General features: G+C 33.5%; 16 protein-coding genes across 18 annotated transcripts; 9 read left to right on the top strand and 7 right to left on the bottom strand.

Moving 5' to 3' along the window:
* Nucleotides 1–34013: 34013 nt before the first annotated feature.
* On the top strand, nt 34014–61345 carry LOC148166340 (torso-like protein). The gene is made up of 3 exons (XM_088048655.1): nt 34014–34213; nt 52985–53641; nt 60680–61345. The coding sequence occupies exons 2-3, from the start codon at nt 53003–53005 to the stop codon at nt 61073–61075; spliced, it is 1035 nt and encodes a 344-aa protein (XP_087904781.1). The 5' UTR covers nt 34014–34213; nt 52985–53002; the 3' UTR covers nt 61076–61345.
* LOC148166339 (tetratricopeptide repeat protein 5-like) lies at nt 61155–65451 on the bottom strand. Its single transcript, XM_088048654.1, has 8 exons — nt 65276–65451; nt 64833–65183; nt 64545–64787; nt 64446–64499; nt 64212–64397; nt 63875–64053; nt 63680–63824; nt 61155–61520 (listed from the first exon to the last, which is right to left on the bottom strand). The coding sequence occupies exons 1-8, from the start codon at nt 65330–65332 to the stop codon at nt 61401–61403; spliced, it is 1335 nt and encodes a 444-aa protein (XP_087904780.1). The 5' UTR covers nt 65333–65451; the 3' UTR covers nt 61155–61400.
* Nucleotides 65452–67619: 2168 nt separating this feature from the next.
* Nucleotides 67620–68959, bottom strand: LOC148166338 (protein THEM6-like). Its single transcript, XM_088048656.1, has 3 exons — nt 68377–68959; nt 68113–68327; nt 67620–67969 (listed from the first exon to the last, which is right to left on the bottom strand). The coding sequence occupies exons 1-3, from the start codon at nt 68558–68560 to the stop codon at nt 67721–67723; spliced, it is 648 nt and encodes a 215-aa protein (XP_087904782.1). The 5' UTR covers nt 68561–68959; the 3' UTR covers nt 67620–67720.
* A 2885-nt stretch (nt 68960–71844) lies between these two features.
* LOC148166337 (uncharacterized) lies at nt 71845–73910 on the bottom strand. Its single transcript, XM_088048651.1, has 2 exons — nt 73755–73910; nt 71845–73704 (listed from the first exon to the last, which is right to left on the bottom strand). Exons 1-2 carry the CDS (start codon nt 73879–73881, stop codon nt 71891–71893), a joined length of 1941 nt encoding a protein of 646 aa, XP_087904777.1. The 5' UTR covers nt 73882–73910; the 3' UTR covers nt 71845–71890.
* Nucleotides 73911–75992: 2082 nt separating this feature from the next.
* Nucleotides 75993–78311, top strand: LOC148166336 (uncharacterized). The gene has a single exon (XM_088048970.1). The coding sequence runs from the start codon at nt 77374–77376 to the stop codon at nt 78235–78237; it is 864 nt and encodes a 287-aa protein (XP_087905096.1). The 5' UTR covers nt 75993–77373; the 3' UTR covers nt 78238–78311.
* Nucleotides 78312–82382: 4071 nt separating this feature from the next.
* On the top strand, nt 82383–97499 carry LOC148166335 (synaptotagmin-12-like). 2 transcript variants are annotated; one of them, XM_088049017.1, is made up of 9 exons: nt 82383–82735; nt 83499–83684; nt 87216–87445; nt 87500–87787; nt 93157–93499; nt 93548–93679; nt 93729–93848; nt 96511–97363; nt 97410–97499. In XM_088049017.1, the coding sequence occupies exons 2-8, from the start codon at nt 83499–83501 to the stop codon at nt 96685–96687; spliced, it is 1476 nt and encodes a 491-aa protein (XP_087905143.1). In that variant the 5' UTR covers nt 82383–82735; the 3' UTR covers nt 96688–97363; nt 97410–97499. The 2 variants fall into 2 exon arrangements, with proteins under 2 accessions (XP_087905143.1, XP_087905142.1); XM_088049016.1 differs by having other exon boundaries at nt 82384–82735; nt 87497–87787.
* LOC148166334 (venom serine protease inhibitor-like) lies at nt 97309–97812 on the top strand. The gene is made up of 3 exons (XM_088048522.1): nt 97309–97363; nt 97410–97598; nt 97643–97812. The coding sequence occupies exons 1-3, from the start codon at nt 97309–97311 to the stop codon at nt 97810–97812; spliced, it is 414 nt and encodes a 137-aa protein (XP_087904648.1).
* A 274-nt stretch (nt 97813–98086) lies between these two features.
* Nucleotides 98087–98717, top strand: LOC148166333 (uncharacterized). Its single transcript, XM_088049411.1, has 2 exons — nt 98087–98434; nt 98482–98717. Exons 1-2 carry the CDS (start codon nt 98207–98209, stop codon nt 98653–98655), a joined length of 402 nt encoding a protein of 133 aa, XP_087905537.1. The 5' UTR covers nt 98087–98206; the 3' UTR covers nt 98656–98717.
* Nucleotides 98718–98740: 23 nt separating this feature from the next.
* LOC148166332 (ankyrin repeat and BTB/POZ domain-containing protein 2-like) lies at nt 98741–106484 on the bottom strand. Its single transcript, XM_088049407.1, is given in 10 exon segments — nt 98741–99267; nt 99270–99590; nt 99638–100414; nt 100463–101279; nt 101326–101730; nt 101778–102004; nt 102051–102239; nt 102285–102660; nt 106071–106221; nt 106269–106484. Coding segments are annotated over 10 exon segments (3723 nt in total). The 5' UTR covers nt 106291–106484; the 3' UTR covers nt 98741–98829.
* Nucleotides 106485–106946: 462 nt separating this feature from the next.
* Nucleotides 106947–108037, top strand: LOC148166331 (ADP-ribosylation factor-like protein 1). The gene is made up of 4 exons (XM_088049409.1): nt 106947–107131; nt 107193–107409; nt 107456–107567; nt 107613–108037. Exons 1-4 carry the CDS (start codon nt 107128–107130, stop codon nt 107820–107822), a joined length of 543 nt encoding a protein of 180 aa, XP_087905535.1. The 5' UTR covers nt 106947–107127; the 3' UTR covers nt 107823–108037.
* Nucleotides 108038–108049: 12 nt separating this feature from the next.
* Nucleotides 108050–111003, bottom strand: LOC148166330 (uncharacterized). The gene is made up of 2 exons (XM_088049408.1): nt 110760–111003; nt 108050–110711 (listed from the first exon to the last, which is right to left on the bottom strand). Exons 1-2 carry the CDS (start codon nt 110892–110894, stop codon nt 109203–109205), a joined length of 1644 nt encoding a protein of 547 aa, XP_087905534.1. The 5' UTR covers nt 110895–111003; the 3' UTR covers nt 108050–109202.
* A 164-nt stretch (nt 111004–111167) lies between these two features.
* LOC148166329 (barrier-to-autointegration factor-like) lies at nt 111168–111745 on the top strand. Its single transcript, XM_088049106.1, has 2 exons — nt 111168–111398; nt 111440–111745. Exons 1-2 carry the CDS (start codon nt 111273–111275, stop codon nt 111584–111586), a joined length of 273 nt encoding a protein of 90 aa, XP_087905232.1. The 5' UTR covers nt 111168–111272; the 3' UTR covers nt 111587–111745.
* On the bottom strand, nt 111742–112738 carry LOC148166328 (triosephosphate isomerase-like). The gene is made up of 2 exons (XM_088049105.1): nt 112115–112738; nt 111742–112066 (listed from the first exon to the last, which is right to left on the bottom strand). The coding sequence occupies exons 1-2, from the start codon at nt 112579–112581 to the stop codon at nt 111790–111792; spliced, it is 744 nt and encodes a 247-aa protein (XP_087905231.1). The 5' UTR covers nt 112582–112738; the 3' UTR covers nt 111742–111789.
* A 1708-nt stretch (nt 112739–114446) lies between these two features.
* LOC148166327 (N(4)-(Beta-N-acetylglucosaminyl)-L-asparaginase-like) lies at nt 114447–116301 on the top strand. Its single transcript, XM_088048683.1, has 5 exons — nt 114447–114648; nt 115100–115209; nt 115272–115654; nt 115705–116003; nt 116049–116301. The coding sequence occupies exons 2-5, from the start codon at nt 115104–115106 to the stop codon at nt 116275–116277; spliced, it is 1017 nt and encodes a 338-aa protein (XP_087904809.1). The 5' UTR covers nt 114447–114648; nt 115100–115103; the 3' UTR covers nt 116278–116301.
* Nucleotides 116302–119270: 2969 nt separating this feature from the next.
* LOC148166326 (supervillin-like) lies at nt 119271–120857 on the bottom strand. Of its 2 annotated transcripts, none has more exons than XM_088048682.1 (3): nt 119811–120857; nt 119525–119766; nt 119271–119479 (listed from the first exon to the last, which is right to left on the bottom strand). In XM_088048682.1, the coding sequence occupies exons 1-3, from the start codon at nt 120670–120672 to the stop codon at nt 119441–119443; spliced, it is 1143 nt and encodes a 380-aa protein (XP_087904808.1). In that variant the 5' UTR covers nt 120673–120857; the 3' UTR covers nt 119271–119440. The 2 variants fall into 2 exon arrangements, with proteins under 2 accessions (XP_087904808.1, XP_087904807.1); XM_088048681.1 differs by having other exon boundaries at nt 119271–119462; nt 119811–120856.
* A 9562-nt stretch (nt 120858–130419) lies between these two features.
* On the top strand, nt 130420–139055 carry LOC148166325 (uncharacterized). The gene is made up of 5 exons (XM_088048684.1): nt 130420–130808; nt 134012–134150; nt 134205–134416; nt 134700–134833; nt 138373–139055. Exons 1-5 carry the CDS (start codon nt 130736–130738, stop codon nt 138700–138702), a joined length of 888 nt encoding a protein of 295 aa, XP_087904810.1. The 5' UTR covers nt 130420–130735; the 3' UTR covers nt 138703–139055.
* Nucleotides 139056–140373: the final 1318 nt, after the last annotated feature.

Raw genomic sequence — 140373 nt, 5'->3', positions numbered from 1 at the left:
AATATAAGTAGGTAGTCTAAAGTAGCTACATATCACATATCCAAAGATCAGACTGTATGAATGATCCAAGATTACAAAAAGTTACTTATTTTTTCAAAGTAGGTGAATTTTAAAATTTTGCGTTAATATTACGCTTCAGCATATTATTTATGACAGGGTAATATTTGCGGTATTGCTCCATTGTTGGCATACTTAACTGCGGCACAATGGGACCCTACCATAAAAACCAATTTCTATCTGCAAAACTTTACACACTTGCACTTTTAGTCTCGTCTAATATCTATTTACTGCTTTAGAACGATTATAAGTTGGCCGAGTCGTAAATGGTACTTGCGTTTTGGGGTACCTATTTATGATGAACGGTTCCCTTTTCTTTTTTTGTTAAACTACAATAAAACGACCATCAGGACTTCTTAATCCCTTGTTAATTTATTGTTTTCGTCCAGTTCATATTTGTTTATCGCGACTATCGCTGTGTGATGGTCGTTGTTTTAGTTGTGTGAACAGGAATGCAGTGATGTCGATTTAGAATTAAGAATTAAATTATAAAGAATATTTTATTTATATCGTCAGAACAGAATAAGTTAGGATTTATTTGTAGATATGTTTTTTTTGTAACTTCTCCCCGTACCAAATTCACACGCTTGGAATAAAATTTCCATCGGTAACTGTTTCGAGAAATATCCCAATATGCGAAAAATTAATGAAAAATGATACGCTACGGTTTCGAGAGATAACAAAGTACGACTTTGTAGGTCGGGAATGGATTAAAATTTAAAAAAACGAAATTGATTACACGTTCGTTTCTTTGATTATGCTTTAAGTAATAAAGTCTTCGTCACCCGAAAGCGGCGGTCCAGTTTGTTTACCACTTCAGATCCCAACAGAGGAGGTAAAAAATACAGTAGTATTTGAAGCTTCGCTGTCAAGTTACAGCAGGTACCAAATAGTGATTTCATGGCTTAATTGCAGAACTCACTATACAAAAGCATTAAACCAGTAAATTAGCAGATTCTGAAATTTTCTTATTTTTTACTCCTTTTGTGTAAAGATTTCCCGCATTTTTAGTCTCTCTAATATCAACGATTAAAAATCGACGGAGTCGTAATAAAATTCGATAATCGTCACGTTCATTTCATTTATCTGTTGAACTTTCGCATAAGTATCCTTAAAAATAGCCTCTTAGATACTTGGTATTTATGCAAATTTTTTATACAGAGTATCAAGAAATGTTTGTCCATCAAATGATAATAATCTGTGATTAAATAATGAATTCGCGCTTGTAAATTGAAGTTTTGAAATATGCTTAAAGATTTTCATGTGTAAGTTACGCATACATACCCAAAACACACCTTGATGGTCAAAGAGATCCTGTATTAAAAATAAGTCGAATTCGATTAATAAATCAATCTCCGCTAATGTTTCCTACCGTACATGTTGTGTGTACAAAAAATCAGACCCTTTTGAGATGTTTATAACTGAGTCTCTCGACTTAATGGTTATGGTTTTGTCCCCACGAACATTATAGCATTTTGAAACATCTACCACGTCAGCAAAGGCGGACGAACGAAAACGACTTTCAAAAGTCTCTCACGCGAAAAGCAAAAATCGGAAAAGGACCAAACCACAACCACCGGAATCTCGGGAAAGTGTACGTTTGGGAAAGCTCGGCGAAAGTGTCGAGAAAAAATCGGTGAATGAAGGTACTCGCGCAAAACTACGTAACTCGTTCGCCGGTATTAGAAGCGTTCCGCCTGTACACGTTTTATATATATAGTAAAGTTTTTCATCTTTTCTCAAAATGAAAATTTTTAAAAACTGCATTTTTTGCTCTAAAATTTTGGAATTAAACACATTTGATAAATGAGCCGAAAGCAATAAAACCTAAAACTTTCATTATTTTACGATCGAAACTTTGAAGGTTACTAAATTTTATAGAAAATAAAAAAAAAATTGGTTTGCCTTCAAAATAAAAATTTCTAAAAATTTTGTTTCTTGCTCTAAAATTTTGAAATTTTGTACAATGAAAAAACCAGTTAAAACTAGTGAAGTCTTGCCAAAAGTAGTAAAACCTAAATTTCATGATTTTACGATCAAAACTGTCAAAGAAATTGAATTTAATAGAAAAAGGAAACAAATTTAGTTCGACTTCAAAATGAACATTTCTAAAAATTTTGTTTCTTGCTCTAAAATTATGGAATTCAGCGCAGTGGATAAACCGGCCCAGAGTATTGGAACCTAAAAATTTCATTAATTTAGGCACAAAACTGCCCAAGTTACTGAATTTAGTTAAAAAAGAAAAAAAATTAGTTTATTTTCAAAATGAAAATTTCTAAAAATATTGTTTCTTGATGTAAAATTTTGGAATTTAACACAGTTGATTATCGGGTCGAAAATAGTAAAATATAACAATTTCATTATTTTACGATGAAAACTACCAACGTTATTAAATTTAATAGAGAAATGGTAAAAAATGTTTGTCTTCAAAATAAAAATTTCTAAAAATTTTGTTTTTTGCTCTTAAATTTTGGAATTTTGGAACAGTAGATAAACAAGTAAAAAGTAGTAAAATCTCCAACTTTCATTGTTTTTGGATTTAAACTTTGGAAGTTACACAATTTAACAGGAAGTGGCGGAAGTTTTTCGTTTTTTCTCAAAATAAAAATTTTTAAAAACTGCATTTTTTTGTTCTAAAATTTTGAAATTAAACACACTTTATAAATGGACCGAAAGCAATATAACCTACAAATTTCATTATTTTACGATCGAAACTTCGAAAGTTAGTAAAATTTATAGAAAATGTAAAAAGAACTTGGTTGGTCTTCAAAATGAAAATTTCTAAAAATTTTGTTTCTTGCTCTAAAATGTTGAAATTTTGTAGAATGGATACACAAAGTATTAAAGTCTCCAAATTCCAATGTTTTTAGATTGAAACTCTGGAAGTTACATCGATTAATAGAAAGTGGCGTAAGTTTTTCGTTTCTTTTCAAAATAACAATTTCTAAAAACTTATTTTTTTCCTCTAAAATTTTGGAATCTACCACATTTGATAAATGGGTCAAAAGTAGTAAAATCTAAAAATTTCATGATGTTACGATCAAAACTGTCAACGATACTGAATTTAGTAGAGAAAGGAAAAAAATTGGTTTGACTTCAAAATAAAAATTTATAAAAATTTTGTTTTTTGCTCTAAAATTTTAGAATTTTACACAATCAAAACGCAAGTCAAAAGTAATAAAATCTCCAAATTTCAGTGTCGTAGAATAAAAACTGCGCGCATGTTGCGAAATGTAATAAAAAAACGGATAAATAAATAATTTTTCAAAATTTGTTTCAGGTTCTCTGCAACTTTTCTTATTAGTCACACCATTCCCAGCAGACATTCTTTTGGCAAGGCTAACAAGTCCCCAAAATCGCAATTGTCCACCTTCCATCATCACGGAATTCTTCCTTTGAAGAGTTCGGTTCTGTTAGATAACATGCATATCGTGTGGGGCCTTAAGACGCTGTCTTTAAACATTTGATCCAAACAAGTGAATCAGACAAGTTGTCGATGCATAAAATATACTTTCGTCGTGATATAAAAAAAGCCGAAAAAATAGCCAACAACGGCCCTCGTCAGTGTCAATTATTTCAGTGATTGTTATTATAACATCCCGACGTATCTATTAAATAGAAGGTTTTATCTGGGCATGGGCTAATTATGTTGGATTCGATATTATTTCTCTCATTATCTGAACATGACTGGAGTACCAGGCGGCTGTCGGTTCATTAAAGAAGTGTCCTCGTCCACAACTATGATGGATGACAAGTTGTTATCGCAATATCGCTCCAGAGCAACATCGAGGCTTGTGCTGGTGGTCCGCGCTCAGGACGGCCTGAATATTTTTAGAAGTTTTGCCAGGAGAAAGTTAAATAACTCAAGTTCGAATTTTTGATGGGAAAACATTCAATACCCTTTGTCACGGAAATTTATTGACTTCTGGAGTGTTGAGGGCTCACAAAAGCTGTCGTCAAGTCACTAGAATTATTTGAATAATTAATAAAAAATGGCGAAAATTTTTAGTTTCATTTTTAAATAAAAATTTCTAAAAACTGCATTCTTTGCTCAAAAATTTCGGAATTTTGCACAATTGATAAACCGGTCAAAAGTAGTAAAACCTCCAAATTTTACAGTTTTAGGATGAAAACTTTGATAGAATTTTATAAAAAATATTCTAAATTTTTGCTTTGTCTTCAAAATTAAAAATTCCTAAAAATTTTTTCGTTTCTTCTCAAAATAAAATTTTCTAAAAACTGAATTTTTTACTCTAACATTTTGGAATTAAACACACGTGATAAATGAGTCAAAAGTAGTAAAACTTAAAAATTTTCAATATGTTACAATCAAAACTGCCAAAATTACAGAATTCAATAGAAAATGGTAACAAATATTTGTTGATCTTCAAAATAAAAATTTCTAAAATATTTGTTTTTTGCTCTAAAATTTTGGATTTTGTACGGTTGATAACAAAAGTAAAATGTAGTAAAATTGTTAACTTTCACTGTTTTTGATTTAAACTCTGGAGATTACACCAATTAATAGAAAGTAGCGGGAATTTTTTGATTTTTTTCAAAATAAAAATTTTTAAAACCTGCATTTTTGCTTTAAAATTTTGGACTTAAAAACAGTTGATAAATGTGCTAAAAGTAGTAGGTAAATCCTAAAAATTTCATTATTTTACGATCAAAACTGCCAAAGTTACTGAACTTAGTAGAAAATGGTAAAAAAATTGGTTCGTCTTCAAAATGAAAATTTCTAAAAATTGTATTTCTTGCTCTAAAATTTTGGAATTTTGCACAGTTGATAAACAAGTAAAAAGTAGTTAAATTTCAAGTAGTTGGATTTCAACTCTGAAAGTTATAGCAATTAATAATAAAAAGTTGCAAAAGTTTTCGTTTGTTCTCAAAATAAAAATTTCTAAAAACTTAAAAATTCTGAAATTAAGATTTTTCGAAGTTTTGCCAGAAGAAAGTTAAATAACTCAAGTTCGAATTTTTAATGAGAAAACATTCAATGCCCTTTGTCACGGAAATTTATTGACTTTTGAAGTGTTGAGGGTTCACAAATGCTGTCGTCAAGTCACTTGAATTACTTGAATAATTATTAAAAAATGGCGAAAATTTTTAGTTTCATTTTTAAATAAAAATTTTTAAAAACTGCATTTTTTGCTCAAAAATTTCGGAATTTTGCACAATTGATAAACCGGTCAAAAGTAGTAAAACCTCCAAATTTTACAGTTTTAGGATGAAAACTTTGATAGAATTTTATAAAAAAAATTCTAAATTTTTGCTTTGTCTTCAAATTAAAAATTTCTAAAAATTTTGTTTCTTACTCTAAAATTTTGGAATTTTGTATAGTTAATAACCAAATAAAAAGTAGTAAAATCTCTAAATTTCATTCTTTTGGGATTTAAACTCTGGAAGCTACGTCAATTAATAGAAGACCGCGGAAGTTTTTCGTTTCTTCTCAAAATAAAATTTTCTAAAAACTGAATCTTTTACTCTAACATTTTGGAATTGAACACACGTGATAAATGAATCAAAAGTAGTAAAACTTAAAAATTTTCAATATGTTACAATCAAAACTGCCAAAGTTACAGAATTCAATAGAAAATGGTAACAAATTTTTGTTCGTCTTCAAAATAAAAATTTCTAAAAATTTTGTTTTCTGCTCTAAAATTTTGGATTTTGTACAGTTGATAAACAAGTTAAAAGTAGTAAAATTTCTAACTTTCAATGTTTTTGGATTTAAACTCTGGAGATTACACCAATTAATAGAAAGTAGCGGAAATTTTTTGATTTTTCCCAAAATAAAAATTTTAAAACCTGCATTTTTTGCTTTAAAATTTTGGACTTAAACACAGTTGATAAATGTGCTAAAAGTAGTAAATCCTAAAAATTTCATTATTTTACGATCAAAACTGCCAAAGTTACTGAATTTAGTAGAAGATGATGAAAAAAATTGATTTGTCTTCAAAATCAAAATTTCTAAAAACTGCATTCTTTGCTCAAAAATTTCGGAATTTTGCACAATTGATAAGCAGGTCAAAAGTAGGAAAACCTCCAAATTTTACAGTTTTAGGATAAAAACTTGGAAAGTTACGGAATTTTATAAAAAAAATTTGAAAATTTTTGCTTTGTCTTTAAAATTAAATCTGAAAATTTTGTTTTTTGCTCTAAAATTTTGGAATTTTGTATTGTTGATAAACAAATAAAAATTAGTAAAATCTTTAAATTTTATTCTTTTTGGATTTAAACTCTGGAAGTTACGCCCAATTATTAGAAGACCGCGGAAGTTTTTCGTTTCTTTTCAAAATAAAATTTTCTAAAAACTGCATATTTTTTTACTCTAACATTTTAAATTAAACACACGTTATAAATGAGTTAAAAGTAGTAAAACCTAAAATTTTCAATATGTTACAATCAAAACTGCCAAAGTTACAGAATTTAATAGAAAATGGTAACAAATTTTTGTTCGTCTTGAAAATAACAATTTCTAAAAATTTTGGAATTTTGTACAGTTGATGTTTATCAACTAAAAAAAGTAAAAAGTAGTAAAATCTATAACTTTCAATGTTTTTGGATTTAAACTATAGAAGTAATTAATATAATAAATAGAAAGTAAATAATTAATGGAAAGTGGCGAAAATTTTTCGATTTTCTCAAAATAAAAATTGCTGAAAAATGCACTTTTTGCTTTAAAATTTTGGAATTAAACACAGTTGGTAAATATGCCAAAAATAGTAAATCCTAAAAAAATTATTATTTTACGATCAAAATCAAATCAAAATTTACTGAATTTAATAGAAAATAGTAAAAAATTTGATTCGTCTTCATTAATGAAAATTTCTAAAAATTTTATTTCTTGCTCCAAAATTTTAGAATTTTGCACAATTGATAAACAAGTAAAAAGTAGTTAAATCTCTAAATTTTAATGTTTTTGGAATTAAACTCTGAAAGTTATAGCAATTAATAGAAAGTTGCCAAAGTTTTCGTTTGTTCTCAAAATAAAAATTTCTAAAGACTGCATTCTTTGCTCAAAAATTTTGCCAGAAGAAAGTTAAATAACTCAAGTTCGAATTTTTATTGGGAAAACATTCAATGCCCTTTGTCACGAAAATTTATTGACTTCTGAAGTGTTGAGGGCTCACAAAAGGTGTCGTCAGGTCACTAGAATTATTTAGTTTGAAAGGTCCGAAGCGGCGATTGCATCAAGTGCTTTTCTTTGGACTAATAATGGATAATTGCCAAGTTCGATTCTTTGCACCTCCATCTGATTTATTGCCCCCATAGACAACATGGCAAAATGTTTTGAAATTCCATCACGACTTCATTAGCCAACCATTTAATCCCTCCTAAACAAGCGCAACACTTGTAACCGAGGCAAATTTCAATTTCGAACAATTAATCAAATAAACGTCTATAATGAGCAAAACGAATTCTGGTGAATAGGCATTCAACAAGCTAAAATGATTTACGGTGTGAATGTAGTACCTATATCACCTCCTGAAAAGGTGCCATTCTTTCGCAACCTACAACTAACCATCCAGTCCGACAAAGACGACTGTTTTTTATGGGTGCGTTCCGATAGCTCCGTCTTTTGCTTACCACGAGAAGGTTACCATCAAACAGTAGCTGGTCATTACAAACCATGAGGCAATAACAACTAAGTAAATACAATGAGGAGCCGACTCAATAGCGGCAGATTTGTTAGACACGTTACTCGTTACAGGGAATAAAAGACTTTTTCTTGGCTTTTTTCCTTTCATGGAGCCGACACCTACGAAATATTTTCATGAGAACCTTATGGAGAAGATAAAAGGGTCTCTATGGGGTTTTGTGGCGAATGAAGCTCTTATTTTTAATCGAACGTTTGCTCATTCTACTAAGTTGGCACCCCTGTCAATTGCTTGTCAAAACTATGCGATTTTATACAGTAATAATCGTCATTTGTTGACAGCTGATACTTGAATGTCGCGTGTGCCTACTAAATTTCCATTCTAGACAGATTTTGAACGTATGTCGGCGACTTACTTAAAAACTGTCTCAATTTTCAAATGTTTGCTTTCATTGGTAAATTTTGCAGCGGTGGTTTTAGTTACGACATCATTTTTTTGTGAGTAAACTGACAAAAAATAACAGTTTTAGTCTGAACTGACGTCTTTGAAGTGAGTGAACAGAACCGGATTGCCAAATTTTGTATTTTATCTTCGAGTGGCTTTGGCTGTGCTTGAGGCTAGTTACTTTGAATTTCTCGCCAAAAATGAATCCTATTAAAAAAAAACACAGAAAATAGCTAAAAAAAAGAAAAAAACTCAAAGAAACTCGGAAGAATTGAAAGCAAAAATGAGGATATCGAAGATTTAAAGCAACTCTGAAGAATTAGGAATCTAAAAATGGAAGCAAAGAAGAAAAATTCAAACAATTAAAAAAGTAACTGTGCTAAACTTTAAAATTTTAGAACAAAAATTTTTAAAAATATTAATTTTGAAGACGAAGCAACATTTTTATAAAATTCCGTAACTTTGGCAGTTTTCATCATAAAGCTGTAACATTTGGTAAAGAATGCAATTTTTAGAAATTTTTATTATGAACCAAAAATTGTCGCCACTTTCTATTAAATTTTGTAATTACCAGAATTTAATTCCAAAAACAATGAAATTTGGAGCTTTTACTAATTTTCACTTGTTTATCGCTTGTGCAAAATTCCAAAACTTTTGAACAAAAAACAGAAATTTAAAAAAAAAAATATTTTGAAAACGAACTAAAAATGTATATTTTTTTTCTAAAATCTTGTAACTTTGGCAATTTTGATCCCAAAACTGTAAAATTTGGAGGATTTACTACTTTAGATCTGTTTATCGTTTGTGCAAAATTCCAAAATTTTAAACCAAAAAATGTAGCTTTTAGAAATTTTTATTTGGACAAAAACCAAAAAGTTCCTTCAACTTCTATTACATTCCGTAATTTCCACAGTTTTAATCCAAAATCAACGAAATTTGGAAGTTTTACTACTTTTCACTTGTTTATCAACTGTACAAATTTCTAAAATTTTCGGACAAAAATCAGAAATTAAAAAAAATATATTTTTAAAATGAAGTACAAATTTACTCAGTTTTTTATAACATTTGGTAACTTTAGCAGTTTTTATCCTAAAACCGTAAAATTTGGTGGTTTTACTACTTTAGGTCTGTTAACCGAATGTGCAAAATTCCAAAATTTTTAAGCTAAATTTAAATTTTTATTTTAAAAAGGAACCAAAAAGATTTCTCCACCTTTAATTACATTCCGTAAGTTTTACAGGTTTTATCCAAAATCAGCGAAATTTAGAGGTTTTACTACTTTTCACTTGTTTACCGACTGTGCAAAATTCCAAAACTTTAAACCAAAAAATGTAGTTTTTAGAAATTTTTTTTGGACAAAAACCAAAAAGTTCCTTCAACTTCTATTACATTCCGTAATTTCCACAGTTTTAATCCAAAATCAACGAAATTTGGAAGTTTTACTACTTTTCACTTGTTTATCAACTGTACAAACTTCAAAAATTTTAGGACAAAAAACACAAATTTAAAAAAAAATATTTTTAAAACGAAGTACAAAATTTACTCAATTTTTTATAACATTTGGTAACTTTAGCAGTTTTTATCCTAAAACCGTAAAATTTGGTGGTTTTACTACTTTAGGTCTGTTAACCGAATGTGCAAAATTCCAAAATTTTTAAGCAAAAATTTAAATTTTTATTTTAAAAAGGAACCAAAAAGGTTTCTCCACCTTTAATTACATTCCGTAAGTTTTACAGGTTTTATCCAAAATCAGCGAAATTTAGAGATTTTATTACTTTTCACTTGTTTATCGACTGTGCAGAATTCCAAAATTTTAGAGCAAAAAACAGAATTTTTAGAAATATTAATCTTGAAGACAAATACCATTTTTTATCAAATTTAGCAACTTTGGGAGTTTTCATCCTAAAACTGTAAAATTTTGAGGTTTAACTACTTTCGGCCTGTTCATAGACTGTGCAAAATAAAAAATTTTGAAGAGAAGAATGCAATTTTTAGAAACTTTTATTATGAAAAAGAACCGAAAACTTCCGCCAGTTTCTATTACACTTTGTTATTACCAGAATCTCAATCCAAAAACAATGAAATTTGGAGGTTTCACTACTTTTTAATTGTTTATCAAGTGTGTAAAATTCCAAATTTTAGGGCAAGAAACAGGAATTTTAAAAACATTTATTTCGAAAACAAAGTAAAAATTTACTCCATTTTTTATAAAATTTGGTAACTTTGGCAGTTTTTATCTAAAAACAGTAAAATTTCGAGGTTTTACTACTTTATGCTTGTTTATCAATTGTGCACAATTCCAAAATTTTAAAGCAAAAAATGTAGTTTTTAGAAATTTTTATTTTGAAAAGGAACGAAAAAGTTTCCTCCACCTTCTACTACATTCCATAATTCCCAAAGTTTTAGTCCAAAATTAACGAAATTTTCAGGTTTTACTACTTTTCACTTGTTTATCACCTGTGCAAAATTCAAAAATTTTGGAGCAAGAAATGGAGTTTTAAAAAATTTCTTTGACTTTCTATTAAATACCGTAACTTTGGCAGTTTTTATCCTAAAATTGTAAAATTTGGAGGTTTTACTACTTTTGACTTGTTCATAAACTGTGCAAAACTGCAACATTTTACAGCAATAAACATAGAAAATATAATAGATTTCAGAAAATATCTAAAACTTGGATACTTGGAAGAATCTAAACAGAGAATGGAAAGAGTTCAATGAGATAAAAAATCAGTCCAAGAACTTTAAAGAATCAAAGTACAGAAAACAAACAAAAAATTCAACCTGAGATCCTCGAAAGAAAATTTAATTAGTCGTCCAACTTTTTTTTTCTCTTAAAAGAGCGTCAATTTCTTATCACAATTCGAAGCGTAGAATACAACTTATTTCACACTCTCTTTGTTCTACAAATTCTCTTTCAAATCTCACTGGGATTCAAGATTTGGATATTTTTTTTTCGCTTTTCAACAAATTCTCTTTTAGCAGAGTTGCAGCTTCGCCTTTGTCAAACCTAAAACAGTAGCCTCTAAGAGCCCGTTATTTACTTCTGCAATCTCATGGCTGATTAGAAGCGATCACGGGGGGCCGGACAGGTAGCCGTCCATTTCCAAAGACACCAGGAGGTCCATTATAATTGTGGTTTGAAAAGGGTGCGCTTACTCCAACAATTGCCAAGAGAAATTTATCCGTGTTTAGCCCTAAAAGCCACAAACTTCATTCTCGGACCCCGCCGAGCCAGCTGACAGTTTTGACGGCACTTGGAAACAGACTCTTGGAAATGTGGCGAAGGCGCAAATTATCCGATCGTCTTCGATCACTTAATTAAGTGCGCGCAGGGGCGGAGTCGGGGATTTTAAGATTGGAGATGTGTGAATATTTCATGAAAGTTGAGAGATTGTGATTTAGTGCGGTCCTGGCGGCGAGCCTCGTGTCGTTTTAATTACTCCATGTAAGATATTATGGTGTTAAATGTAGTGTGAAGAAAGACCTCCATCATACGAGTAACAAGTAAAGCCAAAGAAAAACGAGAATTTCCTCGTTATAACCTGAAATGTAATTAAGTCGGTCTACCAAAAACATTTGGTAGTTTTTCGCAAACACGCCAGCTAATTATATAATTTAACGAAACAGTCATTTGTTGATGTTTGCCAGTGAATTATTAATTGCAATTTGAAAAACAAATACTGACAACACTAAACTTCAATTATGCAAACTAACGAAGCGATTTTAATGAATTGCATTTAGACAAACTGAAAAAGTAATTTTATGGTAGAAGAGCCGGCGAATTTAATCAGAGCACACGTACCGGAATTAACAACAAACAAAGACGACAGTCCCGGAATTGTAACAGTTAATTTCGATGATTCCATCACCTGTTGTTGGACGATGAATGAAAGCCATGACGATTGTTCTTCAATGACTTGATTAGCTAGTCACGATTTAATCATAGTCGTTGAGCTTCAAAGCGTCCGACTATAACTGTGCTCTTGTTAAATCACAAAAAATGCGCACAATAAATTTGGAAATTTCATTGTGCCGCCGACAGCGGTAACCAACCGGAGTAATTTAATTATCTGGAGGCTGTGCAGAATTGCGACACCAAAGATCCGCGGGGTTTTAGTCGTTTTTGGATTAAATGGGAATTTTTTGTGACGGAGTTTTTGATTGACGGGCTCGGAATTTCGGATTCTTCGATTTTTTAATGTGAAGAGTGGTGCCCTCTTGGAGACGGTAGCGGAACTCGGGCACCAATCGGCCGGGAAGCGGCCTTTCTGGGGTTGGTGTCCCTTGAAGGCAACAGATGGCGCCACAAAATTGTATGACAGATAATATGAAATTAATGATTGAAACAATTGAAAAATCGACCAAATTATCAGTTGCAAGACACTATTTATATGGAAAGACAAAATAAAAGATTGAACGGCGTGAAATTTAGTAAAAAAACAGTAAAATAAAAAAATCAGGCGGCAAGTTATACGTGTTTATAAATGTTTCTAGCATCAAGGGTGGCTATGAAACGTCAAAGAAATGTGACGCTCATTACAAATGTGGGTTTCGATTATCGATAATCGGGCATCGATAATTACAATATCTCATTATTATTATTTAATGTTTATCTTCATAAATAAATTAAATTTTTCCCGAAAAGGTGGGATTTGTGTAATTGCAAAAATTCGAATTTTGTCCAAGATTTTTGAAAATGTAACAAAAAATAGTGAACATAATTATAAATAATTAAATTATAAATAATAATTATATTCTGTTGTTTTAGTGATTGATCTATCTTTTAAAACCTTTAAATTACGAGAAATTTTTCAGTCTTTTCACCACCCCAAAGTCATAATTTTGACAAGACGTTATACTACTGTTTGGTTGTTTTCAAAATACGTATATGTGAATTTTGAAAAGTCTACGCATGTGAAATGCTAAAAATTATTTCGCTTTCAGCCAAGTTTTCGTATTTAATTAATCAAAAAGTCATTAAATATTCACAAAAATTGTATACAGCATTTAACATAGTGCACGTTAAACAGATTCATATGCAAAAAACAGAAACCAATTTACTCAAGTAGTTTTCGAGTAATCGTGTTTGGAAAAATACATTGAATTTGCCTTATATTGAAGTCTCCTTAAAAAATAAAGATAAAGGCAAAAATTTATCACCTAAACTATTCTAAAACAATTTCAAATCTTAATCCATCAGATATAAAGTTCAAAATTTTGAAATGATTATCCTCAAAGCTACGTTCAGTTCAAATGAAAGAAAAAAATCTTGTTTCAGGCAAATTTAAGATTTTGTGTGTTTATGGAAAAGCTTCAGTTGTAAACTATCCCTTCGGCTACAAAATTGATTTATGGTACCCGCATTTCTACCTACCAGACAGAGAAAAGAGATGTCACTGCTAGACAAGGATAACATGCTTCGAATATGAAATTTTCCAAACACGATTTCCCAAAAACTATTAACTTAAAAAAAATCGGTTTGGTCGACATTATGTAAAATTAGTCTACGCATGTGGAGTGCTAAAAATTATATCGCTTTTAGCCAAGTTCATATTTAATTAATCAAAAGTCATTAAAGAATTATTTTACAAAAATTATATACAGCATTCAACATAGTGCACGTTGAACAGATTCATATGCAAAAAACAGAAAGCAATTTACTCAAATAGTTTTCGAGTAATCGTGTTTGGAAAAATACATTGAATTTGTCCTATACTGAAATTTGTTTGATATCCCCTTAAATAAAAATGTATACATATATTTTTTAACATAAGCCTACCCGTTTATTAACATTCAATGCTGAAATTATATACCTACTCTCAATTTTTACAATGAACACTATTTGTATGGAAAATTGTATTTTGTCGTCCAAACTATTTGTTGGAAAACGTTAGTTTGCCGATTTTAATAGATTGCACGACTGGTATAGTCTGTCCAGCGAATAAATTGGAAAAATTGGCGAAGAGTGCGACATCTATCGTCGTTCGTCTGAAACGCCGAAACGGTGAACAACAAAAACGGCCTGTCTTTGAAAAGTTTTTTTGAACCGTTTTCGTTGTTGAATTTTGCAAATTAACAGTTTGAAATACTTTTACTTTGTGTCTAGGCCCTTTCCTGCGTATGACTAAAGTGATTTGTCGTTTTGTTCAGTATTTCAATGGTCAAATGTGTCATTGTTCAAGAGTAAAATGGCAAGAAATGTTAACATAACTAAACAAATAAGGCTCACTGACGCTGTTAAATGTTCGAAGAAGTCTTGTAGTAACAATTTGTTTCAAGAGATATTGAAAATTGGTAGAAACGCAGGCACTAAAAATATAAAATTGAAAAAAGCCAAATACAGCTACGTTGGTGTTAGTTTATGGATTTTACTTGCAAAAAAAATGTTGGAAAACATTCAATAGCCATAGATGTATCATTTCCGTGACTATTATATAAATATGTAACTTTCTTTTAAAACCAGAGCCGAATTACAGAAAAAAATCGTCAAGAACTATTAATCTGAACCGGCATAAGTCCACAACAGCCTTCTTTTAAATGTCCGAAGAATGCTTGTATCTTTAAGACAATTATCTGCATCATAGGGCATTTTAAATAAACAAAAATGCAAATTTTTGTTGCTTGCTAGATACTGTTGTTCACCGTTAAAACCGCCATTTTGTAGTTTAGTGGCGCCATCTATTGACATCCGAATAGCCCCCAATAGATGACAGTTTTCTAACCAAATCTGCGCGATATAAACTAGTACCAACAACCGCCAAATTTAAAATAGTTGTCATGATGCTAATTTCAAAATTTATTATTTTTACTTTTACTGCTATAAAAATGGCTCCTATTACTTGATTATAGAAAGGGAATTAACAAACTAACTAATTCGGTGTTTTGTCATTAATTTGGTAACGTAGAGAAAACCTCAAAAACCCTCAATTTTTACACACTTTAAAGCTGTGTGTTAGGTAAGTCCTTCCGCCAGGAAATCGAGAGACACACAAAGCTTTATTAGCAGTCCAGTTGTTACAAATCTTTTATTATCAACATTCTAATTAGGAAACTTCGGTCAAGTTGACCAACAGATCTTTTGAATATACTCATCATGAAACTTGCAAAAGACAATTTGCACAAGAGAAAAGCCGAAAAACTAGTAATTAGACACTATTTTACCAACAAAACTCAAGGAACAGTGCAAAAAGTGGATCTTAAAGTGGTCAAGAATGATGAATGTCAGTGAATGTCAAATCATTGACAAATTTCTAAAAAAGGCGGGAAGGCGTAGTTGCATAACCAACTTAAATCGAGATTAATATCCCCAAAAAGACGGAAAATTCTAGAGTATTTCAAGTTGCCATGTTTCATGCCATACAATTCAAATCATCCTATTTACTCGCTGGATTTACTATAATTTATTTACTTGTAGGGAGGTGAAGTTTGTTCGTCGCCGATTTTTGCCATTCTGTCGGAGAAAATATTAACAGTCGTTGAAAACATTAATTGTCGAGCACATGTTTTTTGTCGCTAAAATTATTATTAATGTCTGACATTCACCTCTTTTCATCGTTCCTACTCTGTCGCTCAGTTATTTAAATTTGTCGTTGATTAACAACTAATCAGTCGGGGTTTTTCTATCGGGAAAATCTTTATATTTATCGTGCTCTTATATATACCTACCCCGAATAAATAGGTGAATTTAGGAATTTAGGTGTCCTTGGTAACTCTTCTGTGCATTGTCATCTAGTTTCCAGTCTTTTCTGCAACCGCGAAATCATCCTTGAAAGAATTTTCTTCCTAAATTAGTTGAAAAACCCTCCTCCTTTTTCCGGGCTTGGGACCGGCAACAGCCTCCTTAGAGATACGTAAAGTACCTCAGGGGGCTTGTATCATAAAACTTACTATGATAAATTACTAAGGTATTTTTAGTTCAAACACAAATTTCATCGACTTGCAATAATTGTAAGTTACCACAGTAAGTTTTATGAAACAGGCCCCAGGATGCTGCAGGCGGAGTTACACCTAAAAAAAAAGTGTTAAAAAGATATAAAATGGTATAAAAAGGTATGCTTACCTGGGTATAATCGTCTTTTACCTAACAATTTCGTTTTCAAGAAGTGAAAACGACTGTTAATTGTACTAGTCGCTTAAATGCAAAAGTCGACATCTGCATTCAATTCTAATTTTCAGAGCAATTGAAAAAGCTTTTACTTTTAAATGATGGATAATAAAATTAATAATAATATAATAATAAATATAAATAATAATACTATATATACACCTTCGTAACTTATAAGCTCTTACTTTATTTATTAGTAATAATTATTAGTAATAAATAAAATAAAAGCTTATAAATTACGAAGGTGTTTTCAATGCTTGATTTTACATTTAGGCGACTGATAATCTCTTACCTGCATGTTAAGACACACTAACACCATAGCACTAACACTACCACTGCGCAAAAAACGGGAACACTAACACTCCGCGAAAATCCGCAAACGCAACATCCCAACACCATAAAGGAAAAATCCTACCTTGTGAGATCCAACGTCGCCATCGTCTTCGTACACGGACCTACCTTTAATCCTGATTCCTAAGCAGTATCGGCAAGCTCCTACCACTGCATCCCCCTCTAGGAACCGGGAACCAGGAACCACTCACTCACTTCGTTTCAAAAACGATTGTAATATTACTTTTAAGACACTAAATTATCTCGCGCACTAAAAATTACTTCGGCACTGTGTTACAAAACTCGAGTTTAACTTTGACTCTCGCGGAAGACGCGGTTTCGACGGTTCTTGCTAGGAGGTGACGCGACGCGATCGCGGAAGTTCCGAATTTACGAAGAGTTTATTATATTCATTTAGCTAAATTTAGCTCCGCGAAAAAATGCAAACGTAACTCTGAAGGAGAACATCGCATCGCGAGGTCCATCGTCGTTCAAATCCCGTCACCCAGGAGGAAAAAATCCTACCTTGTTGGGTCCAACGTTGCCATCGTCTTCGTACACGGACTTACTGCAAGAAGCATTTTATTAGAAATTTGAACCGACATTTTAAAGTTAGCAGTTAACTTACCCTTTAATCCTGATCCCGAAGCTGCATCGACAGGCTCCTACCACTGCATCCCCCTCTAGGAATCAGGAATCAGGAACCACTCACTCACTCACTTTGTTTTAAAAACGAAACTGAACTGACTATCTCCCGCACTAAAAATGTCGCCACTCGAAATTAATAGTGAAATTAAAATAGGAGGAATATTAAGAAAAAAAGAGAACATTAATAGATAAAATGACAAAATTGACAAAACGTCGTAAAATGGTGGAAAATTTAATAAAAATAGTGTTCAGATGGGGAATGAAGTGGTTGGGCAGCGTGACTCATCGAAGATTGAACAAATAGGACACAAGTTGGAGTTGAAAAGTGTAAAGTGGCAAGAAAAAATGAATGGAATTGGGGTGACTTTCCCCCTATTTTTTTAATAAGAAAAAAAGAAAACATTGAAATAGATAAAATGACAAAATTAGAAACGTCGTAAAATGGAATGGAGGAAAATTTAACAAAAATAGTGTTCAGATGGGGAATGAATGGGTGGTTGGACAGAGTGACTCATCAAAGATTGAACAAGTTGGAGTTGAAAAGTGTAAAGTGGCAAGAAAAAATGAATAAAATTCGGGTGACTCTCTCCCCATTTTTTAATAAGAAAAAAAGAGAACATTGAAATAGATAAAATGACAAAATTAGGCGCGTCGTAAAAAGGTGGAATGGTGGAAAATTTAATAAAAATAGTGTTCAGATGGCGAATGAATGGGTGGTTGGGCAGAGTGACTCATCAAAGATGGACACAAGTTGGAGTTGAAAAGTGTAAAGTGGCAAGAGAAAATGAATGAAATTCGGGTGTTTCTCCCCCCATTTTTGGTCTCAAAATACACCCCTTTTCGCGAACACAGACACCGTAGGGGATCTTGGTGGATTCAAAATGAACTCAGCTCCCGAAAGTCCACCATGTTTAACGAAACAAAAGTTTATCCCGTGAGTGAGCATCTTGACCAAGGTGTCCCGTAAAGTGTGTCCACCCTTCTAGCAAAACTAACCGGACATTTACTTTCAAACAAACTCCTAGCTAACCGTCTTGAAAAATAAATTACACAAAATGATTCTAAACCTATTCTGAACGCTATGGTAAATTTTGATTCGAAGGGCAGTTGTGCTTTCAAACGACAGCTAGCTAAACTCCCGTCCCTATAGTGTCCTCGTCCCCCTCAACATGATGTTCGTTCATCGCGCGCCCACATACTAAGGTCTGTCGGCTACCAATTGTCCAGTCGAGGCCAGTTTTTCGGTGGTGCCAAATGAATACTGTCCAACCAGTGTTGGAGAAATGAAAGCAAAATACCTCAATAGTTCCGTTCCAACCATTATGGTATAACACAATCCGAGCCTGGGGTATTGAATGACTAACATTGGCCCTGTTTCTAGGTTAGCATGTGATGCGACCGGAATTCTCCTTCGGCTTTCTAGCTAAGTCCCCCCGCCTTAAGGTTCATCCACCCCCCCTAAAGTCAAATCGTGGAGATATGCAGATACAGCTTCAACTAAATGCGCTCTGAGAGTTTAGAGCTGCAAATGAAGTCATTCGTACCCGACGTCTGCTGGTCGGTATCGGATTGACACCGTCGCACCATTAGCTCACACAAACTGAACACCTTTAGAAGACTCTGTAAATGCCGTAACTTGACAAAACTAATGTGTCGGCTACAGAACATGCATGGATGTTTCCATAGACGCACGCAAAAGGTACCTAATTTCCTAAATGTGTGTGCCTACGTGGATGAACGTGGATCCCCTTTCTAGTGTTGGTATGCTTAAGTGTACAGGGTAGGTGGCAGTAAGTGTAGTGATGTTAAATTATGTGCAGAATACAGAACATACATGGATGTTTCCATAAACTCACGCAAAAAGTGTGTGTATCAGTACCCAATTTTGTCAACCTACTTGTTTCCCCTTGGTTGTGTTGGTATAAAAGAACTGGACAGACTTTTCCAGTGTTAAGAAAGAGAGGGAATAGAAGTTCATGGTTGTGTTGGTATAAAAGAACTGGACAGACTTTTCCAGTATTAAAAAGAAAGGAAATAGAAGTTCATTGTTGTGTTGGTGTAAAAGAACTAAACAGACTTTTCCAGTATTAAGAAAGAGAGGGAATAGAAGTTCATGGTTGTGTTGGTATAAAAGAACTGGACAGACTTTTCCAGTATTAAAAAGAAAGGAAATAGAAGTTCATTGTTGTGTTGGTGTAAAAGAACTAAACAGACTTTTCCAGTATTAAGAAAGAGAGGAAATAGAAGTTCATTGTTGTGTTGGTATAAAAGAATTGAACAGAATTTTCCAGTATTAAGAAAGAGAGTTCATTGTTGTGTTGGTATAAAAGAACTAAACAGACTTTTCCAGTATTAAGAAAGAGAGGAAATAGAAGTTCATTGTTGTGTTGGTATAAAAGAATTGAACAGAATTTTCCAGTATTAAGAAAGAGAGTTCATTGTTGTGTTGGTATAAAAGAACTGAACAGAGTTTTCCAGTATTAAAAAGAGAGGAAATTGAAGTTTAGATGGCAAAACGCAAAAGAGTCAGAGGAGGAATTTCGTTTCAATAGACATGAGACTAAGAAAAAGTATAAACAAGATAAAATTGGTAAATAAGGAAATGATGCAAAAATGCAACAAGAACAGTGAACTAGAAAGATGCAACTAAACTGTCCTACCTTAATCCTTCGTCTTACATTCTTCAAGATGTTCCAAGATTTCGAGTGAAAATTCCGAAGTTAGGATGATATCTGCAACAAATAAATACGTGTTAATTAAAAGGATCGAATATTTATGTACAAACAATACACGCTTACTTTTAAACCACCGTACAAGTCTTACCTTTAAGTCCTGGAAATCAGTAAAACACACTAAAATTAATTAATAAAGTCCGTAGCACGTCTTTCTCACTTAAAATTCAGAGCACAACTAAATAAATGATGGCTTTACAAGCGTTATTAGATAACGATTATTTAACTCTTTTTTTTTCCGAATCTTGTAACTGACCTTCCTTTTCACTAATTAGGAACAATGCAGCTCCAATCAATTACGTATTCTGCGTTAAAAAACAGACTAAAACGTACAGAGAATTGTTATATTTTAAAGACGGCAATTCGTTATTACTTCGCCTCTCGTTTTCAAAAGTCGGAAATGTTGAAACTAATCAATCAGAAATTTACCGAAAAATACGACACAATTTTTGTTAAAACTGTTTCCTTACAATAAAAACTTGTGGTGTTTAGCCTGCTTTCCAATAATCAGATTTAATAATAACACATTAAACAAATTTTCGAATTTTTAAAGCACGTCGATTTTAAACGAAACTCCAAACACGCGTAAAAAATTAATAATGAAGCGTTGATTTCACTATGCAAAAAAATTTAAACATTTGATTATCGCTGGGAAGCAAATGATTTTGATTCTCATCAGGATTTTTAGCGAAAAGCAAATTTCAACAAAGGTTTATTAGTGTGATCTTTCTTTTGTTTAATTGGACTTGAAATCGACCAGAATATTCGCGAATTTATCAGTGTTCTTATTCAACTTTTTTTCTATCAAAAAAACCTAATTGTTGTCGGTGGTTCGGTAACGCTCAACTTGTCTGCCCTCCAACTAATTACATAATTGCAGAAAGAAATTAATACGTAGGACCTAAAAGAATTGCAGCGCGGTGGCGTGAGACCACAATGGAAATTTTCACGAAAAACCCAACTAAAAAAAGAACAGTAACACTTCAGTCAAATGAATCTTACCCATTCGCGCGATTATAAAGTTGAGTCTTGAAATAAACTTAAAATTGCAAGATTAATATTGGGCGACTAATTTAAAAAAAATGTTTCCGTCTAAATAAAAAATTTTCAAAATTCTAAGAGCTATGTTCAAAATTTGTTCATCATATCCAACAGTTAAACGCAGATCCTAGATAAACATTTGAATGAAAAAAAAGTTTAAATGTATCTAACGTCCTTTAAAACCCGATTATTACTAAGCATAAACACTCTGTATAGTAAACTGCTTTTGTTAATAGAAACGAGTCAAAAAAAGCACAATCAAACGCGCCTAACGATTCTCTGAATTAAAAACTCTCCAAAATGTCTATAAATGAATATAGGTTGGTATTTTACCTTACAAAATATTTTCTCAGAACAGCACTCTGTAGCACACATCTCTGAAACGACCGTCTTTATCAAAAGTCGAAACACAACTGTTTTCATTAATATGTGATTTCCTAATTGCTTATAACAAAAACTATTACTTTTTTCTTGAGCGAACAAAAAGTACCTAATCAGGTGGCGCTATTGCCATGCCAAAACCAAGGGTAATGAATGACAACGATTTTTCAGAAGGTCGAGTTCCAAAATAAATCCAAATATACGATGGGTAGACAAAACAGATTTTGCAACTTTACATTAGTTTCAAAATTTTCAAAAACGATAGAGAAAACCGCATATTTCTTATCTGTCATAGGTCCACAAAATTGATTTACATTCTAATTTAAACAATCGAGTTTTAGTGGTAAAACACGACTTAAAAGTAGTAATTCCTCAAATTTCACTAAAATTACGATTTATCAATTTTAGTGAAGCATTTGGGCATTAAAAATAAAAATTTCTATTTATGTTTTTCGATTTACAATTTTGCAATTTGGCAGAGTTAATATTTGATTAAAAACTAGTAATTTCCCGAAATTTCATAACTGTAGCACTAAAATTACCTTAGTAGTATTTTACCTTGCAAGATATTTTCTCAGAGCAGCACGAAACGACCGTCTTTATCAAAAGTCGAAACACAACTGATTCTAATAATGAGATTTATTATCTAATTTCCTAATTGCTAACTACCTTTTTCTTGAGCGAGCAAAAAATAATCAGGTTTTTACGTTTTAAAAAGACATTTCATTTCAAGACTTGCGGAAAATACCATTTCGGCAATATTAAAACCAATCAATTAAAAAATTTACCAAAAAATGCAATGCAGTTTTTGTCAAAACTGTTCCCTTACATTAAAAACTGGTATTTAGACTGCTTGCAATAATCAGATTTCGAATTTTCGAATAATTTCGAATTTTTAAAACGAAACTCCGAACACGCCTAAATAATAACTAATGAAGCACTGATTTCACTATGCCACAAAATTTAATCATTTGATTTTCGCTGATTTTGATTCCTTGTTAAGTATGCAATACATCTGGGTTACATCAGGATTTTTAGCGAATTTGTCATATTTCCTCCAGAAAGAAAATCAATCAAGGCATATTTCAACAAAGGTTTATTAGTGTGGCCTTTTTTCATATAATTGGACTTGAAATTGAGCACAATAAGAGCGAAGTTATCAGTATTGCTATCTAACTCTTTTTTTGCCAAAAAAACGAATTGTTTGTCGATGGTGCGGTACTGCTCAACTTGTCTAACCTTCAACTAATTACGTAATTGAAGGATGAAATGAATATGAGACCTAAGTGAATTTCAGCACGGTGGCGTGAGACGACTATGGAAATTTTTACAAAAGATCCAAGCAAAGAAAACATAATTTTTAGTACAGAACACGATTATAAATAAAGTTGATTTGCATTTGTGCTTTCAAATAAAATTTAAAAAATCGCAATTTTAAGAAATGTTTTCGTCTAAATGAAAAATTTCTAAAATTCTTTGAGCAACCTTCTAATTTTGTTCATTGTATTTAACAGTCAAACTCAGAACAAAGAAGTAAGAACAAAACAGTTTAAATGTATCTAACTTCCTTTAAATTCCGATTATTACTAAGCATAAATACTCTGTATATTAAACTGCTTGCGTTAACGCTAACAAACTAAAAAAATGGACAATCAAACGCGCCTAACGTTTCTATGAATTGAAAACTCTGGAAAATGTTTATAAATGAATATAGGTTAGTATTTTACCTTTCAAATATTTTCTCAGAACAGCACTCTGTAGCACACACATCTAAAACGACCGTCTTTATCAAAAGTCGAAACACAACTGATTCCAATAATGCAATTAATACCAAATTAGGCATTTCGTAATTGTTAACATCACTTTTTCTTGAGCTAATAAAAAAATCTGGCGGCGCTATTGCCATAACCGAGGGTAAATTTTATGTTTTTTGATCTACAATTTTGCAATTTGGCGGAGTTAATATACGATTAAAAGCTAGTGATTTTCTGAAATTTCATAGCTGTTGCATTAAATTTACCAAAGTTACGAATTTTAGGGGAGGATGAAATGATTGCGTCGTCATACAAACAAAAATTAAAATTAATTACAATTTGTGTGTTTAGTTAATTAATACTAAGAGACCAGTTTTAGGAAAAAAAATTGTCTAAATCAAAAATTTTCAAAATTCCAAAACCATTTTTTAAATTATGTTAATTGTTTACTATATTCAGTCTTAAATCGTAGAAAAACCTTTTTGTTAAAACTAAAAAAAATCTAAGCTGAATCTAACTTCTGATTATTGTTACTAAGCACAAACACTGTGTAAATTCATCAGAAAATTACATCCTTCTGAAATTTTGTCCAGTTAATTAGCAAGTTTAAATTAGTAACTTCCCGAATTTTCATTTCTGTACTGTTAAATAACCAGGGTTACAGCCCTGAATGCATTTTTCAGTGTTTTTTTTAGAAGTTTTTGGTTCATCTTTGAAATAAAAAATCTATAAATTTGTTCTCGCAGTCTATAATTTTTAAATTTAGCAAGGATAATAAGTAAGCCAAAATTAGTATCCTCTCTAAATTTGATTGCTGTGGTGTTAAAATTACCGGAGTTGCAGCCCTTAATACATTTTTTCAAACGTTGTCGATTTATCCCCAAAACAAAAATATCTAAAATTTGCCTCTTTCAATCTATAATTTTAAAATTTTGCAGGTTTAATAAGCAAATTTGAATTAGTCATTTCCACAAGTTTCATTACTGTGGTGTTAAAATTAGCAAAGTTACTGCCCTTAACACATTTTTTAGAAGTTTTGGTATATCTTCAAAACAAAAAAGTCAAACTTTTTTCTTTTCTGGTTTAGAATTTTGAAATTTGGGAGAACTAATAAGCGAGTCTGAGTTAGTAATTTCCTGAAATTTGTTTGCTGTGGCGGCAAAATTGCCAAAGTTACATTCCTTAAGAGATTTTTTTAAAAGTTTGAGATTCCTCCTCACAATAAAAAATCAAACTTTTTTATCTTTTGCTCTAAAATTTCGAAAATTGGCAAAACCAATAATTGGAAAAAAATTGGAAACTAACTTGATAAAACAGCATTTTTTTCTCAAATTTTGAAGACAATTTGCATTGAATCTAAAATGACAACTAAGATATTTTTAACACATTTATATTGAAAAAAAATTAAATTAGGGGTTGATATTACAAACCTTAACAATTAACCAAAAATTACATTTTTAAGGCGTCGCGACGGCAAAACTATCAGTGATAAAAACAAATTTTTGCGTCAGCTTCTAGAACTTTGTCAACTTTGAGCGTATGCAAATTTTCAAAATTTAATCTTTAAAATTAAAGACGATTTTGGGGGTGGACACAAGTGTTGCCGGACCCTGTATAATTGTGAAATTTGACAGGACTAATAAGCAAGTCTAAATTAGCAATATTTCCAAATTTCATTGCTGTGGCGTTAAAATTACCAGAGTTACAGAAGTTAACATATTTTTTTTAGAAGTTTTTTAGCGTTTATATTCTTCGGATTTTTATTTCATAAATTATTTTAGTTTTTATAACTCGTTAAATTATCTCGAGTCTATTTGAAGATTTTTTAGAATATTCAAGGATTCTATGAATTTTTATACACTTGTCTATCTCTTCAAGATACTTGAGAATTTTTTGGGAATTTTTACCTTTTATCTAGACTTATTTAAAGCTTTTAGATTAAAGTCTCTCTGTTTTTATTCTTTATTTGAATAATAATTTTAACTTAAATAAATATCTTATATATTTCTCGCAACAAAAAAGTTTATTGCTGATTTATACGATTAAAAACTAGTGATTTTCTGAAATTTCATAGCTGTTGCATTAAATTTACCAAAGTTACGAATTTTAGGGGGCAAATGATTGCGTCGACATAAAAACAAAAATTAAAATTAATTAAAGTTTGTGTGTTTAGTTAATTAGTAGTACTAAGAGACCAATTTTAGGAAAAAGATTTGTCTAAATCAAAAATTTTCAAAACTTCAAAACAATTTTTTAAATTTTGTTAATTTTTTTCATAGTCAGTCTTAAATCGTGGAAAAACCTTTTTGGTAAAACTAAAAAAAATCTAACCTGAATCTAACTTCTGATTATTATTACTAAGCACAAACACTGTGTATATGAAACTATTTTTATTAGCACTAACAAACCGAAAAACTGACAATTAAACACGTCTAGCGTTTCTTTGAATTGAAAATTTTTCAAAACGAATAAGTGAATAATGTGTACCACCTACCTTACAAAAATTTTTCTTAGAACAACACACACTACCTTCGCTAAAAGTCGAAACACAATTGATTCCAAAAAGGAGATTAATACGTAATTTCCTAATTACAATGGGCGGCACCTGCTTAGTATTTTTTGTTCGCTTAATAAAAATGTAGTTACGTTATAAGCATTTAGAAAATTACGTATTCATCTTTTTATTGGAATCAGTTGTGTTTCGACTTTTGATAAAGGCAGTCGTTTTGGAGATAGTTTAGTTCAGTTTCAGTAGTGTCTTAAAATCAAATTAAAATCGTTTTTAAATCAAAGTGAGTGAGTGAGTGAGTGATTCCTGGTTCCTGATTCCTGATTCCTGATTCCTAGAGGGGGATGCTGTGGTAGGAGCGCGACGATACGGTTTAGAGACCAGGATTAAAGGGTAAGTTAACTGCTGGGTTGAAATTGTTGGTCAAATTTTTAATAAAAAATTTCTATTGCAGTAGGTCCGTGTACGAAGACGATGGCGACGTTGGATCTAACAAGGATTTTTTCCTTCTGGGTGACGGGATTTGAACGACAATGGACTTTTTCTCTTGCAGAATTTTGAATTTTTTTCGCGGAGTGTAAGTGTATCCGTTTTTTGACAAGTGGCAGTGGTAGTAGTGACACTGTGTTAGTGTGTTAACATGCAGGTAAGAGAAAATTATGTTTAGGTAAATTAATGTTAGTTTTACTCTTTATAAATCTTCGTCAATTCGTATTTGGTTCGTTTTGGCAATAAATAGGCATTTTTACGTACAAATATTTTCCAATTTCCAATTACCCAGATGATTAGTTCTTTGAATTTTTTTTAATCTGTTAAGTGGTGTTCTCTGTAAGTCATTGGTGGAACTATTTCAAATACCAATCGGCAGACAAACGTGGAAACCAGTGGTCTCTTCTGATGTAACTGTCTTTTCAATCCTCCGCTCAATAGATGGCGACCTAAAGTTAAATGCAGAAAACGTGAAGTGGATTTTAATAGTTTTCAAACTAAAACTACAATCCCATGATTATATTTATATTTATTAGACTTTAAAGTTCTTCAGTTTTTTAAGAAGAATATTCAAATTCTTTGCATTCTCTGGAATTCAAGTGCATTTGGGTACGAATGCTCCACTAAATTTTGTTTAGTTTTAAACCTAAAACAGTGAAAATTGGGAGGTTTACTACTCTTGACTTGTTTATCAATTGTGCTAAATTCCAAAATTTTGGAGCAAAAGACAATATTTTTAGAACTTTTCGTTTGAAAAAGGAACCAAAATTCCTCCTCTATTTGTTTAAATTCAGTAACTTTGCCAGTTTTATTCCAACAACAATAAAATTAGCAGGTTTAACTACCTTTGGTGCGCTTATCAATTCTGCCAAGTTCCATAATTTTAGAGCAAAAAACACAGTTTTTAGAAAATTTTATTTTGAGATGGGCCAAAAGTTCCAGCAATTTTTATTAATTATCGTAACTTTGGTTGTTTTAATTCCAAAACGATAAAATTTGGAGCTTTTACTATTTTCGTCCTGTTTATTAACTGTGCTCGATTTCAAAATTTTCGACCAAGAAATACAGTTTTTAGAAATTTTCATTTTAAAATGAGCCAAAAAGTTTCACCAATCTATTAAATTTCGAAACTTTGACTGTTTTAATCCCAAAACGATGAAATTTAGGGGTTTTTCTAATTTAAGTTTGTTTATAATCTGTGCTAAATTTCAAAATTTTAGAACAAAAAACACAGTTTTTAGAAATTTTTATTTTAAATGAGCCAAAAAGTTTCACCAATTTCTATCAAATTTCTCGTAACTTTGGTTATTTTAATCTCAAAATAATGAAATTTGGAGGTTTTACTAATCTTGACTTTTTTATAACGTGCGCCAAATTTCAAATTTTACAGCAAGAAATGCAGTTTTTAGAAATTTTCATTTTGAAATGGGTCAAAATTTTCCACCCATCTCTATTAAATCTCGTACCTTTTTCTGTTTTAATCCCAGAACGATGAAATTTGGGAATTTTTCTAATTTTGACTTGTTTATAAACTGTGCTAAATTTCAAAATTTGACAGCAAAAAACAAAGTTTTTAGAAATTTCTATTTTAAGATGAACCAAATAGTTACACCAATTCCTAATAATTTTAGTAACTTTGGCTGTCTTAAGCCCAAATCGATGAAAATTGGAGGTTTTACTAATTTTGACTTGTTTATTAACTGTGTCAAATATCAAAATTTTAGAGCAAGAAACACAATTTTTAGAAATATTGTTTTAAAATGGGCCAAAAAGTCCCACCAATTTCTATCGAATTTGTCGTAACTTTGGCTGTTTTAATCTCAAGACGATGAAATTTGGAGATCTTACTAATTTTAACTTCTTTATAACGTGTGCCCAATTTCAAAATTTTAGAGCGAAAAATGCAGTTTTTAGAAATTTTCATTTTGAAATGGGCCCAATTTAATCTCGTACGTTTTTCTGTTTTAATCCCAAATCAATAAAATTAGCAGGTTGTACTACTTTTGACTTATTTATTATCTGTGCTAAATTTCAAAATTTTAGAGCAAGAAACCCAGTTTTTAGAAATTTTCATATTGAAATGGACCAAAAAGCTCCACCAATTTCTATTAAAATTCGTAACTTTGGCTGTTTTAATCCCAAAACGATGAAATCTATGGGTTTTACTAATTTCGATTTGTTTTTTAACTGTGCTAAGTTTCAAAATTTTAGATCAAGAAACACAGTTTTTAGAAATTTTCATTTTAAAATGGGCCAAAAAAGTTTCACCAATTTCTATTAAATTTTGTAACTTTGGCTGTTTTGATCCCAAAACAATAACGTTTGGATGTTTTACTAATTTTAACTCGTTTATTAACTGTACTGAATTTCAAAATTTTAGAGCAAGAATCACAGTTTTTAGAAATTTTCATTTTGAAATGGGCCAAAAATTTCCACCAATTTCTATTAAATTTCGTAACTTTGACTGTTTTAATCCCAAAACGATGAAATTTTTAAATTTTACTTATTTGGACTTGTTTATTAACTGTGATAAATTTCAAAATTTTAAAAAAAGAAACACAGTTTTTAGAAATTTTCGTTTTGAAATGGGCCAAAAATTTCCAATTTTTATTTAATTTCGTAACTTTGGCTGTTTGAAACCTAAAACGATGAAATTTGGAAATTTTGCTCTTCTCGATCTGTTTATCAAATGTGCGAAAGTTCAGAATTTTAGAGCACAAAATACAATTGTTAGAAATTTTCAACTGGAAGACGAAGCAAAAATTTCCACAAATTTCTATTTAATTCCGTAACTTTGCCAATTTTAATTCTAAATCTGTAAAATTTGGAGGTTGTGCTATTCTCGAACTGTTTATGAAGTGTGCAAAAGTCTAAAATTTTAGAGCGAGAAACAAAAAAATATTTCTTAGATTCTTTCAGTTTCCTCAGCAAAACCGCAAATTCTCCACAGAATGAAACCACACTTGCCCAATTTTGCATTTTCATTCCCATCGCAACCATCACTCAAATGCCACATTTCAACGTCAATTCGAATTTGACACAATCAGATTCCTTCCGATGCATTAAAATAATGAGTGTCGTGCACATCACCCTCGATGCCTCCACAACGCTCCGGTGAGTTCTTCGATGCGCTCCTTTAATTGTTAATTATCGCGCGTAAACAAACAGTTTAAAAACATAATCAACTCCGTTTTCTCCCAATTACTCCATTTTCCGAATGATTAGATTCGAAATGAAAGAGTTCGTTGTTCTCTATTTTCCGAAATCCTTCGCAGCAAATTCGAGTAGCGAGAACTCGAAGAGCAACGACTTTACCGTCAGCAAACTTCATTTTCTTTCGTCACAGCGCGCAGTGTCGAGAAAAGTGTGCTCAAAATGAAACGCAGGAAAGCCCGCCGGTGTTATCAGGTAGTTATTTTTGCATAATTTGTCGCTTTCTTCACTCGTGATCGGAAAACTCTGAAGGTTGCTTTGTACCATAATTATCATAATGACTCTAATTTCGTTTTGGATCATCTTCGAATGGATTCCTCGTGTTGCAAGTCTACCAGCTGCCCTTGACTGAGAGACCTCTTCAGCGATGGGTCCCGCTAACCTTTAAAAGTGTTGCGATATCGCAGCTTGTGCAACGGCTTGAAAAAATCACATTTTTCGAGGCGGTCGTGACCTGATCGAATCGAAAGTGACAGTGACCCACAATGGGTTGGTCACACTGGAAAAATGGGAGAAATAGATTTCGAGCGGCCTTCACCTTTTATCTGTCATTCTAACCAATTGACTTGTTTTGCTTTTTGATGGCTATTAGCGTCAAGGTTCTTCACGTAATCTTCTGCTTTTAGATGGATTCATTTGCTGGAAATGCTAAATTTCGTGACGTGGAAGGTTTCTGGGGCACCTTTGAGAGAAATATGCTCATTTGAGAGATTAGTTTTCGTTTTTTGTTGCTTCATAATCGTGTAAAGCCCTCATGGTTCATTTAGATTAGTTTAAACCTGTTGCAACTGCATTCTTTGGATAACGAACCCATTTCTATAGTGTGAAATGTTACATCTTGCAAGCGGTCTTATTCTTTAAAGTCTGACTAATGGTCGGATAAAATTAAATTTTTAACGGAGAATTTTTAACCATTCCCAAAATAAACAGATTTGAAGTTTTATTTTTGATGCAAACAATTCAAATCTGGTTAATTTTTGCTAAAAACTTGTAGTTCATAATTTTGGACCATTTTCTTGTAAATTTTATGTGTTAAAAGTTAAAAATTAGTACTTGCAAATATTTTCAAAATTAAAGAAAGGTTCAGATTTTTTTTAATTTTTTGCAGTTTCCAAATTTCCACTCTTGAAGATAAAATTTCTAATTTTCCCCAGATGCTCACATTTCGTTGTTTGGTACAATTTTCTCGTTAATTTGATCTCTAAGAAGCTATAAACGAGAAAATATCTAAATTTCCACAGAATTAAGAAAGATACGAATTTTTACGTTTGTTCAAACATCTCAAATTTTTGATAAAGTCAAATAAAATTATTTTTTTTTGCGTAAGGCTTTTGTTCCATGATTTTGGGGTCACTTTCTTGTAAATTTGATCTACAAAAAGAAAAAAAAACAACAATTTTCTAAATATTCACTGAATTAAGAAAAATTCAAATTTTTAAAAATGTTGGAAATTTTACAAATTTCAACATTTTCAATTAAATTCCTAATTTTGTCTGAACGCTTCTATACAATAATCTGGTACCATTTTCTTGTAAATTTAATCTGGTAAAAGCCAGAAACCAGCACTTTTGCAAATAACCACAGAATTAAGAACGATAGAAATTTTAAAATTTTTCGCAAAATTTCCAAATCTTGACTCTTAAAGAGAAAATTTCTAATTTTTGCCAGAAGGTCACATTTTGTAGTTTGGTTCAATTTTCTTGTTAATTCAATTTCTAGGAAGCAACAAACGAGGAACTTTCAAAATTTTCACAGAATTAAGAAAGATGCGAATTTTTAAGTTTGTCTAAACATACCAAATTTTTAACAATTTAAAATAAAATTAATATTTTTTGTTTAAACATTTTGCTCCATGATTTGGGATCATTTTCTTGCAAATTTCATCCACAGAAAGACAAAATACGAGCAATTTTTCAAATATTCACAGAATTAAGAAAAATTCGATTTTTTAAAAATGTTGGAAATTGTTCAAATCTCGACTTTTTTTTTATTAAATTTCTAATTTTGCCTGAACGGATCTATACGATCATTTGGTACCATTTTCTTGTAAGTTCTGTCTGTTAAAATCCAGAAACAAACATTTTTGCAAATAACCACAATATTAAAAAAGATACAATTTTTTTTGAATTTGTAGCGAAATTTTCAAATCTCGACTCTTGAAGATAAAATTTCTAATTTTCACTAAAAGTTTACATTTCGTTGTTTGGTACAATTTTCTCATTGACTTGATCTGTAGAAAACTAAAAACGAGGAATTTTCTAAATTTCCACAGAATTACGAAAAATACGAATTTTTAAGTTTGTCTAAACATCCCAAATTATCAACCATTTAAAATAAAATTTATATTTTTTGCAGAAATTTTTTACTCCATGATTTGAAACTAATTTCTTGTAAATTTGATCTACAGAAAGTCAAAAAACAAGAAATTTTCTAAATATCTACAAAATCAACAAAATTTCGAATTTTTTAATTTATTGGAAATTCTCTAATTTCGATTTTTTTTATTAAATTTCTAAGTTTGCCTGAACGTCTTTATACGATAATTTGATAACATTTTCTCGTAATTTCGATCTGTTAAAAGCCAGAAACAAACACTTATGAATATAACCACAGAATTAAGAAAGATACAAATTTTTAGGTTTGTCTAAACATCCCAAATTTTTAACAATTTGAAACAAAATTTATATTTTTTGTTTAAACCTTTTGCTTCTGATTTGGGGCAATTTTCTTGTAAATTTCATCCACAGAAAGAAAAAAAATCGAGAAATTTTCCAAATAACCACAGGATTAAAAAAAATAGAAATTTTAAAATTTGTTGCAAAATTTGCAAATGTTGATTCTTGGAGATAAAAATTTTAATTTTTACCCAAAGCTCACATTTTGTTATTTGGTTCCATTTTCTGGTTAATTTGATCTCTATGAATCTAAAAATTTTCTGAATTTGCACGGAATAAAGAAAGATACGAATTTTTAAGTTTGTCTAAACATCCCAAATTTTCAATAACTTGAAATAAAATTTATATTTTTTGTTTATACCTTTTGCTTCATGATTTGGGACCATTTTCTTGCCAATTTTATCTACAAAAAGAAAAAAAACGAGCAATTTTCCAAATATGCAAAGAATTAAGAAAAATTCGAATTTTTAAAAATGTTGGAAAATTTTCAAATCTCGACTTTTTTTATGAAATTGATAATTTTGCCTTCACACTTCCATACGATATTTTGTTACCACTTTCTTGTAAATTCGATCTGTTTATAAGCAAGATACAAGCACTTTTGCAAATAACCACAGAATTAAAAAAGATACAAATTTTTAAATTAGTTGCAAAATTTCCACAAACCGACTCTTGCAGATAAAATTTCTAACTTTCACCAGAAACTCAAATTTCATGATTTGGTACCATTTTTTCGTTAATTTTATGTAAATAAAACTATAAACAAGGAATTTTCTAAATTTCTACAGAATTAAGAAAGATACGAATTTTGAAGTTTGTCTAAACATCCCAAACTTTTGTTAAATTCAAATAAAATTTATAAGTTTTATTCACAGCCCTCACTCACTCATTTAATTCTCTTTTCTTATAAATTAGAACCATAGAAAGGCAGAAACGAGCGATTTCCCAAATATCTACAGAATTAAAAAAATACGAATTTTATTTTTTTTTAATTTTAAATCTGAACCTTACAAAATAAATAAAATTCCATTTTTTTAAGAAGTTTCTGTAGTCAAATTTAATCGGTTAAAAGACCAAAACGAAAATTTTCAAAATATTTGCAGAACTAAAGATCAAATTAATTTATAAATTAAAAAAATAAATAACAAAAATGGTGGATGCGCCGGTTTAATTTTCCCCAATTAAAACTCATATTTTTTGCTAGAGGCATCAGTTATATGAAAATTATCGATTTTTATCTAGCTTTAAGTCGTTCAAACTCAAGAACAACAATAAAAACAGTACACTTTTTTTTATTGAAATTCAGTAAATTAATTTCAGAAAAATTATAAATTCAAAATTTGATCAAATTTGAGCTGGAGAAGTGAAGAGTCATTTCTAAAGAAGAAAGAACCTCTGATTCCGAATCTGAAGTCCGTTTTGCTCCATCAGGTCCGGATTGAGAAATATTTTTAAAACCATGTTTTTCGATTCTACTTACAAAACTGTATTTTCTTCGATTTTTCTTGAAAACGTGCAGGTATGGAATTGCTCGACTGTGTTTTGGAAACCCAACTTAATAACCTTTCCAACGACCTATAAGTTACAGAACAAAAAACGTTAAAAAAAATTCAAAAAATTAAAACTTTGCCATTGCCACTGCGGAATTTGTTGGCGTCGCGCCGCGCGCTCTAGTGTGTCCGCGCCTTTAGAAATTTCCCTCTCATTTCATTAAAATCCCCAACTCGTCCTTCCGCTAATTCGCTCAAGGACTATTAAAATTAAAAAATCGTCAAGGCACAACAAAGCAAACGACTTTTTGCACGAAAGCACACTCGCACCTCCTCGCTTTAAGCTTTTTATTGGATTACCTAATGCGATAATAATAATAGCCTCACGTTCGTCCTCGCTTTAACATTTCCAAGTAAAACTAAAAAGAATGTTCTTATAATACATACAATTCTTGATAACCGCCTATCATAAAAATTATCCAATTCAGTCAGCAAAAAAATTATCTCATCCTAAGTTCCGTCACCTCCCGAGAAACGCAACACTGGTAGCTGTTATCTCAGTGGCATTTCTACAGAAGAAAGATCAAGCAGAGGTGCTATTCGTGGCCGATAACGTATCAATTCGAGTCGTTGTCTGGAAAACATGTTGTTGGAAACAGACAATGCAGTTAAGCATGATTTGCAAACAATAAAGTTAGTGCAGGAAACGCGTTGCGAGTTCTTTGTGGTGAAGCCTTAGAAGGTAAGCTGATTTTAGGATTATGTGTTAACGAAGTTTGAGTTTTCGGAACGGGGAAAATTAATGAGATAAAGGAGTTATTGGAAAATGTCGATAATTTACTGGAAAAGTGTGAAGAATGTGAAGTGTGGAGCCGCGGCGTAATTAGATTAGTGCGTGTTTGTTGAATTTTGATAAACTAATGAATAAATAAAATAAACAAGATGATTACCAAGTAGGTGATAAATATAGAGGGGCAATTTTTGGATCGTTTGCAGGCTTATTAGAATAATTTATGGCTAAGATAAATGTGGTAATGCAAGATTTTTGAAAAAAACTGTTCACTAGAACTACGACTGGTGTTAAAAATGCTTTGCGCCATCGTTTTGTCGCCATTTTTAAAAATAATTCTTGGATTTTTCAAAAATTGAAAGTTGGAGTTCTTCGCGAAAATTCTTGTATGTATATTGTATAATTCAGAGCTATTTAACGTCATTTTCATTTTGAAAACATTGATTGAAAATCACCCTAAAATGATGTTTTCAAAACAGTTTTTGGCCAATACCTCGTTTATTTATTAAGCAAACTCAACAAATTTGGGTCTCATTTTACGCAGAATTTTACGCTGAATCCAAAAATATGCTAATTTTTTAAAATTTGTCAATAAATAACCGAGTTATGGCCGTTTGAAATTTTGGGTTGTCGCCAGAGGGTCAAATTTTCGAAGGTTCGAAACAATTCATGCTCGATATCTCGAAAACTATTTCAGATATTGGAATGCGGTTTACGGCATCGTTTTTCTCGCGATTTTTGACATAAGAAATCGTTTTTAGATTTTCCAATAGTCGAAATTTGCAAATTTTCGCGAAAATTCATGATTAAAACTATACCAAATTTCTCATACGATATCTCGCTTATTTTTAGAGTAAACTTGAGTTATTATACATCAGTGAACGTAGAATTTTACGCAGATTCCAAATCTGGGATTTAAATTCAGATCCGACAACAAATAACTGAGTTATGGCCGATCAAAGTTTCGGATAGTTGATTTTCATTTTTTCTTATTTTTCCCAATTTTCAAACTTAAATATCTCGGAAACTATTAGAGATATTGAGATGCGGTTTGCGCCATCGTTTTTCTCGGCTCATTTTACGTTAGAAAAAGTGCTTAAAACTCCAAAATTTGATAGTCGATTTTTCGCGAAAAAAAAAATGCGACTCAAACGATGAAAATTTTCAATTTTTTTTATTTTTGGCCATAACTCGTAAACTATTTGTCCGATAAATCTCAAATTTGGCCAGTAGATAGATTTTAAGCTCCTCTTTCGACTGATGTATAATTCAATGCTATTAAACGTCATTTTCATTTTGAAAACATTGATTGAAAATCACCCTAAAATGATGTTTTCAAAACAGTTTTTGGCCAATACCTCGTTTATTTATTAAGCAAACTCAACAAATTTGGGTCTCATTGTACGCAGAATTTCACGCTAAATCCAAAAACATAATAATTTTTTAATTTTCGTCAACAAATAACCGAGTTATGGCCGTTTGAAATTTTGGGCTGTCGCCAGAGGGACAAATTTTCGAAGGTTCGAAACAATTCATGCTCGATATCTCGGAAACTATTCCAGATATTGGAATGCGGTTTGCGGCATCGTTTTTCTCGCGATTTTTTACATAAGAAATCGTTTTTAGATTTTCCAATAGTCGAAATTTGCAAATTTTCGCAAACATTCATGATTGAAACTATACCAAATTTCTCATATCGATATCTCGCTTATTTTTTAGAGTGAACTTGAGTTATTATACATCAGTGAACGCAGAATTCTACGCAGATTCCAAATCTGGGATTTAAATTCAGATCCGACAACAAATAACTGAGTTATGGCCGATCAAAGATTCGGATAGTTGATTTTCATTTTTTCTTATTTTTCCCAATTTTCAAAGTTAAATATCTCGGAAACTTTTAGAGATATTGAAATGCGGTTTGTGCCATTATTTTTCTTGGCTCATTTTACGTTAGAAAATGTATTCGAAAGCCCAAAATTCGATAGTCGATTTTTTGCGAAAAAAAAAATCCGACTCAAACGATGAAAATTTTTCAATTTTTTGTTTTTTGGCCAAATCTCGTAAACCATTTGTTCAATAGATTTCAAATTTGGCCAGTAGATAGATTTCGAGCTTTTCTTTCTATTTATATAAACACAAGGATATTAAACGTCGTTTTCACCTTGAAAACAGTGATTGAAAATCACCCTAAAATGACCTCTTCAAAGCAGTTTTTGGCCAATGCCTCGTTTATTTATTAAGCAAACTTAACAAATTTGGGTCTCATTTTACGCAGAATGTCACGCTGAATCCAAAAACATAAGGATTTTGAATTTTAGTCAACAAATAACTGAGTTATGATCGTTTGAATTTTTGGGTTGTCGCCAGAGGGCCAAATTTTTGAAGGTTTGAAGCAATTAGTGCTCAATATCTTGAAAACTATTACAGATATTAAGATGCGGTTTGCGTCATCGTTTTTCTCGCGTTTTTTACCTACAAAGTAGTTCTTAGATTTTCCAAAAGTCGAAAGTTGCAGTTTTTCGCAAAAATTCATGGCTAAAACTATGCCAAACTTCTGATGTCGATATCTCTCTTATTTTTTGAAATAAACTTGCGTTATTATAACCCTTTTACACAGAATTTGGCACAGAATTCAAAACAGAACTTGAAATTCACGTACAACAACAAATAACTGAGTTATTTAATCAAAATATCTCTAAAATATATAATATTATTTAGTACACACATCCTAACAAGCTTCCTGATCATTTGCGCTCTTGATGGACGAATCCTTCGCCCTCGCAACCTCTTAAACATCCCGAATAATTCATACCCAAGACAAATTGTCCAAACGAAGCACGCATTTCCAACCGACAGTCATTCAATCAAATTTTACGTTTCTCCGCTTTTCCCTCCTCGCCACTCTCACCTTCGTCCTCTCCAAACCCGCGTTAAGAACCCCATTTATCCTTCCGGAAAACTCGCCTGAAATGGAATCGAGGGGTGAAAGTGAGAGCGTGAATTCGGCCCCTCTACAGGACACCTGCCCGATTCAAGGGGAGCAACCTGGTCAATAATCAGTTGCCTGTGGGTGCCACAAGTGATGGTAGTTAAATCGTTTGCGTAAGTTGAATTTTCAGAGGATATCCGCTGTCTTGCCCAACGGTTGATTGTTGCAAATTCGGAACACGTTCGGGTAATTAATAGCCGCACTTTCGATCGTAGAATTATCGATCCGATTGAAAAATGACGTGGCGTGCATAGTTTGATGGATAAATAGACCACGTGTGGAATGAAAAATTTTCGAGTTGAGCAACCGAGTTTGCAGGTGGACTTGAACATGACTTCAACGGTACAACGGTGGATGAGTTTGTAACTTGCTAGTAACAATGGGTTTTATTCATGGTGTGACTCATTTCCCCTAAATGACTTTCAAAATTAGGGAGAATCGGCCGAGTTGATTTGAAAATTTTGGAAATTCCTTTGAAGCGAGAAATTTTTTTCCAAGTTGCAGGAATGTGTTTTTGTAAATATTTGTTGCACCAGAATCTCGATATCTAAGATTACATTCTTTCCAACTCTATAAAAACATTGTTGTACCTCCATTTTCACAAGATAAAACTGCTTTGTATTGTTCATATTCGTTTGTACGAAGACAAATGTGTTTCAAGGTAAGAATTGTTGTGGCATTTCTCACAATAAAGTTACCTTTTTTGTCCGTTACGTGTAATGTGTAACCTAGTGCTTCCATTTTAAGAAACACTTTCTTTAATTAAAATCGTGTTTAGAACTTGCGGTTCAAAGAACGTACGATACAATGAAGCTCGAAGGTATAAAGTGCGAAGGTCGTAAAAAATTTAATCTAAATTTTGGGTTCTTTGTATAAAATTCCGAGTTTAGGTTGGAAGCTCTTGAAAATGAAGAAAAATGCAAGGAAAGCTAGCAGGAAAGAAGTTCCGCTTCCTGTGGTTGAACTAGCTCGCTGTAAAATTACAAAAGCTGTCTTAATTTATAGTCTTAATTAAGTTTCGAGTTTTTCCTGTGAGTGGCTTGTTGAAACTCGCCAAAAAAACGAGTCCTTAGAACTATACAGGGTGTTTTTGAAATACGCTACCAAACAAAACACGATAATTGGTGCAGACAAGTAGAATCAATTGACAAAAAATGTTGTAGGTAGAAGTATTTTCGTTTTCGAGATAAAATTAATCAAATATTTAGTCAAAATTTCCAGTTCGCCACTGGATTAAAGAATTTAGTCTTGATTGCTTGGCAACAATTCAAGGTTTGTTCTTTTAGGTGGATATTTTCATCAGTGGTGTTCCAAATAAGTGGTAAAAGGTGTTTTCTTTTATATCGTTAAAAAAAATAAAAAAAATTGTGTTTAATTTTTTATAGTGTATTTTAAAAATACCCGGTATAATAACTTGGACTTTGGGATTCACCGAGACGTTAAAATTTACTTTGCCTGTTTTAAACCTAAAATAGCAAAATTTGGAGTTTTTACTACTTTTAAATTGCGTTAAATTATAAATTTTAGAGCAAGAAACACTTTTTCGAAATTTTTTATTCTGATGGCGAATTAAAAATAAAAAATTTTCTAACGTTTGCAGTTTTCATCCGAAAACATTGAATTTTAAAGGGTTTACTAACTCTGACTTGATTATTTAGTGTGCTAAAATCAAAATTTTAGAGCAAGAAACGCAGTTTTTAGAAATTTTTATTTTGAGATGAGCCAAAAAGTTGCACCAATTTCTGTTAAATTTCGTAACTTTGGCTGTTTTAATCCCAAATGGATAAAATTTGGGAGATTTACTAATTTTGACTTGTACTAAATTTCAAAATTTTAGAGCAAGAAATACAGTTTTTAAAACTTTTCATTTTGAGATGAGCCAAGAAGTTCCACCAATTTCTATTACAGTTCGTAGCTTTGGCAGTTTTAATCCCAAACCAATGAAATTTGGAGATTTTACTAATTTTAGCTTGTTTATTGACTGTGCTAAATTTCAAAATTTTAGAGCAAGAAACACAGTTTTTAGAAATTTTTATTTTGACATGGGCCAAAGAGTTTCACTAATTTCTATTAAATTTTGTAATTTTGGCTGTTTTAATCCCAAAACGATGAAATTTGGAGGTTTTACTAATTTTAACTTGTTTATCGACTATGCTAAATTTCAAAATTTTATAACAAAAAAACACAGTTTTTATAAATTTTTATTTGAAAATGAACCAAAAAGTTCGACCAAGTTATATTAATTTTGTAACTTTGGCTGTTTTAGTCCTAAAACGATGAAATTTTAAGGTATTACTTATTTTTGCTTGTTTATTAACTGTGCTAAATTTTAAATTTTTAGGGCAAAAACAGATTTTAGAAATTTTTATTTTAAAATGGCCCAAAAAGTTCCACCAATTTATATTAAATTTCGTACCTTTGGCTGTTTTAACCCCAAAACGATGAAATTTGGAGGTTTTACTAATTTCGGGTTGTTTATTAATTCTGCAAAATTCCAAATTTTATAACAAGAAACACAGTTTTTAGAAATTTGCAATTTGAAATGGGCTTAAAAGTTTAACCTATTTTTATTAAATTTCGTAACTTTTGCTGTTTTAATCACAAAACGATGAAATTTGGAGGTTTTACTAATTTTAACTTGTTTATCGACTATGCTAAATTTCAAAATTTTATAACAAAAAAACACAGTTTTTATAAATTTTTATTTGAAAATGAACCAAAAAGTTCGACCAAGTTATATTAAATTTTGTAACTTTGGCTGTTTTAGTCCTAAAACGATGAAATTTAAAGGTATTACTTATTTTGGCTTGTTTATTAACTGTGCTAAATTTCAAATTTTTAGGGCAAAAACAAATTTTAGAAATTTTTATTTTAAAATGGTCCAAAAAGTTCCACCAATTTATATTAAATTTCGTACCTTTGGCTGTTTTAACCCAAAAACGATGAAATTTGGAGGTTTTACTAATTTCGGGTTGTTTATTAATTCTGCAAAATTCCAAATTTTATAACAACAAACACAGTTTTTAAAAATTTGCAATTTGAAATGGGTTTAAAAGTTTAACCTATTTTTATTAAATTTCGTAACTTTGGCTGTTTTAATCACAAAACGATGAAATTTGGAGGTTTTACTAATTTTAACTTGTTTATCGACTACGCTAAATTTCAAAATTTTATAACAAAAAAACACAGTTTTTATAAATTTTTATTTGAAAATGAACCAAAAAGTTCGACCAAGTTATATTAAATTTTGTAACTTTGGCTGTTTTAGTCCTAAAACGATGAAATTTAAAGGTATTACTTATTTTTGCTGGTTTATTAACTGTGCTAAATTTCAAATTTTTAGGGCAAAAACAAATTTTAGAAATGTTTATTTTAAAATGGTCCAAAAAGTTCCACCAATTTATATTAAATTTCGTACCTTTGGCTGTTTTAACCCAAAAACGATGAAATTTGCAGGTTTTACTAATTTCGGGTTGTTTATTAATTCTGCAAAATTCCAAATTTTATAACAAGAAACACAGTTTTTAGAAATTTGCAATTTGAAATGGGCTTAAAAGTTTAACCTATTTTTATTAAATTTCGTAACTTTTGCTGTTTTAATCACAAAACGATGAAATTTGGAGGTTTTACTAATTTTAACTTGTTTATCGACTATGCTAAATTTCAAAATTTTATAACAAAAAAACACAGTTTTTATAAATTTTTATTTGAAAATGAACCAAAAAGTTCGACCAAGTTATATTAATTTTGTAACTTTGGCTGTTTTAGTCCTAAAACGATGAAATTTTAAGGTATTACTTATTTTTGCTTGTTTATTAACTGTGCTAAATTTTAAATTTTTAGGGCAAAAACAGATTTTAGAAATTTTTATTTTAAAATGGCCCAAAAAGTTCCACCAATTTATATTAAATTTCGTACCTTTGGCTGTTTTAACCCCAAAACGATGAAATTTGGAGGTTTTACTAATTTCGGGTTGTTTATTAATTCTGCAAAATTCCAAATTTTATAACAAGAAACACAGTTTTTAGAAATTTGCAATTTGAAATGGGCTTAAAAGTTTAACCTATTTTTATTAAATTTCGTAACTTTTGCTGTTTTAATCACAAAACGATGAAATTTGGAGGTTTTACTAATTTTAACTTGTTTATCGACTATGCTAAATTTCAAAATTTTATAACAAAAAAACACAGTTTTTATAAATTTTTATTTGAAAATGAACCAAAAAGTTCGACCAAGTTATATTAAATTTTGTAACTTTGGCTGTTTTAGTCCTAAAACGATGAAATTTAAAGGTATTACTTATTTTGGCTTGTTTATTAACTGTGCTAAATTTCAAATTTTTAGGGCAAAAACAAATTTTAGAAATTTTTATTTTAAAATGGTCCAAAAAGTTCCACCAATTTATATTAAATTTCGTACCTTTGGCTGTTTTAACCCAAAAACGATGAAATTTGGAGGTTTTACTAATTTCGGGTTGTTTATTAATTCTGCAAAATTCCAAATTTTATAACAACAAACACAGTTTTTAAAAATTTGCAATTTGAAATGGGTTTAAAAGTTTAACCTATTTTTATTAAATTTCGTAACTTTGGCTGTTTTAATCACAAAACGATGAAATTTGGAGGTTTTACTAATTTTAACTTGTTTATCGACTACGCTAAATTTCAAAATTTTATAACAAAAAAACACAGTTTTTATAAATTTTTATTTGAAAATGAACCAAAAAGTTCGACCAAGTTATATTAAATTTTGTAACTTTGGCTGTTTTAGTCCTAAAACGATGAAATTTAAAGGTATTACTTATTTTTGCTGGTTTATTAACTGTGCTAAATTTCAAATTTTTAGGGCAAAAACAAATTTTAGAAATGTTTATTTTAAAATGGTCCAAAAAGTTCCACCAATTTATATTAAATTTCGTACCTTTGGCTGTTTTAACCCAAAAACGATGAAATTTGCAGGTTTTACTAATTTCGGGTTGTTTATTAATTCTGCAAAATTCCAAATTTTATAACAAGAAACACAGTTTTTAGAAATTTGCAATTTGAAATGGGCTTAAAAGTTTAACCTATTTTTATTAAATTTCGTAACTTTGGCTGTTTTAATCACAAAACGATGAAATTTGGAGGTTTTACTAATTTTAACTTGTTTATCGACTACGCTAAATTTCAAAATTTTATAACAAAAAAACACAGTTTTTAGAAATTTTTATTTTGAAATGACCCAAAAGTCCATTAATTTATATTAAGTTTCGTAAATTTGGCTATTTCAATTCCAAAACGATGAAATTTGAAGGTTTTACTAATTTTGACTTGTTTATTAACTGTGCTAAATTTTAAATTTTTAGGGCAAAAACAGATTTTAGAAATTTTTATTTTAAAATGGCCCAAAAAGTTCCACCAATTTATATTAAATTTCGTACCTCTGGCTGTTTTAACCCCAAAACGATGAAATTTGGAGGTTTTACTAATTTCGGGTTGTTTATTAATTCTGCAAAATTCCAAATTTTATAACAAGAAACACAGTTTTTAGAAATTTGCAATTTGAAATGGGCTTAAAAGTTTAACCTATTTTTATTAAATTTCGTAACTTTGGCTGTTTTAATCACAAAACGATGAAATTTGGAGGTTTTACTAATTTTAACTTGTTTATCGGCTATGCTAAATTTCAAAATTTTCTAACAAAAAAACACAGTTTTTATAAATTTTTATTTGAAAATGAACCAAAAAGTTCGACCAAGTTATATTAATTTTGTAACTTTGGCTGTTTTAGTCCTAAAACGATGAAATTTTAAGGTATTACTTATTTTTGCTTGTTTATTAACTGTGCTAAATTTCAAATTTTTAGGGCAAAAACAGATTTTAGAAATTTTTATTTTAAAATGGTCCAAAAAGTTCCACCAATTTATATTAAATTTCGTACCTTTGGCTGTTTTAACCCCAAAACGATGAAATTTGGAGGTTTTACTAATTTCGGGTTGTTTATTAATTCTGCAAAATTCCAAATTTTATAACAAGAAACAGTTTTTAGAAATTGCAATTTGAAATGGGCTTAAAAGTTTAACCTATTTTTATTAAATTTCGTAACTTTGGCTGTTTTAATCACAAAACGATGAAATTTGGAGGTTTTACTAATTTTAACTTGTTTATTAACTGTGCTAAATTCCAAAATTGTAGAACATGAAACAATTTTTAGAAATTTTTGTTTCGAAAACGAACAAAAAACTTCCACTAGATTTTCGTTTTTACTTTTGTTATCACAATATAAAGTTCAGATACGCTTGTTTAACAGTTCTAATAGTCAAAAGTGTGGACATAAAAATAAAATTTAGTGGTTTAAATGTGAACACTAATTGCGTTGCGGTCTTCATTCAAAGTCTCAATTTTACATAACTTATTTAATAAATTATATCCTCAACTGTTTGGTAAATTCAAGTTTTTTTATCTCACCATTACGTCAAACCAAGGTAACGTTTTATTGTTATGAAACACAAGAATATCGACTCTTGAATTTCGCACTTTTATAAACAGAAGACAATTCCTACGCTTCCTGGTCCCACATTTCAACCTTGCAGAATCAATTTTTTGTTCCCAATTTTAGCCGTTGAATATTATTAACCAGCTCAACTGTTGATTTAACGGAAATTAATCACTTTCGATTGATTTACAAAACCGCAACGTAGTTCCCGTTTATCCAAATTCCGCGCTTCTAGTCCCGCGTTAACTTGACACACATTCGCCCCCTCGTGCCAACTTCACTTTCAACACACGAATCAATCAAGAAAAGTGATAAATTTTCGAAATCCTGCACGCAAGGTCGGCGAGACATTGTCCCAAATCCAGTTACTTAATCTCATAAATGTATTAAAGGCGGAAACCGTTTCCAGAGTAGATAATTATTATGTAAAGACGTTGAAATTGTGTAATTGGACCAAAACAAATGTTTGTGAATAATTCGAGACAGCCGCAAACCTTTTGTGCTGCTTTCGAGTGAATAATTTGTTGGTGATTCAATTAGTTTGGTGCCTCCTCATTAATTAGACCGCTGTCCTCTAGGTTGGGTGTGACGTAATTATTCATAATATCCGCAACATGCTTTTTCTCTCGCGGATTTATTAAATCACATGTTTGTTATGTAAGGAGAACTTCCGGTTGGTTTGGCGACGAAATGGAAACTTTACCAACCAGATTTATTTTAGATTTTGTCGTTGCGTATTCCCTACAATGTTTTATCCAATATTTCGCAAATTTCACCTAATAACATGTCATTGGCACACAATGGTGGATTATGTGTGTGTTATCTCTATAATAACTCACGTTGCTTTGGTTAACATAAGTTATAATTAAACCATTTTACTTGTTACAAATTACTATAATTATATTATATGCGTGTATTAGATAAAAATTTTATTATAATAAAGCGAGCAATGTTGCGATGTTGGCAGTGGAGCATTTGACCTAGCGATAAAAGTGAAATATGAAAGTAACTTTACAGTTCGTTTTATCGTGTTTCAATTGTTATTAACTTTGTCTTTGCGAATGCCATTCGAAAAAAATTAAATAAATTAGTTGTATATTCAAAATTTCGCAGGGTTTCGGTTCTACAGTTTCTTAATTGCACGTATTTGTATCGCCCTAAATAATATTCAATGTTTTGGGATTAAAACAGCCAAAAATTCAAAATTTAATAAAAAGTGGTGGAACTTTTGGGTCCATTTAAAAATGAAAATTTCTAAAAACTGTGTTTCTTCCTCCAAAATTTTGACAATTTAGCACAGTTAATAAACAAGCCCAAGTTAGTAAAACCTCCAAATTTCATCGTTTTGAGATTAAAACAGCCAAAGTTACAAAATTTAATAGAAGTTGTTGGATCTTTTTGGTCCATTTAAAAATAAAAATTTTTAAAATCTGTGTTTCTTGCTCTAAAGTTTTGAAATTCAGTACAGGTAATAAGCAAGTTAAAATTAATAAAATGTATAAATTTCATTCTTTTGAGATTAAAGCAGCCAAAGTTACGGAATTTAATAAAAATTGGTAGAACTTTTCAGCTCATTTCAAAACGCAAATCTCTAAAAACTCTGTTTCTTCTTCTAAAATAAAATTGTTGTATATTCAAAATTTCTTAGATTTGCAGGTTTTCGATTCTACAGTTTCTTAATTGCACGTATTTATATCGCCCTAAAAAATATTCAATGTTTTGGGATTAAAACAGCCAAAAATTTAAAATTTAATAAAAAGTGATGGAACTTTTGGGTTCATTTTAAAATAAAAATTTGTAAAAACTGTAATTCTTGCTTTAAAGTTTTGAAATTTAGCACAGTTAATAAACAAGTAGAAGATAGTAAAACCTCCAAATTTAATCGTTAAGGCATTAAAACACCTAAAGTTACGAAATTTATTAAAAGTTAGTGGAACTTTTTGGTCCATTTAAAAATAAAAATTTTTAAAATTTGTGTTTTTTGCTCTAAAGTTTTGAAATTTAGCACAGTTAATAAACAAATCGAAATTAGTAAAACCTCCAAATTTTTTCATTTTGGGATTAAAGCAGCCAAAGTTATGAATTTTAATTAAAGTTGGTGGAACTTTTTGTCCGTTTCAAAATGAAAATTTCTAAAAACCCCGTTTCTTGTTTTAAAATTTTGAAATTTACCACAGTTAACGTACAAGTCGAGATTAGTAAAACCCCCAAATTTCATCGTTTTGTTATTAAAACACCCAAAGTTACAAAATTTAATAGAAATTGGTGAAACTTTTTTGGCCCATTTCAAAATGAAAATTTCTGAAAACTGTGTTTCTTCCTCCAAAATTTTGACAATTTGGCACGGTTAATAAACAAGCCCAAGTTAGTAAAACCTCCAAATTTCATCGTTTTGAGATCAAAACAGCCAAAGTTACAAAATTTAATAGAAGTTGTTGGATCTTTTTGGTCCATTTAAAAATAAAAATTTTCAAAATCTGTGTTTCTTGCTCTAAAGTTTAGAAATTTAGCACAGTTAATAAACAAATCGAAATTAGTTAAACCTCCAAATTTCTTCATTTTGGGATTAAAGCAGCCAAAGTTATGAATTTTAATTAAAGTTGGTGGAACTTTTGGGTCCATTTAAAAATGAAAATTTCTAAAACCTGTGTTTCTTCCTCCAAAATTTTGACAATTTAGCACAGTTAATAAACAAGCCCAAGTTAGTAAAACCTCCAAATTTCATCGTTTTGAGATCAAAACAGCCAAAGTTACAAAATTTAATAGAAGTTGTTGGATCTTTTTGGTCCATTTAAAAATAAAAATTTTTAAAATCTGTGTTTCTTGCTCTAAAGTTTTGAAATTCAGTACAGGTAATAAGCAAGTTAAAATTAATAAAATGTATAAATTTCATTCTTTTGAGATTAAAGCAGCCAAAGTTACGGAATTTAATAAAAATTGGTAGAACTTTTCAGCTCATTTCAAAACGCAAATCTCTAATAACTCTGTTTCTTCTTCTAAAATAAATTTGTTGTATATTCAAAATTTCTTAGATTTCCAGGTTTTCGATTCTACAGTTTCTTAATTGCACGTATTTATATCGCCCTAAAAAATATTCAATGTTTTGGGATTAAAACAGCCAAAAATTCAAAATTTAATAAAAAGTGATGGAACTTTTGGGTTCATTTTAAAATAAAAATTTGTAAAAACTAATTCTTGCTCTAAAGTTTTGAAATTTAGCACAGTTAATAAACAAGTCGAAGATAGTAAAACCTCCAAATTTAATCGTTAAGGCATTAAAACAGCCAAAGTTACGAAATTTATTAAAAGTTAGTGGAACTTTTTGGTCCATTTAAAAATAAAAATTTTTAAAATCTGTGTTTTTTGCTCTAAAGTTCTGAAATTTAGCACAGTTAATAAACAAATCGAAATTAGTAAAACCTCCAAATTTTTTCATTTTGGGATTAAAGCAGCCAAAGTTATGAATTTTAATTAAAGTTGGTGGAACTTTTTGTCCGTTTCAAAATGAAAATTTCTAAAAACCCCGTTTCTTGTTTTAAAATTTTGAAATTTACCACAGTTAACGTACAAGTCGAGATTAGTAAAACCCCCAAATTTCATCGTTTTGTTATTAAAACACCCAAAGTTACAAAATTTAATAGAAATTGGTGAAACTTTTTTGGCCCATTTCAAAATGAAAATTTCTGAAAACTGTGTTTCTTCCTCCAAAATTTTGACAATTTAGCACAGTTAATAAACAAGCCCAAGTTAGTAAAACCTCCAAATTTCATCGTTTTGAGATCAAAACAGCCAAAGTTACAAAATTTAATAGAAGTTGTTGGATCTTTTTGGTCCATTTAAAAATAAAAATTTTCAAAATCTGTGTTTCTTGCTCTAAAGTTTAGAAATTTAGCACAGTTAATAAACGAATCGAAATTAGTCAAACCTCCAAATTTCTTCATTTTGGGATTAAAGTTGGTGGAACTTTTTGGCCCATTTCAAAATGACAATTTCTAAAAACTGTGTTTCTTGTCCTAAAATTTTGAAATTTAGTTCAGTTAATAAACAGGTCTAAATCAGTAAAACCTCCAAATTTCATGTTGCGGGATTACAACAGTCAAAGTTTTAATAGAACTAGATGGAACATTTTGGCCAGATTGGCAAATTGCAGGGCCAATTCTATTAAAATTTAAAGTGCACATGCTAATCTTCCAATTCTCCTCGTAGCCAATACCCTGATAGCGCAAAATCCACGATTCTGACCCAAATCGTGCGTTTTCCAAGCGATTCAATCTTACGAAATCGTGACAAAAGAGCAAGATTTAAGTAATGGGGTGCATTTCTTAGCAGCCACTCAAATCTCTGAAAAATCCAAAGACTGATTAGAACGGTTCGGTGAAAGTCTCACCTACTTTAAAGACAATAACTAATCAGTGTTAGTTTTCGTTTCGCGACGTAAATTATGTCTTGCAAAATGAAAACAATGATGGATGGGTAACTGCTCAATAAACATGTGGGAAAAATGAAAGACAGTCAAATTTTTGTTGTTCTCAGAGGTGGTGCAACTTGTCCAAATTATTCTGATTCCGTTATCGTTAGTTAACTTGTGTTGATGAAATATGCAGCATTCTTTTTGTGATCACCATTCATAATGCGCGGACTTTCTCTTCTGTTTTGTTCTGTTGTTTTTTTTTGCTGAAGACGTAATGTCAATATTTCTGAAATTATTATGACAAGGTCGAGCGTGACTCGTGATTTTGACTAAAATCTAATCAAGTACAATGAACAAATACCACGAAACCGATTCTGGTAGAAATATGTAATTATAAAGATTTTACAAAGAAATACCAGCGTAAATACGTTTTGAAGCGAAAACAACAAAACATTTATATCCGTAATTTTTTGAGGTAGAACAATGAATTGTGTTAACTTTAATATCACAACTTTCAGTTTGTATTCTAATGGTTCAATATTCATTGAATTATCTAACACTTTCGAGTTTATTCATTCCTTGATGAATAGTTTAAAATGCATGTAAACAACGGAAAAGTTTTGGTTGACTGGTCGGTAAACGGGAAGTCTTCCTAGATTCTATAGTTTCCAGAATTTTGGGTATTCTGTTGTCTCAAATTCTCCGATTTTTCGGATTTTATTTCCTTGAAATTTTTATTACTTTTAACGGTTTTTGAAAACGCGATTTCATTTTGAAAACGAAACAAAAATATCCACTTTTCTAAGTATTAAATTACGTAACTTTGGCAGTTTTTATCCTTAAAGAGTGAAAATTTGCGGTTTTACTAACTTCGGTTTGTTTATCAACTGTGTTAAGTTTCAAAATTTAGAGCAAGAAACAAAATTTTTGAGAAATTTTTATTTTGAAGACTAGTCGAAACTGTCCACCACTCCTTATTGAATTCCGTAACTTTGGCAGTTTTCATCCCAAAACGATGAAATCTAATGGTCTTATTAATTTTAACTTGTTTATTAATTATGCTAAATTTCAAAATTTTAGAGCAAAAAACAGATATTAGAAATTTTTATTTTGACATGAGTTCTATTAAATTTCGTAACATTGGCTGTTTTAATCCCAAAACGAAGAAATTTGAGGGATTTACTAATTTCGACTGGTTTATTAACTGTGCTAAATTTCACAATTTTAAAGCAAGACACAATTTAAAAAAAAATATTTTAAAATAGGCCAAATTTCTATTAAATTTCGTAACTTTGGCTATTTTAATCCCAAAACGATGAACTTTGGAGGTTTTACTTATTTAGACTTGTTTATTAACTGTGCTAAATTTAAAAATTTTAGAGCAAGAAAAACAGATTTTAGAAATTTTCATTTTGAAATTATTTAAAAAAGTTCTTCCAATTTCTATTAAATTTCGTAACTTTGGTTGTTTCAATCCCAAAACGATGAAATTTGGAGAATTTACTAATTTTAACTTGTTTATTAACTGAGTTAAATTTCAAAATTCTAGAGCAAGACACCAAATTTTTAGAAATTTCAATTTTGAAATGAGCCAAAAAGTTACACCCATTTCTGATAAATTTCGTAACTTTGGCTGTTTTAATCCCAAAACGATGAAATTTGGAGGTTTTACTAGTTTCGACGTGTTTATTAACTGTGGTAAATTTCAAAATTTTAGAGCAACAAACATAATTTTTAGAAATTTTAATTTTGAAATGAGCCTAAAAGTTCCACCAATTTCTGATACATTTCGTAACTTTGGCTGTTTTAATCCCAAAACGATGAAATTTGGAGGTTTTACTAATTTGGACTTTTTCATTCACTGGACTAAATTTCAAAATTTTAGAACAAGAAAAACAGATTTTAAAAATTTTCATTTTGAAATGAGCCAAAAAATTCCGCCAATCTCTATTAAATTTCATAAGTTTTACGGTTTTAATCCCAAAACAATTAACTTTTGAGGTTTTACTAATAACAGCTTGTTTATTAATTATGGCAAATTTCAAAATGTTAGGGCAAGGAACACAAATTCTAGAAATTTTTATATTGAAATGAGCCAAAAATTCGATCAATTTCTATTAATTTCCGTAACTTTGGCTGTTTCAATTCAAAATCGATAAAATTTGGAGGTTTTACTAATTTGAGCTTGTTTATTAACTGTGCTAAATTTTAAAATTTTAGAAGAAGTAACACAGTTTTTAGAAATTTTCGTTTTAAAATAAGTCAAAAAGTTTCCCCAATTTCTATTAAATTCCGTAACTCTGACTGTTTTAATGCCAAAACGATGAAATTTGGAGGTTTAATTAAAATCGACTTGTTTATTAACTGTTTTAAATTTTAAGACTTTAGAACAAGGAACACAGTTTTCAAAATTTTTTATTTTGAACCGGGCCAAAAAGTGCCACCAAATTGTATAAAATTTCGTAATTTTGGCAGTTTTAATCCCAAAACGATGAAATTTGGCGGTTTTACTAATTTGTACTTGTTTATTAACTGTGCTAAATTTCAAAATTTTAGAGCAAGAAAAACAGGTTTTAGAAGTTTTCATTTTGAAATTATTTTAAAAAGTTCTTTCAATTTCTATTAAATTTCGTAACTTTGGCTGTTTCAATCTCAAGACGATGAAATTTGGAGAATTTACTAATTTTAACTTGTTTATTAACTGAGTTAAATTTCAAAATTCTAGAGCAAGACACCAAATTTTTAGAAATTTCAATTTTGAAATGAGCCAAAAAGTTACACCCATTTCTGATAAATTTCGTAACTTTGGCTGTTTTAATCCCAAAACGATGAAATTTGGAGGTTTTACTAGTTTCGACCTGTTTATTAACTGTGGTAAATTTCAAAATTTTAGAGCAACAAACATAATTTTTAGAAATTTTAATTTTGAAATGAGCCTAAAAGTTCCACCAATTTCTGATACATTTCGTACTTTTGGCTGTTTTAATCCCAAAACGATGAAATTTGGAGATTTTACTAATTTGGACTTTTTCATTCACTGGGCTAAATTTCAAAATTTTAGAACAAGAAAAACAAATTTTAAAAGTTTTCATTTTGAAGTGAGCCAAAAAATTTAGCCAATCTCTATTAAATTTCATAAGTTTTACGGTTTTAATCCCAAAACAATTAACTTTTGAGGTTTTACTAACAGCTTGTTTATTAATTATGGCAAATTTCAAAATGTTAGGGCAAAGAACACAAATTCTAGAAATTTTGATATTGAAATGAGCCAAAAATTCGATCAATTTTTATTAATTTCCGTAACTTTGGCTGTTTCAATCCTAAAACGATGAAATTGGGAGATTTTACTAATTTCGACTTGTTTATTAACTGTGGTAAATTTCAAAATTTTAGAGCAAGAAACACAGTTTTTAGAATTTTTCATTTTAAAATGGGCCAAAAAAGTTCCACCAATTTCTATTAAATTTCGTTTTAATTCTAAATCGACAAAATTTGGAGGTTTTACTAATTTGGGCTTGTTTATTAACTGTGCTAAATTTTAAAATTTTAGAAGAAGTAACACAGTTTTTAGAAATTTTCGTTTTAAAATGAGTCAAAAAGTTTTCCCAATTTTTCTACTAAATTCCGTAACTTTGACTGTTTTAATGCCAAAACGATGAAATTTGGAGGTTTAATTAAGATCGACTTGTTTATTGACTGTTTTAAATTTTAAGACTTTAGAACAAGGAAGACATTTGAAATGATCCAAAAAAGTTCCTCCAATTTCTGATAAATTTCGTAACTTTGGCTGTTTTAATCCCAAAGCGATGAAGTTTGGGCGTTTCACTAATTTCAATTTGTATGGTAACTGTGCTAAATTTCAAAATTTTAGAGCAAAAAAAAAACAGTTTTCCAAAAGTTTTTATTTTGAAATGGGCCAAAAAGTCCACCAATTTGATAACTTTGGCAGTTTTAATGCCAAAACGATGAAATTTTGCAAGCACGTTCATAAACTTTTTTCCTTTTTTTGTTCATTTAAACTTATCGCTTAAAAACAAATGGTAATTAAGAAATATTGCGGAAAAGTTATTAACAATGAAGACCATAAAATTTTTATTGTGTTTTGTTGTTTGCCATATGCACTAAGAATTGCATTTTTCATTACAAAACACGAATAATTTCTATAATTTCACCGCTCTCATTTTCCGATCAACAATATGGTCGCCCTAAATAGATCTGATTACGAATGTAAATGCTTTTAATTGTTGCCAACTTGTAACAGTCGGAAAAAATTAAGAAGGTCGTACCAACGGAGACAGTAAAATGAAGTGCCTTTCAAAGCCTTTCAGCAGAAACTGTTTGATGAAGTATTTATCGCCTTTATCGCTTAATTAACGTCTCATTTGAACATTTTCTTCGCAATCATCGTAATCTCGGTCTCGTCCTCGGCGCACAATGATCCGCTTCCTTGGAGGATGAAGGTCCGCGTAATTCTTCTGCACCTGGTGGCGGTCTCAAAGCCTTTTAGCAAAAATTGTTTAATTAAGTATTTATCGCTTAATTAACGTCTCATTTGAACAATTTCTTCGCAATTATCTTAATCTCAGTGTCGTCCTCTGCGCACAATAATCCGCTTTCTTGGAGGATGAAGGTCCGCGTAATTCCCCTGCACCTGGTGGCGGTCTCGGATCGATCCTGCTCGACGGGATTCCACCGCCGGACGCATACCATCCCGTCCTTGTCCCGGGTGAACAACCGTCTCGCGAACCGCGGCTCCAGTTGCATTCGAGGGGCGCAATTAACTCTCCAATTAAGCCCCACCGCGCGCGCACCCAAGGACTCACCTTGTGCACGCTATCCTCTGTTTCAGGTGTCAGTCGCGGCGAGAATGTGGGGCCGAGCGCAGTTGCTCGTGCTGCTGACCGCGCTCTCTGCCTACGGAGACGACGTCCAAGAAGAGTCCCAGCTGCGCGCCGGCCGCTCCGTCGACCTCTTCACGCGCTACGGCTACCTCAGTCTCAGCATGAAAGTGGTGCCTCGGAACGACTCGGAGTTTCTCTTCCGGGAGCCGACGATCGACATCTTCGACGGGTTGGAGAAGTACGTGGTGCATCCGAGCAAAGTGCCGAAGAAGCAGAGGAGGGTGTTTGCGGGGGATTTTCATATGGAGTTCTGCGACAATTTGAAGCAGCTGGTGCAGGCGTATTTCAGAGACTTTAATTTCGAGAGGTTGGACAATCCGTGGAAGGCGTTCACGGCGAGTTGGTCGCCGGACGCGTTGGCCAGGAATTTGGGGATTAATTCCTCGTTCGTGCATAAGGAACACTGTTATGTGCTGATAAGACTGGCGCGGTTTAGGGATAGTGTTAAGTTGAGTACGATCCCGAATAATGTGAACTTGGTGGACGCGGTGGCGCGGGAAATTGACAACATTCAAGTTGGTGATGTGAGCAGTGTGTCGAGGTTCATCAGGAAGTATGGATCGCACTATATAGACTCTTATGTGACGGGGAATTCGCTTTACCAGGTAGTTTAAAAGAAGCGCCGATTTGGAGTTTGGAGTTTGGAAAACAAACAGAAAAATACACTTTTCTTTTATTTGATTTCAAAACTCTCAAACTGTATTTCCATTATTTTCTGACTTTTACCAGAGTCATTCACTTCCCATTTCTAATTATATTTTAATTAACAATTAGTTGGAAAATTAGATTTTTTGTTATCCATTCACCGTTAGACCATGGTCTCAAGTTAAATTAAAGTTCATAAATGATTGCAACGCACATTTTACATTTGTTAGAATGTTAATTAATAACAAATAGGTTGAAAATTAAAAACAATTTGTTTGATTTTTAATTGAAAAGTTTTTAGAAATAAAGACGAACCAAAAATTACCCCTACTTATTATTAAATTCGTAACTTTGGCTGTTTTAATCTCAAAACGATGAAATTTGAGGGTTTTACTAATTTGAACTTGTTTATTGACTGTGCAAAATTTCAAAATTTTAGAGGAAGAAACACAGTTTTTAGAAATTTTCGTTTTGAAAGAAGTCAAAAAGTTTCCCCAATTTCTATTAAATTCCGTAACTTTGACTATTTTAATGGCAAAACGATGAAATTTGGAGGTTTTACTAATATCGACTTGTTTATTAACTGTGTCAAATTTTAAAACTTTAGAGCAAGGAACACAGTTTTCAGAAATTTTTGTTTTGAACCGGGCCAAAAAGTTCCACCAATTTCTATTAAATTTCGTAACTTTGGCAGTTTTAATTCAAAATCGATGAAATTTGTAAGTTTTACTAATTTGGGCTTACTTATTAACTGTGCTAAATTTTAAAACTTTAGAGAAAGTAACACAGTTTTCAGAAATTTTCGTTTTAAAATGAGTCAAAAAATTTCCCCAATTTTTATTAAATTCCGTAACTTTGACTGTTTTAATGCCAAAACGATGAAATTTGGAGGTTTTACTAATTTGAACTTGTCTATTAACTGTGTTATATTTCAAAATTTTAGAGGAAGAAACACAGTTTTTAGAAATTTTCGTTTTAAAACAAGTCACAAAGTTTCCCCAATTTCTATTAAATTCCGTAACTTTGACTGTTTTAATGCCAAATCGATGAAATTTGGGGGTTTTACGAATATCGACTTGTTTATTCACTGTGCCAAATTTTAAAACTTTAGAACGAGAAAAACAGTTTTCAAAAATTTTTATTTTGAACCGGGCCAAAAAGTTCCACCAAATTGTATAAAATTTCATAATTTTGGCAGTTTTAATCCCAAAACGATGAAATTTAAAGGTTTTACAATTTTCGACTTGATTATTAATTGTGCTAAGTTTTACAATTTTAGAGCAAGAAACACAGTTTTTAGAAATTTTCATTTTACAATGGGCCGAAAAGTTTCTCCAATTTCTATTAAATTCCGTAACTTTGGCAGTTTTAGTCCCAAAACGATGAAATTTGGAGGTTTTACTAACTTCGACTTGATTATTAATTGTGCTAAGTTTAAAAATTTTAGAAAAAGTAACACAGTTTTCAAAAATTTTCGTTTTAAAATGAGTCAAAAAATTTCCCCAATTTCTATTAAATTCCGTAACATTGACTGTTTTAATGCCAAAACGATGAAATTTGGAGGTTCTACTAATATCGACTTGTTTATTAACTGTGCTAAATTTTAAAACTTTAGAACAAGGAACACAATTTTCAGAAAATTTTATTTTGAACCGGGCCAAAAAGTTCCACCAATTTCTATTAAATTTCGTAACTTTGGCAGTTTTAATCCCAAAACGATGAAATTTTAGGGTTTTATTAATTTGAACTTGTTTATTAACTGTGCTAAATTTCAAAATTTTAGAGGAAGAAACACAGTTTTTAGAAATTCTCGTTTTAAAATAAGTCAAGAAGTTTCTCCAATTTCTATTAAATTTCGTAACTTTGGCCGTTTTGATCCCAAATCGATAAAACTTGAAGGTTTTACTAATTTTGACTTGATTATTATTTGTGCTCAATTTCAAAATTATAGACCAAAGAACACAGTTTTTAGAAATTTTTATTTTGAAATGGGCCAAAAAGTTCTTATTTTTTTTTAATTTCAAACAAATAAAGTGGAAAAAATCAAGAGAATCTAAGAAAAATATAATAAGAACTGAATGTTAAGCGGGAGTCCAATGATAATGCGAGGAATCTCAAGACGATAAAAATTCCAAAGAATGTAAAAAATCCTTAGAACCCAAAAAATTAGATCGTCACATCCAGAAAGTCTAAAATGGACAAAATCAAAAGAGAAAAAACAGATAAAATTCAAACATTTCCAGGAATATGAAAATAGAGAATATTGAAACAAACGAAATTATTGGATTAAATGGATATTCCACGCGAGTTTTACACTACACTTTTTCTACGATTACGCATCTTTGTTTAATCGTGCAAAAGAAATCCTTGACGATAAACAATGAACTATTTGTGTGTATTTGCTAGGTTGCTATGTGACTCAAGCTATAGCAACAAGTGTGGAATAGCACAAAGCTAAAAACGGTAGAAAAAATCTTATTTAACAAGGAGAATTTAAAGAAAATCATAAAGAAAAACACACGTAGAAATTAGACACAACCGACCTTAAACCGCCCCTGGAAACAGAAAATTTGGAAGTTTAAAGTCTAAATTTGCTGTTATGAAATTCCGTACGATAAAGTCGCATTTTCTCATAACTAGATATTGGTTTTCCAGACGAAGGAGTTCCTCTATTTACTAAACGACTTTTCTCGACTCCTTTGAACAAATACCTTTTAATACACTTAAAAGATCAATGTCTTTTACAGACGCTACCTCATCGTTTTAATTGAGATAAGTACATTTAGTCCCCGGGAATTATTCCATTTCCGCTTTGAAATCAGGGCCCATTCGTGGCTTTTATTTTTGTTATTTGCTCCCTTTGGCGTTGCTGGATTTTGTCTGATGATACATATTTCCGTGTTTTCTGTTATCTATGATATTTACCAAAAAAATAATTATCCTGGAACACGGAAATTACTGAAATTAAAGAGCAATTTTACATTCAATTCCGAGTACATCCCGTATTAAGTATAATTACGTGTTTATTGCAAAGTGACCCCAACATTGCTTCTTGACCCTGACTAATCAAAAACTATTGTTTTTCGACGGTAATTCCAAGTTCCGTGTCTTCTTGGTAATTAATTTTTATTATTCTCCATTATTTAGCCTTGGTACTTATCGTATTTTACGCAATTAAAAATAAAAAGTACCTGTTTTCCAAAGCGATTTGTTTTGCCGTGCATCAGTCAAACTCCCATACGGAATTACCATTAATTGGAATTGGTTCGCTCTCATTAATCATGTTACATCAGAGGTTTCTCAAAAAGAGATGTTACAAAATGTGAAATTGGTGAAGCAAATTGCGAAATTCTAAACGAAAATTCCTGCAAGTAACGGCACAGCGATTTTTTTTTTTAATTTAATTTAATTTAATTATCCGTGGCTGTGAAATATTTAGACGCGACCATGAATTCGGGTCTAATATGGTTATAAATTGTCTGCTTTATTCGGTTGGATGTTGAACTCTTACGTAAAGTTAAAAACAGAAAAAATCAACGCAACAGTTATTGGAGCTTTAAAAGGGAATTGCGTAATTTGCAGTGATTTACATTCACTCGAAATCGGTCGCTAATGTAAGAAAATTATAAAATCTGCTCTTGGATATCAATTATCTCTATTTTTTGACTTTTGATTTTGGAATTTAGCACCGTTAATAAACAGATCGAAATTAGTAAAACCTCCAAATTTCATTATTTTGGGATTAAAACAGCAAAAGTTACGAAATTTAATAGAAATTGGTGGAACTTTTTTCATAATCAAAATTTCTAAAAACTGTGTTTCTTGTTTTAAAATTTTGATTTAATAAACAAGTCGAAATAAGTAAAACCTCCAAATTTCATGGTTTTAAAATTGAAACAGCCAAAGTTACGGAAATTAATAGAAATTGGTTGAACTTTTTGGCTTATTTCAAAATAAAAAGTTTTAGAATTCGTGTTTCTTGACCTAAAATTTTCAAATTTATTTAATTTTCTGAATTCTAAGGATTCTTTACATTTTTTGGAATCTTTATCTTCCTGAGATTCCTCGGATTCCCATTGGACTCCCTCTAAACATTCAGTTTACAACATATTTTTCTTAAATTCTAGAAATATTTTTTATTTTATTTTTTTGAAATTTTTTGGCTTATTTCAAAATAAAAATTTCTATAAACTGTGTTTTTAGCTCAAAAATTTTGAAATTTAGCACAGTTAATAAACAAGTCTAAATTAGTAAAACCTCCAAACTTCATCGATTTGGGATTAAAACAGCCAAAGTTACGAAATTTAATACAAATTGATGGAACTTTTTGGCCCGGTTCAAAATAAAAATTTCTGAAAACTATGTTCCTTGCTCTAAAATTTTGAAATTTGGCACAGTTAATAAACAGGTCGATATTAATAAAACCTCCAAATTTCATCGTTTTGGCATTAAAGCAGCCATAGTTATAAATTGTAATACAAGTTGGTGGTCCAATTTAAAATCAAAATTTCGAAAATCTGTGTTTCTTGTTCTAAAATTTTGAAATTCAGCATAGTAAAGAAATAAGTCGAAATCAGTAAAATCTCCAAATTTTTTTGTTTTGGGATTAAAACAGTCAAAGTTACGGAAATTAATAGAAATTGGATGATCTTTTTGGCTCATTTCAAAATAAAAATTTTTAGAATTCGTGTTTCTTGACCTAAAATTTTTGAAATTTGGCACACTCAACAAACAAGTCTAAATTAGTAAAACCTCTAAACTTCATCGTTTTGGAATTAAAACAGCTAAAGTTACGAAATTTAATAGAAATTGGTGAAATTTTTTGACCCATTTCAAAATAAAAATTTCTAAAAACTGTTTCTTATTTTAAAATTTTGAAATATTCCACAGTTAATAAACAAGTCGAAAAAAAAAAAATCTCCAAATTTCATCGTTTTAGGATTGAAACAGCCAAAGTTACGGAAATTAATAGAAATTGAACAAATTTTTGGCGCATTTCAAAATAAAAATTTTTAGAATTCGTGTTTCTTGAACTAAAATTTTGAAATTTAGCACACTCAACAAACAAGTCTAAATTAGTAAAACCTCCTAACTTCATCGTTTTGGGATTAAAACAGCCAAAGTTACGAAATTTAATAGAAATTGGTGAAACTTTTTGACCCATTTCAAAATAAAAATTTCTAAAAACTGTGTTCTTGTTTTAAAATTTTGAAATTTACCACAGTTAATAAACAAGTCGAAATTAATAAAATCTCCAAATTACATCGTTTTAGGATTGAAACAACAAAAGTTACGGAAATTAATAGAAATTGATCGAATTTTTGGCTCATTTCAAAATCAAAATTTCTAGAATTTGTGTTCCTTGCCCTAACATTTTGAAATTTGTTACAGTTATTAAACAAGTCGAAATTAGTAAATCCTCCAAATTTCATCGCTTTGGGATTAAAACAGCCAAACTTACGGAATTTAATAGAAATTGGTGGAAGTTTTTGGCTCATTTCAAAATAAAACTTTCTAAAAGCTGTTTCTTCTTCAAAAATTTTGAATTTTAGCACAGTTAATAAACACGTCGAAACTAGTCTCCAAATTTCATCGTTTTGGGATTAAAACAGCCAAAGTTACAAATTTTAATAAAAATTAGTGGAACTTTTTAGTCTATTTCAAAATGAAAATTTCTAAAAACTGTGTTTCTTGTTCTAAAATTTTGAAATTTAGTACAGTTAATAAACAAGTCCAAATTAGTACATTTTCCAAATTTTATCGTTTTGGAATTAAAACAGCCAAAGTTACAAAATGTAATAGAAATTCGTGGAAAAATTTTTCTAAAAACTGTGTTTCTTTTTCAAAAATTTTGAATTTTAGCACAGTTAATAAACAAGTCGAGATTAGTAAATCCTCCAAATTTTATCACTTTGGGATTAAAACAACCAAACTTACGGAATTTAATAGAAATTGGTGGATACTTTTTGGCTCATTTCAAAATAAAACTTTTTAAAAACTGTTTCTTCTTCAAAAATTTTGAATTTTTAAAAAAACTCCAATTCTAATTATTTGCTTCGTCCTCAAAACAAAAATTCCACAAAAAATTTAATTTTTGCTCTAAAATTTTGAAATTTAGCACAATTGATAAACAAGTAATAGTCGTAAAACTTCCAAATTTTAGTGATTTAGGAGAAAAACTAGTAAAATTACGGATTTTAATAAAAAAAAGTGAAAATGTGTTCGTCTTCAAAGCAAAAATTAAAAAAAAAAATTAATTCTTGCTCTAAAATTTTGAATTTTAGCGCAGTTAATAAACACGTCGAAATTAGTAAAGTCTCCTTTCATTGCTTTGGGATTAAAACAGCCAAAATTACGGAATTTAATAGAAATTAGTAGAACTTTTTGGCTCAATTCAAAATAAAAATTTCTAAAAATTGTGTTTCTTGTTGCAAAATTTTGAAACTTAGCACAGTTAATAAATAAGTCAAAATTAGTAAAGCCTTCAAATTTCATCGTTTTGGGAGTAAAACAGCCAAAGTTACGAAATTTAATAACAATTGGTGGAACTTTTTTTCTCATTTCAAAATGAAAATTTCCGATAAAGACATTCTATTTACTTATAAATTGTGAAAACATTTCATTTAAATATCTACCTTTTATAAGCCTACATTCAATGACGAAATCAATCTGCTATGGTAGTGATTATGAGCTCAACGTAGAAAATTCTTAGAAATCAGCGTATTATATTGTAAAATGAATGCTCGATGAACAAGTAGATAAATGATTACCACACTGATTAGAGAGATTTTTTCTTTTGATGGCCACGACCCTTTAAATAACGGTCCACTATCAGAGCTTGTCTGTTTTTTATATTAATATTCTATTTCATAATACCTTCGTGAGAGTTTCAACAATAAAAGAAATATGAATAAATTATAATTATTAATTTATTAACGATTTGTTTCACTAGTAAACTCGCGTGCTAACAAGCCTCTGACACTCCCTTATATTTCCAGGTGTTCGTCTTCGAGAAATCAAATTACCTCCGCATCAGAGAGCGCCTGAAGACCCAAGGCATCTCCCATCTAAACCCGACCGAACTAAGTCATTACTTCAGCCCTTGGTTCGCCGAACACATGGGCAATATTAAAGTAGCCAGTGGCAACAAAACCGTCGAACAATGGGCAACTTCCAAACTCCGCCTTCATTACTACATCTTCAGTTATCCAACACTGTTGAAGATCCACGGCGATACTCAACTCTTATCCGTTCTCAACAATTTACTACAAAACGAAGCTATTCTTCAGATGGGAATGAAGACACTAGCGCCGGCCTTCAAGGATCCGCAAAAACGGAAGTTCTTCACTGGGGTGCTGGACAACTTACTCAAATTGTGGGAGGTTAACTTGTAGTGCATCCTCTCGCTGTGATAAATGTTGTGATACAGACGCCTACAAGGTTGGAAGCCTTGAATTAAGAGGAAAGACTATCAACGAGTTAATTAATGAGTTTATTGCGTGTTAAAACTATCTAATTGGTCCTCTATTCTAGATTTTGTTTGCATTCGGAATGAGGATGGTTACAGGCGTTGTATTTATTTTTATACAATAAATTATATTTTAGTACTCAAGCCAAATATGTAAAATTTTGTAAAGACTACAATAAAAAATGTAAGTAACAAAGTCCTGTTTGGATATGTTGTACCAATATTGCACAGGTCTCAATATCAATTCCAAACTAATCGAATTTTTTGAAGATGGACATCTGGACGCCTGCTTGGAGATTCCTGCTGACTTTTTTACTATTCACAACCATTACCAGAGGAGTCTCCACTCGAATTAGCCTAAACTTGTATCTCTAAAAAACAATAAATTAGTGGCGGAAAAATTGCACTGGAGAAGTGAAGTCGTTTCTGAAGTAGAAATATTACAAAATCTGTCGATTTCACTTCTAATTGCGTTTCATTTTTCTCGAATTTCCCTCAATTTTCCCTTTCTCTTAGACGAATTAGGTTTTAAGGACTTCATTTTTAGTTAGGATTACGTTTTTTAGCCCATAACACACTTGCGACTGGCTATCAAAGTAACCATGGATTGTTCTATTTTGGTTTACTTTTGTTCGGCGTTGTTGTATATTTATTCACTTTTTTTTATTTTCCTGTGTCCATATTATCTATTTACGCCCGAAAAAGATGCAAATAGGCAACACATTATACACACAAAGTGATTCTTTAATAAATCAAAGGCGGCGATGTCACCAGACGATTTTGCACAAATTGGAAAAAATTGCCAATCCGTCAAATCAAAAACGAAAATTAAATTTGACAGATTGCAGATTCATGATTTACCTTGGAGGCATTGGCGTATCATGTCGGCATTAAATTAAAAAAATAATTTGTTCTCGTTGTATAAAATGTGGCTTCAATTCATGTTGCTCGCCTATTTTGAGTGTTAATTCATGAAGGAACACCAAATGGCACTCGTTCAATGTTGCCTGTTACCGATACACAAATAATAAAATTATGCCCCCCGACCCCAGTATATTCTACGCTCATGTGTCAACCCTTCAATCGGTGTGAAAATTCACTAAGACCTACGTGCTAAAACACAAAGCCGCCTTTGATAAACACTAAAGAATCGCGCTTTATCAAAGGCAACTTCGTTCTATCTTTTATTTAAATATGTGACGTTAAACGCCTAAGATCACTAGATAGAAATTTGTTTTTTTCGTTCTTTTTTTTTCATCCTAATTTCCAGTTTCTGCTGTTTTATACAGGGTGATTTTGAAATAGAGGCAGAAAAAAATCCATTACAGCTCACTGTAAATAATTGAAGTTGGCAGGTTTCGTTTTTTATATTGCTGTCTCAGTTTAAAAAAAAAGTAAATGAAATTGATTCGAATTTTTATGCTACGCCAATGATTACTACGGTGACTAAGGTCCATTTTGTGCATATCAGGTCAGGATTTTGGAATTTTTAACGTCTTCTACTATCTACGACAACGAAATGTGCACGGCAAAATTGTCTAGCGCAATTTTCACTTCAAATCATAGGCGCACTTCTAATTGTCTTTTATGACAATTGATGACAGTAGTTAGTTAAAATCGGCTAAACATTGAACTTTGGCCGAAAAACCAAGACCTGTTGCAAAATTTGATGAAAATCGGTCGCCAAGAACAGTGGCTGCTGATTAGTAAGAGTTGTATAGGTAAAATAAAATGTTTAGAGAAAAATCAAAAAGAACGCCACTGCTCAAAATCCGATTTACATTATGGAAATTCAGAGAAAAATCCATGACAACGAAAAAGTCGTTCACATTTCGGTGTCGCCAATAGTACGTATTTTCGTAAAGTCGCCTATTTTTCCGCCTCTATTTCAAAATCACCCTGTATACTCCAACTATTTTACAGTGGCGGCCAAAAGTAACGAGTACAAGTTTTGGACGCCATTTTCTTAAAAATTCAGTTGTGTAAATCGGGATGACAATAATTGCAAAGTAGGCATTCAGATTATTGCAATCACATTACTAAAACAAATGAACAACATTGACTAAAAAAAGCTGAAATTACATGTTGCCATCCTTTAATTATTGCCTACTTAGTATTAGTAGTTCCAATGACGTGCTGTTAGTAGGTCAACAGATTAATTTTTAGCCCGATTTACAATGACAAAAAAAGTGCAGCAGTTACTTTTGGCCGCGACTTCTTACTGCATACCAACAAAACAGTAAACAAGTAATATGGCTATTATACCCGAATTAAGTACTATGCTTATTCTTCAACAATTTTACGGTCATTTTTTCGTTACAATGGTAACACATCACAGTTATAAGAAAAGTCATGAAATATGAGTCACGTGAGAGTCATATTTACACTTGTTGGAATATGAATATCATTATATTGTTGTAGATAAAATAATTTTTCAAAAATATTTCCGAATTCTGATCTGTTGGAGCAAAACGAACTTCATATTCACTTCTCCAGTACAAAACCTCGTTGACTAGTTTAGTTAACTTACATTTTCTTTATACACGAAGTCTACATCAGTGACGTACGGCTCAGGAATCGCCACTGAATTCCCAATGATCACACCTTTTCCATCCGCCAAGTTATAAACGGTCACCACGACGCAAGTTCCTTCTTTATCCACCAAACAAAATGTACTGAAAATATTAGATAGTTATTTTGACACTTATTTAAAAAATGAAAATACAAAGGAACGGAATCTTCATTGTGGACGGTACAGACCACTTTTCCCAAAACCACCTTTTCCTCGTTTAAACCAGGCTTTAAGTCGCGTATTCGAATTTCGTCGAGTTTTACCGTCTGGTTGGTGGTGGTCGAGGTGTAGCTGCCGCCTCCATAAGGCCCCAATTGCTTCGAGTCGATCGCCTGGAAATTCAATAATTTTATAACCCACGTGTTATGTACAAAGTTTTATCTACGACTTTGTAGCTCCATTACATAAATTGTTAAGTAATACATTACAGAACGGGTTTTCTCATTACACAACAAGTGTAGTAATAGAGCTAGTTGTACAACTAAACCACCTGTAGAGTTTGCTGCAGGCGCTTCGCCTTCATTTTCCCACAGGTCGTGACGAGCTCGCAAATCTCATTTAGGTACTTCCTAAGCTGCTCTTCTTTAACTTTGGGTTGCTCCCACGTGGGATCGTACAAAGCGGCCTTGTTAAAGGACTCTAAGGCCATCTGGTACTCTTCTTCATACTTCAGGGTCTGCAAACTCAAGATGAAACTACCTCAATCAATCTGAGTTGAACTTACAATTCCTTTGTTGTAGTGTAAGTCGGGGGTGCTTTTGGCAACAACGTCTTTCTCCTACAAAGAAGTCGTATTAATTGAAGGGATGGAGGTGAAACTTACTGCTTGAGAATACGCGCTGAGGCACTGCTTGAGGGTCTTGGGGTTCTGTTGGATTCCAAAGAAGGATGATAAGTGGGCATTTCCAAGCACTGCCCATGAGAGACCGTCAGATGGGTCTAATTGGAGGGCTTCTTTGGCGTATTCTAAGCCCTTTTCAATGTTGGTGATGAGGTTTTCTTTACTGGTGGAGTTTTCTTGGCGTGCTAACATTGAGAGGTTTCTTAATGAGACTTTGTTTCTTCTCTGCAAATTCAAATTATTATACTGAAGAGTTGCGTGGACTTTTACCTCTTTCAAGGCGCCATCAAAACAATTTTTCGCTTTCTTCAACTCGTCGTTCTTCCAAAAGCACTCCCCTAGCTCATTCCAAGCTTCTACAGACTTAGGATCTAGTTTAACAGCCTTAGATAAGAGACTCTCTGCTTCTTTACTAAATTTAGGAACAACATTTAAGAGTCTCCCTTTGAGGAAATTATATTTAGCCCTATCACATTCCAACGCGCTAATTTCATTCTCTTTAAACACATCTAAAATCTCAGCGAGTTTTTTTTCAATATCTTCATTTTTATCTACAGCGTCTTCAATTTTATGGGTTTCAAAATAATGGTCCCTGTATAAATACAAACGATTAACGTTTTCCTGTAATGAGACTTGATGAAGCACCACTCCTTTTAAGGGATTAGTTGTAGGTGGGGGCACACCTGGCGGAAATTATAATTATTTTAACTTACCTCTAGGAAATGAATTGGGTTTTGGTTTTTCAGTGAATCTCCACTGTTATCCATCATTTTTTACATTTATCGGCAATTTTTTCACTCATTTCCAGTCTTGATCAACGGAGAACTTGTTGTTTTGACGTGAGAGGTTATGTTGTTGGGAAACCGTCAAATGTCAAAAAGAAAACGACGAAGAGGGGAGTTGGGGTTGAGAATTGCCAATGTTAAGCGGTGAAAGTTACTAACTAATTTTGATTTTGGGTTTTTGGGAAAATTAAATAGTGTAAATCTCCTAAAACTTTCTTTTTAGGTTCTTTACCTTCTCTTCGGACCATTTCTCTAATTATTCTCTTTGGAGTTTGAAGACTTGAAGATAAACCAAAAATTTGTACCACATTCTTTTAAATTCCGTAACTTTTAGAGTTCTAGTCCTACAACAATAAAATTTGGTTGCTTTACTACTTTTGACTTGCTTATTAACTGTGCCGAGTTTCAAAATTTTAGAGCTAGAAACACTATTTTCAGAAATTTTTATTTTGAAATGGGTCAAAAAATTGCACCAATTTCTATTAAATTTCGTAACTTTGGCTGTTTTAATCCCAAAACGTTAAAATTTGGAGGCTTAACTAACGTCGACTTGTTAACTAAACTAAATTTCAAAAATTTAGAGCGAAAACCACAGTTCGTAAAAATTTTAATTTGGAAATGGGCTAAAAAGCTTCATCAATTTTTATAAAATTTCGTAACTTTGGCTGTTTTAATCTCAAAACGATGAAATTTGGAGGTTTTACTAAATTTGACTTGATTATTTAACTGTGCTAAGTTTCAAAATTTTATAGCAAGAAACACAATTTTTGGAAATTTTTATTTTGAAATGAGCTAAAAAGTTTCACAAATTTCTATTAAATTTCGTAACTTTTGCTGTTTTAATTCCAAAACGATGAAATTTAAAGGTTGTACTAATTAAGGCTTGTTTAATAACTGTGCTAAATTTCAAAATTTTAGATCAACAAATACAGTTTTTAGACATTTTTATTTTGAAATGAGTTGAATAGTTGCACCAATTTCAACTAAATTTCGTATCTTTCGCTGTTTTAATCCCAAGACGATGAAATTTGGAGGTTTCACTAATTTTGACTTGATTATTAAGTGTGCTAAATATCAAAATTTTAGAGCTAGAAACACAATTTTTTAGAAATTTTTATTTTCAAATTGACCAAAAAGTTCTACCAATTTCTATTAAATTTCGTAACTTTGACTGTTTTAATCCCAAAACGATGAAATTAGAAGGTTTTTACTAATTTTGATCTGATTATTAAGTGTGCTAAATTTCAAAGTTTTAGAGCAAGAAACAGTTTTTTAAGAAATTTTCATTTTGAAACTGGTCAAAAAGTTCTACCAATTTCTGTTAAATTTCGTAAGTTTGGCTATTTTAGTTCCAAAACGATGAAATTTGGAGGTTTTACTAATTTTGACTTGATTATTGACAGCAAAATTAAAATTTTAGAGCAAAAAACACAGTTTTTAGAAATTTTCACGCTGAAATTGACCAAAAAGCTTCACCAATTTCTATTAAATGTCGTAAGTTTGGCTGTTTTATTCTCAAAATGATAAAATTTGGAGGTTTTACTACTTTTGACTTGATCATGAACTGTGCTAAATTTAAAAATTTTAGAGCAAGAAGCACAATTTTTTAGAAATTTTTATTTTGAAACAGACTTAAACGTTCCACTAAATTCTTTTAAATTTTGTTACTTTGGCTGTTTTAATCCTAAAACGATGAAATTTGAAGGTTTTTTTAATTGCCATTTGTTTATTGAGTGTGATAAATTCTAAAAATTTACACAAAGAAACAGAAATTTTTCATTTTTTTTTTAAGACACACCAAAAGTTTAATCATCGCTTCTTGCATTGCTATCGAAACGCGCGTCGGCATTTTTTGACGAAATTTGGTGTTGTGACTAAATTGTATTTTTGATAATTTTTGTCAACACCAAGAATTGATTCAATAAATTTCTTTGAACGAAGCAAAAATTTTGATAATTTTTTATTTAATTTTGCAACTTTGCGAGTTTTAGTCCTACTGCAGCAAAATTTTAAGATTTTACTATTTTAGACTTGTTTATTCAATGTGCTAAATTTCAAAATTTTAGAGTAACTAAATTTTATTTTATTTTAAATTTAAACCTGATGAATGCTTTTTAAATTTTTTGTATTTTTTTTTTTGAATTCTTCTCAGATTCCCTTTAGAGAGTTTAGTTCTGTTTATATTCTTTCTAATTTTAGAAAATGTTCTTAGTTTCAAATAAAGAAATAATTAGAAAATGGGGCATCAATCCCACTATCCCACACCAAAGACCTTTCAAATCGTCCCACCGCCTCGTCTCTTGCCCACTTCCTACCATCACAATGCCCCAATAAAACCACCTTTGTACCTTTAACTCTTTACTACACATAACACTAGGATCCTAGATTCGAATTCCGCAATCTCGCGCTCGACTTTTTATTCAGATGTATCCAGTCCTCAAGCTCCGGTGGCGGTTCTGGTCGATACGTCTCACTTTGATTCTCCGACAGTACATTCATCATTTTGATAGTATCCACCTCCAAAATTGCCTGTTTACATAAAATCACTGTAGTTATAAACCCATCACTGAACTGGATAAATTGATGCTCCAAATAAATGTGTTTCTTGTCCCAGTAAATTACCTGAAATCCGAAAAGCAATTAAAGTTATTACCATGGTAAATAAGTCGCGTGGAGCGTAAAATTACGCGTAGGTGGTTGGTTGATTGAAATTTGATGTCTCCATTGTTTAAATTTCAAGTGATTTATTGATACTGAAAACTCACCCTCGTTGTGATCTTGTAAGGTGTGAACAGAGGGATGGTTTTGCGATACCGAATATGACAAGCCGTTTGCAAAGCCGCGCCATTTGCTTCGAGGATAAAATCGTAAATTCCAGTTCTCTTGTAGAAGTGAAACCTGGCAAAATCCAGCTCCCTTACGTACCTAGCATTGTTCATATGTTGGAAGTAGATGTCCAAGTCGTTGGTTGTGCAAACGCCTCAAAAAAAATCCTAAAAAATCCATCTTTGTGGTACTGCAAAACTCACCATAATACGTGGTGGTTTCGTCAATTCCGACGCGTTTTCGACGAATTTTGCACCACAGCACGATGAAGACTTTGGTCAGAAAGTAGTGGAGATCGAAAGTTATGTAAAAAATTAAGAGTATCACTACGAGAGTTAGTCCCCAAAAGAGAGCGGTATCTACATCGAAACTGAAGCCGATTATCATTGTAAAACACGATGCACAACTGCACTTACAACAATTGGAATGTCATAGTGTGTGGATCTGTGACGTAAAACTGAGGTTGTTGGCAGGTGGGGACTTAATTATCGGATCAGTGCTGGGAAGCGCCAACAACGAGCTCAAGATGTGCGGGTCCCCCTCAAAATCGCTTTGAATTTTGAATTTACAATAGAGGTTCTAAGGTCGATTTCTGGCTTATTTTTGGAGCAAACTGCCGTTATCATAGCTCATTGTACTTAGAATTTCACGCAGAATGCAAAACTGTCCAAGTTTTTCTCGTACGTGAAGAACTAATTGAGTTATGGTCGATTAAAGTTCCGGATATTTGATTTTCATTTTTCCTAATTTTTTCCTAGTTTTTAGAGAAATATCTCGGAAACTATTGCAGATATTGAGATGCGGTTTGCGCCATCGTCTTTTTCGCGACTTTCTACATAAGAAATAATTTTGGGATTTTACAAAAGTCGAAAGTTGCAATTTTTTGCGAAAATTCATGACTAAAACTATGCCAAACTTCTAATATCGATATTTCGCTTATTTTTTGGAGTAAACTTAAGTTATTATACATCAGTGTATGCAGAATTTTACGCAGATTCCAAATCTGAGATTTAAATTCAGATCCGCCAACAAATAACTGAGTTATTTTCGATCAAAATTTCGGAAAGTTGATTTTAATTTTTTCTCATTTTTCGTCATTTTTAAAGTTAAATATCTCGGAAACTATTTGAGATATTGAGATGCGGTTTGCGCCATTGTTTTTCTCGGCTCATTTTACGTTAGAAAATGTTCTCAAAAGCCCAAAATTTGATAGTCGATTTTTCGCGAAAAAAAATTCCGACTCGAACGATGAAAATTTTTCATTTTTTTTATTTTTGACCATACCTCGTAAACTATTTGTCTGATAGATCTCAAATTTGGCCCCTAGATAGATTTTGAGCTCCTCTTTCAACCGATGTATAATTCAATGCTATTAAACCTCTTTTTCATTTTGAAAACATTGATTGAAAATCACCCTAAAATGATGTTTTCAAAACAGTTTTTTGCCAATAACTCGTTTATTTATTAAGCAAACTCAACAAATTTAGGTCTCATTTTACGTAGAATTTTACGCTGAATTCAAAAACATAATATTCTTTTAACATTTGTCAATAAATAACCGAGTTATGGCCGTTTGTAATTTTGGGTTGTCGCCAGAGGGCCAAATTTTTGAAGGTTCAAAACACTTCGTGCTCGATATTTCGGAAACTATTTCAGATATTGAGATGCGGTTTGCGCCATTGTTTTTCTCGCGATTTTTTTACATAAGAAATAGTTTTTAGATTTTCCAATAGTCGAAAGTTGCAAATTTTCGCAAAAATTCATGACTAAAACTATGGCCAAACTTCTCATATCGATATCTCGCTTATTTTTTAGAGTAAACTTGAGTTATTATACATCAGTGTACGCACAATTTTACGCAGATTTCAAATCTGGAATTTAAATTCAGATCCGACAACAAATAACCGAGTTATGGCCGATCAAAGTTTTGAAAAGTTGATTTTCATTTTTTCTCATTTTTCTCAATTTTTGAAGTTAAATATCTCAGAAACTATTAGAGATATTGAGATGCGGTTTGCGCCATCGTTTTTCTCGGCTCATTTTACGTTAGAAAAAGTGCTTAAAAGCCCAAAATTCGATAGTCGATTTTTCGCGAAAAAAAATTACGACTCAAACGATGAAAATTCTTCATTTTTTTTCATTTTTGGCCATAACTCGTAAACTATTTGTCCTGTAGATCTCAAATTTGGCCAGTAGATAGATTTTGAGCTCCTCTTTCGACTGATGTATAATTAAATGCTATTAAACGTCATTTTCATTTTGAAAACATTAATTGAAAATCACCCTAAAATGATGTTTTCAAAACAGTTTTTAGCCGATACCTCGTTTATTTATTAAGCAAACTCACAAATTTTGGGTCTCATTTTACGCAGAATTTCACGCTGAATCCAAAAACATGATAGTTTTTTAATATTTGTCAACAAATAACCGAGTTATGGCCCTTTGAAATTTTGGGTTTTTGCCAGAGGGCCAAATTTTCGAAGGTTCGAAACAATTCATGCTCGATATCTCAGAAACTATTTCAGATATTAAGATGCGGTTTGCGCCATCGTTTTTCTCACAAAATTTTACACAAGAAACAGTTCTTTGATTTTTCCACAAACGAAATTTGAACATTTTCGCAAAAATTCATGACTAAAACTATGGCCAAACTTCTGATATCGATATCTCGCTTATTTTTTAGAGTAGACTTAAGTTATTTTACATCAGTGTACGCAGAATTTTACGCAGATTCCAAATCTGAAATTTAAATTCAGATCCGACAACAAATAACTGAGGTATGGCCGATTAAAGTTGCGGAAAGTTGATTTTCAATTTATCTTATTTTTCGTAATTTTGAAAGTTAAATATCTCAGAAACTATTTGAGATATTGAGATGCGGTTTTTGCCATTCTTTTTTTCGGCTCATTTTACGTTAGAAAATGTTCTCAAAAGCCCAAAATTCGATAGTCGATTTTTCGCGAAAAAAAAATCCGACTCAAACGATGAAAATTTTTCATTTTTGTTATTTTTGACCATAGCTTGTAAACTATTTGTCCGATCGATCTTAAATTTGGGCAGTAGATAGATTTCGAGCTCCTCTTTCGACTGATGTATGATTCAAAGCTATTAAACGTCGTTTTTTATTTTGAAAACATTGATTAAAAATCACCCTAAAATGACGTTTTCAAAACAGTTTTTGGCCAATGCCTCGTTTATTTTTTAAGCAAACTCAACAAATTTTGGTCTCATTTTACGCAGAATGTCACGCTGAATCCAAAAACATAATAATTTTTTAATTTTCGTCAACAAATAACCGAGTTATGGCCGTTTGAATTTTTGGGTTGTTGCCAGAGGCCCAAATTTTTGAATGTTCAAATCAATTCGTGCTTGATATCTCGGAAACTATTTCAGATATTGAAATGAGGTTTGCGCCATCGTTTTTCTCGCGATTTTTTACATTAGAAATAGTTTTTAGATTTTACAAAAGTCGAAAATTGCAATTTTTCGCGAAAATTAATTATTAAAACTATGCCAAATTTCTAATATCGAAATTTCGCTTATTTTTTTGGAGTAAACTTGAGTTATTATAAATCAGTGTAAGCAGAATTTTCCGCAAATTCCAAATAACTGAATTATTGACGGACTAAAAGTGTTTGGTGTACCAAGCCGTGAACGAGAAAATTCTTCAGATCTGATAAAAAAGAACACAAAATGAAAAAACTGACTTTATTAAAGCTAATTAAAACATGAACAAAAAAAACTATTTATTGGTTGCTCCTCCTTCTGTTGTTGTTTATCCGCCAGAAATTCGACAATCTTCACGTGTCCATTCACCCTCGCCAAATCCATCGCGCTCTCATTCTTCTTCGTCAAACAGTAAATATTAACACCTCGATCAACCAAAAGCTTAACAATGTCTTCGTGTCCTCTCGCACACGCCGTATGAAGAGGTTTCCACTGGTTGTTCATCCCAACCTCCATATCCGCACCGTTGTCCAACAACATCATTGCGATTTCGCAACTCCCGAATTTACAAGCGGCGTAAAACGCAGTCATTCCCATCTTATTCCTGTGCTTAACGTAAACCCCCGAGTTAATCAACACCTTGACGATGTTACTGTACCCTTTCTGCGCCGCGACGATCAACGGCGTCGTCTCGAGTTTATCCGCAATGTTAAGATCGACGCGGTGCTTGATTAGAACCTGGACAGCTTCCTCGTGGCCGTTTTGACACGCTAGGTAAATTGGAGTGATGTTATCGGGATCGATGACGTTGACGTTGGCGCCGTTGCGAAGAAGCAACTCGATGATTTGCGAGCGGCCATAAAGAGCCGCGACGTGGAGAGGAGAGAAGCCTTTAGTGTCGGCGATGGTGACCACTGGGTGCTTCTTCAGAAGAAGTTCCACGACTTTGAGGTGGCCGTTGCTGCACGCAATGAAGAGAGGAGTCCACCCGTTCTTCACGCGCACGTTGGGGTTGGCGTCCACCGACAATAAGAAGCTCACGATTTGGTGGTAACCGTTCCGAGCGGCTAAGTAAAGAGGCGCTAAACTGTGCTGGGGGACGATGTTGACGTCGGCGTCGTTTTCCACGAGCGTCTTCACGATGGCTTTGTGGCCTTTTTCGGCAGCTATGTGAAGAGGGGTTTCGTAGATCGAGTTGAGAGAATTGGGGTTGCTGCCGGATTTTAACAGCAGTGTTACCACTTTCAACAGACATTTACTGGAGGCGATGTGAAGAGGTGTTGACCCGGTGCTTTCAGCAGCGTTGACGTCGGCGCCGGCGTCGATTAAACTCTGCGTCATTTGGTAGTGTCCGTTTTGGCACACCAAGTGAAGAGGTGTCCAGTTCTCCGCCTCTTTGGCGTTAACATCTGCTTGTGCCCCAACAAGACTTTGGATGATTTTGTTGTGACCACTCTCACACGCCATGTGAAGAGGTGTCCATCCTTGGATCTCCGCGAGGTTAACATCCAGCCCCAGCTTAATCAGCAAGTCGGTGACGGCGAGGCGTCCATTGAGGGACGAGATGTGAAGAGTTGAGAGACCTTCGGGTGTTATCGACTCTTTGGCCGCACCAACTTTAACAAGGTAGTTAACGACTTTGTCTTTACCACTCTCACAAGCTCGGTGAAGAGGAGTCCAACTATCACTGTCCAACACTTCCAGATGCGCACCTGCAGTCACTAACATCTTCACTATGTCCAATTGACCTTTGTACGCCGCCACGTGGAGCGGTGACCACTCGTTGCGGTCCAAGACTTGGACGTCGTGGCCGTGGGTGAGAAGGATTTCGACGACTTTTGGGTGCCCTTGAACACACGCGATGTGAAGAGGTGTCCAGCCGCTGCTGTTACCAAGAGATGTGTTGGCTCCGTTTTGAATGAGATATTTGACGGTTTCGGTGTGATTATTGCGCGACGCTAAATAAAGAGGAGTTTTGCCATCACTTGTCACCACGTTAATGTCGTGTCCGGAATGAATCAAAGAACTGATTTTTTGGGTTTGTCCTTTGAAAGCGGCTTCGTGGAGAAGACTTCCAAACTTATCTTCAAAATTCAATACGTTAAAACATTGTAAAGTGAGAATTGCAACTTACCGTTTTTTCGCGCTTCGGCTTTTACGGTTCTTCGGTAACTAAAAGAAGAACCTGCTTTTGAGGCTCTGGAACTTGAAGAGTGGTAGCTGAGCCCCGACTGTGGGGAAGTTGGGCGTTGAACACTCATTGCATTACATATCAAACAGCATCAATAAACGTGGTGGATCTCAATGAGGATTGAGAGAATACAACAAATTTATATCTGTGATTAGTCCTGATTAAAATGTCAACGTTTTGATCACCGCTTTGATAACAATGATAACAATCAGACTGAGGCTACCAGTTTATTTAGACACTTCTATAAAAAAGTGTGAGTTGTCTTAAAAGTAATCTCGTTCTTCTAATCTAGGCGTCAAGATTATGATTATTTGGACCACTTTTAGATTTATATCTGAATTGTTGGTTGTTTTAATTGTCTTTCGATCGTTTAGCTGGTCGAGAAAAACAATTATTTATCAGTTACTATAACTAAAATAGTTGGACAAAATGTAGATATGATCGAAAAATTTTTTGACTGGAATTTTTTAGTCGATTTATCGTTAATTTTTTAAGAAACTTGCGATATTGGGGCTCATTTTACGCAGAATTTTGCGCTGATTTTAAATTCGGGCGCAAAATCGACGTCGGCAACAAACAACTGATTTTGGCCCGTTTGAAGTTTCGGAAAAAATTTTTGGTTTCGAAATTTTCATTGTCCGATATCTTCAAAAGTAGAACGAATAAAAAAAATTTTTTAGAAAAAATAGTTTTTAGATTTTCCAAAAATCGAGTTGCAGTTTTTCGCGAAAATTTATGACTAAACCTTGGCCGAATTTCTGATGTCAATATCTCGTTTATTTTTTGGAGTAAACTTGAGTTATTATACATCAGTGAACGCAGAATTTCCCGCAGATTCCAAATCTGGGATTGAAATCCAGATCCGACAACTAATAACTGAGTTATGGCCGATCAAAGTTTCAGATAGTGGATTTTTATTTTTCCTAATTTTTCCTAATTTTTAAACTTAAATATTTCTGAAACTATTAGAGATATTGAGATGCGGTTTGCGCTATCGTTTTTCTCGGCTCATTTTACGTTAGAAAAACTTCTCAAAAGCCCAAAATTTAATAGTCAATTTTTCACGAAAAAAAATTCGACTCAAACGATAAAATATTTTCATTTTTTTTATTTTTGGCCATAGCTTGTAAACTATTTGTCCGATCGATCTCAAATTTGGCCTGTAGATAGATTTCAAGCTCCTCTTTCGACTGATGTATAATTCAAACCTATTAAACGTCGTTTTCATGTTGAAAACATTGATTGAAAATCACCCTAAAATGACATTTTCAAAACAGTTTTTGGTCAATGCCTCGTTTATTTATTAAGCAAACTCAAGAAAATTGGGTCTCATTTTACGCAGAATGTCACGCTGAATCCAAAAACATGAGAATTTTTAAATTTCCGTCAATACATAACTAAGTTATGGCCGTTTGAATTTTTGGGTTGTCGCCAGAGGGCCAAATTTTTGAAGGTTCAAAACAATTCGTGTTCGATATCTCGGAAACTATAACTGATATTGAGATGCGGTTTGTGCCATCGTTTTTCTCGCGATTTTTTACATAAGAAATAGTTTTTTGATTTTTCTACAGTCGAAAGTTGCAGTTTTTCACAAAAATTCATGACTAAAACTATGCCAAATTTCTGATATCGATATTTCGCTTAATTTTTAGAGTAAACTTGAGATATTCTACATTGATGTGCGCAGCATTTTCCGCAGATTCCAAATCTGAGATTGAAATCCAGATCCGACAACTAATAACTGAGTTAAGGCCGATCAAAGTTTCAGATAGTGGATTTTCATTTTTCCTAATTTTTCCAAATTTTTAAAGTTAAATATCTCGGCAACTATTAGAAATATTGGGGTGCGGTTTGCGCCATCGTTTTTCTCGGCTCATTTTACGTTAGAAAAACTTCTCAAAAGGCCAAAATTCAATAGTCAATTTTTCACGAAAAAAAATTTCGACTCAAACGATAAAATTTTTTAATTTTTTTTATTTTTGGCCAAAGCTTGTAAACTATTTGACCGATCGATCTCAAATTTAGGCAGTAGATAGATTTCGAGCTCCTCTTTCGACTGATGTATAATTCAAACCTATTAAACGTCGTTTTCATGTTGAAAACATTGATTGAAAATCACCCTAAAATGACGTTTTCAAAACAGTTTTTGGCCAATGCCTCGTTTATTTATTAAGCAAACTCAACAAATTTGGGTCTCATTTTACGCAGAAAGTCACGCTGCATCCAAAAACATAAAAAAATTTAAATTTCCGTCAACAAATAACTGAGTTATTGGCGGTTGAATTTTTGAGTTGTCGCCAGAGGGCCAAATTTTTGAAGGTTCGAAACAATTTGAGCTCAATATCTCGGAAACTATTTCAGATATTAAGATGCGGTTTGTGCCATCGTTTTTCTCGCAATTTTTTACGTAAGAAATAGTTTTTTGATTTTTCTACAGCCAAATTTGCAAATTTTCGCAAAAATTCATGACTATAATTATGGCAAATTTCTGATATCGATATCTCGTTTCTTTTTTGTAGTAAACTTGAGATATTATACATCGGTGTGCGCAGAATTTTACGCAGATTCCAAATCCAGGATTGAAATCCAGATCCGACAACTAATAACCGAGTTAAGGCCAATCAAAGATTCAGATAGTGGATTTTTATTTTTCCTAATTTTCCCTAATTTTTAAAGTTAAATATCTCGGAAACTATTAGAGACAATGAGATGCGGTTTGCGCCATCGTTTTTCTCGGCTTATTTTACGTCAGAAAAACTTTTCAAAAGCCCAAAATTAAATAGTCAATTTTTCACGAAAAAAAAATCCGACTCAAACGATGAAAATTTTTCAATTTTTTTATTTTTGGCTATACCTTGTAAACTATTAGTCCGATCGATTCCAAATTTGGCCAGTTGATAGATTTTAAGCTCCTCTTTCGACTGATGTAAACACAAAGATATTAAACGTCGTTTTCACCTTGAAAACAGTGCTTGAAAATCACCCTAAAATGACGTTTTCAAAACAGTTTTTGGCCAATGCCTTGTTTATTCAGTAAGCAAACTCAACCTATTTAAGCTCGTTTAATGCAAAATATCACGCTGAATCCAAAGCCGCAAGAATATTTGATTTTTGTCAACAAGAAACTGAGTTATGGGCGTTTGAATTTTTGGGTTGTTGCCAGAGGGCCAAATTTTTGAACGATCGAAACAATTCGTGCTCGATATCTCAGAAACTATTACAGATATTAAAATGCGGTTTTTTCCATCGTTTTTTTCACAATTTTTTACTTAAGAATTTGTTTTTAGATTTTCCAAAAACTCTAAATTTGATTGATTCACTCTACTATAAACTTCTGTTATTGTTGACTTACAATTTTCGCAAAATTTTGCGTTAAATGAGCCATAATAACGTAAGTTTATATCAGTATAAAACATCCAATCAGCGCGTCCTGCAATACATATAACTGCCACAGAAAAAAAATTGAACTTTTGAACTAAAAAATCCTACCAATTTATCAAACTTTACCATCTTGCGTGTCGACTTCGCATAGTTCAACCCCCAGTCCTACCCTGTCGGTTGAATGAATTCAAAACTCCTCACACTGCTTTTTAAAATCGGCACCTTTTTAGCCGTTACTCCTCCAGTTGTCATGGGGGACAAAAAGTGGTTCCTCAACAGCAAATCTTACATTTTGAGTGTTTCGTTTTTGATAACCACTGCTGCAATTGTCACTTTAATCTACAAGGACTTTTATCAAGAGTACATCCACATCAAAATCGTTGTTTCTCTCCTAGAAGAGTTTTTATTGTACTGCTTGAACATGTACATCGTCATTGTATTGACTCTTTGCAAAGAAGACGAGTGGAGAGAACTCATGAAGAATCTCAAATCAACTGAAGGTTTGGTCCAGAAACGTACCAGTAAAGTCCCATTTTACTTGGGATTTTGTCTCGCGACGGTACTTCACTTGGGAGTCTCAACATATGAAATAACAGTTTGGTCGGAAATCGACGGAGTTGACTACTTCAGAGACGACTTGTTCTCTCATTTTGAGATCTTTCTTAAATTCTTCTACGTTTTCTTATTGTGTGTTTTAACAAACATGTTGCTTTTACGGTACAAAGGGCTAAAATCGTACCTCCAGTTGTACGTCGAAGAGAACAAAACTTTCACTTTTCCAAGAAGTCTGGTGATCCAAACCCAAAACGCAATGTTTGTCTTGAAGAAGACCGTCAACACCTTCAACCAACTCTTCGGCTGGGTCTTCTTCCTCATCCTCACCCACACCACGGTGGCGATGATAAACTACATCCACTACGCGATTTTCGCCTCCAAAGAGTCCACCGAACGCCTCTCAGTGATTCTCTTGAACTTTTCGTACCTCTCTTGGAGCTTCGTAATGTCAATTCTCTCCATTATCCTTTCTATATTTTCTGATTTTTAGGTCACCATCGCTATGTTGGTAATTCTGTGCAGTTCCGTGGAGAAAGAAGCGGAGAAAATCGTCTTTCTCTCATTTGATCTGAGAGTTCTAGCAGGAGGAAATCAGAACCACCAAATGCAGGACTTTACGAAATCGCTTGTTGCAAACCTGCCGAGGTTTAGTGCCGCGGATTTTTTTTATGTGGGAAATGCGACTCTTTTGGAGATGTTGGCTAATGTTTGTACGTTTTTGATTGTGATGATTCAGTTCGAGAAATCGAAATAAATTTTTTATAGAAATTTGAGTGTTTCTAGAATTGTGCTGAAGTGGTTTTTATCGTTTCCTGCCGTGCGTTTTGATAACATTTATGGTCAAGTATCGCATTTGTGATAATCTCTTTATAATATGATTTGATAATTTGTTGTGTAAAAATAAAAGTCATGCGATGTGAGCTGTGTTGACAACGAGATTATTGAAATTTGATTCTCTTTTAATTATTTTTTATTTCTCTTTCAATATTTTATCAGAGCCAATAAACTGTTTTTTTTTAATATTTCAAGTTTATTCTTGGTACAAATTTCTAAACTTTTTCTTTTCTGTTTTAAAATTTTACATTTTGACCGAACTAATAAGAATATAAAAAACAATAAAAGCTCCAAAAATGTGTTTTGTTCCAAATTTTTGCAAATTAGTACAGTTGATAAAATTCTTAGAAATAATAAAACTGCCAAACTTTAATGTTTAGATTTAATGTAGAATGTTTAATGTAGAATAAAAGCTAACCGAGTTACAAGTTTAAAAATAAAATTTTGAACATTTTTTTATTTGTTCTAAAATTTTGCAATTTGGCACAACTAATAAGAGTAGAAAGAGCAATAATACCTCCAAATTAAAATGTTTTAGCATTAAAATTACCTAGATCCAAGTTTGAAAATAAAATTTTGGACATTTTTAGTTTGTTCTTGAACTAAAAATTTCTAAATTGTCTAAAATTTTTCTTTCTTGATCTAAAATTTTGTAATTTGGCACAACTAATAAGAGTATAAGAGACAATAATATCTTCAAATTTGAATGTTAAAGCACTAAAACTACCCGAGATACGAGTTTTAATAGACAATTTAGAACATTTTTGAAATAAAAAATTCTATAATTACCCTTTCTTGTTATGAATGTTTGAAATTTAATGAAGTTAATAAGAGTGTTTAAAATAGTAAAACTGCCAAATTTGAATGTTGTCGAATAAAAACTACAAACAAAATTTTGGACATTTTCGGTTTGTTCTTTAAATAAAAATTTCTAAAATTTTTCTTTCTTGTTCTAAAATTCTGCAATTTGGCACAATTAATAAGATTATTAAAGACAATAATATCTCCAAATTAGAATGTTCTAGCACTAAAACTATTCGAGTTTCAAGCTTTAGTTGACAATTTAAAACATTTCTAGTTCATCTTTAAAATAAAAAATTCTAAACTTACCCTTTTTTGTTCTAAATTATTCGAATTAAGTGCAGTTAATAAGAGTGCTAGAGATAGTAAAACTGCCAAATTTGAATGTTGTAGAATAAAAACAACCTGAGATACGAATTTGAAAAGAAACTTTTGAGCATTTTTGGTTCGTTCTTGAAATAAAAATTTCTAAAATTTGTTTTTTTGTTAAAAAGTTTTGCAATTTGACAGAACTAATAAGAGTATAAAAGGCAATTATACCTTCAAATTTAAATGTTGTAGCATTAAAACTATCCGAGTTACGAGTTTTAATAAACAATTTAGAACATTTCTAGCTCATCTTTGAAATAAAAAAATTTAAAATTACCTTTTTTTGTTCGAAATTTTTGAAATTTAGTGCAGTTAATAAGAGTGTTAGAAAGAGTAAAACCACCAAATGTAAATCTTGTAGAATACAAACTAACCGAGATACGAACTTGAAATGAAAATTTTGAACTTTTTTGGTTTGTTCTTAAAGTAAAAATTTCTAAAATTTTTGTTTCTTGTTCTAAAATTCTACAATTTGGTACAACTAATAAGAGTATGAGAGACAATAATACCTCCAAATTTGAATGTTATAGCACTAAAACTACTCGAGTTATCAGATTTAATAGACAATTTAGAACGTTTCTAGTTCGTTTTTGAAATAAAAAATTCTAAAATTACCCTTTTTTGTTCTAAATTTCAGAAATTTAGTACAGTTGATAAAAGTGTTAAAAATGGTAACACTGACAAATTTGAGTGTTGTAGAATGAAAACTACCTGAGATACGAGTTTGAAAAGGAACTTTTGGACATTTTTGGTTTGTTCTAGAACTAAAAATTTCTAAAATTTGTTTTTCGTGTTAAAAAATTTTGCAATTTGGCAGAGTAAGAGTGTAAAAGTCAATATTACCTTCGAATTTGAATGTTGTAGCATTAAAACTACTCAAGTTACCAGACAATTTAGAGCATTTCTAGCTCATCGTTGAAATAAAAAAATTCTAAAATTACCTTTTTTTGTTCTAAATTTTTGAAATTTAGTGCAGTTAATAAAAGTGTTAGAAATAGTAAAACTGCCAAATGTAAATGTTGTAGAATACAAACTAACTGAGATACGAGTTTGAAAAGAAAATTTTGAACTTTTTTGGTTTGTTCTTAAAGTAAAAATTTCTAAAATTTTTGTTTCTTGTGCTAGAATTTTACAATTTGGCACAACTAATAAGAGTATGAGAGACAATAATACCTCAAAATTTGAATGATGTAGCACTAAAACTACCCGAGTTATCAGTTTTAATAGACAATTTAGAACATTTCTAGTTCGTATTTGAAATAAAAAATTCTAAAATTACTCTTTTTTGTTCTAAATTTCAGAAATTTAGTACAGTTAAGAGTGTTAAAAATGGTAAAACTGACAAATTAGAGTGTTGTAGAATGAAAACTACCCTAGATAAGAGTTTGAAAACAAAATTTTGACCATTTTTGGTTTGTTTTTGAAATAAAAATTTTTAAAATATATTTGTCTTGTTTTAAAATTTTGTAACTTGTGGCACAACTAATAAACGTATAAGAGGCAATAATACCTTTAAATTTGAGTGCTGTAACATTAAAACTACCCGAGATACGAGTTTAAAAAGAAAATTGTGGACATTTTTGGTTTGCTCTTGAAATAAAATTTTCAAAAATTTCTAAAATTTGTCTTTCTTGTTCTAAAATTTTGCAATTTAAAGCAACTAATAAAAGTATGAGAGACAATAATACCTCCAAATTTGAATGTTGTAGCACTAAAACTACCCGAGTTACGTTTTAACAGACAATTTAGAACATTGCTAGTTTGTCTTCTAAAATCATCCTTTTTTGTTCTAAATTTCGAAAATTTAGTACAGTTAATAAAAATGTTAAAAACAGTAAAACTGCCAAATTTGAATGAAGAAGATTCTGGTTTGTTCTCGAAATAAAAATTTCTAAAATTTTTAAAAATTCTTAAAAAATTTTTTGTTCTAAAATTTTGTAATTTAGCACAATTAATGGGAGTATAGAAAACAATACAATTTTTAGTTTGGCTGTTGTAGTATCAAAACTACCCGAGATACGAGTTTGAAAAGAAAATTTTAGACATTTGTGGATTGTTTTTAAAATAAATTCTAAAATTACCCTTTCATGTTCTTAATTTCTGCAATTTAATACAGTTAATAAGAATATAACAAATAGTAAAATTGCCAAAATGTTGTAAAATAAAAGCTACCCAAGATACAAATTTTAGCAAAAAATTTTGGACATTTTGGTTTTTGAAAAAAAAAATCTAAAATTTTTCCTTCTTTGTCTACAATTATGTAATTTAGCACAGTTAAAACCAGTTATATATGCAGTAAAACTGCCAAATTTGAATCTTGTAAGATTAAAACTTTTAGAATTATAAAATTTAATGAAAATTTAGATTCGTTAATTTTGGTGCTTGCGTCTCTTAAACCCCATCTAAAGATCCAAATCTCTTTTCCACGCAGTGTCAAACCCCATTTCCCTTTTTCCCCAAAATAAACGTATTCCGCTTACGTACCTAAAGCACGTTTCCAGCACTGCATTATTTTGGTCAACCCCTAGTGCGCATGCCAAATCCCGTCCTAAAACACAGGGCAGTTTCCCCAAAAATTCCACAACCCCATTTATATCCCCGTTCTAAAATCTCCAAACATATTTTTCGAATGAGGCCACCCCAATCTCCACGAGCCGTCCAAATGCCACCGCCGTGACATTCAAGACATCGATAATAAGTGGGTGCTCCTGAATCCACACAAATGCTTTCAAGCCGCCCCTGAGCCTGCGCCGCCTCCAATCTCGATCTCACGAGGCCTTTACAATGTGACGGTTTCATTCCGACATTTCGCACGCATTCACCAAACATATCCGCGAAAAGGAAGCTTTCTGCTGAATTGTGCTGTTTTGTGCGGTTTTTAATGATGGAAGTGCGAATAAAAGGGAATTGGTAGTCGATGAAAAGACGCGGGATTTAAAGGGATTAACGATTAGACTGATATGGAATAATTTCGGCCTAGACAGGTGAGTGGAGGAAATTAAAACAGATCTGTGGAAATGTTGTCACTTTAATCTCTTTGGAGCTGTTTTGCTTGCAGATCTTTACTTTGACGAATGTATAAATTAACTTCAAAGCACAATGAGGAAAAGAAGTTAATCTTAATTAGGTTTGCTTTGCGGTTTCCTGAGTTGACACTTTACTTATTGGCTTGCGAGTGGAGGCGGAAGATTTTTCATTCCTCAAATAATTTTTCGAAACGGAAAAAGTTTCGCGAGATTTGTTTTTATTTCCACTTCTTTGTACAGACGCTCTTATTGTTATTACCGCTTCCCAAGCCCCGGAGGATTATAAACAAAACAAATAATTCAACCTTAACTTCCCCAGGAAATATCCAACTCTCATATTTGCTTATAAAGCCATTTCATTAAAACACGCTGTTTAATGAATGACGTTTATCCTTGCTTAAATAAGAAACGATTATCTCCGCTTTTATGGAGGCAAACTATGAATAATTTAAATCCGCTCGATCTGCACTTCTTGTTATTTCCGTGTCGGCATTTTGCATGTCGCTCAATTTGTAATAAAAACTTGATTGATTGGGGGCAGTTGGCGGAAATTTCCGCGTGACTTCTCCGCCCCCTTTGCGGTATGCACCTCCCGCATTCCTCACTTTCTTTATTAACTTTTTGTTCTTCGCTCATATTTCTTTTTTCGCTCAAACAATTTATTTTTGTGCGTGATCAATAAAATTAGGCGTGTCCGAACTGAAAATTGCTTTCTTTTCAGATGGGAAACTTGCAAATTTCGATTCTAATTCTCCTACTAATGGCCGTCTTACTTTTACTAGTCTTTCTAATTTTCTGTTATTCATTGGATGTTATCACGTGGATTACCGCCTGGATGTGTTCAAATCGAGAGGAAAAGGTCGGCCTAACGCGCTCCAAAGGACACTATAATGCCAACGGCTATTTGGTAAGGCTGCTGTGCGGAAAACTGGATGAAATGTTAAGGCTCTTCGGGATGATTTTTGTCGAGGAAAGCTTAGGTGGACTGTGGATTTAATTGGGGAATTTCTGGTGCTTTGTGAGCGGAGTTGAAAGGAGATTAGATACGCAGTGGACGTTTTTTGTTATTTATTGTGGGGATAAAATGACAGTTTTTCTAATGGGTGTTTTAAGGGTCTCATTAAAGCACTGTTTTTCAATTGTTTGCGATGGGTGAAAACACGAAATTGATAACGTAAACCACGTGAAAAATCCGGCGCATCCACCAAAATATCTAAATATTAAATTTTATAACTCTGAAAGATTTAATGTTACAGCTTCTAAACTTGGCAGTTTTACTAGTTCTGTAATTTGTATTCACTGTAATAAATTACAGAATTTTAAAACAAGAAGAGAAAATTTTAGAACTTTTTTTTAAGAACGAACCAGAAATGTTCAAAATATTCTATTACAATTTGTATCTCGAGTAGTTTTACTGTTATAACATTCAAAATTGGAAGTTATTGTATTTTTATTATTCTTATTAACTAAACAAAATTACAAAATTTTAGAACAAAAAGGAACAATTTTAGATTTTTTTTTTGTGGATAAGCCGTAAAGATGCAAACAATTTTTACAAACTTGTATTTCGGGTAGTTTTAATGTTTCAATATTCCAATTAGGATTTTTTTTTACTTGTAACGTTCCTATTAACTGAGCAAAATTACAAAATTTTAGAACAAAAAAGAACAATTTTAGAATTTTTTTCTCAAGGACTAACTGAAAAAATGCAAAAATTTTTTTACAAATTTATATCCTGGATAGTTTTAATGTTAAAACATTTAAATTCAAACGTATTTCTACTTCTAAAATTCCTATTGACTGAGAAAATTTACAGAATTTTAGACCACAAAGGGACAATTTTAGAATTATTTTATTCGAGAACAAACCGGAAAAATTCAAAATTTTATTTTCAAACTCGTATTTCAGGTAGTTTTACAGTTACAAAATTCAAATTTGGAGGTTTTCTTATTTTTAACATTCAATTTAACTATGCAAAATTACAGAATTTTTAGAACAAAAAAAAACAATTTTTGATTTTTTTTCGAGGACAAACCGCAAAGATGTAAAATTTTCTTTACAAATTTATATCTCGGATAGTTTTAATGTTACAACATTCAAATTTTAAGGTTTTTGCTAGTTCTAACGTTCCTATTAACTGAGCAAAATTACAAAATTTTAGAACAAAAAAGAACTATTTTAGAATTTTCTTTTCAAGGACAAACTGAAAAAATGCAAAATTTTCTTTACAAATTCGTATCTCGAGTAGTTTTAATGTTAAATCATTCCAATTTGGCGATTTTTTTACTTTTAACATTCTTATTAACTGAGCAAAATTACAAAATTTTAGAACAAAAAAGAACAATTTTAAAATTTTCTTTTCAAGGACGATCTGAAAAAATGCAAAATTTTCTTTACAAATTCGTGTCTCGAGTAGTTTTAATGTTATATCATTCCAATTTGGCGATTTTTTTACTTTTAACATTCTTATTGACTGTGCAAAATCACAAAATTTTAGAACAAGAAGAAACAATTTTAGTTTTTTTTTCCGAGATCAAACCGAAAAGATGCAAAATTTTCTTTACAAATTCGTATGTCGAGTAGTTTTAATGTCATAACATTCAAATTTGGCGATGTTTTTAGTTTTAACAGTCTTATTGACTGAGAAAAATTACAAAATTTTAGAACAAAAGAGACAATTTAAAAAAAAATTTTTCGACGACAAACCGAAAAGATACAATTTTTTTACAAACGCATATCTCCACTAGTTTTAATGTTACAACATTCAAATTTAGAGGTTTTTTACTTCTGACATTTCTATAAACTGAGTAAAATTACAGAATTTTAGAACAAGAAGAAACAATTTTAAAATATTTTTTTTAAGAACAAACTGAAAAAATGCATTTTTTTTACAAATTTATATATCGAGTAGTTTTACTCTAACAGGATTCAAATTTGGACGTTGTTTTACTTCTAACATTCTTATTAACTGGAAGAAATTACAGAATTTTAGAACAAAAAGAGACAATTTTAGATTTTTTTTTCGAAAACAACCCAGAAAGATGCAAAATTTTCTTTACAAACTCGTATCTCGGGTAGTTTTATTGTCACAACATTTAAATTAAGAGTTTTTTTTTACTTCTAACGTTTTTATTAACTGAGCAAAATTACAAAATTTTAGAACAAAAAGGAACAATTTAAGAATTTTCTTTTTAAGAACAAACTTAAAAAAATACAAAATTTTATTTACAAATTCGTATCTCGAGTAGTTTTCATGTTACAACATTCCAATTTGTCAATTTTTTACTTTTAACATTCTTATTGACAGTGCAAAATCACAAAATTTTAAAACAAGTAGAAACAATTTTAGTTTTTTTTTCCGACAACAAACCGAAAAAATGCAAAATGTTCTTTACAAATTCGTATGTCTAGTAGTTTTAAAGTCATAACATTCAAATTTGGCGATATTTCTACTTTTAACAGTCTTATTAACTGAGAAAAATTACAAAATTTTAGAACAAACGAGACAATTTTAGAATTTTTTTGCGAGGACAAACCGAAAAGATATAAAAGTTTCTTTACAAACGTGTATCTCGACTAGTTTTAATGTTACAACATTCAAATTTAGAGGTTTTTCTACTTCTGACATTTCTATTAACTGAGCAAAATTACAAAATTTTAGAACAAGAAGGAACAATTTTAGAATATTTTTTTTAAAGACAAACTGAAAAAATGCATATTTTTTTTACAAATTTATATCTCAAGTAGATTTACTCTTACATGATTCAAATTTGGACTTTTTTTTGCTTCTAACATTCTTATTGACTGGAAGAAATTACAGAATTTTAAAACAATAATCGACAATTTTAGAATTTTTTTTTTGAAAACAAACTGGAAAAATGCAAAATTATCTTTACAAACTCGTATTTTGGGTAGTTTCAATGTTACAAGGTTTAAATTTAGAGGATTTCTTACTTCTAACATTTTTATTGACTGAGAAAAATTCCAGAATTTGAGAACAAAAAAGAAAAATTTTAGATTTTTTTTAAAGACGAGTCAAAATTTTCTTTTCAAAGTTGTATCTCAAGTAGTTTTAATTCTACAACATTCAAATTTCCAACACTCTAATTAACTCCAAATAAAAAAGTTATTAAACAGAAGGAAGAAATGTTCATTAACGCCAGAATTTCGATTCTAGATGAATAATTTAAATTTCCGAATTCTAAAAAGTAAAATAAATTAATCGTCCTGCACTCGAAGTAACTAATGAACTATTTGTGAAAATTCGAGACAACTCTATTTTCACCTTTTTCGAGCTCTTGATTTAGTTTTATCCACCATTTAAAGTTTGCACTACAATTTCGTCCAGTTTTCTTTGTTTCCAATTCATTTATTATGCATCTAAAGTTCTATCGTGTTTCACTTAGTGTCTAAATAAATTTTAATTCCGCTCCTCCAGGTCCATTCGGACTCGGACATACTTTTAGATTCGACTGGTAGTTTTAAACGTTTCGACTCCGTTGATAGAGACTTTAAAATTACACTCGCCACAACAAGCCTTAGTGGTGAATGGAACAGTTTCGAAGAAGACCGCTCGATACCCCCGCAGCCTCTTCGACCAGCACCTGTTCCATCACCGTCACCTCCACCGATAACAATCAAAGACAACCCCATCCCCAAAAAGCAAAGGTGAGAAGTGACGTAAAGTGTCGTTTCCATTTTCCCCTTTTATTTATTCAGCAGCGAGGATTCTATAGAGAGGACATCGATTTCTCCAATCCCACGACCAGTTTCTTCGGTCAATATGGCCACGTTAGCGTCTCAGTCGTCATTTCCGGTTTGTCTAACGCCGCCGCCGACGCCTTCGACGCCGTCGGTCGTGCACCAGGTGGAACCCCAAAGCGAAGACGTGGTGGCGCTGAAGAGGGCGATTTCGTGCGACAGCGTGTGCTCGGATACTTCGGTGGCTCTGGGAGATCTTGAAGAAGTCAATATTACAGGGTATTTGTGCATCGGGCTAGAATACGAGAGGTAATTATGAAATCCGTGTTTTATTAAATTCTTGGCTTGACGAGGAGGGTCAGGTGATGGTTATTAAATTTGTTTTTGTCGAGCTATTTCAGTTCCTATCGGGTATTTCATGACTGTCATATCAAACATTCCGTGAATACTGGAGCTTACACATGGCTAATCGATATGCATTTGCTTAGAGTGCGGTTGTGGCGAACCGACATTCACTTTGGCGTAAAAACTATTCAAAAGCGGCGAAAAAAGTTTTGATATCTGTGTACATACATCACAAAAAAAGTTTAAATTCACTTCATAATTTTGGGCTCTTTTCGGTTTTGAGTTATTTGCAACACAAAAATGATGTGTAAACTTGACCCTTAACAAAACTCCTCCAAATTTCATTGTTTAAGTATTAAAAGTACAGAAATTACAAATTTTAATAAAAAATGTAACAAAATTTTTGCTCGTCTCCAAAAAGAATTTTTATAAATTTTTCTTTTTGCTTTGTGATTGTGTAGATTGAAAATTAAAAATTCATGTACCAACCTGTTCAAATTTAAAAACTATGACATTAAAATTACAAAATTGACAAGCCCTACAATCAAAATTTTGAAAATGTTTTTATTCGACCAAAAATAAAATTTTACAAACTTTTCTTTTTTTCTCTATAATTTAGTACTTTGGCACAGGTGAAAAACAAGTTAGAAATAGCAAACTCTCCAAATTTCATATCTGTAGAATCAACGTTACGAAAATGACGGGCCGTACAATTAAAATTTTCAAAATTTTTGCATTTTTGCACTTGTCTTTTGGTGTCTATAAGACTGTCTTTTGGCACATTTGAAAAACTCGTCAAAAATAGCAATCTCACCAAATTTCATGTCTATGGCTATAAAATTGCGAAAATAACAGCCCCCAGAATCAAAATTTTGAAAATTTTGGTAAAATCTCAAGAATAAAACTTTGAAAAAAAATTGTCGTTTTGTTCTATTATTTTCTTCTTTAATACAGTTGAAAATCAAGTCATGAGTAATAACCTCTCAAAATTGTATATTGATAGAATTAAAATTACGAGAATGAGAGGCCTTAGTATTAAAATTTTCAAAAAATTTCATCGTTCCAAACACAAAAATTCCTAAAACGTGTCGTTTGTTGTCTACAAATTTGCCTTTTGGCACATTTGCAGAACAAGTCTAGAATAGCAATCTCACCAAATTTCGTGTTTGCGGCTATAAAATTACAAAAATGATAGCTCTCAAAATCAATGTTTTGAAAATTTTAGTATACTTTATTACTTTTAGTTATAAAAATTTTTAAAATTTGTTTTTTTTGTTCTATTATTTTGACCTTTGGCACAGTTGGAAAATAAGTCGTAGGAAACAACCAAAATTTTATATCTGTCAAATCAAAATTACAAAAATTACAAGCCTTACAATTTAAATTTTCAAAATTTTGCATCGTCTTAAAATTAAAAATTTCGAAAATTTGTTTTTCTTTTTCTACAGATTTGTATTTTTGCACATTTGAAAAACAAAGCAAGAATAGCAATCTTACAAAATTTCATGTCTATGGCAGCAAAATTACGAAATTAACAGCTCTCGAAATCAAAATTTTGAAAATTTTTGCATACTATCAAGAATAAAAATTTCCAAAATTTGTCGTTTTTATTCAATTATTTTTTACTTTGGCACAGTTGGAAAATAAGTCGTAAAGAATAACCTCTCAAAATTTTATATCTGTAGAATTAAAATTCCGAGAATGACAGACCTCACAATTAAAACTTTCAAAATTTTTGCTTCGTCCCAAAATGAAATTTTTTTAAAACTTTTCTTTTGTCGGCTACAAGTGTGACAAACAACTCAAGAATAGCAATCTTACCAAATTTCCTGTCTGTGGCTATAAAATTAAAAATGACAGCTCTCCGAATAAAAATTTTGAAAATTTTTGCATACTCTCAAAAGTAAAAATTTCCAAAACTTGTCTATTGTGTTCTATTATTTTGTACTTTGGCACAGTTGAAAATTAAGTGATGAATAACAACGTGTCAAAATTGACAGAATTAAAATTACGAGAATAAGAGGCCTTAGTATTAAAATTTTCAAAAAATTTTATCGTTCCAAACACAAAAATTCCTAAAACATGTCGTTTGTTGTCTACAAATTTGCCTTTTGGCACATTTGCAGAGCAAGTCTAGAATAGCAATCTCACCAAATTTCATGTTTGTGGCTATAAAATTACAAAAATGATAGCTCTCAGAATCAATATTTTGAAAATTTTAGAATGGTTTTAAGAATAAAAATTTCCAAAATTTGTGTTTTTTGTTATATTATTTTGTACTTTTGCACAGTTGGAAAATAAGTCGTAAGAAACAACCTCTCAAAATTTCACATCTGTCGAATTAAAATTACAAAAATTACAGGTCTTACAGTTGAAATTTTCAAAATTTTTGCATCCTCTTATGATTAAAAATTTGTAAAACTTGTCGTTTAGTGTCTATAAGATTGTCTTTTTCCACATTTGAAAAACACGTCAAAAATTGCAATCTCACCAAATTTCATGTCTATGGCTATAAAATTGCGAAAATAACAGAATCAAAAATTTGAAAATTTTGGTATCATTTCAAGAATAAAACTTTCCAAAAATTGTCGTTTTTGTTCTATTATTTTGTACTTTGGCACAGTTGAAAATTAAGTGATGAATAACAACGTGTCAAAATTGACAGAATTAAAATTACGAGAATGAGAGGCCTTAGTATTAAAATTTTCAAAAAATGTTATCGTTCCAAACAAAAAAATTCCTAAAACGTGTCGTTTGATGTCTACAAATTTGCCTTTTGGCACATTTGCAGAACAAGTCTAGAATAGCAATCTCACCAAATTTCATGTTTGTGGCTATAAAATTACAAAAATGATAGCTCTCAGAATCAATATTTTGAAAATTTTATAATGTTTTTAAGAATAAAAATTTCCAAAATTTGTGTTTTTTGTTATATTATTTTGTACTTTTGCACAGTTGGAAAATAAGTCGTAAGAAACAACCTCTCAAAATTTCACATCAGTCGAATTAAAATTACAAAAACTACAGGCCTTACAATTAAAATTTTCAAAATTTTTGCATCCTCTCATGATTAAAAATTTGCAAAACTTGTTGTTTAGTGTCTATAAAATTGTCTTTTGCCACATTTGAAAAACACGTCAAAAATTGCAATCTCACCAAATTTCATGTCTATGGCTATAAAATTGCGAAAATAACAGCTCCCAGAGTCAAAATTTTAAAAATTTTTGCATAGTAATGAATAAAAATTTCCAAAATTTGTCGTTTTTGTTCTATTATTTTGTACTTTAGCACAGTTGAAAACTAAGTCATGAGTAACAACTTCTCAAAATTTTATAATGATAGAATTAAAATTACGAAAATAAGAGGTCTTAGAATTGAAATTTTCAAAATTTTTTATCGTCCCAAATACAAAAATTTCTAAAACGTGTCGTTTGTTGTCTACAAATTTGCCTTTCGGCACATTTGCAGAACAAGTCTAGAATAGCAATCTCACCAAATTTCATGTTTGTGGCTATAAAATTACAAAAATGATAGCTCCCAGAATCAATATTTTGAAAATTTTAATATACTCTTAAGAATCAAAATTTCCAAAAATTTTTGTTGTTTGTTCTATTATTTTGACATTTGGCACAGTTGGAAAATAAGTCGTAAGAAACAAACTCTCAAAATTTCACATCTGTTGAATTAAAATTACAAAAATTACAGACCTTACAATTAAAATTTTCAAAATTTTTGCATCGTCTTAAAATTAAAAGTTTCAAAAATTTGTCATTCTTTCTACAAATTTGTATTTTGGCACATTTGAAAAACAAAGCAAGAATAGCAATCTCACAAAATTTCTTGTCTATGGCTATAAAATTACAAAAATGGCAGCTCTCAGAATGAAAATTTTGAAAATTTTTGCATACTCTCAAGAGTAAAAATTTCCAAAACTTGTCTTTTTTGTTCTATTATTTTGTACTTTGGCACAATTGGAAAATAAGTTATAAGAAACAACCTCTCAAAATTCCATATCTGTCGATTTAAAATTACAAAAATTACAGGCCTTACAATTAAAATTTTCAAAATTTTTGCATCCTCTCATGATTAAAAATTTGCAAAACTTGTTGCTTAGTATCTATAAAATTGTCTTTTGCCACATTTGAAAAACACGTCAAAAATTGCAATCTCACCAAATTTCATGTCTATGGCTATAAAATTACGAAAATGACAGCTCTCAGTAACCAAATTTTAAAAATTGTTGCATAATCATTAATAACAATTTCCAAAACTTGGTGTTTTTGTTCTATTATTTTGTACTTTGGCACATTTGGAAAATAAATGGTTAGAAACAACTTCTCAAACTTTTATATCTTTAGAATCAAAATTACGAAATTGACAGGCCTTAAAATTAAAATTTTCAAAATTTTTGCTTTGTCTTAAGATTAAAAATTTCTAAAACTTGTTGTTTGGTGACTATAAAATTGTCTTTTGGCACATTTAAAAAACAGTTTAAAAATAGCGATTTCATCAAATTTCATGTCTATGGCTATAAAATTACGACAATGACAGCGCTCTGAATCCAAATTTAGAAAATTTTTGCTTAGTCAAGAATAAATATTTCCAAAACTTGTCATTTTTGTTTTATTATTTTGTACTATGGCACAGTTGAAGAATAAGTAAGTAAAAATCTCTAAAATTCATATCAGTAGAATCAAAATTAAGGCAATGAGAGGCCTTAGAATTAAAATTTTCAGAATTTTTGCACAGTTCTAATATAAAAGTTTCTATAACTTGTCTTTCATTGTATAGAAGTTTGTCTTTTGGCACATTTGAAAAACAAGTCAATTGTACCAACCTCACCAAATGTCATGCCTATGGCATTAAAATTACGAAAATGATAGACCTCGGAATAAAATTTTTTCAAAAATTTTGCATGCTTTTCTTCTGTTCCATTCTTTTGTACATTTTCGCAGTTGAAAAACAAATTAAGAACAGTAAGTCCCGTAAATTTCATAATTCTAACGTTAAAAGTACTAAAATTACAAGTTTTAACAGAAAAAAGATCAAAATTTTTGCTCATCCACAAAATAAAAATTGTTAAAAACATAGTTAAAACAGAAGTTTTGTTTTGCAAAGAGCACGAGTTTAATTTGACGCATTTTTTAAACTTTTTTTGTCCTAAAACAAAGCTCGAATTTATTGCACCTAACTGTACCGTCAAAATGTCGCCCAAAGTGAATTACTCGTACAATAACTCTTTTGTCCAAACAAGTCAAGCTGTGTAAACTTTGTCGCAATTACCCCAAATGGTGGATGCGCAATGCAAGTTTTATCTCCCAATCTCTTTGAAGCGAATGCTGCGACCTAGTGGTGAACGTTCTCGAGGCGAAAGACTTAATCGGTGCCAACCGCACCGAAAACGTATCAGATTCGTACGTTCGTGTATTCCTGCTTCCGGACAAAGAAGCGACAATACAAACGAAAGTTTACCGAGGATCAAACAGCCCCAGTTACAAAGAACGTTTCCTTTTCTCGCTGAATCCCCGAGAACAATCGCAGCGATCCCTTTGTTTCCATGTTTATTCCACCGATTTATTATCGCACACATTGATCGGCGAGGGGGAGATTCGTCTGGGGGACATCAGTCTGCGTCAACCAGTCACAACTTGGGTCACCCTCACCGATACAGGCCAGGTAAGTTGCATCAACCCTTAATAGTCTCCCTAATTCGATTCATTACAGAAGGGGACCGAGTTCGGCGAAGTGATGTTTTCGCTCAGCTACTTACCAACTGCTGAGAGACTCACCGTCGTCGTGGTAAAAGCGAGAAATTTAAAGTTTCAGAACGACGAGCCGGCGGATTCTTTTGTCAAAGTCAGGGGGAAATGGGGGAATTGAGCGGGGATTGACGGTTTGGTTTTAGGTTTACTTGATGCAGCAGAGCAAGAAGATTAATAAGAAGAAGACTTCCACGAAGAAAGCGGAGAGGAGCCCCATTTTTAACGAGTCAATGATGTTTAGTGTACCTGCTCACACTTTATCGGTAATGATTTCTATTCATGTCGCTTTTATTTGATGTTGGTGGTATTGATTTTTAATCAAAACGCGTGTAATTGCCTCTTCATGGCAATTATTTGGCGTTCTATATAGGCGATGATGTTTGCGGGATTTTCGGGCGAAAATTATTCGGTCATCAAGAGGAGGGTGGCCAGCAGGACCGGCCGTAATTTTTTTTAAGAGTCCTCATTTCGCTGCTTCATCCCTCGGCAGTGATTTAGATTTATCTTGCATTAAAAACAGCAAACTATTTCTTTAAAATTACAAAAATGACCGGCCTCTGAATCAAAATTTTGAAAATTTTTGCATATTTCCAAAAAGAAAAATTTCCAAAACTTGTCTTCTTTGTTCTACGATTTTGTACTTTGGCACAATTGAAAAATAAGTCGAAAATAACAACTTCTTGAAATCTTATATCTGTGGAATTAAAATTACGAAAATGACAGACATTAGAATAATTTTTTTTTTAATTTTTGCATCATGCCAATAATAAAAATTCCCAAAACTTGTCTTCCGTTGTCCACAAGTTTGTCTTTTCGTACATTTAAAAAATAGGTTAAGAAGAGCAATCTCACCAGATTTGGTGATTATGGCTTTAAAATTACAGAAATGACAGACCGTAGAATCAAAATTTTACAAATTTTTGCTAACTCTCAAGAACAAAAATTTCCAAAATTGGTCTTTTTTGTTCTTTTATTTAGTATTTTAGCACAGTTAGAAAACAAGGCAAAAATAGCAATCTCACCAAATTTCATATCTGTAGCTGTAAAATTACGAGTTTGACAGCTCTCAGAATCAAAATTTTACAAATTTTTGCATTCTCTCAAGAATAAAAATTTCCAAAATTTGTCGTTTTTATTTTATTATTTTGTAATTTGGCACAGTAGTAAAATAAGTCATTACTAACAATCTCTTAAAATTTTGTGCCTACAGAAATAACAGACTAAAATTTTCAAACTTTTTGCATCGTCCCAAATATAAAAATTTCCAAAACTTGTCTTCTTTGTTCTACGATTTTGCACTTTGGCATAATTGAAAAATAAGTCGAAAATAACAACTTCTTGAAATCTTATATCTGTGGAATTAAAATTACGAAAATGACAGACATTAGAATAATTTTTTTTTAATTTTTGCATCATGCCAATAATAAAAATTTCCAAAACTTGTCTTCCGTTGTCTACAAGTTTGTCTTTTCGCACACTTAAAAAATAGGTTAAGAAGAGCAATCTCACCAGATTTGGTGATTATGGCTTTAAAATTACGGAAATGACAGACCGTAGAATAAAAATTTCCAAAACTTTTGTTCTATGATTTTGTACTTTGGCACAGTTAAAAAATAAGTTGTGAGTAACTACCTCGTAAAATTATCTTAAAATATCTATAAAATTAAAATTACAAAATTGACAGGCCTTACAATTAAAATTTTCAAAAAAATTTTGTCGTTCCAAATATAAATATTTCTAAAACATATCGTACGTTGTCTACAAGTCTGCCTTTTGGCACATTTAAAAATAAGGTCATAAATAGTAATCTCAGCAAATTTCATGCCTGTAGCTATAAAATTACGAAAACGACATTTCTCAGAATCAAAATTTTGAAAACTTTTGCTAACTCTCAAGAACAAAAATTTCCAAAATTTGTCTTTTTTGTTCTTTTATTTAGTATTTTAACACAGTTAGAAAACAAGTCAAAAATAGCAATCTCACCAAATTTCATATCTGTAGCTGTAAAATTACGAGATTGACAGCTCTCAGAATCAAAATTTTACAAATTTTTGCATTCTCTCAAGAATAAAAATTTACAAAATTTGTCGTTTTTGTTTTATTATTTTGTAATTTGGCAGAGTAGTAGAATAAGTCATGACTAACAATCTCTTAAAATTTCGTGCCTATAGAATTAAAATTACGAAAATAACAGACTAAAATTTTCAAACTTTTTGCATCGTCCCAAATATAAAAATTTCCAAAACTTGTCTTCTTTGTTCTACGATTTTCTAGTTTGGCACAATTGAAAAATAAGTCGAAAGTAACAACTTCTTGAAATCTCATATCTGTGGAATTAAAATTACGAAAATGACAGACATTAGAATAATTTTTTTTTTAATTTTTGCATCATGCCAATAATAAAAATTTCAAAACTTGTCTTCCGTTGTCTACAAGTTTGTCTTTTGGCACAATTGAAAATCAAGTCAACAATAGCAATCTCTCCAAATTTCGTGTTTATGACTCTAAAATTACAAAAATGACGGGCCTCGGAATCAAAATTTTGAAAATTTTTGCAAACTCTTAAAAATAAAAAATTCCAAAACTTGTCTTTTTTGTCCTATTATTAAATAATTTGGCACAGTTGAAAACTAGGCCGTGCGTAACAACCTCTCAAAATTTCATATCCATAGAATTAAAATTGTGAAAATAGCAGGCTTTAGAATAAAAATTCAAAATTTTTCAATCCTGCCTGAATAAAAATTCTCAAAACTAGTTTTTTATTTTATTTTATAATTATGTACCTTGATATGATGAAAATGAGGTCAAGAGTAACAATTCCTCTAAATTTCAAATCTAATTTTTTTCATCTGAAACGAACACGCATTCAGTTTTAAATTTCAGTCATTAAATGTTTCGTTTAAGACGAATAAACTTCTTTTCTAGACAATCCAGTTGCGCCTGACCGTGGCAGAGGCTCCGCCTAATCCGTCAACAAAAGCCTTCGCAATCGGTCATGTGATAGTGGGGGCCCAAGCAACCGGTAGATCCTTGAATCATTGGAACCAAATGTTAACTGCCCTAAGAAAACCCGTCGCCATGTGGCACACTCTTCGAAAATAAACCAAAAAAAAAATGCGCCCAATTGTTTGTTGTACTTCTTCAGTAATTGTTGCAACAAGCCAGTCAAAAAAAGAGGCTGGAACCGGAGTTTTTTTGATTGGCTCTGTACTATGTTATTTCAACTATTTCCGAATTCTGTGACGGTATTCTCATCACAAAGAATACCTTTGCATGGTAAATACACACTCTCAAGTGTTTACTTCCATAAATGTGATAAATAGCCTTTTTGCTGGTTTGAAAATAAAACAGTTGATATTTATCTATTTAAATTCTATTTATATGTTGAATGTAGTGACTTGAAAAAATTAACAAAAAACACAAAAAAATTACGCAGTTGAATCTTAAACCTGTTGTGACAATAAACGATTCTTTGGTTGGGTTTTAGTGTAGTCTTTTAGATTGGTATTTTGGCTTTAAGCTGTGATACTTCGGGCACATCCATCATCTCTCGTGACATTTGTAACCCATTGATTGTTTTGTTGTATCCTAATAAAATATATCATCTTCAAGTTATGTTTAATCTCACCAAATCACCAAATCAAAATGATCCTTGCCCTACCTATTATTACACACCTGATAAGAACACACGTCAATCGCGGACACTCAAAGAAAAACCAAATTATGCTCGCGTTCCCTTTTGCCCTTTTTCTGGTCCTTCTCAACGCCTTTACCACAGGTGAGTACCTTCATTTCTTCCTTCTTTTTAACACAGCGAATTTTAGGCCAAAATGTTACCTGCAGCGACAACGAAACCTACACTGATTGTCTAGATCCGTGCACCCCTTCTTGTGGCATCCCGTACGAAAGACACTGTGAATTTATTGTTTGTAACGAAGGGTGTCTATGTAACGAAGGGTTTAAGAAAGCTACCTACGCCGACAGTGCATGCGTTCCTGTATCGTCTTGCCAAGGTATATAGTTGATAGTTATTCGGAATTTTCTTCACTTTTTTTAGCGTATTGTAAACCCTATCAAATTTATAATAAATGTGGGTCCCCCTGTCCCCCAACTTGTCAAAATCCAAACCCTGAGTGCGAAAAAACCTGTAGCCCTGGGTGCTACTGCAAAGAAGGGTACATTTTTGATGAGATTTTCGAGCTGTGCGTGTCAAGATGTGTTCTGTAAACGATCTTAAACTATAATATATCAATTTCGCTCCTAAGTACTCGTTATTATTCCAAATAAAGCATTTTTTTTGATTGTAAGGTGCCGGTATCCATGTTGTCACGTGTTAGTTACCGTGCGCGGAGTTTTAGCCACTTCCTTTACAATAAAAAGAAATTGGTTAATTCCAACTTTGTAATGATCGGTGAAGGTTTTATTTCAACCAATTGGTTATAATAAGGACGCACTGTAATTTTAAACCTTTTAAAACCGATTTTTTGTTAAAAAAATCTAGTAACTTTCGTTTGTGGTTGGCACCCCTGCGCCTCGCCAAACGTCACTTTTCAAACAAACGTTCAAATCTAACGGCAATTCCAGTTCTGAAAATCGTTTTCTTCTGTAATAACCGGTAAGAATGGCCCCCAACGAGTTATTACGCTCAAACCGCCCCCCTCAAACCTCCCACACCTGTCGGCGGCGCCTCCAGAACAATTTCGACGAAAGTGACACCAAACCCGCAGATCGCAGTGTCTTATCAGTGTTATCTCTCAATGATAACACGCGTAAAGCGCTGCGGAATGGGGCAGAGCGGCTTTCGAAGACTTTCAACAGTGTGCGCACGACCATCGGGACGATAACTCAGGTAATTTGTTGGTTTTAAAGGAATTTGTTTGTAAGTGCGAGTTGTAGAAGTTTCGTGGATCGACCAGACGTAGACAGATATTGGAAGAGGGCCCCATGACCCCGAATTGCGCCACTCCGCACACTTTTTCTAAGCAGGTTTTAGGCAGGACCCCCACGAAGATGTACAGCCCGTTTGGGATCGAGACTCCGGCTAAGCGTGGGAAGGAAAATGCGCCGTAGTTTTGAGACTGATGCTTAATTTTACTTATTTATTCTTTTTTTAATAAAACGTTCGCTCAGTTTTTTGTGTAATCAAACCCGCACGGTCCGTACAAGTTTTATTGCTTCAAGTTAAAATAACAATAAGGCAACACTAATAAATATATAAATAATCCTTAATTAGAACAATAACAATTATTTATTTACAGTTTGTAAGTTTTGAGCTTTGAAAGTACTCTGCGTCTTCCTCGCTTTAATTCTGTTTTGTAGCGTGTTTAACAGTCCTGCGAGAACGTCATGGTTGGGCAACTTCTTCGCGAAAAGAAGTCTTTTAACAGAATCGTCGTACGTCAACAGCGCCACCATGTTCTGCAGAAGAAACCCTTGGCAGTACTCGAGGAGCTGCACTGCATTGTAAACTTTCGCATGGATGTACATTGAGACAACGTTATCTAATGCCAACATTGCAGCACAACGACTCTCACAGTATCTTAAGAGGCCATCCAACTGGAAGAAGTTGGCAGCCGCCATGAGCTCCAGGATGTCGTCTTGGGCGGGTTCCAACGCCTGGCAGCCCCCTTGGTACAGGAACTGCATCACAATCTGTAAAAACTCGCATAAGAGACGAGTACTAAATTTCGATGATAGAGACGTACTTGGAAAATATCGTATCTAATATCGTTGATTTGTACCGTCGGCAGCCCCCCTTCGCACAACTTTGAACTTAACATGGATCTCAGTCTTGAACTTGCGGTCACCAGGACGATTTTATGGGCGTAGAACAAGCGGCCTTCGACTCTGAAAGTCACGTCGCTTAATTCCGGATTGTTGACATATTTCGGATCGATTCTGGAACCGGAAGTCGCTGAAAGCACGCAGTTTTTAATGGGTTTGATGGGCTCCCACCCGAAGCACGTGGAGAAGATGTCGGCCAACAACAGAGTTGTTCCCTCCTTCTGCAATTAAAGACACTAACACCAATTCTTAGGAAAGTTGATCTTACTTTGCTGTATCTAAAGATATTGAAGAGCAGCGGCAAACACTCTTGGACGAACTGCGAGCTGTAGTCATCCGGACACACCTGGAGGAAGTCTTGGAGGAGTTGGTCGATGACACAATCCAAACGCGCTTCGTGCGCGGCGCCGAGGGAGTGCATCCAGCAGTGGAGAGTCCACGGAACTCCAAGAGTTCGGATTTCGACGGTGATGTCCAGGTGGTTGTTCTCCGCGCTGTGGTACATCGCCTCTTGCAGACACTTCACCTGGGACTTCGTGAAGTGAGGGGTGGTGTTGGAGGAGGATGAACAATTAGGAGCGGCGCCTTCAGCGAGGATCTCTTCCAAAGATAACACCTCTTTATTGACGGGAATCAAAGGCTGGGCTAGGAGCTTCTGGAGGATGGCTCTTTGTCCGTGCGCCGCCGCCACTGAGATTGCGCTGTAACACCCTCTTTGAGCCGAGGCGGAGTAGCAGAGGGAGTCCTTCATTTGAGTTGAGAAGAAGGGATGAGCGCCGTGGGCTAACAAGAGGGAGACGACTTCGGAGTTGCCGTTTCCACAAGCGACCTGCAGAGGGGTGAGGGTGCACTTGTCTTCGCTTAATCGAGCGCCCCCTTCGACGTTCGCCCCACGTTCCAACAAGATCCGAGCACATCGAACATGGCCCTTCGCCGCCGCGTAAGTTAGAGCGGTCCAGTGCTGCGACTCTCCGTTCACTGCAGAGAAGTTGGTGCTGGAAATTGGGGTTTCCACGTCGACGGAGGCTCCGCTGTCCAGAAGAGCCTGAAAATTAAGGTGTTATTGTGGAGTTGTTGGGGGTTGAGCACCCACTGTTAGAGCGATGTCGTCGTCGTGGATGGCCGCCAGCATGAGAGCCGTGTGTCCCTGAAGATTCAGCGTGTCCAACCTTGTTGACACCGGCAGCAAAGAAACGGCGTGTTGGATGAGCTCCGGGCGTCCAGTTAACAACAACCGGAATGCGAGTTCCACTTGGATCTGTCTGGAGGCTTCGATGTGGTCTTCCTCGTTCCCGGTGTTCTTCCGGATTCTCAACATTTCTTCTCCGAGGTTGCGCACCGGACAGTCCACCCCCGGCAGGAGAAGACGCGCGGCTTGCATAACATCATCTTTGTCGATAAGAGGGGAGAATCGGTGCTCGCTGTGTGCGGTGGCCACCCTCAACCACTCCACAAGTGGCGGAAGGACAACATACGCTCTTTCATAGCAGAGTTCTTGGACGGCGCTCGCGCCTTGCTCCACGTGCTCGAGTTGAGAACACCGCATGAAGTAGAAGAGCGTTCTTATGGCTTTCGGACATAATGGCACACGGGGTTGCATCCGACTGATGAGCTCCTGGAGTTCCTTCAACGACCCCACGCAGGTGGTCATCAGGGATGGTTCAGGCGACGCGGGGCTCCCGACGCTGGAAATAGACGCCCATCTCGGCAAAGCGAGGGCCCCGGAGGCTATCCTACCGGCGTTCAAATGGGCGTAGGGTTGCAACAACCCCCAGAGATCCCCGTTGTTGGCTATCGCATGCTCCAGCAGAGTCGCGGTGAGAGTAACTTCGCTATCACTGGGCAAGCATTGCAGAAGAATCTCTTCGAGGAGGTTCTCCACGCCGGCGCAGAGAAAAACCGCCGCGTACCTGTGGGGGGGACAATCAGTGGATATTTTAAGGGGGCGAAACTTACTCGTGCACGAATCTCGCGAGTTTGATGTCCGTCATCCATCGATGGAAGCGGCCGATGTGAAACTGTAACCCCGCTCTTAAGGATTTGCTCTGTTTGAGGGCGCAGTCCCCTGACATCGCCAGCATCGCCGCCGCGCGAAGAGACGCTTTGATGCAGGAGTCCGCCAGAGGGGGGCACAGAACTATCCGGAAAGAGACAGTAATGTCGTGCTTCGTGCAGATTCCCAGTGTTGAAGACAATCTCTGAATCTCTCGCCCTATTCTAACAAGCGCCCTCTGGAGTAAATAAGACAGGCGCGGGATCGTCTCAACACTGACTCTGGAGACGTGGTCGCGGAAGCGACCGGTTTGCAACACCCGCAAGATACAATGGTTCGTCCAAGGAAGGTGTTGCAACTCCACGAGACTAAAAGAACTCAATTAGAGTGAAGGTTTGGTCATCAGGAGTCGTACCGATTATGCGAATCGACCCATACAAACTCATCGGCGCTGGTAATGTTAGTATTGATGGTCTCAAGCGAAGAATGTCGCATTAGTCGCCTGACTGCAGGCTCCGAGCTCTCGGAACCGGCGCTAATACTAGAGTAAGTACTGGAGGATGTGTGCGAGCGCATTGTTAGTTGCTGAAGCGCGAGTTTGATGTCTTCGAGGCCTCCGCTTCCGGTCCATGGTACATGCAACTACACTTTAGTTAACAGAGAAATGAAATTTAGCGGAAGAACTAACCCGGGCAGGGGTGGCTCTGTGCCGCGAGCGATTATGCTGTGTGGACGCGCGGTTTTTCGGCATCTTCTGCATGACACCAGCTGTTAAACGATCAGTTCCTCGAGGAGAACTGTGACCATTGTCGGACATACTCGCATGACCGGAAGAGCGATTTTCGTCGGAGGAACTGTTGCAGTGGGTTCTCTGTTGCTGAAATCAACACCTTAAGAAGAGAATACGAATAGTACCATCTACCTGTGCGCGCAGTTCTTGGATTGTAACGTGGTGGTGTTGTCTGGAAATCGAACTCCCTTGAGGAGACAATTTTAGGGCGGTGTTCGCTGGCGCGGTTTTGTTCGGCTCGGTGTCCCTTTCCGGCACCATATTGGTGGAGTGCGAACAGTTATTCTTGTACTCCTGACAGTTGTTCAAATTCTTATTGTTAATTTTCTCCGTCTGTTCGTTGAAAGTCGCAGTTTTCACGTTATTAGCGATGTACAAGTGTTGGAAGTGCTCCACTTTGCGCTTAGGCGAGACCATTCCTTCGTCGTGTTGGCTCAACTTCGCTGGGGTGTTAACCCTCGGGAACTCTTTGTTGGAGTCGTGGTACGAATGTTCGCTCTTCGACAATCTGAAACGGAAGAAAAGGTCGTTACTACCTGAAACCCGCGAATCTCCACTTTACCTCCTCTGTTCTAAGTAACATTTCAACATATCGGCTTCCATCCCCAGCGGAAAATCGTCTGAACTGTCTGAATAGTATTCGTTGCACGTCCGAACATCCTCAATTATCTGACTCGCCAAAGAAAACGTATTTTTAAAAACAACACTAATCACATGGCTGTTTTCTATAGAATCAAGACTCATGTACTCGTCGATCTGTTCTTTTATTGTTATCCGCGGATTATCCTCGACTCTATCTAATTTATCATCGTTGACGTAAATCACCGATTTGTGTTTTTTCTCCGCGCACTTTTCTTCTTCACCTTCGTTGTTGTTGAACCAGTCCGATTCCATCCCGAAAAAAGTGTACTTTTTCGGTTCGCGGCACTCATTTTCGGGTTTGGACAAAATGAAGTTTTGCGTCGCGGTGGGTTTTAGCCGGGTTTCGCAGCCTTTTAGTTCGAGGCACAGTAAGCACTGGCAGAATTCATCACAAGCCATTTTTAGAGGTGAGGCCTCGGAGGTGATGAGCCGACTGAAGAGCGCGAAGGAGCGAAATGAAGAGGCTGAGCCACTTCCCAGAGGACTATTGTTTTTTCTTTAATCTCGAGCGATAGTTTTTCATTAATTTCACTTCTCATTAAAGGGGACGCGTAATTAGCGAAAAAAAGTGTGAATTGGACGAAGCTGGAGTGTTCTAGAAGGACTCGTATTAAATTTGCCCTAGAAGTCAATTGGGGGGCCCGTAAAATTGCCCTAAAGATTTTTTTCTGTAGCAAATGGACCGAATAATGAGAAATGAGTCGAATTTCTCATGATTAAGTAATCATCTATGCCAATTTAGCTGTTTATTTTTTTTTCCGGTTATCATTGCAGTAAATCACTGAAACCAATTGAAAAAACAAGAACAATAGTGGCATGCGTAAACACAACCTTGGAATGTTCCGAGATAAATAATCTTCCCATACTTTCCTGAACGAAACTAACTAGTTCTACTTTCTACGACAAAAGTCTGCAATTTTGTATTCTCACATTTCATTTGAACAATGATTACCTGAATTTATTCAATTAATTGTGTGAATGCGCGCGGAGAAAGACTCTCCAGTGATTAGCATGAAGAAAGTGAACGTGACGAGGAGACGCGCGATTTTTATTTACAGTGACGACCGAAAATAAATCAAAAATTTAGTTGTGTAAATATGGTTTTTAAGTAGGCATAATATTTATAAAGGTAGGCAACATGACGATAAAACAAATGAATAAATTGACAGTGCTTCTTTCTGGAAACTGAAATTACGGAGACGCACGATTTTTCATTTGTTTTATCAACGTCATGATTAAGCCTACTGTGATGAATAATATGCCGACTTTGACCATTTTGAAAACCAGATTCACACGAGTAAGCTTTTGATTTCGGTTATTTTTGCTCGTCACTGTAAAAAATAGTGCGTCTCCTTGTCATGTAATTTCAGTTTCCAGAAAGAAGCACTGTCAATTTATTCATTTGTTTTATCCTCATGTTGCCTACGTTTATAAATATTATCCTTACTCGTTTTTTACAATGACGACCTAAAATAACTGAAATCAAAAACTTTGTTCTGTGATAAGTAGGCATAATATTTATCACGGTAGGCAACAACGACATTGAAAAAACAAATGAAAAAATTGACAGCGCTTCCTTCCGAAAACTGAAATAACCGAAATGCGCGGGTTTTTTTTACAGTGACGAGCAAAAATAACCGCAGTCAAAAGCTGAGTTGTGTAAATCTGGTTTTCAAGATGAACAAAGTTGGCGTAATATTTAACACGGTAGGCAACAGTCACTCTGATAAAACAAATGAAAAAATTGACAGCAGTTCCTTCCGAAAACTAAAATAACAGAGATGCACGATTTTTTTTACAGTGACGAGCAAAATAACTGAAATTGAAAATTTAGTTGGGTGAATCTGGTTTTCAAGAACAAAGTAGGCAACAGCGACGTTGAAAAAACAAATGAAAAAATTGACAGCGCTTCCTTCCGAAAATTGAAATTACAAAGACACGCTTTTTTTTACAGTAACGAGCAAAAATAACCAAAATCAAAAACTTAGTTGTGTGAATCTGGTTTCCAAGACGATCAAAGAGACATAATATTTATCACGGTAGGCAACAGTGACGTTGATAAAACAAATGAAAAAATTGACAGTGCTTCCTTCCGAAAACTGGGATTACGTGACAAGACGCACGATTTTTACAATGACGAGCAAAAATAACTGAAATAAAAAACTTAGTTGTGTGAATCTGGTTTCCAAGACGATCAAAGCAGGCATAATATTTGTCACGGTAGGCAACAGGGACGTTTGAAAAACAAATCAAAATTGACAGCACTTTCTTTTGAAAACAGAAATTACGCAGACGAGCAAAAATAACCAAAATCAAAAACTTAGTTGTGTGAATTTCGTTTTCAAAATAAACAAAGTAGGCATAATATTTATCACAGTAGGCTAAATCATGACGCTGACAAAACAAATGAACAAATTGACAGTGCTTTCTTCCGAAAACTGAAATTACGTGTACTAAACTGGCGATTAGCATGAAAAAAGTGAACTTAACAAGAAGACGCACGATTTTTTTACAGTAAGGAGCAAAAATAACCGAAATCAAAAACATAGTTGTTTTCAAAATGAAGAAAGTAGGCATAATATTTACCACAGTAGGCTTAATCATGATGTTGATAAAACAAATGAAAAAAATGACAGTGCTTCCTTCTAGAAACTGAAATTACGTGACAAGGAGACACGCGATTTTTTTACAGTGACGAGCAAAAATAACCGCAGTCAAAAGCCTAATTGTGTGAATCTGGTTTTGAAGATGAACAAAGTAGGCCTAATATTTATCCCGGTAGGGAATAATGACATTGATAAAACAAATGAAAAAATTGACAGTGCCTCCTTCCGAAAACTGAAATTTCTTGTGTTCAAGTGACGATAGCAACTCTAGCGAACGTGACAAATAGACGTGCGTGTTTTTTTTTACAACAACGAGCAAAAATAACCGAAACCAAAAATTCAGTTGTGTGAATCTGGTTTTCGAAATGAACAAAGTAGGCATAATATTTATCACAGAGTAGGCTTAATCATGACGTTGATAAAACAAATGAAAAAATTGACAGTGCTCCTTCCGAAAACTGAAATTACGCGTTTTATTAGAGTGGCGATGGCAACTTTGGGTTATTTATTTTCCTTGTGTTTCCAATGTGACAACACTGTTAATTAATTAATTGATTAATTAAGTTAATTGAAATTAGTATTGGTAGTTCGGATGACGTCCGCCTTGTAGTTCAATATAATAATAAATAAAGTAAGTGAGAATTTGGGCGCGCAAAAAGTGTCCACGTACCGTCTGGGCTTCGGCCTGAGGATTTCGTGGTTGGCATCCGTGATGCAGAGAGGGCTGAGGGGCCCCGAGAGATGGTCCACCCCCGTCCAGGCCTGCTCCGGAGGGTCATTTAAGGGCGCCAGTTCCCATCCAGCGGGCCCCTTCTGGCTCTCTACGACATACCAATAAACTCGTTAATTCCCTCCAGCATCGGCTCACCTGTTGCTCCATCGCATTCCATTTCGGATGAACTTTGCACGGATTTTCTTCTTTAGCTCAGAAGACGCTCATTTCGCAACAAACGACGATTTTCCATTCAATATTGAAGGGTCTTCAGGTAAATGCATGGACTTAACACTTGTGACTGATCGCAGTTGTAAACATTACCTTGACCAGCAGCGCCGCGATTGGGATGGCCCAAAGAAACGGACGAAAAGTTGATTCTTAGGCCAGACGACCTCTTCTTCGGTCGGAATTTATTGTGCGCCTATGGTCGCAAGAACTGGTTTTCAACAATGGGAACGTGAGGAGATTCAGGCAAATCGACAAATTCAAATTTTAGGTAGATTTCAGCGCTCCTTAAAATGAAAATTCAAGCGGAGGAAAATCCGGCGATTTCCCGAACTCCCCAAAACCCAAATATCCCCCCTTTTCAATCAGTTGTATTAAACAATTTCTTTTTTTTTTATTTACTGTTATTACAACCCCGGGGCTCTTAATAAAATATGCGCACAAAAAAATTTCGATCAAATTCGAAATTACCGCCAAAATTCAAAAAAAAAACTCATCACCACAAGTCAGGTCCAGGATCCACCAATCACGATAAGCATTACTCAGCGTAACTTTTTTATTATCACCAGTTTTTACTCTTCGCATTCCTCTGTTTTTTACGTTCGTCGAAACAATTACAGATTCCTGTAACCAAGTGACGTTTGACAGTTTGGCAGTTTATGTTTACGACACGTCAGGTCCGTGAAAATTAAAGGCTTTACGTTTTTAGTTCGAAATAATTTCTAAAATGAAATAGTTACAATTGCATCAAATCAATTGCTTGTGTGTTAAGTTTAGTTCAAACGCAATGGGTGAGGAATTACCGGAAATACAGCCCCCGGAAGAATTTGTAGGTTAACCAAACAATTTTAGGTGTTCTCTTCAGTTACTTTAAGAGCCTTTTGGGGGCCCGAGAGATGCGGATTTTGATTTTGGGACTCGATGGGGCCGGTAAAACCACAATACTGTATAGATTACAAGTAGGGGAAGTCGTTACTACGATTCCAACAATTGGATTCAACGTTGAACAAGTGCAGTATAAAAATCTTAATTTCCAAGTGTGGGATTTGGGGGGGCAGACGAGTATAAGGTAACCCTACAATTTCCCCTCCCAGAAGGTTCAAATTCTGTTTCAGACCCTACTGGAGGTGTTACTACAGCAATACAGATGCAATTATTTATGTTGTCGATTCAGCAGATAAAGAACGAATGGGAATTTCGAAAGACGAGCTTTTTCACATGCTTAGGGTGAGATTTGTCACGTCACTACAACCCCCTCACGTTTTTTTCTAGGAGGAAGAACTGGGGGATGCTATTCTTGTAGTGTTGGCAAACAAACAGGACATCCCTGGCTGCATGTCTTTAAAAGAAGTCCACCAAGCTCTTGGACTGGAGGCGTTAAAAAATAGAACTTTTCAAATATTTAAAACATCGGCTACAAAAGGTGAGGGTTTGGACATGGCGATGGAATGGCTCGCTAATGCTTTAAAAAACAAGAAATAACAGTAACACGTCACAAACTGTTTCTAGTCTTATAAAAATTGATACGTTTTGAAAATTATTCATTTAGCTGAGTTGGAGATTCTGTCTTATTTATGGCTTATGTCGTTTGATTCATTCCAAATATTCATGAAACATACTATCTGCAATCTATTTAAGATTTCATACCATGTTTTGTATTATAGACTTAAATAAATGTGGATATCATTCATACCAAATACTCGTTCATTGTCCTGACGATTCAGTTTATTCACTGGCAAAATATAAAAATATCATAAATTAAGAGCTATTTACACAGGTGGCTATAGTATGTTCATCGAGACGAGTCAGCGGGTCTAAACAATGAACACGCCCACTCCTGGCTTTGCTGCATTCCTATTGGACGCTTCTGGACTTTGCTGCGTTGTTATTGGACACTTCCACATTTTTCCGCATTCCGATTGGACGCTTCCAAATTTTTCTGCGTTGCTATTGGATGCTTTCAGATTTGTCATCATTCTGCATTCTAATTGGATATTTCCGCATTTTCCTCAATTTTTCTTGGATGCTTTCAGACTTTGCCGCATTGAAATTGGATACATCCAGATTTTGATGGATTGCTATTGAATGCTTCTAGATTTTGTTGAATTCCGATTGGATGCTTCTGGACTTTGCTGCGTTGTTATTGGACACTTCCACATTTTTTCCGCATTCCGATTGGACGCTTCCAAATTTTTCTGCGTTGCTATTGGTTGCTTCCAGATTTGACATTCTGCATTCTATTGGATATTTCCACATTTTCCTCAATTTTTATTGGATGCTTTCAGACTTTGCCGCATTGACGTTGGATACATCCAGATTTTGATGGATTGCTATTGAATGCTTTTAGATTTTGTTGAATTCCGATTGGATGCTTCTGGACTTTGCTGCGTTGTTATTGGACACTTCCACATTTCTTCCGCATTCCGATTGGACGCTTCCAAATTTTTCTGCGTTGCTATTGGATGCTTCCAGAATTGTCATCATTCGGAATTCTAATTGGATATTTCCACATTTTCCTCAAATTTTATTGGATGCTTTTAGACTTTGCCGCATTGATATTGGATGCATCCAAAATTAGTGGAATTGCTATTGAATGCTTTTAGATTTTGTTGAATTCCGATTGGATGCGTGTAGACTTTGCTGCGTTGTTATTGGATACTTCCACATTTTGCGGCATTCCGATTGGAGGCTTCAAAATTTTTGTGCGTTGCTATTGAATGCTTCTAAATTTTGTTGAATTCCTATTGGATGCTTCCAAGCGGCTCAACGTTTTGTCGTGCCGACTCGTCTCGATGAACACGCTATAGTAACTCACTCAGATTGCGCACACGATTTTTTCCACGTATGAAATTCGCCCCACACCTACACGTTGTTCACATACTTTTTATGCTTCCTCAAATGCACCGACAGATACGACGACGTCGCGAAACTCCGATTACAAATACTGCAGGTGTAGGGCTTCTCCCCCGTGTGCTTCCTAAAATGCACATTCAAGCTACTACTCTGCGTGAACTTCTTCCCGCACAATTCGCAGGTGAAGGGTTTTTCGCCCGTGTGGGTCCTCAGATGTTTGTCTAAATAGTTCGCTCTAGTGAAGGTGCGGTCACACACCGCGCACCCGAAGAGGTTCTCCCCCGTGTGGGTCCTCGTGTGCTCCTGCAGATACGCCGCTGTGGTGAATTTCTTATCGCAGGTGATGCAGGTGAACTTCTCCCCCGTGTGCTTCATCATGTGCGATTGGAGCTCCGACGCGTAGTTGCAGATTTTATCACAAATCATGCATTTGTACGGTTGGCGCCCCGTGTGCTGCCTCATGTGGACCGTAAGTTGGGATGAATGGGTGAATTCCTGGGGGCAGATTTTGCAACTGAATTTCTCGCCGGTGTGCTTCTTCATGTGGACTGTTAGGTGCGACGACTGCGTGAAGGTTTTCCCGCAGACTGTGCACTGCCAGGGCCTGTCCCCCGTGTGCGTCTTCAAATGGGAGTTGAGGATGTACCCAGAGGTGAATTTCTTCTCGCAGAAGTTGCAAGCGAACGGTTTTTCGCCGGTGTGCGACCTCATATGAACCTGAAGATCACTCGCTTTGATGTAGCGCTTCTCGCAGCAATTACACGCGTAGGGCTTCTCCCCCGTGTGTATCCTCATGTGCACCGTCAGCTCCGCCGTGATGGTAAACCGCTTCTCGCAGACTTTACACTGAAAGGGTTTTTCCCCGGTGTGCCGCCGAATGTGCTCCCGCAGATGCGACGAGTGGTGGAACTTCTTCTCGCAATATTTGCACTCAAAGGGCTTCTCCCCCGTGTGCGTCCTCATGTGGATCTTCAAATTCGCGTTCTTCGCGTACTTTTTCCCACAGAGCTCGCACGACCATTTGTACGGATCCTCGACGATTATCGTCGTTTTGCTCTGTTGGGCCTCCAACCGAGCCGCTGCTGGAGTCAACGTGGGGTACTGAGGAAGAGGCTGAGTCTGCGTTTTCACCGATCTCGTCGGTACGACCAACTTCTTCGCGTTTTTCTCGTATTTGGCGAAACCGGTGGTGGCCACTGAGTCAGGACTCGCGCTCGGGGAGTTCTCCACCTGTCTCGTCGACTTGGCGAGGGGGTTTTCATCGAGGAACTGCTTAAACTGGAGGTATTCAGTGTTGTGGTTATTCGTGTTCTCCTTCTGGGGGTTATCGACGATGTGGATCGCGTTCGCCAACTGGTACTCATCGAGATTCGTGTACGACGTGACTTTTTCTTGGGTGAAGTACTGCTGCGAGGTGCTCTCGGAGTTTATACACATCAAGCGGAAATCGTAGGAGATTCGGAGTTTTTCCGTGCAGCTCGAACAGAGCAAGTGCGAGTAGCCGTCTTTTATCCATGCCTGGAAAAGTACGAAATGAGGGGAAATTGAGGTTTTGGTGCAACTTACGATGTCGGAGACGCAGGCTAGGAGTTTATCACATAATTTTATATTATCACTGTCTAGAGAGGTTATGGGGGTTAAAGCACTTTCCACACGCAAACAAATGCGACAACAATCAGTTATTTGAAAGACGCTGTTCATTGTTTATAGTCATGAAGAAAACGCGGGTGGTTTTATTTATAAACAATAAGATGCGACAGGTCTGTCAAAATAACAACAAATGTAACTGGGTTGTCAACCGCGTAGATGGCAGCACAAGCGTCGAAACTTTTGAAGGAAATTAAAATACAAAACGACTCTTTTTGTCAAATTGGGGCCCAGGAGAACGAAACTTTTGTTATTATCCACTGTTTCTACCCCAATTTTGAATTTATGAACCTACAATTGTGTTGTCTCATTGATTTTTCTAGGGACATTTCGTTTCTCCAACTGTCACCTGTCATTCTTGTCATATGAGATTTTAAACGCTTGGTTCATTCCGTTTGATTCGTCTTTGTTATTGCAAAAAGCGAAGTGAAAATGTCGAGTACTTCGCAAAAGCATCGCAATTTTGTCGCCGAGCCCATGGGCGAAAAACCAGTGACGGATTTAGCCGGCGTGGGCGAAGTTCTGGGGCGTCGTCTTGCCGCCGCTGGATTCGACAAGGTTGTGTTATATTGCGTAAACTTTTATTTAATTTTTTGTAGGCGTACGTCGTACTTGGTCAGTTCTTGGTGTTGAAGAAGAATCAAGAATTGTTTCAGGAGTGGATGAAGGATACCTGCCAGGCCAACGCGAAACAGTCTTCAGATTGCTGGCAATGTTTAAATGACTGGTGTGAAGAGTTCTTGTAAAGATACGGTGGGATCAAAGATGGAAATACTTTTTTATTTTGTATAGGGATTAAGACTTGGTTATGATTTATAATAGATTCTAATTTATTAATGAAGTTAGTTTAAAGGCAGCTTCATTTGATACATGAAGAACCATATTTTTAATAAAGTCTAACATTACTTCAGTCTTTATTCTAGAACATTGATCTATACACTGAGTTGATTTATTGCTTGGCGTTGACGATATTTACAAATTCGGGTTTCAAAGAAGCCCCCCCGACTAAAAATCCGTCGATATCAGGTTGCCCTGCTAGTTCTTTACAATTAGCGGCGGTCACAGAGCCCCCATACTGTATGCGAATCATTGAAGCAACAACTTTACCAATCTTGTCATTGAACCACTTCCTCAAAGCTTTGTGGACGTCTTGAGCCTGCTGGGGGGTTGCAGTTTTCCCAGTTCCAATAGCCCAAACAGGCTCATAAGCAATAACAACATTTGACCTACAATTTCGTGATAAAATTTGATTTTACCTTCTGTGTCTTCCTTACCAGTCCTGGATTTTATTCGCAATTGCTTGAGTCTGTCTAAAGACAACCTCCTCGGTTTTCCCAGCTTCGCGTTCTTGCAACGTCTCCCCAACACACGCAATGACCCTCAATCCAGCCTCCAAAGCATGCGCCACCTTTTCCGCCACCAACTCATCGCTTTCCCCGAAGATCTGCCTGCGTTCAGAGTGCCCCAAAATCACCCAATTCACCCCAATATCTTTGATCATCGCCGGAGAAATCTCCCCCGTGAAAGCTCCTTTGGCTACTTTATAACAGTTCTGAGCAGCAACCCCAATCGCCGGTGGTAAACTCGATCTCACATGCTCGAGGTACAACGCTGGGACGCCAACAACGACTTCAGTGTCTGGATTTAAGGGGCCTGTCTTCAGAAAGTTGACAATCTCGCCGATTTGCTTCTTGTCGCCGTTCATCTTCCAGTTACCACCAACAACGAATTTGCGTGACATTTTGCAGCCGGTGAACTTGTACTGTCTGGAAGAGTAAGACCAAGGGGGCTATAAATAACAGTGAGGTGAGAAATCACAGGTTACTTTGATCGGAGGACTTTTGATAATATTGTCCTTCGGACTGGCAAAGGTCAACAAGCCACACCTTTGGGTGCGTAGACGTTTTCACGCATCTCGCGGTTTTTGAAAACGGAATTTCGAGATTTTTGTTGATAAGGCTTTTGACTTATTTAGGTGGGATATTTAGGGGTCAAACATGTCTATAAATAGCCTCATTGGTTTTATTATTGATACAACTTCACTTACCTAACGAAATGAGTGGTGAATTTTGTGACTTGAGGCCATGACAGCATTATTTTATCGAAATACAAACTGATAACAGCCAACTCTTCTCCAGGGACTGTCTTATTTATTTACTCCTGGAAAAACTGTTTTATTCTTCCAGGCAAACGGACTAACAAAAGTGAGCTATTTTTACAAGATTACTTTATCAGGGACTGTCTTTTTCTTAGACAGTTACTTCAGGAACGTTTTATGGTCTATTATACTTCGTTTGAGCGTATCATTTCTTTTTGAAACGCAATGGATGTAATGGAACCATGCGTATGGAACCAAGGGCACTTTGCTTTTTACCGCAAGGAGAGGGAAACTACTACTAAAAGTACAACTTTCATTATGATATAAGGACACACAATTTGAAATTTCATTGTTTTTGCATGAAAATTGGTCGAGTTACAAGTGTTAGTTTACAACACAATTTTTTTTGGTTCGCTCTAAACATAAAAATTTCCAAAATCTGTTTTTTTGGTTCAATAATTCTGCACTCAAGTACAGTTAATTGACATGCCAGAGGTAATACCTTCTTCAAATTTCATTGCTATTGCATTAAAACTGTCCGAGTTGCACGTTTTGGTTCAAAACACAAAATTTTCGGTTCGCTTCAAATATGAAAATTTTCAAAATCTGAATTTTTGTTTCTATATTAGATTACTCTATCAGGGACTGTCTTGTATGGTCTATTATTCTTTGTTTGAGCGGTTCATTTCTATTTGAAACGCAATGGATGTAATGCAACCATGCGTATCGAACCAAGGGCCCTCTGCTTTTTACCGCAAGGAGAGGGAAACTACTACTAAAAGTACAACTTTAATTACGATACAAAGACGCAGTTTGAACATTTAAAGTTCATTGTTTTTGCATTAAAATTAACTGAGTTACACGTGTTAGTTTAAAACACAATTTTTTTTGGTTCGTTCGAAACATAAAAATTTCTAAAATCTGTTTTTTTGACTCAATAATTCTGCACTTTGGTACAGTTAATTGGCATGCTAGGGGTAATATCTTCTTTAAATTTCATTGCTATTAGTTCAAAACACACAAAATTTTCGGTTCGCTTCGAATATGAAAATTTTCAAAATCTGAATTTTTGGTTCTATATTTGAAAATTCTATCGGGGTCTTTTTCTTAGACAGTTACTCCAGGAACGTTTTATGGTCTATTATGCTTCGTTTAAGCGGTTCATTTCTTTTTGAAACGCAATGGATGTAATGCAACCATGCGTATCGAACCAAGGGCACTTTTCTTTTTACCGCAAAGAGAGCGAAACTACTACTAAAAGTACAACTTTAATTACGTTATAAGGACACAGTTTGAACATTCATCGCATTCCACAAGATAATCCTCTTCCCCAACCTCGTCCTTTTGAATAGTGAAATGACTTCCACACCTGCAACTGAATGTGGCTACATCTCCATCGCCAAATACCAACTCATTCTTTTTCAACTTTAAATAGATCATCACATTATCAGCATACGATTGTCTTTGTAAAAACAAATCGTACTCATGTCTAGAATTCTCATCTCGTAAAGTTTTCCAGGCTTTATCTATATTAAGAAATATCTCAGAAGAACCATCACATTTATCAGGATGATATTTCCTTATCAGGTCTTGATAACTTTGTTTTAGTTCTTCGTGAGAAGCAGTTTGTTCGCAATTTAAAAGCGTGTAGTAGTTATCTGTGTTGTTTTCCTGGGGCATCGTGCGCTGCAGTGTTCCACATTCCACCAGGTGGGTGATTCTAACCTAAAAAATGAGAAATGTTTATCGTGTTGTAACTCGTGTGTAAATGAGTGAAATTCGCAAATTTCAACGGTGTTTATACTTGCGATTTTCGAGGGCCCACAGTTCTAGAAAAAGGTCCAAAGGAACGTTTTATTATGATTTAATACAAACTTTCAAATTCCACGCCACTTGTGTTGGGGAAGTTAGGCAACTAACAATTCATTCGATGATGACCTTGGAAAATTTAAAGGCATTTTCTGTTTAATTTTAGTGGTGTTTGTTTATACTTGCGATTTTCGAGGCCCCAAACTTTAGAAAAAGGTCCAAAAAAACGTTTTATTTTGATTTAATACAAATTTTCAAATTCCACACCACTTATGTTTGGGGAAGTTAGGCAACCAACAATTCATCGCTGATTACCTTGGAAAATATAAAGGCATTTCCTGTTTATTTCCAGAAAAATGGCCCCATTAAGGATTCTGGTTTTCTTCATTTCTCTTTATAACACCCGAGCGTCTATTCCAATAGTCATGAACACGTGGCATTTCAAAGAAGCGACGGAAAGAGGTGAGCGGCTCGCAATTTAAAAAAATGTTGGCAGCCCTGTTACCTGTTACTTTTACTCCTAGTGTGGTCGATCATGGAACAAACTCCCCTAAGCGCCCTGGACGCGGTGACCATCGCTGGTACAGTTTGCGAAGACTCCCAGTGTGACCACAGTGTGGGTTTCGGGGGAAGTCCGGACGAAAATGGCGAGACTACTCTAGACGCAATGATTTTCGACGGAGCAACAATGAACATGGGGGCTGTTGGGGCACTGCGAAAAATCAAAAGCGCTCTTCAAGTAGCCAGACACGTCTTAGATTTCACCAAACATTCGTTCCTCGTCGGGGATTTAGCAACGGAGTTTGCGAAGAATTTCAAATTCAAAGAAGAGTCATTGGCGACGAACTTTTCAACGAACTTGTGGAGGAATTGGAGGGCGAATAACTGCCAACCGAACTTCTGGCAAGTACGTAAGGAGTTGGTTTAGAATCGTGTTTTTTCTAACTGTTGGTCTAGAACGTCCAGCCGGACCCTTCGAAGTCCTGCGGCCCTTACAGTTCCACCGACCTCTCCAACGACGTCACTGGTAAAGAGTGGCAGTTTTTCACCTCCACCAACCACGATACCATTGGAATTATCTCCATCGACGCCTCAGGGAACGTCGCAGCTGGAACTTCAACAAACGGAGCGAATCATAAAATTCCGGGGAGAGTCGGGGATTCCCCAATTCCGGGTGCCGGAGCTTATGCAGACAATGAGTTTGGCGCTGCTGTCGCCACCGGAGACGGCGATATTATGATGAGGTTTCTCCCTAGGTACAACCTTTTTTATTTTCAAAAATTGGTTTATTTTTTGGGTAGTTTTCTAGCTGTGGAGGAGTTGAGGAACGGGGCGTCGCCAACGAAAGCTGCCAAGACCGCAATTCAAAGAATTGCGCGGAAATTTCCCAACTTCTTTGGGGCTGTGCTGGTTAGCACGAATAAGGGCGAGTTTGGGGCTGCGTGCAATGGGATGGAGGCGTTTCCGTTTTGCGTGGCGAGCGAAGAGTTGGGGGGTGTGGTGGTGAAGAGTGTTAACTGTACTTTGTAAATAAACATAAGTAAATTGATTCCATTTTCGGTCCTTTATTTGGAAAATTCCAAAATCTGTCTTTTTGGCTCTATAATATTGCAATTTTACACAGTTAATTGGCATGCCAGAGGTAATATCTCCTTCAAATTTCATTGTTTTTGCAATAAAACTGCCTGGGTTACACGTTTTAGAACAAATCACAAATTTTTTCGGTACGCTCCAAATATAAAAATTTCCTAAATCTGTCATTTTGGCTCTAGAACTTTGCAATTAAACATTGTTAATTGGCATGCCAGAGGTAATATTTCCTGTAAATTTTATTGTTATTGTGTCAAAATTGCCAGAGTTACACGTATTAATTTATACATACAAAAATTTCCAAAAGTCGTTTTGGCTTTATAATTTGGCACGTTAGTACAGTTAATTGGCATGCCAAAGGTAATATCTTCCTCAAATTTCATTGTTTTTGCGTTAAAACTGCCTGAGTTATATGTAATAATTTCAAACACACAAAATTTTTCGTTCGCTCTAATCAAAAAAATTCCAAAACCTGCTTTTTTGGATCTACAATTCTGCACTTTGTAACAATTAATTGGCATGCCAGAAGTAATATCTCCCTTAAATTTTATTGTATTTGCGTTGCACTTATTAATTCTCAATACAAAAATTTTTGGTTCGCTCTAAACATAAAAATTTTCAAAATCTGTCTTTTTGGTTCTACAACTTTTCAATTTCATGATGTCAAATGTAATATTTCCTGTGAATTTCGTTGTTATTGCGTTAAAATAACATTTTTGGGTTTGCTCTAAATATAAAAATTTCCAAAATCTGTCTCTTTGGAATTATACTTTTGAAACTTTAGACAGTTAATTGGCATGTCAGAGATAATACCTCTCTTAAATTTCATTGTTGTTGCGTTAAAACTGTCCGAGTTACACGTGTTAGTTCAAAACACAAAATTTTTCGGTTCACTCTGATTAAAAAAAAACCAAAATCTATCTTTTTGGCTCTATAATTCTGCACTTTAGTACAGTTAACTGGCATGCCAGAAGTAATATCTTCCTTAAATTTCATTGTTTTTTCATTGAAACTGTCCGAGTTACACGTGTTAGTTAAAAAACACATCATTTTTTGGTATGCTCAAAATAAAAAAAAAAATTAAAGCCTCTCTTTTCGGCTCTATAATTCTGCACTTTACTACAGTTAATTGGTATGTCAAAGGTAACATCTCTCTTAAATTTCATTGTTTTTGCATAAAAATTGTCCAAGTTACACGTGTTAATTCAAAACGGATAATTTTTTGGTCGGCTCCGAATATAAAAATTTCCAAAATCTGTCTTTTTCACTCTGTAATTCTGCACTTTAGTACACTTAATTGGCATGCCAGAGGTAATATCTCACTTAAATTTTATTAGTTTTCCATTGAAACTGCCCGAGTTACAAGTTTTAATAGACAACAAAATTTTTTTTAGTTCCCTTTAAATATAAAAATTTCCAAAATCCGTGTTTTTGGCTCTATAATTTTAAAACTTCAGACAGTTAATTGGCATGGCAAAGAAAATATTTACCTTAAATTTCATTGCTATTGCGTTAAAACTGGTCGAGTTACACGTGTTAGTTCAAAACACAAATTTTTCGATCCGCTCTAAATAAAAAAAAAAACCAAAATCTGTCTTTTTGGCTCTATAATTCTGAATTTTACTACAGTTAATTGGTATGTCAAAGGTAACATCTCCCTTAAATTTCATTGTTTTTGCATAAAAATTGTCCAAGTTACACGTGTTAATTCAAAACGGATAATTTTTTGGTCGGCTCCGAATATAAAAATTTCCAAAATCTGTCTTTTTCACTCTGTAATTCTGCACTTTAGTACACTTAATTGGCATGCCAGAGGTAATATCTCACTTAAATTTTATTAGTTTTCCATTGAAACTGCCCGAGTTACAAGTTTTAATAGACAACAAAATTTTTTTTAGTTCCCTTTAAATATAAAAATTTCCAAAATCCGCGTTTTTGGCTGTATAATTTTGAAACTTCAGACAGTTAATTGGCATGCCAGAGAAAATATCTCTCTTAAATTTCATTGCTATTGCGTTAAAACTGGTCGAGTTACACGTGTTAGTTCAAAACACAAATTTTTCGATCCGCTCTAAATAAAAAAAAAAACCAAAATCTGTCTTTTTGGCTCTATAATTCTGAATTTTACTACAGTTAATTGGTATGTCAAAGGTAACATCTCCCTTAAATTTCATTGTTTTTGCATAAAAATTGTCCAAGTTACACGTGTTAATTCAAAACGGATAATTTTTTGGTCGGCTCCGAATATAAAAATTTCCAAAATCTGTCTTTTTCACTCTGTAATTCTGTACTTTAGTACACTTAATTGGCATGCCAGAGGTAATATCTCCCTTAAGTTTCATTAGTTTTCCATTGAAACTGCCCGAGTTACAAGTTTTAATAGACAACAAAATTTTTTTTAGTTCCCTCTAAATATAAAAATTTCTAAAATCCGTGTTTTTGGCTCTATAATTTTGAAACTTCAGACAGTTAATTGGCATGCCAGAGAAAATATCTCCCGTAAATTTCATTGCTATTGCGTTAAAACTGGTCGAGTTACACATGTTAGTTCAAAACAGAAATTTTTCGGTCCGCTCTAAATAAAAAAAAATCCAAAATCTGTCTTTTTGGCTCTATAATTCTGCATTTAGCCATATTAATTACCTGTAGTAATATTTTCCTTAAATTTCATTGTTTTTGCATTAAAACTGTCCGAGTTACACATTTTTATTTCAAACACAAAATTTTCGTTTTGCTTTAAATATGAAAATTTCTAAAATCTGTCTTATTGGCTAATTTTGTTACTTGGCACAGTTAAGTAGCATGAGAGAGGCAACTTCCCCTCCAAATTTCATTGTTTTAGCCTTAAAACTACTAAAGTTAGAAGTTTTAGTGTCGAAACTAGACGAACTCAATTTTGGAAATTTTTTGTTCGCTTCAAAAAAATCTTCAAATTGATATTTTTTTCTCTATAACTATATTATAGACAATCACACAAAGTAACTAAGCGAGTCTCAAAAATTCCCCCGCTATTACAGTTCCAAAATTATCAAATTAAATAAAAAATAAATAAAAGTTTCAAATCAAGATTGACCATCCTCTGAAATAATTTCCGCCAAAGGATTTATTGCCGGCAGCACACCATCCTGAAACAAGACAGCCTCTGATAGCAAATTCCCCAAGAATTATCGAAATTTTAAGAACCAACCTCTTTTTGAAGTTGCGCGATGTCTTCCCGTTTCCTCCAAACCGGAAACAAATTCGTGAAATTCAAAGGTTCGAAACCGGCAATCACTTTGTGAATTTTCACTAATCTCTGAATACTTTTGCTTTTGCGCTTAGCGTAGTTTATGGCAACAGTAAACGAGTCGCTTTTAAAATCCGCGTCTTCGTCGCGATTCCAGCCGTACCAAATCCAAATCTCGTCGTTGTCATCCAGGAGGAATATTGCTGGAAGAGCGTGGAATTAACAGGAATTGTTTCAGGGAACTCACCTGGTTGCTCCGCGGTGTATAAATGCGACTGGAGGACCGGAAACGGCGTCAAAAACTCGCTCTTATGGCTGCTTTCGACTTCCACCACAAGAAACGATCCGGTGATTTTCGTAAAATAAAAAAGTCTGGGGGTGTAGTCGATCACTTTTGATTCTAAGTGGCGGAGATAGTCGTCGAGACCCCCTTTGAGAGTGTCCAGGAACGCACTGGTTTCGCCCCCTTCTTGTTCTTCGCTAACATCGCCTCCGAAGATCCTCTCAGCTGTTTGTCGAGCCAAACTCTTGCAGCGCGCGCTGGCTTGCTTTCCGTACCAAACAACACTCTTCTCGAAGTGTAAAATGAACGCGGTTCTGCTCCGGAGGCTGTGCTTCTTCAAATCAACTTCGAAGAGATGTGCCTCGGAGTCCACTTCTCCTCGCAGGAGGTAGAGTCGCGGGGTGCTCACCCCTCCGCGGTGGACAACGAAGCTTCCGGAGAACAGACGCAAAAACGCCGGAGGTTCGGCCCACTGGACGATTCTCTCCACCGGAGGATTGCCGATGATGGAGTCCGGAAGCGGCGAGTGTCCTTTGGGAGCATCTTCGCCTTTCCAGTGGAAATAAACTTCGTTTTCTCCGCTGTCGGTTTTGGATCTCCACAGCACGATGTAGGTGTGCTCACTGTAAAACTCATTTTTCTTCTTTTCCACCGGCTCCAACTTATCTCGAACAATCCGCCAACATTTCACCTCAAGAGTGGTGTGTTTGAGTGACGTCTTCTCATCGCAATAGAATTCACCGCGACCGTAATGCACCCCGTCGATGATTAAGTCGGGGGTGGTTTCCGAGGGGTTTAACAGTTTAGTAACGTCGTATTCTGACATTTTTTCGATTGTGTTGTAACAACGGAGCGGAGTTACTACATGATTCTTTACTGATTACGACGGTGATAAAATCCCACTACTACGTCTACGCCGCGGACGAGTTTCAAGGTAAAATTCTGGTCGAATGGGTTATTGGATTTTATCAATAGAGATGTGGGCATCAAGTGTAGACGCGTGTATTGTTGGGCACGACCTTTCGGGGTCAATCCGATCACGATGAATTAAATTGGCATTCGCAGTCGGCTCGGGGGAAAATTCGTGTCGTAACTTACGCCAGCGTGGCAGTTTTTAGGTGTGAAAAGTGAATGTTTGGGGGATTTGACAGTTTGCGGGCAAGAAGACGACAAACGTTCACAATCCTTAGATTAAAAATTTTATTGAATTTTTTTTTCGATCCTCAATTTCACAAAACTGTAATTAAAATTGAAATAAATGCGTTCGAATTTTATGACTTAAACTATGTAAAACTTCTGCGGTCGATATTTCGCTTATGGCCGGTCAAAATTTCGGATAGTTAAATTTTAAAGCTAAATATCTCGGAAACTATTAAAGATATTAAGCTGCGGTTTGCGCCATAATTTTTCTTGAAAATTTTTACATAAGAAATAGTTTTTAAATTTTTCAAAAGTCGGCAGTTGCAATTTTTCGCGAAAATTCATGACTAAAATTATGCCAAACTTCTGATATCGATTTCTACCTTATTTTTTGAGTAAATTTGAGTTATTATACATCAGTGTACGCAGAATTTTCCACAGATTCCAAATCTGGAATTTAAATTCAGAGCCGACAACAAATAACTGAGTTATGGCCGGTCAAAATTTCGGATAGTTGATTTTAATTTTTTCCTAATTTTTCGTAATTTTTTAAGTTAAATATCTCGAAAACTATTAGAGATATTGAGATGCGGTTTGCGCCATTGTTTTTCTCGGCTCATTTTACGTTAGAAAAAGTTCTCAAAAGCCCAAAATTCGATAGTCGATTTTTCGCGAAAAAAAATTCCGACTCAAACGATGAAAATTTTTCATTTTTTTTATTTTTGGCCATAGCTTGTAAACTATTTGTCCGATCGATCTCAAATTTGGCCAGTAGATAGATTTCGAGCTCCTCTTTCGACTGATGTGTAATTCAATGCTATTAAACGTCGTTTTCATTTTGAAAACATTGATTGAAAATCACCCTAAAATGAAGTTTTCAAAACAGTTTTTGGCCAATACCTCGTTTATTAATTAAGCAAACTCAACAAATTTAGGTCTCATTTTACGCAGAATTTTACGATGAATTTAAAAACATGATAATTTTTGAATTTTTTTCAATAAATAACCGAGTTATGGCCGTTTGAAATTTTAGGTTTACGCAAGAGGGCCAAATTTTCCAAGGTTCAAAACAATTCGTGCGCGATATCTCAGAAACTATTTCAGATATTGAGATGCGGTTTGCGCCATCGTTTTTTTCGTGATTTTTTACATAAGAAATGAAATAGTTCTTTGATTTTTCTACAGTCGAAATTTGCAAATTTTCGCAAAAATTCATGACTAAAACTATGGCCAAACTTCTGATATCGATATCTCGCTTATTTTTTAGAGTAAACTTAAGTTATTATACATTAGTGTACGCAGAATTTTACGCAGATTTCAAATCTGAGATTTAAATTCAGATCCGACAACAGATAACTGAGTTATGGCCGATCAAAGTTTCGGAAAGTTGATTTTCAATTTTTTTCATTTTTCGTAATTTTTAAAGTTAAATATTTCGGAAATTATTTGAGATATTGAGATGCGGTTTGCGCCATTCTTTTTCTCGACTCATTTTACGTTAGAAAATGTTCTCAAAAGCCCAAAATTCGATAGTCGATTTTTCGCGAAAAAAAATTCCGACTCAAATGATGAAAATTTTTCATTTTTTTTATTTTTGGCAATAACTCGTAAGCGATTTGTCCGATAGCTCTCTAATTTGGCCAGTAAATAGATTTTGAGCTCCTCTTTTGACCGATATATAATTCAATGCTATTAAACGTCGTTTTCATTTTGGAAACATTGATTGAAAATCACCCTAAAATGAAGTTTTCAAAACAGTTTTTGGCCAATACCTCGTTTATTAATTAAGCAAACTCAACAAATTTAGGTCTCATTTTACGCAGAATTTTACGCTGAATTCAAAAACATGATAATTTTTTAATTTTTTTCAACAAATAACCGAGTTATGGCCGTTTGAAATTTTGGGTTTACGCCAGAGGGCCAAATTTTCCAAGGTTCAAAACAATTCGTGCGCGATATCTCGGAAACTATTTCAGATATTGAGATGCGGTTTGCGCCATCGTTTTTTTCGTGATTTTTTACATAAGAAATAGTTCTTTGATTTTTCTACAGTCGAAAATTGCAAATTTTCGCAAAAATTCATGACTAAAACTATGGACAAAATTCTGATATCGATATCTCGCTTATTTTTTAGAGTAAACTTAAGTTATTATACATTAGTGTACGCAGAATTTTACGCAGATTCCAAATCTGAAATTTAAATTCAGATCCGACAACAGATAACTGAGTTATGGCCGATCAAAGTTTCGGAAAGTTGATTTTCAATTTTTTTCATTTTTCGTAATTTTTAAAGTTAAATATTTCGGAAATTATTTGAGATATTGAGATGCGGTTTGCGCCATTCTTTTTCTCGACTCATTTTACGTTAGAAAATGTTCTCAAAAGCCTAAAATTCGATAGTCGATTTTTCGCGAAAAAAAATTACGACTCAAACGATGAAAATTTTTCATTTTTTTTATTTTTGACCATAGCTTGTAAACTATTTGTCCGATCGATCCTAAATTTGGTCAGTAGATAGATTTCGAGCTCCTCTTTCGACTGATGTATAATTCAAAGTTATTTAACGTCGTTTTCATTTTGGAAACATTGATTGAAAATCATCCTAAAATGACGTTTTCAAAACAGTTTTTGGCCAATACCTCGTTTATTTATTACGCAAACTCAACAAATTTAGGTCTCATTTTACGCAGAATTTTACGCTGAATTCAAAAACATGATAATTTTTGAATTTTTTTCAATAAATAACCGAGTTATGGCCGTTTGAAATTTTAGGTTTACGCCAGAGGGCCAAATTTTCCAAGGTTCAAAACAATTCGTGCGCGATATCTCAGAAACTATTTCAGATATTGAGATGCGGTTTGCGCCATCGTTTTTCTCGTGATTTTTTACATAAGAAATAGTTCTTTGATTTTTCTACAATCGAAATTTGCAAATTTTCGCAAAAATTCATGACTAAAACTATGGCCAAACTTCTGATATCGATATCTCGCTTATTTTTTAGAGTAAACTTAAGTTATTATACATTAGTGTACGCAGAATTTTACGCAGATTCCAAATCTGAAATTTAAATTCAGATCCGACAACAGATGATAACTGAGTTATGGCCGATCAAAGTTTCGGAAAGTTGATTTTCAATTTTTTTCATTTTTCGTAATTTTTAAAGTTAAATATTTCGGAAATTATTTGAGATATTGAGATGCGGTTTGCGCCATTCTTTTTCTCGGCTCATTTTACGTTCGAAAATGTTCTCAAAAGCCCAAATTCGATAGTCGATTTTTCGCGAAAAAAAAATTCCGACTCAAACGATGAAAATTTTTAATTTTTTTTATTTTTGGCCATAACTCGTAAACGATTTGTCCGATAGCTCTCAAATTTGGCCAGTAAATAGATTTTGAACTCCTCTTTCGACCGATATATTATTCAATGCTATTAAACGTCGTTTTCATTTTGGAAACATTGATTGAAAATCACCCTAAAATGATGCTTTCAAAACAGTTGTTGGCCAATGCCTCGTTTATTTATTACGCAAACTCAACAAATTTGGGTCTCATTTTACGCAGAATTTTACGCTGAGTTCAAAAACATGAGAATTTATCATTTTCGTCAATAAATAACTGAGTTATGGCCGTTTGAAATTTTGGGTTTACGCCAGAGGGCCAAATTTTTGAAGGTTCGAAACATTCCGTGCTCAATATCTCGAAAACTAATAGAAATATTTGGAAACCGTTTGCGGCATCGTTTTTCTCGCCATGTTTTACATAAAAAATAGTTCTTAGATTTTCCAAAAGTCAAAAGTTGCAGTTTTTCGCGAAAATTCATGACTAAAACTAAAACTTCTGATATCAATATCTCGCTTAATTTTTGAGTAAACTTTATTACACATTATTGAACGCAAAATTTTGCGCACATTCCAAATCTCGGAATGAAATTCAGATCCGACAATAAAAAACTGAGTTATGGGCGATCAAAGTTATATTTTTCTTATTATTAAAGGTAAATATCTAGAAATCTATTACAGATATTGAGCAATTTTTTGCGCCTTCATCAAATATTGAAAATCAAAATAAGCTGAAAAAGTTAGAAGAAAGATTCTACAGACGAATCAGAGAGAATCTGAGAAGTTCCGCCTCTGTAAATGTGAAAACGAACGAAGAATCAGAACTAAAAGGAAGAACTTTGGAAGAACAACCGAATCTGCGTCAATTATCCTTCCGGAGCTTTCGTGCTCTCTGCTGTTTGAGTTATTCTCCCGTTGTATCCGAGTTTAAACGTCATGTTTTCATTAGTCTGTTTATTTCTAAGAAACTGTCAGTTTTCATCAAACACCATGTAATACCGTGGATAAATTCATCGTCCGTAGTTCCAACACAATGACGCATTTCCCCTAATTGTTTAATGGATATTTCGCTCGGGAAAGCTAATAAAGACGGAACTGTGCAGCTTGATTTATGCGCTTTCATCCACGTATCATCACAGAACGGGTACTTTGGATGAGGCTGAAACTGAATAAAACAAATAATATCCGGAGTGCCTCCCAGTAATTATATTATCGCGTATTTACGTCTGGAAATTGCCGGCGTTTTATCTCTTCATCGTTGGCTAATTCCCAGAGGAGCCTTCCGCACGTTTAGCCTCGAATTCTTTGATTAACACGACTGCTATTGCTATTACCGTGTGAAACTCTCCACTTCGTGCTCATATTCTAGCACCTGACGTGAAAATAACCAATAATAAATCAATCGAATGATTCATATCGCACCCGCAACGGAAAATGACCAAAACCCAGAGGGTGAGGGTTGGAAATTGAACATCGACCAGAGTAATTTACCTTCACCCTCTAGTCAGAGACCTGGAGAAGAAACAGCAGGCCCCCCTGTTTATGGAGGAAATTTTCAAGGGTGATAATCGCCCAACCTGGACCTAGAAGCAAATAATCTCGCATGACTAATATTCCTCCCTCGTTTAGATAACGTGACGCTATTGTGCATTTGTCTTGCAACGGATAGAGTTATTAGCCACCATATTTACCGCTTGCATGGAAGCAAAAACACGTGACCATTAAATCACAAAGGGGGCGGTTCAGGGGGAAAATTACTACGCTAATGTCGGAAGGAAATCGCAATCAGGGTTTGCCTTCCGATTGTTTCCCTTTGTTTCCAAATACGCCGGTTACCACTTAAACATGCATGAGGACCAGTGGTTTATTGGTATACAAGGGGCGAAGTCGCTGCGGGAATCTTAAGAAAATCTAACGAGAACTTGGAGATTTTAAGGAGAATCTTAAGAAGTCCAAATACTCTAAAGAGATTTTCAGAAAATTTGTCAAAGGGGTCTAAAAAGAATTGCAATCTTAAAGTATTGGCGCTCGTTTTACGCAGAATTTCACGAGGAATTCAAAGAGGTAACAGTTCAAATCGGTCCACAAATAACAGAGTTATGAGCAATCAAAGTTTCGGATATTGAATTTCGAGATAGAAAATTTTCAAAGCTCAATATCTCCGAAACTACAAAAGCTTTTAGAAAACGGTTCTTACCATCGGTTTTGGCGGGTTATTTTACTCTAGAATTCGCCCTCAAAAGTCGAAAATTCGATGGTCGAATTTTTAGGTAAAAAAATTTTGCCCCTCAATCGATGAAATTTTTTTTATTTTTCGTTTATTGATTGCCCCTCGTAAACTGCTTGCCCTATCGATCTGAGATTTGGCCAGTTGATAGATCTCAAGCTGCTCTTTCGATCGATATATAATTCAATGGTACTAAACGCCCAGAAACAGCTTCTTGAAAATGACCCTAAAAACACCCTCTGAAAATCTGATTCGGTCGATCTCTCGGGTAATTATTGAGGAAATTTGAGCTATATGGGCTAATTTTACGCAGAATTTCGCGCTAAATCCAAAACCACTATTGTTTTTCTTGTCAGTCAAAAAATAACATGAGTTACATGCGTTTGGAATTTTGGGTTGTCGCCACAGGGCCAAAATTTTGGAGGTTCGAAAACGATTTTTCTCAATTTCTCCGGAATTAAAGCAAATATGAAAAAATCCTTTTCGAAATCGTTTTTCTCGAGATTTTTTAGCTTAGAAACCGATCTTCGATAGTTCGAATTCGAATTTTTTTTTTCAGTATAGAAGTTAGCTGCTTTTAGGTTTCTAATCCAGACACGATCGATAACTCACTTATGTCTGCGGCAATATTAAAGTATTGGTGCTCATTTTACGCAGAATTTCACGTAGAATTCAAAAAGGTAAGACTCGTTAAGATCGGTTTACAAATAACTGAGTTATGAGCGATCAAAGTTTCGGATATTGAATTTTGAGTTGCAAAATTTTCAAAGCTCAATATCTCAGAAACTACGAAAGATTTCGAGAAACGGTTTTCACCATCATTTTTCTCGGGTCATTTTACTTTAGAATCCGCCGTCAAAAGTCGAAAATTCGATGGTTGATTTTTTGGGCAAAAAAATTTTGCGATTCAATCGATGAAAATTTTTAAAATTTTGGTTTTTTGATCGCCCTTCGTAAACTGCTTGCCTTATCGATCTGAGATTTGGCCAGTTGATAGATCTCGAGCTGCTCTTTCGATCCATATATAATTCAATAATACTAAACGCAGTTTTCGCTTCGAAACAGCGCCTTGAAAATGACCCTAAAACACCCTCTGAAAATCTATTTCGGTCGATATCTCGGTTATTTGGCAAGAAAATATAAGCTATATGGGCTCACTTTAGGCAGAATTTCGCGCTGAATCCAAAACTACCATCATTTTTCTCGTCCGTAAACAAATAACTTAAATAGAGCCGTTTGGAATTCTGGATTGTCGCCAGGGGGCCAAAATTTTGGAGGTAAGAAAACGATTTTTCTAGATTTTTCTAGATTTTTCCGGAATTAAAGCAAATATGAAAAAATCATTTTCGAAATTGTTTTTCTTGACATTTTTTAGCTTAGAGATCGATCTTCGATAGTTCGTCGAATTCAGAATTTTATTTTTTTCAGTATGGGAGTTAGCTGCTTTTAGGTCTCTAATCCAGACACGATCGTTAACTCACTTATTTCTGCGGCAATATTAAAGTATTGGTGCTCATTTTACGCAGAATTTCACGTAGAATTCAAAAAGGTAAGACTCGTTAAGATCGGTTTACAAATAACGGAGTTATGAGCGATCAAACTTTCGGATATTGAATTTTGAGTTAGAAAATTTTTAAAGCTCAATATCTCCGAAACTACGAAAGATTTTAAGAAACGGTTTTCACCATCATTTTTCTCGGGTCATTTTACTTTAGAATCCGCCGCCAAAAGTCGAAAATTCCATAGTCGATTTTTTTGGCAAAAAAATTTTGCGACTCAATCAAAAAAAAATTTTCAATTTTTCGTTTTTTGATCGCACCTCGTAAACTACTTGACCGATCGATCTGAGATTTGGTCAGTTTATAGATCTCGAGCTCTTCTTTCGATCCATATATAATTCAATAATACTAAACGCAGTTTTCGCTTCGAAACAGCGCCTTGAAAATGACCTTAAAAACACCCTCTGAAAATCTATTTCGGGCGATATATCGGTTATTTGAAAAGGAAATTTGAGCTATATGGACTGATTTTACGCAGAATTTCGCCCTGAATCTGAAAGTACCATCATTTTTCTCGTTCGTGAGCAAATAACTAAATTAGAGCTGTTTGGATTTCTGGGTTGTCGCCAGAGGGCCAAAGTTTTGGAGGTTCGAAATTAATTAAGGCGGAATTAAGGCGAATATAAAAAAATCCTTTTTCAAAATCGTATTTCTCGAAATTTTTTACCTTAAAAATCGATTTTAAATACTTTGAATTGAAAATTTTCATTTTTTCAATGTAGAAGTTAGCTGCCTTTCAGTCTTAAATTCAGACTCGATCGCTATCTCGCTTATTGATACAGCAATCTTAACATATTGGTGCTCATTTTACGCAGAATTTCACTCGGATTTTAAAAACGTAACATTCGTTGAGATCAGCCCACAAATAGCTGAGTTATAAGCGATCAAACTTTCAAATATTGAATTTTGAGTTGGAAAATTTTCAAAGCTATGAAAGATGTTGAGAGACGCTTTTTGCCATCGTTTTTCTCGGCTTATTTTACTTTAGAATGCGCCCTCAAAAGTCGAAAATTCGATAGAAAATTTTTTGGGCAAAAAAATTTGCACTCAACCGATAAAAATTTTTAAATTTTTCGTTTTTTGATCGCCCTTTGTAAACTATTTGCCCGATAGATCTAAGATTTGGCCAATTGATAGACCTCGAGCTTCTCTTTCGATCAATATATAATTCAATAATATTAAATGCAATTTTCGCCCCAAAACAGCGACTGAAAATGTAATTCGGTCGATAGCTCGTTTATCTCTTAAGGAAATTTGAGTTATGTGGGCTCATTTAACGCAGAATTTTGCGCTGAATCCAAAAATATACTTATTTTTCTTGTACGTGAACAAATAACTCAGTTAGAAGCGGTTGAAATTTTGAGTTGTCGCCAGAGAGCCAAAATTTAGGAGGTTCGAAAACAATTATGACAACTATCAAACAACTCTTTTCGGAATAGTTTTTCTCGCCCTTTTTACCTAAGAAATCGATCTTAGATCATTTGAATTCAAAATTTTCATTTTTTTATTGTAGTAGTTAACTGCCTTTTAATCTCCAAATCAAATTCTCTCAATGTCTCGCTTATTCATGAAGCAATCTTAAAGTATTGGTGCTCATTTTACGTAGAATTTCACGTAGAATCCAAAAAAGTGAGAGTTTTTAAGATTGGTCCATTTAATTAACTGATCAAAGTTTCGGATATTGAATTTTGAGTTGCAAAATTTTAGCGCTGAATCCAAAACTACCCTTATTTTTATTAAAATTTAATCGCAATTTGAAAAATAAATCCAATTATAGAAAAATTAGAAAAAATTTTACAAGATCTAGAGAATGTAAAAAGAGCAACTCTGGTAAATCTCATATTTTTCTCCTAAGTAGAACACACTGTATAAACACCGCTCCGGGTCTTTTAAAAAGTTCATTATTTTTATCTCCCATCCCAGACTGCCGGAGCTTTTCGAAATAATTCCCTAATTTGTTTGTGACGTGTTGCAAGTGTACAAAGATGGTAACGCGATACGAAAGAAAATGTTCCCTTGTTTAAAGTGTCTACGTGAATATGCAAGTTGAACGAAGATAATTCCACTGTAAATATTGTAGTTGCGACAGAAACGCAAGTTTTATTCTCCAAACTGTTCAAGAATGCATGAGAAAAAAAAATCGATTTTTTTAAACTGTCCCATTAAGTCATTACCGCCCCGCATCGGACCAGCGATGTGTGTAGTTTACATACATCATAACTCTTGAGTTGATTATTTGGGGTTGAAGTCGTGCACAAAGGGCGTGCGCTAAAACCTGGTGGAGGCACAATAAACCCGCTTTTGGTTCAGTCGCGACTCGCAATTCTTGCGGATGGCATCGGCGAGCAAGAGCCAAGAGACACGCCCACCTTTTCGCGCCCTGAAGAGTTCGAAACGCATCGAACGCATCGACTGATTTTGACTAAAATAAAATTCAGTTGGTATTAAAACACACAATATTGGGGCAACTTTTTAATAAAAAACGTGCTAAAGTGAATTACATTGAATTTTTTAAGACGTGTGGCGTGTGGTGGAGGTCCCTCGAGTCGTTAGAAAACTGAATAAAACACTGAAAGTATAAGAGAACCGGAAGAAACACGAACTTTGGTCTAATGAGTGTGAGACAATGTTGGCTCTTACTTATGCTCGTTCTGTGAGCTTTGTTTCATGTTTTCTAATGATGCTGCTCGTCAACGTCGGTGAGTACTTAAGTTTCTTAGGGCCCTTTTTACAGATCATAAATTTTACATTATCAGTTAAAGGAGATCGGGCTAGAATCCGGTCTGTTTAACTTTGTACAACACATCTAAATTGGATCTCTGCAGACAAAAATTTAGAGGATTTTCTAAACCCTTTTCTTCGATTTTTCTACAAGACGCGAATTACGGGGGTTCGAGGCCCGGGTGCTTGAGAAAACGGTGCTTTCTTTTTGGGTTCTCTAAATTTATTTTACTTTTGGTTCTGTTTGAATTTTTCTGACATCGATTGTACTTCTCTTTGGATTTTTCTTAGATTATTTTGGTGACTTAGCACTCATTTTACGCAGAATTTCGCGCAGAATCCAAAAAGGTAAGACCCGTTAAGATCGGTCCACAAATAACGGAGTTATGAGCGATCAAAGTTTCGAATATTGAATTTTGAGTTGAAAAATTTGCAATGCTCAATATCTCAAAAACTACGAAAGAATTTAAGAAACGGTTTTCACCATCGTTTTTCTCAGGTCATTTTATTTTAGAATCCGCCGTCAAAAGTCGAAAATTCGATGGTCAATATTTTGTCCAAAAAAATTTTGCGACTCAATCGATGAAAAATTTTGAATTTTTCGTTTTTTGATCGCCCCTCGTAAACTACTTGCCCCATCAATCTGAGATTTGGCCAGTTTATAGATATTGAGCTCCTCTTTCGATCGATATATAATTCAATGGTACTAAGCGCAATTTTCGCCTCGAACCAGCGTCTTGAAAATGACCCTAAAACCACCCTCTGAAAATCTATTTCGGTCGATATCTTGGTTATTTGGCAAGGAAATTTAAGCTATGTGGGCTCATTTTACGCAGAATTTCGCGCTAAATCCAAAAGTGTCATCATTTGTTTCCTCCGTCTACAAATAACTAAATTCGAGCCGTTCGAAATTTTGGGTTGTCGCCAGAGGTTGTCCAAATTTTGGAGGTTCGAAAACGATTTTTCTCGATATCTCCAGATTTAAAGCGAATATAAAAAAACCCTTTTCGAAATCGTTTTTCTCGCGATTTTTTAGCTTAGAAATCGATATTTGATGATTCGAATTCGAAATTTTATTTTTTAGTATAGAAGTTAGCTGATTTTGGGTCTCTAATTCAGACACGGTCGAAAAGTCACTTATTTATGCGGCAATATTGAAGTATTGGTGCTCATTTTACGCAGAATTTCACGTGTAATTCAAAAAAGTAAAACTCATTAAGATCGGTCTACAAATAACTGAGTTATGAGCGATCAAAGTTCGGATATTGAATTTTGAGTTGCAAAAATATTCAAAGCTCAATATCTCCGAAACTACGAAAGATTTTGAGAAACGGGTTTCACCATCGTTTTTCTCGGGTTATTTTACTTTAGAATCCGCCCTCAAAAGTCGAAAATTCGATGGTAAATTTTTTGGCCAAAAAAATTTTGGACTCAATCGATGAAAAATTTTGAATTTTTCGTTTTTTGATCGCCCCTCGTAAACTACTTGCCCCATCAATCTGAGATTTGGCCAGTTTATAGATATTGAGCTCCTCTTTCGATCGATATATAATTCAATGGTACTAAGCGCAATTTTCGCCTCGAACCAGCGTCTTGAAAATGACCCTAAAACCACCCTCTGAAAATCTATTTCGGTCGATATCTCAGTTATTTGGCAAGGAAATTTAAGCTATGTGGGCTCATTTTACGCAGAATTTCGCGCTGAATCCAAAACTGTCATTATTTTTTTCCTCCGTCTACAAATAACTAAATTCGAGCCGATCGAAATTTCGGGTTGTCGCCAGAGGGCCAAAATTTTGGAGGTTCGAAAACGATTTTTCTCGATATCTCCAGATTTAAAGCGAATATAAAAAAACCCTTTTCGAAATCGTTTTTCTCGCGATTTTTTAGCTTAGAAATCGATATTTGATGATTCGAATTCGAAATTTTATTTTTTAGTATAGAAGTTAGCTGATTTTGGGTCTCTAATTCAGACACGGTCGAAAAGTCACTTATTTATGCGGCAATATTGAAGTATTGGTGCTCATTTTACGCAGAATTTCACGTGTAATTCAAAAAAGTAAAACTCATTAAGATCGGTCTACAAATAACTGAGTTATGAGCGATCAAAGTTCGGATATTGAATTTTGAGTTGCAAAAATATTCAAAGCTCAATATCTCCGAAACTACGAAAGATTTTGAGAAACGGGTTTCACCATCGTTTTTCTCGGGTTATTTTACTTTAGAATCCGCCCTCAAAAGTCGAAAATTCGATGGTAAATTTTTTGGCCAAAAAAATTTTGCGACTAAATCGATAAAAAATTTTCAATTTTTCGTTTTTTTATCGCTCCTAGTAAACTACTTGTCCGATCCATCTGAGATTTGGCCAGTTGATAGATCTCGAGCTGCTCTTTTGATCGATGTACATTTCAATAAAACTAAACGCCCCGAAACAGCTTCTTAAAAATGATCCTAAAAACACCCTTTGAAAATCTAATTCTGTCGATATCTGGGTTATTTGTTAAAAAAAAGTGGACTGTTTGGGCTCATTTTACGCAGAATTTTGCGCTAAATTCAAAACCACTTGTCTTTCTCGTTAGTCAAAAAATAACAGAGTTAAAAGCGTTTGAAAACTCGGGTTGTCGCCAGAGGGCCTCCGAAATTAAGACAAATTTAAAGAAACTACTTTTGAAAGCGTTTTTCTCGCGACTTTTTTATTTAGAAAATGGTCTTGGACAGTTTGATATCAAAATTTTCATTTTTTAAAACTATTAGAAGTTGGCTGCCCTTTAAGTCTCTAATTCGGATTCGGTGGATATCTCGCTTATTGACGTAGCAGTCTTAAACTATTTGGACCCATTTTGTCCAGAATTTCACGCGGAATCCAAAACCACACACACTTTTAACGTAGCTCGACAAACAACTAAGTTAGAAGCGATCAAAGTTGCGGATATTGAATCCAAAACTGAACGAATTATCTCTTTCCGGGTTTTCGCGCTGTGTTCCAAAGAAATTTTGTCCGGCTCTTTCTTTGCCGCGCTAATCCATTTATGCCTGTCTAAAGATCCAATTATCACGTTGATTCTTTCGTTTGATCGATTTTGTATTACGAACCACAAGATCCGTACGACTGCGCCAGTTTGCGAATTTGAGGTCCTGACTTATTTAACTGACTTCACCCTTAAATTCGTGTTAATTCCAGACGGTCTTCGCCTCACCCATATGACCGCACCGCTCGTGGCAGATTTCCGGGAAGAAATGGACTTGGACTGCAACTTCGACATGGGCGATGAGGAGTTGTACGCCGTGAAATGGTACAAAGACGACCAGGAGTTTTTCCGGTACGGACTAATAATAATATTAAAGGGATTAAAGGAAGTTGATGGGCTTTTTAGGTACATGCCTGGCCGCCAGCCCCATATCATGTCGTTTCCAGTGCCCGGAGTGCACTTGGTGTTCAGCAGCATCAACTGCAGTCTTGTGTACTGCAGAGTTCGCTTGAATGAATTAACGAGGGATCACAGTGGAGGCGCTTACCGATGTGAGATTTCCAGCGAAGCTCCGGCGTTTCGTTTGGCTGCGGAGACCCACAATATCACAGTCGCTGGTTAGTTTTTTGACTACAATCGATTTTAATTAAGTCTACTTGGCCGCACTGGGCGATATTAAAAACGTGATGGGAAGTTTTTCACCTATCGAAGTCCGCAATAAAATTCCGCTAAGCTTTTCAAATCCAACAATATCTCTTGCGGGCTACGAACTCTGTCCAGATAAGGGAGAATGGGGAGTTTTAAATCGCCCGGGCTAGAGGATCTTGGAATTATATTACCACAGTGATTGCATTTCTAGTTTTGTCGATGTAGTTACAGTTTCCGATTTCTCTTTTATAGCTCTGCCACGAGGAAATCCCAGGATTGAGAGCTTAACAACGTCTTATATGGAGGGTGATACTATAGAAGCCAAATGCGTTTCGGATCCGGCTGACCCCACGCCGATACTCTCGTGGTACATCAATGGAATTGAGGTGACTGAACGCGAAACTTTGATTTTACTGGAAATTTTATTATCGGGTGGAGGAGGTCGGTTATTAGTACCGCGCTCGAAGATGGAATTTATTCTAAATCGATGCAGAGTTTTACAGGGAGGCGGATTTTACGTGGGGCGCCCTGGGCCTTGAATTTTTTTTTATTGACAGAAATTAAAAAACATTAGATAATAAGAAAAAAGTCTTTCAATTCTCCCAAATTTCAAAATCTTTAAAAAACCAAGTCTGATTTTAAAAAAAATAATTTGCAGTAAGAAAAATTTTGGAATTTTAAAAAGACCTTCGTAAATCAGTTATTAATTGGACTATGACATTGAACTTTATAAAGGTTCTTACCTTGACCTTGCTTTTTATGTCTTCCAAATTTCAACATTTTTGAGAAAACGAGACTGATTTTAGAAATTTTATAATGACCATTAAGAAAAATTTTGAAGTTTTAAAAAGAAGTTTCTCATCGGTTAATAATTGGAGTATGACGTTGAAATTTATGGAGACTATTAGCTTGACCTTGTAATTTATGTAACCCAATTTTCAATTTTTTTGAAAAAACGAGAATCATTTCAGAAATTTCAGAAGTTGCAGTAAGAAAATTTTTTGATATTTTAAATAGACGTTTTTCAATCGGTTAACAATTGAAGTATAACCTTGAAATTTATGGAGCCTATTACTTTCACCTTGCTACTTATGTCTCCCAAATTTCAAAATTTTTGAAAATACAATACTGATTTTAGAAATTTTATAATTTCCAGTAAGAAAAATTTTAAAATTTTAATAAAACGACGTTCCTCAATTGGTTATAATGTGACTATGAAATTAAAATTTATGGATATTATGTCCTGGATATTGCTTTTTATGTTTATAAAATTTCAAAATTTTTGGAAAAACAAGACTGATTTGTAAATTTTTATGAGTTACAGTGAAAAAAAATTGAAATTTTAAAAAGACGTTTCTCAATCGATTAGTAATTGGAGTATGATCTTGAAATTTATGGAGATTATTACCTTAACCTTGTTATTTGTCTCCGAAATTTGAAAAAAATTTCAAAAAACGTGACAGATTTTAGAAATGTTATAGTTTTCAGTAAATAAATTATGAAAATTTAATAAAACGACGTTGCTTGATCGGTTATTAAGAGAACTATGACCTTGAAGTTTGTGAAGATGATTACCGTAACTTTGCTTTTTGTATCTCCCAAATATCAAAATTTTTGGAAAAACGAGACTTAATTTAAAAATTTTATAAATTGCAGTTAGAAAAAATTTTGAAATTTTTAATAATAATTGGAGTATGATCTTGAAATTTATGGAGGCTATTACCTTGACCTTGCTATTTATGTCTCCCAAACTTCAATTTTTTTGGAAAAACGATACTAATTTTAAAATTTTTATAATTTTCAGTAAGAAAAATTTTGAAATTTTAATATAACGACGTTCCTCAATCGGTTATTAAGAAGACTAAAACATTGAAATTAATGGAGATTATTTCCTTGATCTTGCTTTTCATGCCTTTCAAATTTCAAAATTTTTAAAAATACGAGACTGATTTTAGAAATTTTATAAGTTGCAGTTAGAAAAAATTTTGAAATTTTAAAAAGACGTTTCTCAATCGGTTAATAATTGGAGTATGACTTTGAAATTTATGGAGGCTATTACCTTGACCTTGCTATTTATGTCTCCCAAACTCCAAGTTTTTTCAAATAACGTGACTAATTTTAAAAATTTTCTAATTTGCAGTAAGAAAAATGTGGATTCTTTAATTAAGTTCATTGATCGCTTTTTAAAAAGCTTCCTCAATCGGTTACCAATTGAACTATGGCCTTGAAATTGTTGCAAATTATTGATTTGTCTTTAGTTAATGTATATTCCAAATTAACCATATTTTTGAGTAAACAAAACTGATTTAAAAAAAATTAATTGGAGTAAGAAAAATTTTGAAATTTTAATAAAATGACGTTCCTCAATCGGTTATTAATAGGACTATAACATTGAAATTTATGGAGATTATTTCCTTGATCTTGCTTTTCATGCCTTTCAAATTTCAAAATTTTTAAACAAACGAGACTGATTTTAGAAATTTTATAAGTTGCAGTTGGGAATTTTTTTTTAATTTTAAAAAGACGTGTCTCGATCAGTTAATAATTAGAGTATGACCTTGAAATTTATGGAGGCTAAATTTATGGAGGCTATTACCTTGACCTTGCTATTTATGCCTCCCAAACTTCAATTTTTTTCGAAAAACGAGACTAATTTTAAAATTTTTATAATTTTCGGTAAGAAAAATTTTGAAATTTTAATATAACGACGTTCCTCAATCGGTTATTAAGAAGACTATAACATTGAAATTAATGGAGATTATTTCCTTGATCTTGCTTTTCATGCCTTTCAAATTTCAAAATTTTTAAAAATACGAGACTGATTTTAGAAATTTTATAAGTTGCAGTTAGAAAAATTTTTGTAAGTTTAAAAAGGCGTTTCTCAATCGGTTAATAATTGGAGTATGACCTTGAAATTTATAGAAATTGTTTCCTAGACCTTGTTATTTATGTCTTCTTAATTTTAAAATTTTTGAAAAAACGAGACTAATTTTAGAAATTTTATAAAGTGCAGCAATTTTTTTTTAATTTTATACAGTCGTTCCTTAATCTGTTATTAACTGAACTATGACCTTGAAATTTGTGGAGATTATTACCTTGACCTTGTTTTTCATCTCATTCAAATTTCAAAATTTTTGAGAAAGCGTGACCGACTTTAGAAATTTTATAATTTGCAGTAAAAAAAATGTGGATTCTTTAATTAAGCCTTCATTGATCGCTTTTTAAAAAGCCTCCTCAATCGGTTACCAATTGAACTATGGCCTTGAAATTGTTGCAAATTATTAACTTGTCTTTAGTTAATGTATATTCCAAATTAACCATATTTTTGAGTAAACAAAACTGATTTAAAAACTAACCTAAACCGAGAGAGATTTTTAAAAAAATTATTTTTTAAAGAAGTTTTTTTTTAATTTCTAAAAAACGTTTCTAAATTGCTTCTTTATTGAACGATGACCTTGAAATTTGTCGAGATTGTTACCTCAGTCTTGCCTATTGGATATAAAAAAAATTACTAAATTTTTGGGACAGATTTGGAAATTTTTTATTATTAAATTTATTGGACTACAAAATTTTTTGAAAAGTAGAAAAAATATTTTTTGAGGGGCCACATCGGGCGTTAAACCGTCCCTGTTTCAGCGAAATTTCCCCCGATTACCCCTGTCAATGATTGCAACAGATTTTTTCGAACTTTCATTATTTAAATTGGCAAGGAGATCCGCTCGAAATTTATAACCGCTGTCAATTTAAAATATTGTGCAAAGACCCATTTCACCATCCATCCTTTGTATCCCGCCCCACTTATATTGGAAATTTTATTTATCGCGTTCCACCCTCGTCGCGTCTTCATATTTCCCCGTCAAACTCTAATTGAAATAATAACAAACAGCCCACAAAAATCTTAAAACATAAACAAATTTTCTTCCAGGTCCCTTCCCGCATCATCGGCGACATGATGAGTTCCGAACCCGACAATTTGGGCCTCGCTTCCCGGTCCCTCGTTTTACGCTTTCTAGCCGAACGGAAGTACTCCCGTGGGAACAGTATAGAACTCCGGTGCGTGTCCTCCCTGCCGGGAATTCCCCTCTTACCCCAAGAAACAACCTACAACATTCCCATGAGAACGCAGGAGGTCCAAGTTATCAACAATGAGAAGCTTCATTGGTTCAATTCGTCTTCGAAATCTGTAAAGTCGGAAGTTTTTTGGATTTTGACGCTTGTTTGTGCGGTGCGGTGGTGCGAAAAAGTGCCCAAGTGACTTTATTGATATCAATTGTACTAAAATCGAATTATCAAGTATCAAATATCGTACTACTTACTACACCAAAAATAGAATTATGTTATTTAGGTCCGCCACTCACGTTGCGGTGACTTATATACAGAGTGTTTGAATTTTCTCTCACCGGAAGGTGAGTGGCGGCCCTCACGTTTTCATGGATGAGTGGCCAGGGAAAGCTAATCATTCATGAAAACCGCGAAATTTAAATAAATAGAGCACGTTTTATTGTGTAAAATGTTGGTCGAATGCTACTCCACACGTTTAATGTATTTTTTCTATACGTTCCTGAAATGTACCTAATTCTAAGACTCAATAAAAGTTTTCTGGTTGGATTTCGAATGGTAATTGCAAGAAAAAATCAAAAATCTTGTTTACTTATATGGGCAAACTCAACAATGAAGAAATTTGGTTAGTACAGGTTTGTAAATCTAATTCAGTCGACATCTCAGTTATTTGTAAAGCAATGTTAAAGTATTAGTGCTCATTTTACGCAGAATTTCACGTAGAATTAAAAAATGCAACATTCGTTACGATCGGTCTACAAATAACTGAATTATGGGCGATCAAAATTTCGGATATTGAATTTTGGGTTGCAAAATTTTTAAAGTTCAATATCTCCAAAACTATGAAAGATTTTGAGCAACGGTTTTCACCATCGTTTTTCTCGGCTCATTTTACTTTAGAATCCGCCGTCAAAAGTCAAAAATTCGATAGTCGATTTTTTGGGCAAAAAAATTTTTCGACCCAATGAAAAATTTTCATTTTTTTTGTTTTTTAATCGCCCCACGTAAACTACTTGCCCGATCAATCTGAGATTTGGTCAGCTTATAGATCTCGAGTTCCTTTTTCGACCTATATATAATTCAATAATACTAACCGCAGTTTTTGCCCCCAAACAGTCTTGAAAATGACCCTAAAAACACCCACTAAAAATTTATTTCGGTCGATATCTCGGTTATTTGGAGGAAAGTTTAGGCTATATGGGCTCATTTTACGCAGAATTTTGCGCTGAATCTAAAACTACCATCGTTTTTTTTGTCCGTCAAAAAATAACTGAATTAGAGGCGTTTGAAATTTCGGGTTGTCGCCAGAGGGTCAAAATTTTGGAGGTTCGAAAACGATTTTGCTCAATATCTCTGGAATTATGGCGAATATAAAAAAACGTTTTTCGAAATCGTTTTTCTCGCGATTTTTTAGCTTAGAAATCGATCTTCGATGGTTTGAATTCAAAATTTTATTGAGAGGGCCAAAATTTTGGAGGTTCGAAAATGATTTTTCTCGAATTATATATCTCCAGAATTAAGGCGAATATAAAAAAACCCTTTTCGAAATCGTTTTTTTCGCGATTTTTTAGCTTAGAATTTGGTCTTCGATGGTTTGAATTCGAAATTTTATTTTTTAGTATAGAAGTTAGCTGATTTTAGGTCTCTAATTCAGACACGGTCGATAACTCACTTGTTTATGCGGCAATATTAAAGTATTGGTGCTCATTTTACGCAGAATTTCACGTAGAATCCAGAAAGGTAAAACTCATTACGATCGGCCTACAATTAACTAAATTATGGGCGATCAAAATTTCGGATATTGAATTTTAGGTTTCAAAATTTTTAAACTTCAATATCTCCAAAACTATAAAAGATTTTCAGCAAC

This window comes from Gnatocerus cornutus, unplaced genomic scaffold (genome assembly GCF_029298725.1).
Source record: "Gnatocerus cornutus isolate USDA-ARS CGAHR unplaced genomic scaffold, icGnaCorn1.1 ctg00000023.1, whole genome shotgun sequence".
Lineage (NCBI taxonomy): Eukaryota > Metazoa > Arthropoda > Insecta > Coleoptera > Tenebrionidae > Gnatocerus > Gnatocerus cornutus.
This window is presented reverse-complemented; position numbering and strand designations above follow the sequence as displayed.

Excerpts from the sequence above, each read along its gene's own strand:
- LOC148166326 (XM_088048681.1), bottom strand. The coding sequence starts at position 120,672 with ATGTCAGAATACGACGTTACTAAACTGTTAAACCCCTCGGAAACCACC. Across the intron at positions 119,767-119,810 it reads ATACACCGCGGAGCAACCAG|CAATATTCCTCCTGGATGAC; the intron begins GTGAGTTCCCTG and ends ACGCTCTTCCAG. Across the intron at positions 119,463-119,524 it reads TCGCGCAACTTCAAAAAGAG|GATGGTGTGCTGCCGGCAAT; the intron begins GTTGGTTCTTAA and ends GTCTTGTTTCAG.
- LOC148166328 (XM_088049105.1), bottom strand. The coding sequence starts at position 112,581 with ATGTCACGCAAATTCGTTGTTGGTGGTAACTGGAAGATGAACGGCGAC. Across the intron at positions 112,067-112,114 it reads GCGAATAAAATCCAGGACTG|GTCAAATGTTGTTATTGCTT; the intron begins GTAAGGAAGACA and ends ACGAAATTGTAG.
- LOC148166330 (XM_088049408.1), bottom strand. The coding sequence starts at position 110,894 with ATGAACAGCGTCTTTCAAATAACTGATTGTTGTCGCATTTGTTTGCGT. Across the intron at positions 110,712-110,759 it reads TAGCCTGCGTCTCCGACATC|GCATGGATAAAAGACGGCTA; the intron begins GTAAGTTGCACC and ends GTACTTTTCCAG.
- LOC148166337 (XM_088048651.1), bottom strand. The coding sequence starts at position 73,881 with ATGAGTGTTCAACGCCCAACTTCCCCACAGTCGGGGCTCAGCTACCAC. Across the intron at positions 73,705-73,754 it reads AGCCGAAGCGCGAAAAAACG|ATAAGTTTGGAAGTCTTCTC; the intron begins GTAAGTTGCAAT and ends TGAATTTTGAAG.
- LOC148166335 (XM_088049016.1), top strand. The coding sequence starts at position 83,499 with ATGGGAAACTTGCAAATTTCGATTCTAATTCTCCTACTAATGGCCGTC. Across the intron at positions 87,788-93,156 it reads ATCGGGCTAGAATACGAGAG|CGAATGCTGCGACCTAGTGG; the intron begins GTAATTATGAAA and ends ATCTCTTTGAAG. Across the intron at positions 93,849-96,510 it reads TACCTGCTCACACTTTATCG|ACAATCCAGTTGCGCCTGAC; the intron begins GTAATGATTTCT and ends CTTCTTTTCTAG.
- LOC148166336 (XM_088048970.1), top strand. The coding sequence starts at position 77,374 with ATGAATTCAAAACTCCTCACACTGCTTTTTAAAATCGGCACCTTTTTA.
- LOC148166334 (XM_088048522.1), top strand. The coding sequence starts at position 97,309 with ATGCTCGCGTTCCCTTTTGCCCTTTTTCTGGTCCTTCTCAACGCCTTT. Across the intron at positions 97,364-97,409 it reads TCTCAACGCCTTTACCACAG|GCCAAAATGTTACCTGCAGC; the intron begins GTGAGTACCTTC and ends AGCGAATTTTAG. Across the intron at positions 97,599-97,642 it reads TCCTGTATCGTCTTGCCAAG|CGTATTGTAAACCCTATCAA; the intron begins GTATATAGTTGA and ends CACTTTTTTTAG.
- LOC148166340 (XM_088048655.1), top strand. The coding sequence starts at position 53,003 with ATGTGGGGCCGAGCGCAGTTGCTCGTGCTGCTGACCGCGCTCTCTGCC. Across the intron at positions 53,642-60,679 it reads CGGGGAATTCGCTTTACCAG|GTGTTCGTCTTCGAGAAATC; the intron begins GTAGTTTAAAAG and ends TTATATTTCCAG.
- LOC148166331 (XM_088049409.1), top strand. Across the intron at positions 107,410-107,455 it reads GGGGGGCAGACGAGTATAAG|ACCCTACTGGAGGTGTTACT; the intron begins GTAACCCTACAA and ends ATTCTGTTTCAG. Across the intron at positions 107,568-107,612 it reads AGCTTTTTCACATGCTTAGG|GAGGAAGAACTGGGGGATGC; the intron begins GTGAGATTTGTC and ends GTTTTTTTCTAG.
- LOC148166333 (XM_088049411.1), top strand. The coding sequence starts at position 98,207 with ATGGCCCCCAACGAGTTATTACGCTCAAACCGCCCCCCTCAAACCTCC. Across the intron at positions 98,435-98,481 it reads CCATCGGGACGATAACTCAG|AAGTTTCGTGGATCGACCAG; the intron begins GTAATTTGTTGG and ends TGCGAGTTGTAG.
- LOC148166325 (XM_088048684.1), top strand. The coding sequence starts at position 130,736 with ATGTTGGCTCTTACTTATGCTCGTTCTGTGAGCTTTGTTTCATGTTTT. Across the intron at positions 130,809-134,011 it reads GATGCTGCTCGTCAACGTCG|ACGGTCTTCGCCTCACCCAT; the intron begins GTGAGTACTTAA and ends TGTTAATTCCAG. Across the intron at positions 134,417-134,699 it reads CCACAATATCACAGTCGCTG|CTCTGCCACGAGGAAATCCC; the intron begins GTTAGTTTTTTG and ends TCTCTTTTATAG.
- LOC148166338 (XM_088048656.1), bottom strand. The coding sequence starts at position 68,560 with ATGATAATCGGCTTCAGTTTCGATGTAGATACCGCTCTCTTTTGGGGA. Across the intron at positions 68,328-68,376 it reads CGAAACCACCACGTATTATG|GCGTTTGCACAACCAACGAC; the intron begins GTGAGTTTTGCA and ends ATTTTTTTTGAG. Across the intron at positions 67,970-68,112 it reads CTTACAAGATCACAACGAGG|GTAATTTACTGGGACAAGAA; the intron begins GTGAGTTTTCAG and ends TTCGGATTTCAG.
- LOC148166327 (XM_088048683.1), top strand. The coding sequence starts at position 115,104 with ATGGCCCCATTAAGGATTCTGGTTTTCTTCATTTCTCTTTATAACACC. Across the intron at positions 115,655-115,704 it reads GCCAACCGAACTTCTGGCAA|AACGTCCAGCCGGACCCTTC; the intron begins GTACGTAAGGAG and ends CTGTTGGTCTAG. Across the intron at positions 116,004-116,048 it reads ATGATGAGGTTTCTCCCTAG|TTTTCTAGCTGTGGAGGAGT; the intron begins GTACAACCTTTT and ends TTTTTTGGGTAG.
- LOC148166329 (XM_088049106.1), top strand. The coding sequence starts at position 111,273 with ATGTCGAGTACTTCGCAAAAGCATCGCAATTTTGTCGCCGAGCCCATG. Across the intron at positions 111,399-111,439 it reads CCGCCGCTGGATTCGACAAG|GCGTACGTCGTACTTGGTCA; the intron begins GTTGTGTTATAT and ends AATTTTTTGTAG.
- LOC148166339 (XM_088048654.1), bottom strand. The coding sequence starts at position 65,332 with ATGATGGATAACAGTGGAGATTCACTGAAAAACCAAAACCCAATTCAT. Across the intron at positions 64,398-64,445 it reads TACACTACAACAAAGGAATT|ACCCTGAAGTATGAAGAAGA; the intron begins GTAAGTTCAACT and ends TTGAGTTTGCAG. Across the intron at positions 61,521-63,679 it reads ACTTCGTGTATAAAGAAAAT|AGATACAAGTTTAGGCTAAT; the intron begins GTAAGTTAACTA and ends ATTGTTTTTTAG.